This window comes from Heterodontus francisci, unplaced genomic scaffold (genome assembly GCF_036365525.1).
Source record: "Heterodontus francisci isolate sHetFra1 unplaced genomic scaffold, sHetFra1.hap1 HAP1_SCAFFOLD_58, whole genome shotgun sequence".
Classification (NCBI taxonomy): domain Eukaryota; kingdom Metazoa; phylum Chordata; class Chondrichthyes; order Heterodontiformes; family Heterodontidae; genus Heterodontus; species Heterodontus francisci.
Window position 1 is genome coordinate 8849928 of NW_027142006.1, and position 144179 is coordinate 8994106.

At 44.9% G+C, this 144179-nt stretch overlaps 5 protein-coding genes and 5 non-coding genes across 10 annotated transcripts; 6 read left to right on the forward strand and 4 right to left on the reverse strand.

Annotated features, from left to right (window-relative positions):
• Positions 1 to 216: 216 nt before the first annotated feature.
• On the reverse strand, positions 217 to 591 carry LOC137365862 (histone H2B-like). Its single transcript, XM_068028104.1, has one exon. It carries the CDS (start codon positions 589 to 591, stop codon positions 217 to 219), a length of 375 nt encoding a protein of 124 aa, XP_067884205.1.
• A 14167-nt stretch (positions 592 to 14758) lies between these two features.
• trnam-cau (transfer RNA methionine (anticodon CAU)) lies at positions 14759 to 14830 on the forward strand. Its single transcript has one exon. It is a non-coding gene; the product is annotated as a tRNA-Met (tRNA).
• A 24481-nt stretch (positions 14831 to 39311) lies between these two features.
• trnar-ucg (transfer RNA arginine (anticodon UCG)) lies at positions 39312 to 39400 on the forward strand. Its single transcript is given in 2 exon segments — positions 39312 to 39348; positions 39365 to 39400. It is a non-coding gene; the product is annotated as a tRNA-Arg (tRNA).
• A 6955-nt stretch (positions 39401 to 46355) lies between these two features.
• On the forward strand, positions 46356 to 46427 carry trnam-cau (transfer RNA methionine (anticodon CAU)). The gene has a single exon. It is a non-coding gene; the product is annotated as a tRNA-Met (tRNA).
• A 16136-nt stretch (positions 46428 to 62563) lies between these two features.
• On the reverse strand, positions 62564 to 62637 carry trnat-agu (transfer RNA threonine (anticodon AGU)). Its single transcript has one exon. It is a non-coding gene; the product is annotated as a tRNA-Thr (tRNA).
• A 13432-nt stretch (positions 62638 to 76069) lies between these two features.
• On the forward strand, positions 76070 to 76447 carry LOC137365877 (histone H2B 1/2-like). The gene has a single exon (XM_068028121.1). It carries the CDS (start codon positions 76070 to 76072, stop codon positions 76445 to 76447), a length of 378 nt encoding a protein of 125 aa, XP_067884222.1.
• An 896-nt stretch (positions 76448 to 77343) lies between these two features.
• LOC137365879 (histone H2A-like) lies at positions 77344 to 101877 on the forward strand. The gene is made up of 3 exons (XM_068028122.1): positions 77344 to 77718; positions 87950 to 88000; positions 101818 to 101877. Exons 1-3 carry the CDS (start codon positions 77344 to 77346, stop codon positions 101875 to 101877), a joined length of 486 nt encoding a protein of 161 aa, XP_067884223.1.
• Positions 101878 to 102155: 278 nt separating this feature from the next.
• On the reverse strand, positions 102156 to 108855 carry LOC137365880 (histone H2B-like). The gene is made up of 2 exons (XM_068028123.1): positions 108850 to 108855; positions 102156 to 102497 (listed from the first exon to the last, which is right to left on the reverse strand). The coding sequence occupies exons 1-2, from the start codon at positions 108853 to 108855 to the stop codon at positions 102156 to 102158; spliced, it is 348 nt and encodes a 115-aa protein (XP_067884224.1).
• A 9103-nt stretch (positions 108856 to 117958) lies between these two features.
• On the forward strand, positions 117959 to 118288 carry LOC137365899 (histone H2B type 1-M-like; the record flags this gene model as incomplete). Its single annotated transcript, XM_068028143.1, has 1 exon — positions 117959 to 118288. A coding segment is annotated over one exon (330 nt), but the record flags the coding sequence as incomplete, so codon positions are not given.
• Positions 118289 to 127387: 9099 nt separating this feature from the next.
• trnal-uag (transfer RNA leucine (anticodon UAG)) lies at positions 127388 to 127470 on the reverse strand. The gene has a single exon. It is a non-coding gene; the product is annotated as a tRNA-Leu (tRNA).
• Positions 127471 to 144179: the final 16709 nt, after the last annotated feature.

Genomic DNA, 144179 nt, shown 5'->3' on the forward strand with positions numbered 1-144179 from the left:
AATAAGTAGAGACACAAAGATCTCAACAGTGAAAGTGAATCACCCAGAATCCATGGGGTTAAAACAGAGATCAGAAAGGCAATTAGAAAGTTCCAGACACTTCATAAAAAAAAACAAATCGATACCATTGAGATGATGTAGCTTTTTCAGAGAGATTGTGGGTGGCTCTTAAAAGAGCCGTTGTGTTTGGGATGTTTTTCAGTCCATTGTGCAGTTTTACTTGGAGCTGGTGTACTTGGTCACCGCCTTTGTCCCTTCCGACATGGCGTGCTTGGCCAGCTCCCCGGGCAGCAGCAGGCGCACGGCGGTCTGGATCTCCCGGGAGCTGATGGTGCTGCGCTTGTTGTAATGGGCCAGGCGGGAAGCCTCACCCGCGATGCGCTCGAAAATATCGTTCACAAACGAGTTCATGATGCTCATGGCCTTGGAGGAGATGCCGGTGTCGGGGTGAACCTGCTTCATCACTTTGTAGATGTAGATGGAGTAACTCTCCTTCCTCGACTTTCTCCGCTTCTTGCCGCCCTTTGCTGACGGTTTATTTAAGGCTTTCTTGGCGCCCTTCTTAGCAGCTGTTTTCTTCTCTTCAGGCATTTTCAGATTCAATTTCAGACACAGAAATAAACCAAACCCCTTCCGAGTGCGGATTAAATAGACAATCCCACAGCTCTTTGCAAATGAGGGATGGGGGAAAGTTAAGATTGTGATTGGGCGATTGGCAATGATGTCACAACGGTTTTATATTGTAATACTACAATTGGTCTCTTCAGCCATCCAATCAGATTTAACATCTACAAACCAATCACTAACTCTTTCACTCCATTCAGGAATTCCATTTCCCAAAGACTCTCTCCAGTCGCAGTTTCTATTGGAAAATCCACCGGGAAATGTGTCCTGGCTGCGAGGGTCCCTTATTCTCAGCAGTTTCTCACATTCCGGCCTCTCTAAGTTGAGCCACTTTTTTGGGTTCTCGGGAGGGAAAGAGTCGCCTTCAGATTGACACTTTGGTTGGCTCAAGAAGACTGAGGACACCAACACCTCACCTGCCTCATCGTCGGGGAGACTGTCAACACTGTTCTTCCCCACTGTATGATCCGGGACCGGTCATCCATTCAATCTGTTACGGGTCGTTTGTCTTTTCTGTCTGTTTGGCTTATGCATTACCATAATTAAACTGTTCATATATAAACTGTTACTTCTTAATATTATATTTAAACTGTTGCTTCTTAATAAACCATTATGAGCTCGACATTATGAGCTCGACCCGCTTCTTTGTGTATCTGTGAACACAGAACCTAAATCTTACAATTCCTTCCCAGGGAATATTTTATTCAAAAAGAGACTTTTTGCACACACTGGAAATCTGGATAATAACAGAAGATTCTGGAAACACTCAGCACTTCCCGCAGCATCTGTGGAGAGAGGAAGGTAGGAGCAACGTTTCAGGTTTATTGAAGGGTCGCAGAACTGGACCATTAACCCGAGCTTCACTTCTCCACAGTTGTTTCCGGACTGGCTGAGTGTTTTCAGTATTTTAGCTTTTATCTTTCTGTATTTCATCGCTTTCTATTTTAACTGTTTGCTGTGAAATTTTCAGCATTCTGCTCAGTTCTTTGTGTAGTCATGTATTCTTTATTTGAAGTAATGTAAATACTATCCTGAAAAAACAGACAGAAATACTGGTCAATGGTAAATACTGGTAAAATATAACAGGGCACATTTACAATCATCGGATCAACGAAGACAACCTTTATTACGAATCAATTATCTTTATTTTCAATATAAATATATGAAGCAATATCAGTGTAGCACTTACAGACAAAAATCTATTACCTCACATTGCCTGCTTCTTTAACACTGACAGACCATGTCAATTTCTGCCCCTATGTTGCATTTCTCACTTTTAGCTAGAAAACGTCAGCAATTTGTGATATAGTGCAGTTTACAGATCAGACAGTCAGACACAACCTGCAATAATTGTTCAGCTTTTGTTGGACAGATGGGATTTAGAAATACTAAGAAACAAGACGAGCTGTTATTGCATTTAGTTAGCTCAAACATTAGTGATGACCCTGTGCCAAATAAGTGAGCCTGTTGTCCCGTACCTTAGAGTAAGAATCATTCTTTATCTGTGGCGATCTGTCAGTTTCCGTTACTGAAAGAGAATGTGGAATTCATGCTGCCGTCAGTCAGTCTCTAATTCTGTTTGTGAGCTTAGGATTCAGACACTGCCAATAATTCTCTGTTGCAGTATGTAACTGTGTGATTCATTCTGTATCAGTCAGCCTCTGGTACTGTGTGTGAGAGTAGGATTGCTGTTGTACCTCTCTGCCACTGTAAACCTTTGAATATGGGCTCATTTAACATCCGTCAGTCTCTGGTACTGCCTATGAGTGTGGGTTTTATTCAGTATGTGCCAGTTTCTGGTACTGCCTATGAGTGTGGGTTTTATTCAGAATCTGTCAGTTTCTGGTACTGCCTATGAGTGTGAGTTTTGTTCAGTGTCTGTCAGTCTCTGGTACTCTATGTGTGGGATGCATTCAGAAATCATTAATCTCTGGGATCGTTTGTATTTCAGAATTCATCCTACACACAATTACATAGAATTTACAACACAGAGACAAGCTATTCTGCCCAAGTGCTGCTGGTTCCACATGAGCCTCCTCCCCCCTTACCTCCTCTAATTGTATCTGCAAATCCCTCAAATCTTTTCTGCCTCATATTTAATTTATCAATCATTTAATTTGATGTTAAATGTAACAATTCTCATCAACCCAAGTGCTGCATGTTCCAGATTCTAACCAGGTCCAAAGCAGGGTAAAGAAGTTTCTCCTGAATTAATTATTTGATTTATTCCTGACTATTTCATATTTACAGCTTTTGACTCCACCACAAATGGGAAATATCTCTACCTCTACCCTATCAAATCCTTTCATATAATTCTGTGCTTCTATTCGGTGATCATTCAGCTTCCTCTTTTCCAAACAAAAGAGACCAGACTTGTTCAGTATTTAGAACTTCTGCAAAACAAGTAGCTCAGTTTGCAGTAATGGAATAAATACTGTATCTCAGTCTGAAACTGTATGCGATTTTAGATAGTGATGTCTCGGATCATGTTTTTGGGATCCTTAGGGGGGAGGGGGAGCAGCCCCAAGTCGTGGTCCACATAGGCACCAACGACATAGGTAGGAAGAGAGATGGAGATTTAAGGCAGAAATTCAGGGAGCTAGGGTGGAAGCTTTGAGCGAGAACAAACAGAGTTGTTATCTCTGGGTTGTTGCCCGTGCCACGTGATAGCGAAGCGAGGAATAGGGAGAGAGAGGAGTTGAACAAGTGGCTGCAGGGATGGTGCAGGAGGGAGTGTTTTGGTTTCCTGGATAATTGGGGCTCTTTCTGGGGTAGGTGGGACCTCTACAAACAGGATGGTCTTCACCTGAACCAGAGGGGTACCAATATCCTGGGGGGGGGGAGATTTGCTAGTGCTCTTCGGTGGGGCGGGGGGGTTAAACTAATTCAGCAGGGGAATGGGAACCTAAATTGTAGTTCCAGTGTACAGGATGTTGAGAGTAGTGAGGTCAGGGATAAGGTTACAAGGACGCAAGAGGGCACTGGCAAGCAAGAACCTGGTTTAAAGTGTGTCTACTTCAACGCCAGGAGCATCTGGAATAAGGTGGGTGAGAATGCAGCATGGGTTGGTACCTGGGATCTCGATGTAGTGGCCATTTCGGAGACATGGGGAGAGCAGGGGCAGGAATGGATGTTGCAGTTTCCGGGATTTAGATGTTTCAGTAAGAACAGAGAAGATGGTAAAAGGTGGGGGGGGGGGTGTGGCATTGTTAATCAAGCAGAGTATTACAGCGACAGAAAGGACGTTTCAGGACTCGTCTACTGAGGTAGTATGGGCCGAGGTTAGAAACAGGAGAGGTGAGGTCACCCTGTTGGGAGTCTTTTATAGACCTCCGAATAGTTCCAGAGATGTAGAGGAAAGGATAGCAAAGATGATTCTCGACAGGGGCGAGAGTAACAGGGTAGTTGTTATGGGGGACTTTAACTTTCCAAATATTGACTGGAAATACTATAGTTCGAGTACTTTAGATGGGTCAGTTTTTGTCCAGTGTGTGCAGGAGGGTTTTCTGACACAGTATGTAGACAGGCCAACCAGGGGCGATGCCACATTGGATTTGGTACTAGGTAATGAACCCGGCCAGGTGTTAGATTTAGATGTAGGTGAGCACTTTGGTGATAGTGATCACAATTCAGTTAGGTTTACCTTAGTGATGGGCAGGGACAGGTATATACCGCAGGGCAAGAATTATAGCTGGGGGAAAGGAAATTATGATGCGATTAGGCAAGATTTAGGATGTGTAGGATGGGGAAGGAAACTGCAGGGGATGGGAACAATCGAAATGTGGAGCTTATTCAAGGAGCAGCTACTGCGTGTCCTTGATAAGTATGTACCTGTCAGGCAGGGAGGAAGTTGTCGAGCGAGGGAGCCGTGGTTTACTAAAGAAGTTGAAGCGCTTGTCAAGAGGAAGAAGAAGGCTTATGTTAGGATGAGACGTGAAGGCTCAGTTAGGGTGCTTGAGAGTTACAAGCTAGCCAGGAAGGATCTAAAGGGAGAGCTAAGAAGAGCAAGGAGAGGACACGAGAAGTCATTGGCGGATAGGATCAGGGAAAACCCTAAGGCTTTCTATAGGTATATCAGGAATAAAAGAATGACTAGAGTTAGATTCGGGCCAATCAAGGATAGTAGTGGGAAGTTGTGTGTGGAATCAGAGGAGGTAGGGGAAGTGTTAAATGAATATTTTGCGTCAGTATTTACAGTAGAGAAAGAAAATGTTGTCAAGGAGAATACTGAGATTCAGGCTACTAGGCTAGATGGGATTGAGGTTCACAAGGAGAAGATGTTAGCAATTTTGGAGAGTGTGAAAATGGATAAGTCCCCTGGGCCAGATGGGATTTATCCTCGGATTCTCTGGGAAGCAAGGGAGGAGATTGCAGAGCCTTTGTCCTTGATCTTTATGTCGTCATTGTCGACAGGAATAGTGCCGGAAGACTGGAGGATAGCAAATGTTGTCCCCTTGTTCAAGAAGGGGAGTAGAGACAGCCCTGGTAATTATAGACCGGTGAGCCTTACCTCGGTTGTGGGTAAAATGTTGGAAAAGGTTATAAGAGACAGGATTTATAATCATCTTGAAAAGAATAAGTTCATTAGCGATAGTCAGCATGGTTTTGTGAAGGGTCGGTCGTGCCTCACAAACCTTATTGAGTTTTTCGAGAAGGTGACCAAACAGGTGGATGAGGGTAAAGCAGTGGATGTGGTGTATATGGATTTCAGTAAGGTGTTTGATAAGGTTCCCCACGGTAGGCTGTTGCAGAAAATACGGAAGTATGGGGTTTTTATTTATTTTATTAGAGATACAGCACTGAAACAGGCCCTTCGGCCCACCGAGTCTGTGCCGAACATCAACCACCCATTTATACTAATCCTACACTAATCCCATATTCCTACCAAACATCCCCACCTGTCCCTATATTTCCCGACCACGTACCTATACTAGTGACAATTTATAATGGCCAATTTACCTATCAACCTGCAAGTCTTTTGGCTTGTGGGAGGAAACCGGAGCACCCGGAGAAAACCCACGCAGACACAGGGAGAACTTGCAAACTCCACACAGGCAGTACCCAGAATTGAACCTGGGTCCCTGGAGCTGTGAGGCTGCGGTGCTAACCACTGCGCCACTGTGCTTTGGATCAGAAATTGGCTAGCTAAAAGAAGACAGAGGGTGGTGGTTGATGGCAAATGTTCATCCTGGAGTTTAGTTACTAGTGGTGTACCGCAAGGATCTGTTTTGGGGCCACTGCTGTGTGTCATTTTTATAAATGACCTGGAAGAGGGTGTAAAAGGGTGGGTTGGTAAACTTGCGGATGACACGAAGGTCGGTGGAGTTGTGGATAGTGCCGAAGGATGTTGTAGGGTACAGAGGGACATAGATAGGCTGCAGAGCTGGGCTGAGAGATGGCAAATGGAGTTTAATGCAGAAAAGTGTGAGGTGATTCACTTTGGAAGGAGTAACAGGAATGCAGAGTACTGGGCTAATGGGAAGATTCTTGGTAGTGTAGATGAACAGAGAGATGTTGGTGTCCAGGTACATAAATCCCTGAAAATTGCTACCCAGGTTAATAGGGCTGTTAAGAAGGCATATGGCGTGTTAGCTTTTATTTGTAGGGGGATCGAGTTTCGGAGCCACGAGGTCATGCTGCAGCTGTATAAAACTCTGGTGAGACCGCACCTGGAGTATTGCATGCAGTTCTGGTCACCGCATTATAGGAAGGATGTGGAAGCTTTGGAAAGGGTGCAGAGGATATTTACTAAGCTGTTGCCTAGTATGGCGAGAAGGTCTTACGAGGAAAGGCTGAGGGACTTGAGGTTGTTTTCGTTGGAGAGAAGGAGGAGGAGAGGTGACTTAATAGAGACATATAAGATAATCAGAAGGTTAGATAGGGTGGATAGTGAGAGTCTTTTTCCTCGGATGGTGATGGCAAACACGAGGAGACATAGCTTTAAGTTGAGGGGTGATAGATATAGGACAGATGTCAGAGGTAGTTTCTTTACTCAGAGAGTAGTAGAGGCGTGGAACGCCCTGCCTGCAGCAGTAGTAGACTCACCAACTTTAAGGAAATTTAAGTGGTCATTGGTTAGACATATGGATGAAAATGGAATAGTGTAGGTCAGATGGTTTCACAGGTCGGCGCAACATCGAGGGCTGAAGGGCCTGTACTGCGCTGTAATGTTCTAATTCTAAAAAAAAAGGTATGTAATGTGTAGCTCAGGCTGCAATAAATAATTGAGACAGTATCTTTCATTCGAACACTATAGATTTATGGCATGCTATGTTATCTGTACTTCAGTCTGTTCCAATGGAATATATAATGTTATTTCTCAGTCTGATACTGCTTGTTTATTCACTCACAGGATGTTGACATCGCTGGCAAGGTCAGTATTTATTGCCCATCAGTAATTACTCTTACAATTATGCTGAGTGGTTTACTGGGCCATTTCAGAGGACAGTTAAGATTGAATCACATTCCTGTGGGTCTGGAATCACTTATAGGCCAGACTGGGTCAGAATGGCAGATTTCCTTCTCTTAAGGACATTCCTGGATCTGATGGATTTTCTTGCAACAATCTAGTAGTTCCAAGGTCACTAGTATTGATACTAGATTTTTTAATTCCAGATTTTTTTAATTAACTGAAATTAAATTACTCAGATTCTGTCGTAGAATTTGAACTCATGTCTCTGGATCATTAGTCGAGACTTCTGGATTACTAGTCTTGTAGCATAATAACTAAAACAACCTGATATGAGATTTTTTTATACTGCTTTGTAATGTGGAGCTCAGTCTACACAAATGGAATTGATAATCTATTTCACTCTGATAATGTATGAGATGTTTTTGGCTGGTAAATAATCCGTATCTCAGTCTACTGTATTTTTCAATTCCGCAGTCTGGGTAAGTTCTGCACTGGCATCTAATTTACATCACAGTTTAGACTTCATATCAGCATTGCTCAATCTGATACTGCATGTGATTTTTGCACTGGTATTGTTTAGATCAATCTATATGAATGGAATCAATACTGTATTTCAGTTTGATATTGTTTGAGTTTTTAGAATGGTATATAATGTTTAGATCTAATGGAATTGATTCTGTATCTTTCAATTTTACAGTGTGGGTGAGTTCTGAACTGGCATCTAATTTGTGTCTCAGGTTCTAATATCTTTCAGCAGCTTTAAATATTTCACTGTAATGAATGTTGGACTTGTATGTAACTTGTATCTTCAGGTACACTATGGGGATGTTTAAACATCCTTTATAATCAATCGATGTGAACTTTGCCTATGGTATTTAATTTAAATGTCAGGGTATACCATTAGGTTAGATTCTGTGTCATCCAATCAGTACCATGTGCCAATTCTATCTGATATTTAATTGATAGCTAAGTCTGCATTATATGTAGATTGACACATTACATTTTAATCTGCTAGTGGGTGTGATTTTGACCTGGGATTGATGTACCTGACTGTCAGTGGGACTGAATTGGGGTGAAATGGAAACAACTTCTTTCTCTCCTGCTTTGTTTGATTCTTGGATTGAAATGATGTCTCTGGAACGTGGGATCAATGTGGGCCTGACTACTTCTGCAGTCTGACACTGTGGAACTGATGAACCAACTGTGGCTCTGCATTCTGAGTGATAATGTACCTACTGTGTGTGAGAGGAACTGGCTGCACTGTTCCTTGTGCCTCAAGTGCAGCAACCATCACATTCATCATGATTCCTTCAAGTATTTGCCTGGAAGAAGAAAAAGTATATCTTATAACTCAAGAACAGGTGATGTGTAAAATATCAAAGTGATCAATTTAATCTCTCAACGAATAATCATTAATAATAGCCACAAATGAAAACCAGTGTCAGTGTCTGCCTCCACTGAAGTACTGAAGCTCCCAGCTCCTGCAACACAAGTGTTCTGGGCAGATCCATCCAGACAAAACACTGCACTGGGAACATCCCAACTGCGCTATGCTCCACACATATTTCCAGCCATCCTGCTTCATATGAATGAATGAAAGAAAAATAAAGCCCAATGTGTGTATCCCACAATTCCTTTCTCCCCATACACGTGTTCCACCTCCCCTTAAATGTGTCAATACTATCCGCCGCATCCTCTCCTTGTGATAGCAAATTCCAGATTCCACTCACCACTCACTACATAAATAGGGTTTTCAAGAATTCCTCAATGGTTTTTATTAATGATGATTTTATATTTTTGGCTCTTGTTTCGGACACCAACACAAGTAGAAACATATCTCCGTGTACCCTATCAAAGCCCTTCACCATTTCCTTACCTTTCTTTCATTTGCTCATAGGTTGTGGGCATCATTGGCCAGGCCAGCATTTATTGTCCGTTCCTTATTGTCCTTGATATAGTGGTGGTGAGCTGCCTTCTTGAACCACTGCAGTCCTTGCTGTGTAGGTACAACCAAAGCGCTGTTTGGAAGGGAGTACCAGGATTTTGACCCAGTGACAGTGAAGGATTGGCAATTTAGTTCCAAGTCAGGATGGTGTGTGGCTTGGAGGGGAACTTTCAGATGGTGGTTTTCTAATGTGTCTGCTGCCCTTGTCCTTTTAGGTGGTAGAGGTGGCGGGTTTGGAAGGTACTGTCCAAGAAGCCTTGGTGAGTTGTTGCAGTGCAGCTTGTAGATGGTACACACTGCTGTCACTGTGCATCAATGGTAATGGGAGTGAATATTTAAGGTGGCGGATGCGATGCCAATCAAGCGGGCTAATTTGTCCTGGATGGCGTCGAGCTTCTTGACTGTTGTTAAAGCTGCATTCATCCACGCAAGGGGAGAATATTTGATCACACTTCTGACTTGTGCCTTGTAAATAGTGGGCAGGTATTGGGGAGACAGGAGGTGAGTTACTTGCTGAAGAATTCCTAGCCTCTGACCTGCTCTTACAGCCACAGCATTTATGTGGCTGGTATAATTAAGTTTCTGGTCAATGGTATCCCCAAGATGTTAATAGTGGGGGATTCAGCAATGGCAATGTCATTGAACATCAAGGGGAGATGATTAGATTCTCTCTTGTTTGAGATGGTCATTGCCTGGCATTTATGTGGCACGAATGTTACTTGCCAGGTATCAGCCCAAGCCTGGATGTTGTCCAGGTCTTGCTACATCTGGACACGGGCTGCTTCAGTATCTGAGGAGTCATGAATGGTGCTGAACATTGTGCAATCATCAGCCAACATCCCCACCTCTCGCCTTTTGATGGAGGGAAGGTCATTAATGAAGCAGCTGAAGATGGTTGGTCCTTGGACAATACCCTGAGGAACTACTGCAGTGATGTCCTGGGAGTGAGATGACTGACCTGAACAACCACAGCCATCTTCCTTTATGCTTGGTATTAACTTTATTTTTAAAAAAAAATGTTTTCCCCCGAATTCCCATTGACTCCAGTTTTGCTAGGGCTCCTTGATGCTATACAAGGTCAATGGCTGCCTTGATGTCAAGGGCAGTCACTCTCACCTCACAATGCAATGTTTCTTGAACCCTAAAATAAAAGCAAAATTCTGCAGATGCTGGAAATCTGAAATAAAAACATAAAATACTGAAAATACCCAGCACGTCAGGCAGCATATGTTGAGAGAGAAGCAGAGTTAATTTCTCAGGTCTGTGGCCGTTCATCTTATAATCTGTTGTATGTAAGATCAGGTTCATTCAGTTTGCAGTAATGGAATGAATACTGTGTCTTCCACTCTGACTATTTGTGAGATTTGTGGAGTGGTGTGTAACATGGAGCTCAGTCTGCAGTCTGGGTACATTATTGAGATTAATTCTGTACTTTACAATCAGGTACTGTTTGTCTGTTCCATCTGACATTGAATTTGTAGTTCAGGCTGCTCTCTTGTAAGAGTGACACAATGCCTTGCAATCTGATAGTGGGTGTGATTTTGGACTGGGATTGATGTATCTACCTGTGAGTAGGACTGAGTTGGGGTGAAATGGAAACAACTTCAGTCTTTCCTGCTCTGTGTGACTGTTGGATTGAGTAAATGTCTCTGGAACTTGGGATCAGTGCCGGTCTGACTACTTCTGCTGTCAGTGACTGTGGAATTGATGTCTCTGCTCTCTGTGAGTGATCCTGTACTTACTGTGTGTGAGGAGCTGGCTGCACTTCCCCTTGTGTCGAGGAATCATTACATTTATTTTACTTCCTTCAAGTATTTGCCTGTAGAAAGAAAACGTATTTATTATAATTCAGGAAGAGATGTGGTAGAAGATACAAAAGTGACCAAAACAATTTTTCAATGAATAATCATTAGCAACAATCACAAAAAAAACCCAGCAATGCAAACAGAGTCAGTGTCTGATTCCACTGCAGTCCTGCAGCCCCCAGCTACTGCATACCAGGGGCTTTGGCCATTTTACAACAATTTAATGACATCCAGAAACAATCCACTGGGCCATGAATGGGACTGACCGACGGAACAGGGACTTTTACACAGGTCAGATTTCCAGTTCCCGCTCCCATGGTCTAACCGTTCAAATGAAACCAAACAGCCACTGTTTAAAATGTGTCCTTCACACTTCTCACCTGGTGCTGATAATAGATTCTCTTTGTGTAACTCCCCACATCCTGACTGTCCGCTTCTGTTTCCACACTTCACGGTCCAAAAACAACAACTATGGGATGAATCGCTCCCTTTGCGCTGGCGTGGACAGGATGGGCCGAATGGACTCATTGTTTGCCCCAAATTTTCCATGTTTCTGTTTGCGGAATTGTTGCAGAAATCTGCGCCTGCGCTCCCCTCCCCCAGCACTGCCTGTGAGCGGAAGAAGATGGTTTAAAACAGCCGCGAATGAAAAGATCCAGGTCCCGGGGGAAGGGAGCAAACAGCAGCACATCGCTTTGGGACCGTATCCGCAGATGGACTCAGAGATCAGCATCGAGTCCGGGGTCAAGTTCAGGGAGAGGCGGGGGCTGTTTGTAAGAGGCGGAATGGAGCAGGAACTGGTCCCGGAACATGGAGTGAGTGGGGGAAGGGAGAGACCATTCTCGGCGTGTGTGGACAAGGAGATAGAGACAGAATGGGAAGAATTTGTTATTGAAATTCAATGCTGCTTCCTCTCCCCAGACCAGCAGTGAATGTTCCTGGTTTAGTTCCAGTCTCAGCCGGTTTGTTGCTATTTGACAGTGAAGAGCGGAAACAGAGCCAGAGAGGAAGAATGTGGGGAGTTATACAAAGAGCATCTGTAAGTCGCCAGGTGAGACCTAATACAGGCTCATTTTAAACAGGTTAATGCCATGGGAGCAATAAATGGAAATCTGACCAGTGCAAATGTCTCTGCTCCATCGGATATTTCCATTCATGGAACAGTGCAGGGTTTGGGCTCTGTCTACATATCATTACATTGTTGTCATCGCGCCCAATACTCCAAGGATACAGACCCTGAGTGCTGCAGTACTGCAGTGGAGTCAAATATTTGATAATGTTTGTATCCCAGGGGTTCCTTTGTGGCCGTTCATAATGATTATTAATCGAGACATTAAGCTGATGGTCCTTGTATCTTCCACCTCACCTGTACTTGAGTTGTAAAACATACTTTTGTTTCAACAGGAAAATAAATGAAGAAGCCAGAGTAAATGGGATGTTTCCTCCACCAAGTTACAAGGAAGAGTGTCACCAGCTCCTTCTCACACACAGTCCGTACATTATCACTCACAGAGCGCAGAAACACAGACAGGTCATCAGTTCCACAGTCTCAGACAGCAGAAATAGTTTCAGAGACACATTTTCAATCCATCTATCCAACAGAGCAGGAGAGACAGACGTTGTTTCCCTGTTACCATAACTCAGTACCACTGACAGGTAGATACATAAATCCCAGCCCAAATTCTCACCCACTTTCAAATTATCAGTGTGTCAATCCCACAATAGTGCAACCTCAGCTACAAATTAAATACACATAGAACTGACACATGGTTCCTGTTTCAAAGTTACAGAATTAACCTCAATAACATAATCTGAGATTCAAATTAAATACCAGCCCAATATTTACTCACGTTATGATTTTATAAGTTTTAGTATTAATTCCCATAGTGCATCGTGACATATACATTAGATACATAATTATTAATGATTTAGACGTGAATATAGCAGGTATGATAAGTAAGTTCGCAGATGACACAAAAATTGGTGATGTTGTAATAGTGAGGAGGAAAGCCTTAGGTTACAGGACAATATAGATGGGCTGATAAGATGGACGGAGCAGTGGCAAATGGAATTTCATCCTGAGAAGTGTGAGGAGATGCACTTTGGGAGGACTAACAAGGCAAGGGAATAGACAATGGATGGTAGCACCCTAGGAAGTACAGAAGGTCAGAGGGGCCTTGGTGTACTTGTCCATAGATCACTGAAGGCAGCAGCACAGGTACATAAGGTGGTTAGGAAAGCATATGGGGTACTTGTCTTTATTAGTGGAGGCATAGAATATAAGAGCAGGGAGGTTATGATGGAGCTGTATAAAACGCTAGTTAGGCCACAGCTGGAGTACTGTGTACAGTTCTGGACACCATACCATAGGAAGGATGTGATTGCACTGGAGAGGGTGCAGAGGAGATTCACCAGGATGTTGCCTGGGCTGGAGCATTTCTGCTATGAAGAGAAACTGAAAAGGCTAGGGTTGTTTTCCTTAGAGCAGAGAAGGCTGAGGGGGGACATCATTGAAGTATACAAAATTATGAGGGGTATTGATAGGTTATATAGGAAGAGACTTCTTCCCTTAGCGGAGGGGTCAATAACCAGGGGGCAAAGATTTAAGGTAAAGGGAAAGAGGTTTAGAGGGGAATTTGAGGAAATTGTTTTCCACCCAGAGGGTGGTTGGAATCTGAACACACTGCCTGAAGGGGTGGTAGAGGTAGGAACCCTCACAACATTTAAGAAGCATTTAGATGAGCACTTGAAACGTCATAGCATACAAGGCTGCGGGCCAAGTGCCGGAAAATGGGATTAGAATACTTTGGTGCTTGATGGCCAGCACAGACACGATGGGCCGAAGGGCCTGTTTCTGTACTGTATAACTCTATGACTCTATATAAGTCTAAGTCTAAAGTGCGTTATCAGATTGAGAGAATCTGAAAGATAGTATAACCTGAGAAACAAACTGAGATTTCAGTTTAAAACGCACCCAGATTGTGAAACTGAAAGATACAATAGCAATTCAATTTGTATAGACTGAGCTTTGGATCATATTCCAGCCCTCATACAGTATCAGACTGGAAGATACTGTCGCAATTCCATTAGTGCAGACTCAGCTCTACATTACAGAGCAGGGAACATATTTAAACAACCGGGAACACTTTTACACAAGACGGATCATATTTACACAACTGAGAAGATCCTTACCCAACAGGGAACCATTTTACATAATACCAGAGAGCATCTTTACACAACAGCGAATACAGTAAGAAAGAAAAGAAGCAAATTATTATCGTGCACAGGGAATGTGGGGTGGATTGTGATCTCAGACAGGGAATGTGGGATGGACTGGGATCTCACACAGGGAATGTGGGTGGACTGGGCTCTCACACAGGGAATGTGGGTTGGACTGGGATCTCACACACAGCCTCATGCTGTGCGAAAGACCCAGACAGCCAGTGAAGGACGTTTAAAACATAGTCACTGTTGTAGGAAATGCTGCATCCAATTTGCCACTAAGATCAATCTGATAATGAGCAGATAATCACTTGTTTTAGTGATGTTGAGGGATAAATACTGGCCAGGACAAGAGGGAGAGCTTAAAACAGAAAACACTGAAAATATTCTGTTACACAGCAGGAAATATCTTTAAAAGAACACAGGGGACATCTTGACAGAGAACACGTTTCCATAAATCATCCGTCTTTCGCTGTCTCTTGCTGGTTTGCTCAGTAACTTTCTCTGTCTGTTCCTTTCTGGGTCCTGAAATCTCTTCCTGGTTTTCTGTGTGTCTTTCTCTGCCTGCCTGATTGTCGGTGCTGTTACTCAGTGTCCTTGTGCCATTGTGCAGTGAGGGTGAGTCTGTCAGCGAGTGTGTTGCTGAGTCTGGGTTCTTGAGCAATCTGACAACAATCCTATTTTGTTAAAAAAAAATTGGGGAAATGATCATATTTCACTAATAGGCAGTTGAAATGAAAGACACCCGGTAGCAGAGTGGCGCAGCGGAAGCGTGCTGGGCCCATAACCCAGAGGTCGATGGATCGAAACCATTCTCTGCTATTCATGTTTTGTAGTAACACGAATTGTTTACTTTCAAAACATCAAGTGTTTATCCACAATCACATCATGCTTCTTCAAACGCTTTATTGCAATCAGCTTTTTTCTTCCACTCAATACATCAATCAGCAACAAGTCTCACAAACCAATTTGTTGCGCACAGGAACACAAGCTGCACCAGCTGCAAACACGTTTCACCCCAGTCTCTCCTCTTTGTTAAACCATTCCTGCAGCGCCTCCTCTCCACCAGCAGATGTAAAACGACGGCAAATGGTCACAGTCAGGAGATGGTGAGTAACAGAAAGTAAAACAATAAGACGGAAAACCTTTACTGAACATTGAATTCAATAATTTCCGAGCATGACAGCACCCACCACACACTCCCCCCACCCTCTCCTTTTTATGTGTAGTTATTTTTCCTTTTTTTCTTTTTAATTTGCTTATTTTATTTTAGGTTTTTTCGTGTGTTTAGTTTGTTTCTACTGTGCCTACCCACTGTTTCTGCTTTTTAATTTTTTTAATGCTTGTGCTTGGAGTGCTCTGTGCTTTACAGTCTATTTACACCCTCTCTGCAGTAATGCTTTGTCTTTCAGCACACCATTAACATACTCTGCTGAGTGATTCCAGCATTTCTTGTTTTTGTTTCAGATTTCAGATTTCCAGCATCCGCAGTATTTTGCTTTTATTTTACCATTAACATACGGTTGGCCTTTGTTCCATGACCTTCTGGTCAGTTATTCTCTGTGACCTTGTCCTATCAACACCTTCTCTTTTGTTATCTCTCCCCCCACCCCCCACCTGCTTTACTTGCTTCAAATCTTTTACATTTCTAATATTTGTCAGTTCTGAAGAAGGGTCACTCCCTGAAACGTTAACTATGTTTCTCTCTCCACAGATGCTGCCACAGCTGCTGGGTATTTCCAGCATTTCTTGTGTTTATTTCAGACAAGTGCCCTGTTTCTCTATCTCAGTCTCATTGTCTCTCTCTCGCTCTGTCTGTCCCTCACTTTCTGCTGCCTAATAGTCTATTCTTGGTTTTCTGTGTTTTTCTCTCTGTGTCCCATTGTCGATGGTGTTGCTCAGCGTCCTTGTAACATTGTGTAGCCAGGCTGAGCCTCCCAACACCTGTGTTGCTGTAATAAAAACAGAAAATGTTGGAAATGCTCATTAGGTCTGGCGGCATCTGTGGAGAGAGAAACAAAGTTAACTTGAGTTAACGAAACAGACCTGAAATGTTAACTGTTCTCTCTGCACAGATGCTGCCAGACCTACTGAGCATTTCAAGCATTTTCTGTTTATGTTTCAGATTTGCAGTATCCGCAGTATTTTGCTTTTGTACGTGTGTTGCTATGTCTGGGACTGTTTGAGTGCAATGCTATTGCTTCATAAACAGCGTTGAAACAAGCATTTATCTCGCAAACACACAACACCAATACACAGCTGGATAGAAACAGCAGCCTGCAGCAGAGGGCGCAGTGGAATTTATTAACACAAATAATTCACCAACACATTATTTACTGCTACCCACATTCACAACACGCTTTGTGTTAACACATTTTACTCTTTATTTACATCAACTTCTTGCTTCCAGTCAACACTTCAATCTGGAACACAGCTTCCAAATCACCTTTATTCACAAACCCGAACACAAGCTGCAAATGCTGCAAACACACACCAGCCGAGATTTTCCCTTTTCTGTCAACACATTCTTGCATCATTGTCTCTCCACCAACAGTTGCTACTAGAATCATAAAATCATAGAATGGCTACAGCATAGAAGCAGGCCATTCAGCCTGTCGAACCCGTGCTGGCTCTCTGCCGGAGCAACTCACCTCGTCCCACTCCCCAGTCAGTTTAATTTCGAAGGTGGGGAAACTTATCGAAAGAATAACTCGAGACAACATTAATAGTCTCTTGGACAAATGTGGGTTAATTCAAGAAAGCCAGCATAGATTCCTTAAGGGAAAATCACGTTTAACTGTGCTGCTGGAGTTTTTTTGATGAGGTAACAGAGAGGGTTGATGAGGGCAATGCTGTTGATGTGGTCGACATGGACTGTCAAAAGGTCTGGCAGCATCTGAAAGGTCACTGACCTGAAATGTGAACTTATTTCAGATTTCCAGCATCTGCAGTATTTTGCTTTTATTGCCTTTCAAAAGGTGTTTGATACAATGCAACACAACAGACTTGTGAGCAAATTTATAACTCATGGAGTATAAGGGACAGTAGTAACAGGGATATGGATGGCACAGTGGCACAGTGCAGCACTGCAACCTCACAGCTCCAGCGACCCGGGTTCAATTCTGTGTACTGCCAGTGTGCAGTTTGCAAGTTCTCCCTGTCTCTGCGTGGGTTTCCTCCCACAAGCCAAAAGACTTGCAGGTTGGTAAGTAAATTGGCCATTATAAATTGCCACTAGTATAGGTAGGTGGTAGGGAAATAGAGGGACAGGTGGGGATGTGGTAGGAATATGGGATTAGTGTAGGATTAGTATATATGGGTGGTTGATGGTTGGCACAGACTCGGTGGGTCGAAGGGCTTGTTTCAGTGCTGTATCTCTAAAAAAAATGGAATTGGCTGAGTGACGGGAAACAAAGTGTAGTGATCAATGGATGTTTCTCGGGCTAGGGGAAGGTTTGGAGTGGAGGTCACCAAGGGTCAGTGTTGGGACGCCTGCTTTTCCTGATATATATTAATTACCTAGACCTTGGTATACAGGGCAGAATTTCAAAGTTTGTGGATGTTATGAAAATTGGAAGCATTGTGAACTCTGAGGAGGATAGTGTAGAACTTCAAAAGGACATGGACAAGTTGGTGGAAAGGGCAGACAGATGGCAGGTGAAGTTCAATGTCGAGAAATGTCAATTGATAAATTTTGGTCAGAAGAACATGGAGAGACAATATAAAATAAAGGGTACAATTCTAAATGGGGTGCAGGAGCAGAAGGACCTGAGGGTATAAGTCATTGAAGGTGGCAGGATAGGTTGAGAGAGTTGTTAATAAAGCATACAGTTGCCTCAGCTTTAGTAATAGAGGCATAGAGTACAAGAACAAGGAGGTCATGTTGAACTTGTACAAGACACTAGACTCAGCTGAAGTACTGCGTCCAGTTCTGGGTGCCACACTTTAGGAAAGATGTGAAGGCATTGGAGAGATTATGGAAAAGATTCATGAGAATGGTTCCAGGGATGAGGAACTTCAGTTATGAAGATAGATTGGAGAAGTTAGGACTGATTTACTTGGAGAAACGAAGACTAAGAGGAGATTTCATAGTGGTATTCAAAATGGACAGAGTGGATAGGGAGAAACTATTCCCACTTGTGAAAGGATCGAGAATAAGAGGGCACAGATTTAAAGCTAAAAGAAGCAAAAGCGAGATGAGGAAAAACTTTTTCATGCAGCGAGTGGTTAAAGTATGAACTGCCTGAGAATGTGATGGAGGCAGGTTCAATTGAAGCATTCAAAGGGGAATTAGACTGCTTTCTGAAAAGGAAGAACGTGCAGGATTATGGGGAGAGGACGGGGAAGTGAAATGAGGTTAATTGCTCATTTGGAGAGTCAGTGCAGACACGATGGGCCAAATGGCCTCCTTCTGTGCAGTAACAATTCTGTGATTCTGTGATTCCAATATTCAAGTCATTTGTATATATGGTGGTCCTGGCACTGACCCTTGTGGACATCACTGTCCACCATCTTCCATTCTGAAAAACAACCAAATACTCACTTTTTTTGTTATTTCAGCCATTTTTTAATCCAAGCAGATACTGACCCTCCTATTCCAGGAGCCTCAGTTTTGTTACCCAGCCTTTTATGTGGTAGTTTCTCAAACGCTTTCTTAAAATCCATATAGAAAACATCCATTGCTTTCCCTTCATCAACCTTTTCTGTTTCTTCATCAAAAAAATCAGTTAGATTAGTGAAGAAGTGGAAAGGTGCTGAACCTCTCAGTTTTCGGTCTTCCCAAACCAAGTTCAAGGCCTGAATAATGAACCGATTGCCTCATTAGTTCTGTGAATAATACAATGATTTCATAGACAAAGTTTTGAAACATTCCTGCCCATAAATCTTGATAACAGAGAGTGTGTGGATCTCCTGACTCAGAATGTTTAATGGATACAGTCCTCAGATCCGACAAGGAACCCCTGAGCATCCACAGTAAAGACAGTGTGGATGAGGAAATGTAAGAGCCGGGAGCTGAAACTCAGGGACGGCCGAGCTCTCCTGTCATTGAGCTTGTGTGTCTGCTCTGCTCGCCGCACTTCCGGCTCTACTTTGTTTCCAATGAAAAGATGAAAAGGGCCGTTCGGTTTTCCTCTCACTGACAGCGTGTTTCACTCGGGTTAATATAACCCGGGACTTTTGCTGCTGAAATGAATTCTGCAAGGTCCCAGCAAACACACCGGCTCCCTCCTTTCTCCCCTCTTTCTATCGGATTGTTTTACCAGGAGGGGCTCAATAATAACAAACCCCCTGCAGGGAATGACCGCCAATTGAGCATCTAAATGGGGCAAGTGGGCAGCTTTCTGGGTTCTAGGTTCCCCCTACTCCGCCCCTCCCTCCCTCCAGTCCAAGCCCCTCTTCACTTTCTTTCTTTGGGACTTTGATGAGGGTGAAATGGGGAAAGTTCCCATTCATGTCTGAATGCGGAATTGCTGCAAAGATCTGCGCAAGCGCGACATAACCCCGCCCCCAATGTGACGTCACAATCAGGATTGGAGCGCATGCGCAGCCTTTCCCCAACCCAGTTTGTGAGGCCGTTCACTCAATGAGGGGAAGATGCTTTAAATCAGCTGCTAATGGAGACTTCCCGGATGCGGGGGAAGGGAACAAACAGCATCTGCTTCCAGCAGCCACTGCTTTGGGAGCGTGTCCGCAGATGTGCTCAGAGATTAGCATTGAGTGGTGGGAAGTTGAGGGGGAGTGTTTGGAACAGACACTGTGGAGCAGGAGCTGCTCCCGGAACATGGAGTGAGCCGGGAACACGGGGAAGGGAGAGTTCATTCTCGGACAGTGTCTGTACAGGCTCAGGGAGACACAATGGGAAGAAATCACTATTGAAAATCAGTGACAATTTCACCACCCAAAGGAGAGGGAATTTTCCTGCTTTAGTTCCAGTCTCTCACTGTTCGTTGGATTGTGAACAGTGGGGGGAAATAGCCGCAAAATAACGATGTGGACAGTTAGACAAAGAGCATTTATTGCAGACACCAGGTGAGAAGTGTGAAAGGCACATTTTAAATAGTGGCTGCTTGTTTTCCGTTGAAATAGAAATGTGACTGTGTAAAGGTCACTGCTCTATCGGACAGTCCCAGTCATTGAGCAGTGCAGGGCTTGTGTTGTTTCTGAATGTCACAAACTTGTTGTAAAACCACTGCAAACACCTGGTAGACAGAAGCTGAATACTGCAGTACTGCAGTGGGGTCAGACACTGACACTGTTTGTGTTCCTGGTTTTCATTTTGTGATTGTTCATAATGATTATTATTGGGACGATTACATTGATCGCTTTTGTATCTTCTATCTCACCAGTTCTTAAGGTTTAAGAGTTACTTTTCATTCCTGCAGGCAAATACATGAAGGAACCTGAATGGATGTGGCGATGTGGTGATTCCTGGCCACAAGAAAAAGTGCAGCGAGCTCGTTCCAACACACAGTCGGTACAGGATCACTCCCAAAGCACAGAGATACTGCCAGCTCATCAGTTCCACTGGAACAAGCAAAAGAAGTAGTCAGACAGACACTGATCCCAAAGTCGAGAGACACATTTTCAATCCAACTGTCAAACAACAGCAGGAGGTACAGAAGTTGTTTCCATTTCACTCCAATTCAGTTCAGCTGACAGGTTGATACATCAATCACAGTCCAAAAACAAACTCACTATCAGATCTATATAAACTCTGTCACCATGGTCACATTTTAAATATAAAATCTTAAACAGAACAGACAAAATCTACATGATTAAAAGGTACAGAATGAATGCAAGGAGGCTTCAAGGGGATTTGGACAAGGTAAGGGAATGGGCAAGAACATGGCAGATGGAATATAATGTGAGTAAGTGTGAAGTTATCCACTTTGGTAGAAAAAGCAGAAAGACAGAGTATTTGTTAAATGGTGAGAGGTTGGGAAGTGTCGATGTTCAAAGGGACCTGGATTTCTTTTTTATTCATTCATGGGTTGTGGGTGTCACCGGCGAGACCAGCATGTATTGCCCATCCCTAATTGCCCTTGAGAAGTTGGTGGTGAGCTGCCTTCTTGAACCGCTGCAGTCCATGTGGGGTAGGTACACCCACAGTGCTGTTAGGGAGTTCCAGAATTTTGACCCAGCAACTGTGAAGGAATGGCAATATACTTCCAAGTCAGGATGGAGTGTGGCTTGGGGGAGAACTTGCAGCTTGCGGTGTTCCCATGCATTTGCTGCCCTTGTCGTTCTAGGTGGTAGAGGTTGCGGGTTTGGAAGGTTTTGTCGAAGGAGCCTTGCTGTGTTTCTGCCATGCATCTTGTAGATGGTACACACTGGTGCTGCTGTGCATCAGTGGTGGAGGGAGTGAATGTTTGTGAATGGGGTGCCAATCAAGTGGGCTGCTTTGTCCTGGATGGTGTCGAGCTTCTTGAGTGTTGTTGGAGCTGCACCCATCCAGGCAAATGGAGAATATTCCATCACACTCCTGACTTGTGCCTAAGAGATGGTGGACAGGCTTTTGGGAGTCAGGAGATGAGTTACTCGCCACAGGATTCCTAGCCTCTGACCTGCTCTTTTAGCCACGGTATTTATATGGCTACTCCAGTTCAATTTCTGGCCAGTGGTAGCCCCTAGTCTGTTGATAGTGGGGGATTCAGTGATAGTACTACCATTGAATCTCATGGGGAGATGGTTAGATTCTCTCTTGTTGGAGATGGATGTCCTTGTTCATGAGCTACTAGAAGCTAGTATGCAGGTGCAGCAAGCAATTAAGAAGGCAAATTGTATGTTGGCTTCATTGAAAGGGGATTTGAGTACCTGAGTAAAGATGTATTGCTTCAATTGTATAATGACTTGGTGAGACCACACCGAGAATATTCTGTACAATTGTGGTTTCTTTATCTCGAGAAGTATATACTTGTGTTACGACCAGGTGAGAAAGGTGTCTCGGGGTCTGTTAATTTCTTCACCTGGTCTTATTGTAACAGGGCTTAATTTTTAAACACATTGTGTTTTGAGCTCCCCCTTTGTGAATCCTTGTTCACAGCTTTCCAATTATAAGGCAAAGTAATGAGCAAAAACAGGCTTTCTTTGGTTTAAAGAAGAAAACCGATATTTATTAAACTTACTTAAACTCTAATACGGTTCACCCATACGGATATACGACGTGCCCACGCTAGCATGCATACGCGATACACACATGCAAATAAGGACAGAAAAGAGAAGAAATTGTTAGGTGAAAGGTTTGAGGCAGTCTCTAACGTTTTATTTTACTCTGCTGCATGCTCACTTGATTGTAGTTAGTCTTGCTGTTCGTTGGGGCCTAGTGTTCTTCTTAAACCTTGTTCACGTAGGAGACTTTTCTCTCTTTGAGCTTCATCTGTTTTCACAAGATTCAGTTCCGTGGGGAAGAGATGGAGGCAGGCAGGAGGGAGGTCTTATCAGTCCAGGAGAAAAGTGCTTTCTGATTTCAAGTACTGTTTTCTCCAATTTAAAAACTCTCAGTTCAAACCTCTGCAATAGCCAGTTAGTCATGTGACTAAAACTGGTCTGACCATTTCTTCTGTGCATTGGGGAAGCAACAACTGGGTCCCCATTGTTTCAACACTGTCTGTTACTATGCAAATGTCTTTCCAGTCTGGGGCTTGCAATTTTTAAGTTTTAATGTTCATGCGGTGAAATAATGTGTCCCTCAGTCTTGGCAGGTGGGGGTTTGTCTGACACTTGTCATAGAGGGAGTGCAACAGATGTTCACCAGACTAATCCCCTGGGATGGAAGATGATGAGAGACTGCAGAAACAGGCCCTGTATTCTCTAGAGTTTCAAAGAATGACAGATGATCTAATTGAAACGTACAAAATTCTTCCAGGGTCTGACAGGGTCGATATGGATAGAAGGTTTCTTCTGGCTAGTGAGTTTAGAACAAGAGGACACAGTCTCAAAATAAGGGCCGGGCATTTGAGACTTAGATGAGCAGGAATGTCTTTACTTGGTGTGGCAAATCCGTGGAATTCTCTACCCCAGAGGGCTGTGGAGGCTCAATCATTGAACATATTCAAGACAGAAATTGATAGATTTCCGAATACTAATGAGATCAAGGGATATGGAGATAGTGGCGAAAAATGGCGTAGAGGTAGATGATCAGCCACGAGCTATTTGAATGGTAGAGCAGGCCGATGGGCCGAATGGCCTACTGCCCCTATTTCCTATGATGCTATAAATCCCAATAATATACATCAGACGTTAGACCGAGCTACACATTACATAACAGTCCAAAAATCCCACAAAGTTTAAGACTGAATGATACAGTATCAAATCGATTATGACAAACTGAAGGACTTGGAGCTTGCATACCAGCCCATCGAAGTTACATTTTCATTCACGATCGTTTTCACAGAGCTAAATATTGAATACCAATCCACAACTTGCACAGGACTACCAAATAAAACCTACAGTTGTAAAATACAGTTAATTCATATTTTAAATTAAACACAAGACAAACATAGATTGATACATTGAGAGTAGGGAGCAGCGAGAGTGGAATGGAGCATAAAGACCCCAGAGAGTGACAGCGAGAGACAGATCGAGTTCGGGTTCAAGTTCGCTCAAAGAGCGGGAAACAGCGAGAGTGGAGCGGACAAGAGTCCAGGCCGCCGAAGTGTGAAAACAAAGTGAATAGTGACATCACAGGAAAGCTGCAAGGTGATTGGTTGTGAGCAAATGCTGTTTCGGAGAATCAGTAAATCGTTAGTACACCACTGTTGGGGTGGATGTGTAAATAGCTGGGTTCTCACATCTCAACAACTGGCAGACTTAAAAAAAAAAGTATCTACAATAAGGAACAAGTGAGTAGCCGGTGAGTATGTTTTTTTCAGTAAGGTTTATTTTAACTAGTGAACTGTCTTGATTTTTATTAGGATTTATCAGTACTAGTAAGGTTTTATTCATAATTCTAAGGTGTTGTAGAATTTGTCAGGCTTTTTTAGCAGCAGCAAAGGGTCAACTAATACATAAAGGAATGGCAGGGGTGCTTCAACCTCGAGCGTGCACCTCCTGTGCTATGTGGGAGCTCCCAGATGCTTCCCGTATCCTGGAGAACCATTTGTGCCAGGAAGTGATGTCAACTTTGGCAGCTTGAGCTCTGGGTTTTGGAACTTGAGCGGTAACTGGCGACACTGTGCTGCATTGGTGAGGATGAGAGCTACATCTATGTGTGGAGCCAGAGGAAATGGCGAGGTACTAAATGAGTATTTTGCATCAGTATTCACCAAAGAGAAGGACTTGGTGGATGATGAGTATAGGGAAGGGAGTGTAGATAGTCTGGGTCATGTCGTTATCAAAAAGGAGGAGGTGTTGGGCATCTTGCAAAGCATTAAGGTAGATAAGTCCCCTGGGCCTGATGGGATCTCCCCCAGAATACTGAGGGAGGCAAGGGAAGAAATAGCTGGGGCCTTGACAGAAATCTTTGTATCCTCATTGGATACAGGTGAGGTCCCAGAAGACTGGAGAATAGCCAATGGTGTTCCTTTGTTTAAAAAGGGTAGCAAGGATAATCCAGGAAATTATAGGCCGGTGAGCCTTAATTCAGTGGTAGGGAAATTATTGGAGAGGATTCTTCGGGATAGGATTTACTCCCATTTGGAAACAAATGGATTTCTTAGCGAGAGGCAGCATAGTGTTCCCTAACTTGATCGAGTTTTTTGAGGAAGTGATGAAGATGATTGATGAAGGAAGGGCAGTAGATGTTGTCTATATGGACTTCAGTAAAGCCTTTGACGAGGTCCCTCATGGCAGACTAGTACAAAAAGTGAAGTCACACGGGATCAGAGGTGAGCTGGCAAGATTGATACAGAACTGGCTCGGTCATAGAAGACAGAGGGTAGCAGTGGAGGGGTGCTTTTCTGAATGGAGGGCTGTGACTAGCGGTGTTCCGCAGGGATCAGTGCTGGGACCATTGCTGTTTGTAGTATAGATAAATGATTTTGAGGAAAATGTAGCTGGTCTGATTAATAAGTTTGCGGATGACACAAAGGTTGGTGGAGTTGCGGATAGTGATGAGGATTGTCAGAGGATACAGCAGGATACAGATTGGTTGCAGACTTGGGCGAAGAAATGGCAGATGGAGCTTAATCCGGACAAATGTGAGGTAATGCATTTTGGAAGATCTAATACTGGTGGGAAGGATACAATAAATGGCAAAACCCTTAGGAGTATTGACAGGCAGAGAGATCTTGGCGTACAGATCCACAGGTCACAGAAAGAGGCAACGCAGGTGGATAAGGTAGTCAAGAAGGCATATGGCATGCTTGCCTTCATCGGTCGGGGCATAGAGTAGAAAAATTGGCAAGTCATGCTGCAGCTGTACAGAACTTTAGTTAGGCCACACTTAGAATATTGCGTGCAATTCTGGTCGCCACACTACCAGAGGGTCATGGAGGCTTTGGAGAGGGTACAGAAGAGGTTTACCAGGATGTTGCCTGGTCTGGAGGGCATTAGCTATGAGCAGAGGTTGGATAAACTCGGATTGTTTTCACTGGAACGACGGAGGTGGAGGGGCGACATGGTAGAGGCTTACAAAGTTATGAGTGGCATGGACAGAATGAAGAGTCAGAAGCTTTTTCACACGGTGGCAGAGTCAGTTACGAGGGGACATAGGTTTAAGGTGCAAGGGCAAAGTTTAGAGGGGATGTGCAAGGCAAGTTCTTTACATAGAGGGTTGTGAGTGCCTGGAACTTGCTGCCTGGGGAGGTGGTGGAAGCAGGTACGATAGCAACGTTTCAGAGGCATCTTGACAAATACGTGAACAGGATGGGAATAGAGGGATATGGTCCCTGGAAGTGCAGAAGGTTTTAGTTTAGACAGGCATCAAGATGGGCGCAGGCTTGGAGGGCCGAATGGCCTGTTCCTGTGCTGCACTGTTCTTTGTTCTTTCTACATAGATAACACGTTTATAGATGTGGTCACCCCACAGCTTAAGAGTATGCAGGGAGAGAGGGAATGGGTGACCACCAGGCAGTCAAAAGGAATCAGGCAGGTCGTGCAGGACACCCCGAGTGCGTCTCAATCTCCAGCAGGTATTCAGTTCTGAATACAGAGGACAATGATGCTTCACCTGGGGAGTGCAGCCAGAGCCAAGTCCATGGCACCATGGGTGACTCAGCTGCAAAGGGGATTACAGGGAAGACTGGAAAAGCCATAGTGATAGGTGATTCAATCGTCAAGGGAACAATCAGGTGTTTCGGTGGCCACAGACGTGAATCCAGGAATGGAGTGTAGGCTCCCTGGTGCCAGGGTCAAGGATGTCATTGAGCAGCTACAGAGCATTCTGAAGGGGGAGGGTGAACAGCCAGCAGGGGTAGTCCACATCAGAACCAACAACATAGGTAGATATAAGGATGTTGTGCTGCAGTCAGAAAATAGGGAGCAAGGTAAGAAATTAGCAAGCAGGACATCAAAAGTAATAATCTCCGGATTACTCCCAGTGCCACGTGCAAGTGAGTACAGGAATAGATGGATAAAACAGATGAATGTACAGGAATAGATGGATAAGACAGATGAACGTGTGGCTGGAAAAATGGTGCAGGAGGGAGGACTTTAGATTCTTGGGACAGGTTGGATGGGTTGCACCTGAACAGAGCCGGGACGGAGTTTCTTGCAGGATGTTTTGCGAGTGCTGTTGGGGAGGGTTTAAACTAGTTTGGCAGGGAGATGGGGACCGGAAGGTAGAGTCAGATGGGACAAAATCGGAAATGAAAATGGAAGGCAGAAAATTAATGCAGTTTGGAAGAGAGAGGAAACACTGATTCGGAAATTCAAAACAAAAAATGTTGGCACTGCTCAAGGATATCTAAATCAATGCAAGGAGTATAGCAAATGAAGCAGATGAGCTCAGGGCACAGTTAGACACATGGCAGTATGATATCATAGCTATTACAGAAACATGGCTAAAGGAGGGACAGGCATGGCAGCTCAATTTTCCTGGTTACAGTGTTTTCAGACGTGAGAGAGAAGGGGATAAAAAAGGAGGAGGAGTGGCAATTTTGGTCAAAGAAACTATTAAAGCTGTGAGGAGAGATGATATGTTGGAAGGTTTATCAAATGAGACCGGATAGATTGAGCTGAGGAACAAAAAAGAGGCAATCATACTGCTGGGAGTGTACTATAGACCCCTAAACAGTCAGAGGGAGATGGAAGAGCAGATATGTCGGCAAATATCTGAGAAGTGCAAGAACAATAGGGCAGTAACAGTAGGGGATTTGAACCACCCAAACATTAACTGGGATACTTTTCGTGTAGAGGGAATTGAGGGAGCAGAATTCTTGAGGTGCATTCAGGAGAACTTTTTTAGCCAATATGTAGCAAGTCCAACAAGAGAGGGTGAAGTTTTAGACTCCGTTTTAGGAAATGAAGAGGGCAGGTGGAAGGAGTGGCAGTGGGAGAGCATTTTGGTGGTCGTGATCATAATTCAGTCAGTTTTAATATAATTATGGAAAGGACAAGGACAGAACAGGAGTTAGAGTTCTCAATTGGGGCAAGGCCAACTTTACTAAGCTGAGGAGTGATTTCCCGAAAGTGGACTGGAAACAGGTACTTGAAGGTAAATCAGTGTCAGAGCAGTGGGAAGAATTCAAAGGGGAGATTCAAGGGGTTCAGAGTCAACATGTTCCCACAAAGAAAAAGGGTGGGAAGGCCAAATCTAGAGCCCCATGGATGTCAAGGAGTTTACGGGTATAATAAGGTAGTAAAGGAAAGTTTATGCCCAACACAGAGAACTGAATACTACAGAAAGCCAAGAGGAGGACAGAATGTGGAGGGGGGAAATCAACATTGAAATTAGGAAAGTTAAGCGACAGCATTAAAGAATATTGGCAATCAAAATTATGGTGAACCCAAAGATGTTTTATCAATTCATTGAGAGTAAAAGGATAAATAAGGAAAGAGTAGGGCACAGAAAAGACCAAAAAGGTAACCTATGTGTCGAGCAGAAGAAGCTGGCATTGTTCTGAATAAATGCTTTGCATCTGTCTTCACAAAAGAGGGGGAAGATGCATATATTGTAGATACGGAAGAGGGGTGTGAAGTATGGATGTGATCAACAGAGGGAGAGAGGACATATTAATGGGATTAGTGTATATGAAAGTTGATAAATCACGAGCGCCGGATGGAATGCACCTCAGGCTGTTAAAAAGAAGCAAGAGAGGAAATAGCAGAAGAGCTGATCATCATTTTCCAGACCTCACTGGATACAGGTGTGGTGATGGAGGATTGGAGGACTGCTAACGTTGTACCTTTGTTTAAAAAGGGAGTGAGGGAGACCAAATAATTACAGGCCAGTCAGTCTAACATCAGTCGTGGGCAAATTATTGGAATCTATTCTGAGAGACAGGATAAAATGTTACTTCGACAGGCACAGATTAATCAAGGATAGTCAGCATGGATTTGTTAAGGGAAGATCTTGTCCAACCAACTTGATCGAAATTTTGAAGAATCAAGAAGGACGATAGATGAGGGTAGTGCAGTTGATGTAGTCTACATGGATGTAAAGGTAGGAGGTATGAGTTTGCAGATGGCACAAAGATTGGCTGTGTGGTAAATAGCAAGGAGGATAGCTGTAGGCTGCAGGAAGATCTTCATGGTCTGGTCAGATGGACAGAAAAATGGCAAATAGAATTCAATTCAGAAGTGTGAGTTGATGCATTTGGGGAGGTCAAACAAGGCAAAGGAATACACAATTAATGGGAGAATACTGAGAGGTGTAGAGGAAGTGAGGGACCTTGGAGTAAATGTCCACAGATCCCTGAAGGTAGCAGGACAGGTCGATAAGGTGGTAAGAAGGCATATGGAATCCTTTCCTTTATTAGCCGATGTATAGATTTAAGAGCAGGGAGGTTATGCTGGAACTGCATAAATCATTAGTCAGGCCACAACGAATACTGTATGCAGTTCTGATCACCTCATTACAGAAAGGATGTAATTGCACTCGAGAGGGTACAGAGGAGATTCACGAGGATGTTGCCGGGATTGGAAAAATGCAGCTATGAGGAAAGACTGGATAGGCTGGGGCTGTTCTCCTTGGCACAGAGAAGGCTGAGGGGAAATCTCATTGAAACATACAAAATTTTGAGGTGCCTGGACTGAGTTGAAGTGAAGGGCCTATTTACCTTAGCAGAGAGGTCAGTGACTAGGGGAAATAGATTTAAAGTGATTGGTAGAAAGATTACGGGGGAGATGAGGAAAAATTTTTTTCAGCCAGAGGGTGGTGGGGGTCTGGAACTCACTGCCTCAATTCATTCAAAAGAAGTCTGGATATACACTTCAAGTGCTGTAATCTGCAGGGCTACAGACCAAATGCTGGAAGGTGGAATTAGAATGGGTGGAAAGTTTTTCATCTGGCACAGACACGATGGGCCAAGTGGCCTCTTTCTGTGCCTTCACCTTTCTTTGATTCTATGATACTATAATTACCCAGCTGTTGTAATGGAAATTGAACTTGTTTCTCTGGACCATTAGTGGAGACTTCAGGATTACTCGTCCTGTAATGTCACCACAAAACCACCATACCGCTGTACGAGATTTTTTACTGGTTTGTTCTGTGGATTTCAATCTACACAAATGGAATTGATAATCTATTTCACACTGATAATGTTTGAGATGTTTTTGGCTGGTAAATAATGTGTATCTCAGTCGACTGTATTTTTAAATTCCGCAGTCTGGGTGAGTTCAGGCATCTAATTTACAACACAGTTTGCACTTTCTGTCAGCATTACTTAATCTAATACTGTTTTATTTTTGGACTGGCAATGTTTAGATCAATCTACACTCATGGAATTGATACTGTATTTCAGTTTGATATTGTATGAGTTTTTAGAATGGTATATAATATTTAGATCAATCTACACTAATGGAATTGATTCTGTATCTTTCCATTTCACAGTGTGGGTGAGTTCTGAACTGGTATCTAATTTGTGTCTCGGGTTACAATATCTTTCAGCACCTTAGAACTTTCACTGTAATGAATGTTGGACTTGTATGTAACTTGTATCTCAGGGGACACGATGGGGATGTTTGAACATCCTTTATCATGAATGGATGTGAGCTTTGAGTATGGTATTTAATTTAAATCTCAGGGTACAGCATTACATGAGATTCTGTGCCATTCAATCAATAATGTGTGCCAATTCTATCTGATATTTAATTGATAGCTAAGTCTGCATTATATTTAGATTGACACATTGTATTTCAATCTGTTAATGACGGTGACTTTGACCTGGGATTGAGGTATCTGACTGTCAATGGGACTGAATTGGGGTGAAATGGAAACAACTTATTTCTCTCCTGCTTTGTTTGATTGTTGGATTGAAAATGTGTCTCTGGAACTTGGAATCAATGTGAGCCTGACTACTTCTGCAGTCTGAGACTAGGGAACTGATTAACTGTCGATACCTCTGTACTCTTAGTGATAATGTACCTACTGTGTGTGAGAGGAGCTGGCTGCACTGTTCCTTGTGCCTCGAGTGCAGCAACCATCACATTCATCACAATATCTTCAAGTATTTGCCTGCATGAAGAAAAAATATGTCTTAACTCAAGAACAGGGGAGGTGCAAAGTATCAAAGAGGTGAATTTAATTTCGCATTTAATAATCATTAAAAACACCCACAAATGAAAACCAGTGTCAGTATCTGTCTCCACTGAAGTACTGAAGCTCCCAGCTCCTGCATCACAAGTATTCTGGGCAGATCCATCGAGACAAAACACTGCACTTGGATCGTCCCAACTTCTCTATGCTCGACACATATTTCCAGCCACCCTGCTTCATATGCACAAATAAAGAAAAATAAAGCCCCATATGTATATCCCTCAATTCCTTTCTTCCCATACAGTTGTTCCACCTCCCCTTAAATGCATCAATACTATTCGCCTCGACCTCTCCCTGTGGTTGAAAATTCCAGATTCTAACCACTCACTACATAAATACCTTTTTCATGAATTCCTCATTGGTTTTATGAATGTCGATTTTATATTTTTGGCTCTTGTTTCAGACACCACCACAAGTGGAAACATGTCTCCGTGTATTCTATAAAAGCCCTTCACTATTTCCTCACTTTTTTCATTTGTTAGTGTGATGTCGGCATCACTGGCTATGCCAGCATTTATTGCCCATTCCAAATTGCCCTTGTCAAAGTGGTGGTGAGCTGCCTTCTTAAGCCGCTGCAGTCCTTGAGCTGCAGGAATTCCAGCAGTGCTGTTTGGAAAGGAGTTCCAGGATTTTTACCCAGCGACAGTGAAGGAATGGTGATATAGTTCCAGGTCAGGATGGTGTGTGGCTTGGAGGGGAACTTGCAGGTGGTAGTTTTCCCATGCATCTGCTGCCCTTGTCGGTGGTCGAGGTTCTGGGTTTGGAAGGTACTGTCGAAGAAGCCTTGGTGTGATGCTGCAGTGCATCTTTTAGCTGGTACGCACTGCTGCCACTGTGCATCAGTGGTGAATGGAGTGAATATTGAAGGTGGTGGATGTGGGCAATCAAACAGGCTACTTGAGTGTTGTTGGAGCTGCACTCATCCAGGCAAGTGGGCAGTATTCCATCACACTCCTGACTTGTGTCTTGTGAATGGTGGACGGATGTGGGGAAACAGGAGGTAAGTTACTCGCCGCAGAATTCCTAGCCTCTGACCTGCTCTTGCAGTCACAGCATTTATATGGCTGGTCCAGTTCAGTTTCTGGTCAATGGTAAGCAATGGTCAATGTTAATGGTGGGGGATTCAGTGATGGTAATGCCATTGAACATCAAGGGGAGATGATTAGATTCTCTCTTGTTTGAGATGGTCATTGCCTGGCACTTATCTGATGCCAATGTTACTTGCCACTTATCAACCCAAGCCTGGATGTTGTGCAGGTCTTGCTGCATCTGGACATGGGCTGCTTCAGTATCTGAGGAGTCATGCATGGTGCTGAACATTGCGCAATCATCAGAAAACATCCACACTTCTGGCCTTGTGATGGAGGGAAGGTCGTTGATGAAGCTGCTGCAGATGGTTGAGCCGAGAACACCACTCTGAGGAATTCCAGCTGTAATGTCCGGAGACTGAGATGATTGACCTGAACAACAACAGCCATCTTCCTTCGTGCTAGGTATGACTGCAAACAGCAGAGCATTTTGCCCCGATTTCTATTTACACTGGTTTTGCTAGGGCTGCCTTGTTGCCATACATGTCAAAGGCTGCCTTGATGTCAAGGGCAGTCACTCCCACCTCACAATGCAATGTTTCTTTAACTCTAAAATAAAAGCAAAAGTCTGCAGATGCTGGAAATCTGAAATAAACAAAAATGCTGGAAATACTCAGCAGTTCAGGCAGCATTTGTGGAGGGAGAAACACAATTAACATTTCAGGTCTGTGTCCTTTCATTTTACAATATGCTTTATGTCCTGGCAGATAACAGTGCATTCAGTTTGTAGTAATGGAATTAATACTGTATCCTCCAGTCTGACCACTTGTGATATTTGTGGAGTTGTGTGTAACATGTAGCTCAGTCTGCAGTCTGGTTACATTATTGAGATTAATTCTGTACTTCACAATCAGGTACTGTTTGTCCGTTCTATCTGACATTGAATTTGTAGTTCAGGCTGCTGTCCTGCGCACTCCAGCTCCAGCTCCGGGAAGTCAGGAACAGTGATGTCTTTGAGGAGGGACCGAGGGGAAAGACACCAACAGCAGAGGACAACCCAAGCCTTGCTGCCTACAAGACCCGCCCCCCACCCGCCGATGTCACCCCAGTGGAACAAAACCCTCATGAATAACCATGAGGGGTTTCTGGGCTCAACGAATGTGAAACAGCTTGCGTACACTATGGGTATGCAGGAACATACTCAAGGACTGGGACTTGCAAGGACACCTGGTGTGGTAAGCAACACCCAACTTTATAGTGGATATAAAGATTGCTTCGATTAACATGCATTGTGTTAAATCCACCACGTGATGTGTTTCAACCTTGGATGACTTCGCAAAGGTCAAAGCCGGCGTACTGTTTTGTCAGGAGTGTGGAATCCTGCACCGCAGCACTTACAGGCAATGGTCACGATGGTGATCCCATGGGACATCGATCTGGTCCAGGGGAAATGATTCCTGTTCCTCCGGCCTGGGGATTCTGCTGCGGGGAGGCAATTTAACCATCTCTGAAGTTAAGATGCTGGTGGGCGGTCGCCTTCTCGTAGCAGATGCAATGTACAACAATGCTCCGCTCCATTTAAGCAACGTAAATGCCTCGGTCGAATACAGTGAGCGGCTGACCATCCTCCAGCAACTCACACTGCTGCTGGTGACATCCAGGCCGATCATTCTTGGAGGTGACTTCAACTGCATCATTGATGCAGCTGGACAATCTGGCAGTGACGACAGAAAACTGGACGCTACGCCCAGATTCTTAAAAAATGCCAAACTGCACAATGTCTTCAGCAAACCTGCAGACAGAGAGCAGCGTAGATACACCTGGTCAAGATCGGACGGGTCTGCCCGTTCCAGGATTGACTTCCTGTATGTGTCCCCTGCTTTCACGGTCAGATCCACCGACGTCAAGCCGGTGTTCTTCTCCAGCCACTGCCTCTTACTGGCTGACTGTCACTTACAGGATGACCAGCGGGTTGGCAGGGGGACATGGAAGCTCAATGCTACACTACTAACCTCAGAGAACATTGAGCAACTCAAAAGAGATTGAAAAAGTTGGAGAACAGTGAGACCCTCCTTGAGTATCCGGTGCACTGGTGGGAAGTGATCAAGGAGAATATCAAGAGGTTCTTTATCTCCAAAGGTGTTCAGAGGGCGAGAGAGAGACAAAGGGAAATGTCCCAACTCCCGAAAAGTATGCAAAATCTGCTACGGCTGCAGTCGATGGGGGTCGAGGTCAAGGAGGATCTCCAAGAGGTGTAGAGCCAGCAGGCCTCGCTCTTTGCCACGGAGGCCTCCAAGATCATCTTCCGGTCCAGAGTCCGCTCCATTGAGCAGGATGAGACGTGCTCGCGTTTCTTCTTCCAAAAGGTACACAGAGAGAGCTCTGTGATCAGCAGCCTGAAGGAAGAGGATGGCTCAGTCACAACTTCACACTCCGACATACTAAGGATTAGCAAATCCTTGAATGCTGGGCTGTAAGACGTGAAGTCTATGGACAGCACGTCCTCCCAGTCCTTCCTGTCATCTATCACAGAGGTCTGAGATGACAGCATGCAGGAGAATCTGGACAAACCGCTAACTCTGGACAAGCTGACAAAGGCCATCAAGTCTTTTGAGACGAAGAAAACTCCCGGAAGCGACGGCTTACCAGTTGAGTTGTATTCGGCCCTGTGGTACTGGGTCAGCCCAGACCTGCTGGAAGTGTACGAGAGTATGCTCCTGGCCGGCAGCATGTCAGAATCCATGAGGAAAGGCATCATCACCCTCATCTACAAGCAGAAGGGGGAGAGGGCAGAAATGAGAAATTGGCGGCCCATCTCACTGCTTAATGTAGACTACAAGGTTCTGTCCAAAGTCATCGCCAGTCGAGTCAAGTCTGCTCTGGAGTTGGTGATTCACCCTGACCAGACCTGTACTGTACCCAGCAGGAAGATCTCTGATAGTGTCGTGCTGCTTAGGGATACGATCGCCTATGTACGGGTCAGGAGGGTGGACACCTGCCTCATCAGCCTGGACCAGGAGAAGGCATTTGACAGGATATCGCACACATACATGATGGGTATGCTCTCCAAAATGGGGTTTGAGGAGGGAATCTGCAATTGGATCAAACTGCTCTCCACAAACATCAGTAGTACAGTCAAAAAAATTGGGTGGGAATCAGAAAGTTTCCAGTCAACTCTGGAGTCAGACAGGGCTGTCCTCTTTCCCCTGCCTTGTGTGTTTGCTGTATCGAACCCTTTGCTGAGTCTATATGGAAGGATGCGGGCATAAGAGGGGTGACAATCCCAGGCAGCGGAGTCACTCAGGTCAAAGCCTCCCTGTACATGGATGATGTTGCAGTAGTCTGATCGGATCCGCTGTCCATTCACAGACTGATGAGCATCTGCGACCAGTTCGAACTGGATTCGGGAGCCACTGTTAACCATGGCAAGAGCGAGGCCATGTTCCTTGGAAACTGGGCTGACCGATCCTTTGTCCCCTTCACCGTCAGGTCAGACTACCTGAAGGTGCTGGGGATATGGTTTGTAAGGGCCGTGACGCGCACCAAAACCTGGGAGGAGCGAGTAGCCAGGGTACAACATAAACTGAGCAAGTGGGAGCAGCGATCTCTCTCTATTATGGGTAAGAACCTGGTCATCAGGTGCAAGGTGCTCACGTTGTTGCTGTAAGTGGCACAGGTCTGGCCCATACCCCACTCCTGCGCTGTGGCGATCACCCGAGCCAATTCCCGCTTTATCTGAAGACGCAAAATGGACAGGGTCCAGAGGGACACGATGTTCAAACCTCTGGATAAAGGCGAAAAAATGTACTCAACATCGCCCTCAACCTGATGGCCGCCTTAGTATGTGGCTGCATCAAGCTGTGCGGAGAGCCCCAGTATGCAAACAGCAACTGTCACTATGTGCTGAGGTTCTATCTGACCCCGGTGTTGCGAAGAATGGATCTGGTCACATTGCCACGGAACGCTCCATCCAGTTGGACTGCGCGTTCGTGGAAATGTTTGTGTGGAAAAACACCTTTGACCACCAATCCATCAGGCAGTGGTCTGCACGGAATGTCCTCAAGTATATTTTTGGAAAAGAAAAGTCTGGAAGAGGAAAGACCGGCGGGAAAGCTCGGTCCAAGGCCAAGTCTCGCTCCTCCTGGGCTGGACTGCAGTTCCCGGTGGGCCGTGTTCACAGGCTCCTGAGAAAGGGCAACTATGCTGAGCATGTGGGTGTCGGAGCCCCGGTCTATCTGGCTGCTGTGCTCGAGTATCTGACCGCTGAAATCCTCGAGTTGGCCAGTAACGCGGCCCAGGACAACAGGAAGACCTGCAACATCCTCAGACACCTACAGCTGGCTGTCCAGAATGACGAGGAGCTCACCAAGCTGCTGGGAAGGGTGACCATCACTCAGGGCTGGGTGCTGCCTAATATCTAGGCCATGCTGCTGCCCAAGAAAACCAGAGCTCCGGGCACCAAAACCAAGGCAATCTGCCAGGATTTTATCAAATACCCAAAGGTTCTTTTCAGAGCCACCCACAGTATCATTCTTGTAAATCTCCTCTGTACTTTCTACACAGCAATTATGTCCTTTCTGTCATGTGATGACCAGAACTGTACGCAATACTCCAGCTGTGGCCAAACCACCGTTTTAAACAGTTCTCGCATTACATCCCTGCTTTTGTCGACCAAGAAAGGAAAGCATTCCATATGCCTTCTTCACCACTCTATCTACCTATCCTGTCACTTTCAGGGACCTGTGGACATGCGCTCCAAAGTCTCTCACTTCTTCTACCCATCTCAGTATCTTCCCGTTTATTGTGTATTCCCTTGCTTTGTTTGCCCTCCCCAAATGCATTACCTCACACTTCTCCAGATTGAATTCCATTTGCCACTTTTCCGCCCACTTAATTAATCCATTCATATCATTCTGAAGTCCACAGCCATCCTCCTCACTATCAATTACACGGCCAATTTTTGTGTCATCAGCAAATTTCCCAATCATAGCTCCCACATTTAATTCCAAATCATTAACTTTTTTTTGAAGAGATATAGCACTGAAAGAGGCCCTTCTGCCCACCGAGTCTGTGCCTACCACAAACCATCCATGTTATCCTAATCCTACACTAATTCCATATTCCTACCACATCCCCACCTGCCCCTATATTTCCCTACCACCTACCGATACTAGGGACAATTTATAATGGCCAATTAACCTATCAACCAGCAAGTCTTTGGCATGTGGGAGGAAACTGGAGCACCCGGAGGAAACATACGCAGAGACAGGTAGAACTTGCATACTCCACACAGGCAGTTCCCAGAATTGAACCAGGGTCGCTGGAGCTGTGAGGCTGCGGTGCTAACCGCTGCGCCACTGTGCTGCCCGTGTGGTAATATACACCACAAACAGCAAGGGACCCAACACTGAGCCCTGTGGAACGCCACGAAAAACCGCTTTCCATTTGCAAAAACATCCGTTGACTACTATCCTTTGTTTGCTGTCACTGAGTCAATTTTGGATCCAACCTGCCACATTCCCCTGTATCCCATGGGCTTTCATTTTATTGACCAGACTGCCATGTGGGACCTTATCAAATGCCTTACTAAAATCCATGTAAACCACATCCACCGCACTATCCTCATCAATGTTCCTTGTTACTTCCTCAAAAAACCCAATAAAGTTAGTGAGACATGACCTTGCCTTAAAAAATCCATGCTGACTATCCCTGATTAATCCGTGCCTTTCTAAGTGGTAGTTTATCCTGTCCCTCAGAATTGATTCGAATAATTTACCCACCACTGAGGTCAGACTTACCACATCCTTTTAAAATAATAGTACAACGTTCGCAGAGCTCCAATCCTCCGGCACCTCCCCCATATCCAGTGAGGATTTGAAGATGATCCTCAGCGCATCCACTATTTACTCCCTGGCTTCCTTTAACAACCTCAGATGCAAACCATCCGGCCCTGGTGATTTATTCATTTTGAAGGATGTCAGACTCTCTAGTACTTCCACTCGCATTATGCTTATCGTATCTAATATTTCACACTCCTCTTCTTTTACTACAATGTCTGCATCATCCCTCTCCTTTGTGAAGGCAGAGACAAAAAACTCATTAAGAACCCCGCCCACATCTTCTGGATCCACACAGAAGTTGCCTTGTACATCTCTGATAGGCCATACCCTTTCCTTAGTTATCCTCTTGCTCTTAATGGACTGATAAAACATCCTTGGGTTTCCTTCAAGTAGTTGTATCCAGTCCACATCCACCAAATCACCTCTCAGTTTTGTAAAATTTGCCTTCCCCCAATTTAGAACTTTTACTTTTCGAGCTGCCCTGCCATTACTTAGCTTTACAAACTCATTATTGCTCGTGTAATAAGTGTAATAAGTAGAATAATTTACCAGTTACTCACCGATCAGCTTCTTCCCCTATACCATGGAGGCTGAAAAGGCAGAAAAGACCAAAGAGCACCTCCTTCCCCCAGTCAGTGAAGTCCCTCACACATCAACTCACAGCTTTACACTCTGTCCAAACAGCACTTTCTAATTAGTAATTATTCATAAATTACACTAACTAAAACATTAGTAACCTGACCAATTACAAGGTAGCTATTTGAAGGTTTTTAAACAAAGAGCTTTTTTACCTATCCCAAAGGCTCTTTTCAGATCCACCCACAGTATCTGAAAGGGCTGATTACTGTCTGAAGTCTGCTGTACCCACACCTCTGTCTATCCCTCTTCATCTAGAACAACCAGCATCATCTTCCATTCCTTTCACCATCATGTGTTTAACTCGCTTCTCCTTATAGACAGTCAGATATCAATGTAATAATGAAATGATCTGTGTCAGTGCTGGCCATTTCCCTGTCCTGATTTCAGACCCTACTCTGGACACTTGTTTCCCATTCCAGGACCTTCTTGTATTAATATTCAGCACCACCTGTCAGTCAGAAACTTGTCTCAATGAACCGATCCTTTTACTGAACTTCCAACTGCTGCTGTCTATTTCTCGAGGGAAAGAGCTGCTCACTGTATAAGGATGTGAGGGGAATGTAACCCGGCTGCTGGTGAGACGGTCCCGTCTTCTCAATCAAAATTTTACTACAGTGATTCCCAGATTTCCAGCTGGTCTGTTGAGGATTTTGTTTTCACAGAAATATCTTGTTAAATACAAATCTGATTCCAACATGTCAGTAACAGGACAGAATGGGAACCTTTTAAAAGGATGAAGCAACTATTTCAGTGGCTTCTCACTGTCCCCCTGAAGCCTGTGTGAAGGGGAATTACCAATAGTCTGTAATTTATTACTTCCACACCGAGTTTGAGTTATTTGTCGCGTGAAAGATTGCTGAACGGAGTCTTTTACTGTCAGTTACGGATGAGAAGTTGACAAAAATTGGCAAAATAAAGCTGTTCATAAAATAGCACCAGCAATTTGAGTCGGTAAAAGCAAAATTGTGTTTTAAAGGTTTATTTAAACCGTTACGGGAAAATAGATTTTTATGTACTTTTCCAGTCGATCACTTCTTTTCCACAGTGAAATTGGCGGCTTTCACAAATTCAAATATTCTGCCAGGTTGACAGGTTCAACCAATGATTTTTTGTATTTTGTGCTTCGAGATTCTCTGATTGAATCATTCATGTAAGTTAATGGCTGTGTGGCCTAATGGATAAGGCGTCTGACTTCGATATATTCGATGATGTTATCAGAAGATTGCAGGTTCGATTCCTGCCACGTTCATTTTGACCCAAAGGGATTATGCAGGGATTTGGGGATTGAGTCGGGGACTGAACAGATTGGAAACCCGACATGGACTCAATGGGGCGAATGGCCTCCTCATGTGCTGTCACTGACTTTATGAGAAGAGGGTGACCAATCAGAAGTGGGCTGGGGTTCCAGCGGGTTCAAACTGCAGGAATTCCAGGTCCCTGAATGACTGAGCTGAAACTGCTCAGTTTCACTGCAGGAAACACCGTCTCGGGGGAAATAACATCACAAATAATTCCATTTGACTAATTATTCAATTATAAAACAATGTGAAGGTGTGATGTTACTTTTCACTGTGAGGGGAGAATCCGCCATCTGGGTAAATCAGCAACTTTATAACATCGTCTGTACGTTTCGAAAAGAAACGATGAAAACTCTCCCCATAACCCTGGTGTGGTGGAAAGGCTCAATTCAGAGATTGGAATATAACGAGAGCAGAACATAAATCATTAACTGATATTTCCGGCATAAAACACACCCCAGCTCCCGTTCCCATGTCACTGCTGTCCCTATGAGGCGGTGGGTGACTCTGAAAAGAGACTTTGTTTTGTGTTTCTGCAGGAAAACCACAAAGATCCTCACAGGCAGTGAAACTCATCTTCCCAGAATCTCCATACCAGATTGAAACAGAAAACACAAAGACAGTGAGAAAGTTCCAGAGAGTTACTGAGCATTAAAACCAATTAAATAAACCAATTCTAGAGAGATGTTGGTGCAGTTTTTTCAGAGCGATTGTGGGTGGCTCTGAAAAGAGCCGTTGTGTTTCGAGTGTTTTCACTACATGGTGGAGTTTTACTTGGAGTTGATGTACTTGGTCACTCACTTTGTCCCTTCTCACATTCCGAGCGCTTTGTTGGGTGGAAATATTTATTCAGGCAGTTTCAACAGCTCAGAGCCGACATTGAGTCAGAAACCAGAAATGGGAGTACGGGACACAGACAAGGAATTTATGCTGGACCTTTATAAATCTCACTGGTTATAGGCCTCAGTTAGAGCGTTGTGTCTAATTCCATGCTCCACACTTTCGCAGGAATGTCAAGGCCTCAGAGAGGGTGCAGAGGAGATTTACTGGAATGGTATCAGAAATGCAGGAATTCAGCTAATGTGGAAAGAATAGGGGTCTGGGGTGTGTGAAGCTGGGGTCCTTCTTCTTAGAGCAGAATGGCAGTTAATAGTTGTGTTCAACATTGTGAAGAGTTTTTATAAGAATAAAGAAGTTTGACTGCAATTAGACAGAGCCTTGGTGAGATCACATATTATGGGAGGCACAGTGGCGCAGTGGTTAGCACCGCAGCCTCACAGCTCCAGCAACCCGGGTTCAATTCTGGGTACTGCCTAGGTGGAGTTTGCAAGTTCTCCCTGTGTCTGTGTGGGTTTTCTCCAGGTGCTCCGGTTTCTTCCTACAAGCCAAAAGACTTGTTGGTAGGTAAATTGGCCATGATAAATTGTCCCTGGTTTAGGTAGGTGGGAGGGAAATATAGGGTCGGTGGGGATGTGGTAGGAATATGGGATTAGTGTAGGATTAGTATAAATGGGTGGTTGTTGGTCGGCACAGACTCGGTGGGCCGAAGGGCCTTTTTCAGTGCTGTATCTCTCTGTGACTCTAGAGATGTGGATGCTCGTTGGGTATATCCAAGAGAGAGATCGATAGGTTTTTGGATACTAAGGGGAATCAAGGGATCTGTGCTAGTGTGGTAAGATGGAGTTGATGTAGGAAATCAGCTGTGATCTTATTGAATGGCAGAGCTATTTCGATGGGCCGAATGGCCCACTCCTATTTTTTATGTAAAGTTCCATTCCTCTCAGGGAATATTTTATTTTCAAAAAGAGAAATACTGCACACACTGGAAATCTGAATAATAACAGAAGATTCTGGAAACACTCAGCAGTTCCAGCAGTATCTGTGGAGAGAGGAAGGTAGGAGCAATGTTTCAGGTCTATAGAAGGGTCACAGAACTGGACCACTAACCCGAGCTTCTCTTTTCCACAGTTGTTTCCGGACTGGCTGAGTGTTTTCAGTATTTTAGGCTTTTTCTTTCTGTATTTCATCCTTTTCTCACTTGACTATTTGTTGTGAAACTTTCAGCGTTGTGCTCAATTCTTTGTGTCGTTGTGTTGCCTTTATTTGAAGTAATGTAAATAGTTTCCTGAAATGAATTTGCCAAATGGTTGGGCAAATTGTTCCAACCAGTTTTTGAGCAAGTTTTCCACATGCACAGTGAAGGATTCCTTCACATTTGCGAAGACCATACAGGACTTGCATATCGATAGCAATGCCGTGTCCATGTGTCATTTGACATTGCTAGCCCATTCACTAATGTACCCCTTCAGGAAGCCATAGATATTTGCACTGCAGTGCTATATCATGGTGATCTATACCCGTCACCATTGTGTGAATCTGTATTAATTGAACTTATGAACTCGGCAACTTGCACAGTTGAGTTTAGTTTTATTGACACCATGCATTGCTGGTGTTGCCATGGGATCCCCTCTAGGCCCAGCTCTCACAAACATCTTTGTTGGATTCCATGACAAAACTGTTTTGAAGGGAATGACACCTAACCTCCGACCGCTTGCATATTTCCAATATGTAGATGATACGTTTGCTAAATTTGAATCCGCAGCTGCATGAAATAATTTCCTTGCACGTCTTCATGGGCTCCATCCTACACTCAAATTCACCTTTGGAATGGAGCAGTCAAATGAGTTCCCTTTCCTTGATGTACTAGTTGAGAAATCTGCTAAGGGGTTTTCTACCACGGTCTACCGCAAACCTACCTTCACTGGTCAATACACGCGTTGGGATTATTACAGTTCCACGCGCTATAAAATTGGTCTTATCGACAACGTCATAAATAGGGCTGAGCCATTTGCTCACCATGCAAGCTTGATGCTGAAATAGGGCGAATCAAAGACATCCTGCATTACAATGGCTACACTGATCAGATCATTTCTCACTGTATATCACACAAACTTATAAATGGGCTGAAGGACGTCATTTTGAGCCCTGAAAAGTGCCCAGTCTCCCTCAAATTACCCTGGAAGGGTAATATATCCCCAGTATTTGAGTAACAGGTGAAGCGAGCTGTTTCCTGCTGTTACTATGCAGGAGCAACAAGTGTGGTGTTCGCCACTAACAGGATGCTGCTGTCAAGCAAAAGAGACATCCTGCCTATCACACAAATAAGTAACGTGATATATGAATTTCAATACCAGTGTGATGCTAGGTTTCCAGACCGTACATCCCAAAACTGGCGGATTGTATCAAATAACATGTCCCTTCCGCTGTTCGCAATGGGCCCAACCCAACCAACCCATGCTTGCAAAACTCAAAACACAGTATCCAACATGAGATGTGATTCCACAATAGGACAACATTTGCTAAATAATTCTCAGTGTGCTAAGAATTACACTGACAACCGATTTAAGACTGTCAGTAGGGCTCGCAGTGTGGTGCACTGGTGTGTACTGTAAGCTACATATATTAATACACAGGGCCCTGTTCTTTGCAGACAGAAAGAACATGCACACATGTTGTGCCAGTTTCAGCTAAACAAAATAAGTGACAGCCATTCACTGGCTCATTCCACAGGGCAATGCCGTGACCAATCAGAGTCAAGCTGCCTGGTTTAAATTTCAGACAAAGCTGGGCAGTTATCTGTCAGTTACCATAAACTGATGCATTCTGAATGGCAATGCCTCGACCAATCAGAGTTCACTTGCCAACCAATCAGCACTCTCTTCTCATACAGAAGAAAGTTGTTGTTTTCCCTTAAATTGGTATTCTTGTGGATTGCCCTGCTGAGTGCAAGACGAAAACAACTGGCTACCAAAGTTTGGACAACATGTCACTATTTTCACGAAATGATTACTTTTATTTTCAATATAAAAATATAAAGCAATGTGAGTGTAACATTTACAGACAAATTCTATTACCTCACATTGCCTGATTCTTTCACACTGACAGACTATGTGAACTACTGTCCCGATTTTGCAGTTCTCACTTCCAGTTAGCAAATGTCAGCAATCTGTGATACAGTGCAGTTTACAGACCAGACCGTCAATCACAACATGCAATAATTGTTCAGCTTATGTTGGACTGGTGGGATTTAGAAATACTAGGAATTGAGATGAGCTGTTATTGTATTTAATTATTTGTTTCATGGGATGTGGACGTCGCCAGCCAGGCCAGCATTTATTGTCCATCCCTAATTGCCCATGAGAAGGTGGTGATGAGCTTCCTTCTTGAACCACTGCAGTCCATGTGGGGTAGGTACACCCACAGTGCTATTAGGAAGGGAGTTCCAGGATTTTTACCCAGCGACAGTGAAGGAAGGAATGGCGATATAGTTCCAAGTCAGGATGATGTGTAGCTTGGAGGAGAACTTTCAGGTGGTGGTATTCCCATGCATCTGCTGCCCTTGTCCTTCTAGGCAGTAGAGGATGCAGGTTTGGAAGGTGCTGCCTGACTAGCCTTGGTGCATTGTTGCAGTGCATCTTGTAGATGGTACACACTGCTGCCACTGTACGTCAGTGGTGAAGGGAGTGAATGTTGTGGACGGGGTGCCAATCAAGCGTGTTGCTTTGTCCTGGATGGTGTCGAGCTTCTTGAATGTTGTTGGAGCTGCACCCATCCGGGCAAGTGGATAGTATTCCATCACACTCCAGACTTGTGCCTTGTAAATGGTGGACAGGCTTGGGGAGTCAGGAGGTGAGTTACTCACCGCATGATTCCTACCCTCTGACCAGCTCATGTAGTCACACTATTTATAAGGCTACTCCAGTTCAGTTTCTGGTCAATGGGAACCCCCAGGAAGTTGATAGTGGGGGATTCAGCGATCGTAATGCCGTTGAATGTCAATGGGAGATCGTTCGATTCTCTCTTGTTCGAGATGGTCATTGCCTGGCACTTGTGTGGCGCGAATGTTACTTGCCACTTATCAGCCCAAGCCTGGATATTGTCCAGGTCTTGCTGCATTTCTACATGGACTGCTTCACTATCTGAGGAGTCGCGAATGGTGCTAAATTTTGCAATCATCAGTGAACATCCCCACTTCTGACCTTATGATTGAAGGAAGGTCACTGATGAAGTAGTGAAGAAGGTTGGGCCGAGGATACTACCCTGAGGAACTCCAGCAGGAATGTCCTGGAGCTGAGATGATTGACCTCCAACAATCACAACCATTTTCCTTTGTGCTAGGTACGATTCCAACCAGTGCAGAGTTTTCCTCTTGATTCCCATTGACTCCAGTTTTGCTCGGGCTCCTTGATGCCATACTCAGTCAAATGCTACCTTGATGTCAAGGGCAGACACTCTCACCTCACCTCTTGAGTTCAGCTCTTTTGTCCTTGTTTGAACCAAGGCTGTAATGAGGTCAGGAGCTGAATGGCCCTGGCGGAACCCAACCGAGCGTCACTGAACAGGTTATTGCAAAGCAAGTGCCCCGTCGATGACATCTTCCATCACGATACTGATGATTGAGAGTAGACTGATTTGGCAGCAATTGGCTGGGTTGGAATTGTCCTGCTATTTGTGTACAGGACATACCTGGGCAATTTTCCACATTGCCGGGTAGATGCCAGTATTGTACCTGTACTGGAACAGCTTCGCTAGTGGCGCGGCACGTTCTGGAGCACAGGTCTTCAGTACTATTGCTGGAATATTGTCAGGGCACGTAGCCTTTGCTGTATCCAGTGCCTTCAGTCGTTTCTTGATATCACATTGAGTGAATCGAATTGGCTGAAGACTGGCATCTGTGATGCTGGGGACTTCAGAAGGAGGCCGAGATGGATCATCAACCCAGCACTTCTGGCTGCAGATTGTTTCAAATTCTTCATCCTTATCTTTTGCATTGATGTGCTGGGCTCCCCCATCATTGAGGTTGGGGATATTTGTGGAGCCACCTCCTCCTGTTGGTTGTTTAATTGTCCACCACCATTCATCATTGGATGTGGCAGGGTGTAGATCTGATCCATTGGTTGTGGGATCACTTAGCCCTGTCTATTACATGCTGCTTCTGCTGTTTGGCATGAAAGTAGTCCTGGGCTGTAGCTTCATCAGGCTGATGCCTCATTTCAAGGTATGCCTGGTGCTGCTCCTGGCATGCCCTCCTGCACTCTTCATTGAATTAGGGTTGATCCCCCAGCTTGTTGGTAATGTTAGAGTGGGGGAATATGCCGGGCCATGAGGTTATAGAATGTGGTTGACTACAATTCTGCTGCTGCTAATGGTCCACAGCACCTCATGGATGCCCAGTTATACATTGCTGGTTCTGTTCAAAATCTATCCCATTTAGCACAGTGGTAGTGGCACACAACACGATAGAGGGTATCCTCAATGTGAAGACGGGACTTCATCTCCACAAGGACTGTGCAGTGGTCACTCTTACCAATACTGTCATGGACTGATGCATCTGCGGCAGGCAGATTGGTGAGGATGAGTTCAAGTATGTTTTTCCCTCTTGTTCGTTCCCTCACCACCTACCGCAGACCCAATCGAGCAGCTATGTCCGTTAGGACTCGGCCAGCATGGGCAGTAGTGGTGCTACCGAGCCACTCATGGTGATAGACATTGAAATCCCCCAGCCAGACTACATTCTGGACCCTTGCACCCTCAGTGCTCCCTCCAAGTGGTGTTCATCAGTCTTTCGCTGTCTCTTGCTGGTTTGCTCAGTACCGTTCTCTGTCTGTTCCTTTCTGAGTCCTGGTAATATCTTCCTGGTTTTCTGTGCGTCTTTCTCTGTCTGCCTCATTGTCGGTGCTGTTACTCCGTGTCCTTGTGTCATTGCGCAGTGAGGGTGAGTCCGTCAGCATGTGTGTTGCTGAGTCCGGGATTCTTGAGAAATCCGACTACAATCCTATTTTTATCAAAACATTGGGGAAATGAACATATTTCACTAACGGGCAGCCAAAGTTTAAAACAGCGGTGAGCAGAGTGGCGCAGTGGAAGCGTGCTGGGCCCATAACCCAGAGGTCAATGGATCGAAACCATTTTCTGCTATTTATGCTTCGTAATAATGCAAACTGTTCACTTTCAAAACATCAAGTATTTCCCCAAAATAACAAGATGCTTCCAAAGGCACTCTATTGCAGTCAGCTTCTTCCTTCCAGTGAACACATCAATCAGTAACAAATCACATTTGCTCACACGAACACAAGCTGCAAACACGTACCAGCCGAGTCTCTCCCACTTTGTCAACCCCTTCCTGCAGAGCCTCCTCTCCACCACCAGATGGTGATGTTGGCCACAATAAAACCAGGACAAATGGTCACAGTGAGGAGACGGTCAGTCACAGAAAATAAAACAATAACAGGGAAAACCTTTACACAACAACAGGGGACATCTTTACACAACAGAAAACATATTTACACACCAGGAAATACCTTTAGACAACAGGGAGAACACAATCATACAAATGCCTTGTTTCTCCATCTCAGTCTCGTTGTCTCTCTCTCTGTCCCTCAGTTTTGCTTCCTCACTGTCTATTGGTTTTCTGTGTGTTTTTCTCTCTGTCCCGTTGTCGATGGTGTTACTCAGCGTCCTTGTAACATTGTGTAGCCAGGCTGAGCCTCCCAACACCTGTATTGCTGTAATAAAAACAGAAAATGCTGGAAATGCTCAGTAGGTCTGGCAGCATCTGTGGAGAAAGAAACAGTTAACAGTTCAGATCTGTTTCCTTAGCTCACATTAACTTTGTTCTCTCTCCACAGATGCCGCCAGACCTGCTGACTATTTCAAGCATTTTCTGTTTATGTTTCAGATTTCCAGCATCCGCAGTATTTTGCTTTTGTACGTGTGTTGCTATGTCTGGGACTGTTTGAGTGCAATGCTATTGCTTTATAAACAGCGTTGAAACAAACATTTATCTCGCTAACACACAGCACTAATACACAGCTGGATATAAACAGCAGCCTGCAGCAGAGGGCGCAGTGGAAGTTTATTAACACAAATAATTCACCAACACTATATTTACTGCTATCCCCAATCACACCACGCTTCGTCTTAACACGTTTTACTCTTTATTTGCATCCACATCTTCCTTCCAGTAAACACTTCAATTTGGAACACAGCTTCCAAATCACCTTTATTCACAAACCCGAACACACACCAGCCCAGACTTTCCCCTTCCTGTCAACCCATTCCTGCATCACTGCCTGTCCACCAACAGTTGTTGCTAGAATCATACAATCATAGAATGGCGACAGCACAGAAGGAGGCCATTCAGCCTGTCGAACCCGTGCTGGCTCTCTGTTAGAGCACTAAAATAAAAGCAAAATACTGCGGATGCTGGAAATCTGAAACAAAAACAAGAAATGCTGGATTCACTCAGCAGGTCTGGCAGCATCTGTGGAAGGGTCACTGACCCGAAACGTTAACTCTGCTTCTCTTTCCACAGATGCTGCCAGACCTGCTGAGTGAATCCAGCATTTCTTGTTTTTGTCTCTGTTAGAGCAACTCACCTCATTTCACTCCCCAGTCAGTTCAATTTTGGAGGTGGGAAAACTTCTCGAAAGAATAATTCGGGACAAAATTAATAGTCCCATGGACAAATGTGGGTTAATTCAAGAAAGCCAGCATGGATTTCTTAAGGGAAAATCATGTTTAACTGTCCTGCTGGAGATTTTGATGAGGTAACAGAGAGGGTTGATGAGGGCAATGCTGTTGATGTGGTCTACATGGACTTTCAAAAGGTCTGGCAGCATCTGAAAGGTCACTGACCTGAAACGTTAACTTTGCTTCTCTCTGTACAGATGCTGCCTGACCTGCTGAGTATTTCCAGCATTTCTTGTTTTCATTATGGCACAGAGTTCCCTTTTCAAACTTACAGAATTAACCACAATAGTGTACTCTGAGATTCAAGTTAAATATCAGCCCAATATTTACACACATTATGAGTTTATAAGTTTCAGTATTAATTCCCATAGTGCATCCTGACATATACATTAGATATAACATAACATAAGAACAGAAGAAATAGGAGCAGGAGTAGGCCATTCGGCCCCTCAAGCCTGCCCTGCCATTCAGTAAGATCATGGCTGATCTGCCCCAGACCTCAACTCCTCTTTCATGCCAGCTCTTCATAGACCTCAACTCTCCAATATTTCAAAAATCTATTTACATCCTCTTTAAATACTTTCAGTGATTTAGCCTCCAATACTGACTGGGGTAGAGAATTCCAGACATTCACTACCCTCTGAGAGAAGAAATTCCTTTGCATCTCAGTTTAAATGAGTGTCCCCTTAATCTGTAACTATGTCGCCTAGTTTGAGATTCCCGCACTAGTGGAAACATCTTCTCAACATCGACCCTGTTAATAAAAACAAGAAATGCTGGAAATACTCAGCAGGTCTGGCAGCATCTGTGAAGAGAGAAGCAGAGTTAATGTTTCAGGTCAGAGACCCTTCTTCACCCTGTTAAGCACCCTCAGAATCTTGCACGTTTCAAAAAGATCACCCCTCATTCTTCTAAACACGAATGAATAACCTGTTTAGCCGTTCTTCATAAGTCAACCCCTTCATCCCAGGAATCAGCTGAGTGAATCGCTTTTGAACTCCTCCAATGCCAGTACATCCTTTCTTAAGTCTAAATCTCAGGTGCGTCATCAGATTGAGAGATTCTGAAAGATAGCATAACCTGAGATACAAACTGAGATTTCAGTTTAAAACTCCCCTGGATTGTGAAACTAAAAGATACAATAGCAATTCAATTTGTATAGACTGTGCTTTGGATCATATTCCAGCCCTCATACAGTATCAGACTGGAAGATACTGTAGCAATTCCATTAGTGCAGACTCAGCTCTACATTACAGAGCAGGGAACATATTTAAACAACCGGGAACACTTTTACACAAGACGGATCATATTTACACAACTGAGAAGATATTTACCCAACAGGGAACCATTTTACACAATAACAGAGAACATCTTTACACAACAGCGAATATAGTTACACAACAGAGAACATATTACACAGCAGGAAATATCTTTAAAAGAACACAGGGAACATCTTTACACAACAGAGAACACAATTACATAAGTCATCAGTCTTTCGCTGTCTCTTGCTGGTTTGCTCAGTACCTTTCTCTGTCTGTTCCTTTCTGAGTCCTGATAATATCTTCCTGGTTTTCTGTGTGTCTTTCTCTGTCTGTTCCTTTCTGCGTCCTGATAATCTCTTCCTGGTTATCTGTGTGTCTTTCTCTGTCTGTTCCCTTCTGGGTCCGAATGATCTCTACCCGGTTTTCTGTGTGTCTTTCTCTGCCTGCCTCATTGTCGGTGCTGTTACTCTGTGTCCTTGTGTCATTGGGCAGTGAGGGTGAGTCCGTCAGCACGTGTGTTGCTGAGTCCGGGATTCTTGAGAAATCCGACTCCAATCCTATTTTTATAAAAACATTGGGGAAATGAACATATTTCACGAACAGGCAGCTAAAATTTAAACCAGCAGTTTGCAGAGTGGCGCAGCGGAAGCGTGCTGGGTCGATGGATCGAAACCATTCTCTGCTATTTATGTTTGGTCGGAAGACAAACAGTTCACTTTCAAAACATCAAGTGTTTCCCCATAATAACAAGATGCGCTCGATTGCGATCAGCTTTTTCCTTCTCGTGAACACATCAATCAGTAACAACTCACTTTTGCTCACACGAACACAAGCTGCAAACACGGACCAGCCGAGTCTCTCCCACTTTGTCAACCCCCTTCCTGCAGAGCCTCCTCTCCACCACCAGATGGTGATGTTGGCCACAATAAAACCAGGACAAATGGTCACAGTGAGGAGACGGTCAGCAACAGAAAATAAAACCATAACAGGGAAAACCTTTGCACAACAACAGGAGACATCTTTACACAACAGAAAACATATTTACACAACAGGAAATACCGTTACACAACAGGGAGAACACAATCATACAAATGCCTTGTTTCTCCATCTCAGTTTCGTTGTCTGTCTCTCTCTCTCCGTTCCTCACTTTTATTTCCTCACAGTCTATTAGTTTTCTGTGTGTTTTTCTCTCTGTCCCGTTGTCGATGGTGTCACTCAGCGTCCTTGTAACATTGCGTAGCCAGGCTGAGCCTCCCAACACCTGTGTTAGAGAACATAGAACATAGAACAGTACAGCACAGTACATGCCCTTCGGCCCACGATGTTGTGCGGAAACTTTAACCTACTCTAAGATCAAAACTACCTACATACCTTTCATTCTACTATCATCCATGTACCTATCCAAGAGACGCTTAAATGTCCCTAATGTATCTGCTTCGACTACCACCGCTGGCAGTGCATTCCACGCACCCACCACTCTCTGTGTAAAGAAACTACCTCTGACATCTCCCCGAAACCTTCCTCCATCACCTTAAAATTATGCCCCCTGGTGATAGCCCTTTCCACCCTGGGAAAAAGTCTCTGGCTATCCACTCTATCTATGCCTATCATCATCTTGTACCCCTCTATCAAGTCACCTCTCATCCTTCTTCGTTCCAATGGGAAAAGCCCCAGCACCCTCAACCTTTCTTCGTAAGACATGCCCTCCAGTCCAGACAGCATCCTGATAAATCTCCTCTGCACCCTCTCTAAAGCTTCCACATCCTTCCTATAATGAGACGACCAGAACTGAACACAATATTCCAAGTGTGGTCTAACCAGGGCTTTATAGAGCTGCAGCATAACCTCGCGGCTCTTAAACTCAATCCCCCTGTTAATGAAAGCCAACACACCATACGCCTTCTTAACAACCCTATCAAACTTGGGTGGCAACTTTGAGCGATCTATGGACATGGGCCCCAAGATCCCTCTGTTCCTCCACACTACCAAGAATCCTGTCTTTTAGCCTGTATTCTGCATTCAAATTCGACCTTCCAAAATGAATCACTTCACACTTTTCCAGGTTGAACTCCAGCTGCCACTGCTCAGCCCAGCTCTGCACCCTGTCAATGTCCCGTTGCAACCTACAACAGCCTTCCACACTATCCACAACTCCAGCAACCTTCGTGTCATCGGCAAACTTGCTAACCCAGACTTCCACTTCCTCATCCAAGTCATTTATAAAAATCACAAAGCGCAGAGGTCCCAGAACAGATCCCTGCGGAACACCACTGGTCACCGAGCTCCAGGCTGAATACTTTCCATCTACTACCACCCTCTGTCTTCTATGGGCCAGCCAATTCTGTATCCAGACAGCCAACTTTCCCTGCATCCCATGCCTCCTTACTTTCTGAATGAGCCTACCATGGGGAACCTTATCAAACTCCTTGCTAAAATCCATATACACCACATCCACTGCTCTTCCTTCATCGATGTGTTTTGTCACATCTTCAAAGAATTCAATAAGTCTTGTGAGGCATGACCTGCCCCTCACAAAGCCATGCTGACTGGCTCTAATCAAACTATGCTTTTCCAACTAATCATAAATCCTGTCTCTCAGAATCCTCTCCAATAATTTGCCCACTACCGACATAAGACTGACTGGTCTATAATTCCCAGGGTTATCCCTATTCCCTTTCTTGAACAAGGGAATAACATTTGCCACCCTCCAATCATGTGGTACTACTCCAGTGGACAGTGAGGACGCAAAGATCATCGCCAAAGGCGCGGCAATCTCTTCCCTCGCTTCCCGTAATATCCTTGGGTATATCCCGGCTGGCCCCAGGGACTTATCTGTCCTCATGTCTTTCAAAATTTCCAGCACATCCTCCCTCTTAACATCAACCTGTTCGAGCATATCAGCCTGTTCCACGCTGTCCTCACAAACGTCCAGATCCCTCTCACTAGTGAATACTGAAGCAAAGTATTCATTTAGGACCTCCCCTACCTCCTCCGACTCCAGGCACAAGTTCCCTCCACTATCCCTGATCGGCCCTACCCTCAGTCTGGCCATCCTCTTGTTCCTCACATAAGTGTAGAACGCATTGGGATTTTCCTTAATCCTACCCGCCAAGACTTTTTCATGTCCCCTTCTAGCTCTCCTAAGTCCATTCTTCAGTTCCTTCCTGGCTACCTTGTAACCCTCTGGAGCCCTGTCTGATCCTTGCTTCCTCAACCTTAAGTAAGCTTCCTTCTTCCTCTTGACTAGCTGTTCCACATTTCTTGTCATCCAAGGTTCCTTCACCCTACCATCCCTTCCTTGCCTCATCGGGACAAACCTATCCAGCAGTCGCAGCAAGTGCTCCCTAAACAACCTCCACATTTCTGTCGTGCATTTCCCTGAGAACATCTGTTCCCAATTTATGCACCCCAGTTCCTGCCTAATTGCATTGTAATTCCCCCTCCCCCAATTAAATATTTTCCCATCCCGTCCGCTCCTGTCCCTCTCCATGACTACAGTAAAGGTCCGGGAGTTGTTATCACTATCACAGACATGTTCTCCCACCGAGAGATCTGCCACCTGGCCTGGTTCGTTGCCAAGCACCAAATCCAACATAGCCTCCCCTCTAGTCGGCTTATCTACATATTGAGTCAGGAAACCTTCCTGGACACACCTGACAAAAACTGCTCCATCCAAACTATTTGCACGAAGGAGGTTCCAATCAATATTAGGGAAGTTGAAGTCACCCATGGCAACAACCCTGTTACTTCTGCTCCTTTCCAAAATCTGCCTCCCAATCTGTTCCTCCGTGTCTCTGTTGCTATTGGGGGGTCTATAGAAAACTCCCAATAAAGTGACTGCTCCTTTCCTGTTTCTGACTTCCACCCATAATGACTCAGTAGACAAACCCTCCTCGATGACCTCCCTTTCTGCAGCTGTGATACTATCCCTGATTAACAATGCAACTCCCCCACTTCTTTTACCTCCCTCCCTATTCCTTTTGAAACATCCAAACCCGGGAACATCCAACATCCATTCCTGCCCCTGTGATCTCCAAGTGTCCGTAATGGCCACAACATCGTAGCTCGAAGTACTGATCCATGCTCTAAGTTCATCACCCTTATTCCTGACACTTCTTGCATTAAAATAGACACACTTCAACCCATCATACTGGCTGAAACTTTGCCCTGTCAACTGTCTAACCTTCCTCACAGACTCTCTGCACTCTGTATCTGCCTGTTCAACAGCTACCCCATCCACTGATCCGTAGCTCCGGTTCCCATACCTCTGCCAAACTAGTTTAAACCCTCCCGAAGAGCTCTAGCAAACCTCCCGCCCAGGATATTGGTGTCCCTCCAGTTCAGATGCAACCCGTCCTTCTTGTCCAGGTCCCACCTTCCCCAGAAGGTATCCCAATGATCCACATAACTGAAGCCCTCCCTGCTACACCAGCTCTGTAGCCACGTGTTCAGCTGCACTCGCTCTCTGTTTCTAGCCTCACTAGCACGTGGCACCGGTATCAATGCTGAGATTACTACTCTGCTCGTCTTGCCTTTTAGCTTCCAACCTAACTCCTATATTCGCTTTTCAGGTCCTCATCCCTTTTCCTAGCTCTGTCATATGTACCACGACTTCTGGCTGCTCCCCCTCCCCTTTAAGAATCCGAAAGACTCGATCTGAGACATCCCTGACCCTGGCACCCAGGAGGCAACATACCATCCGGGAGTCTCGTTCGTGACCACAGAATCTCCTGTCTGTTCCTCTAACCATTGAATCTCCTATCACTATCGCTCTCCTATTCTCCACCCTTCCCTTCTGAGCCGCAGAGCCAGGCTCAGTGCCAGAGACCTGGCCGCTGTGGCTTTCCCCTGGTAGGTCCCCCCCCCCACAACCGTATACAAAACGGTATACTTATTCTTGAGGGGAACGGCCACAGGGGATCCCTGCACTGTGTGCCTATTCACTTTCCCTCCCCTGACGGTCACCCAGCAACCTTTATCCTGTGACTTAGGTGTCAGGACTTCCCTATAACTGCTCTCTATCATCCCCTCTGCCTCCCGCATGATCCGAAGTTCATCCAGCTCCAGCTCCCGTTCCCCAACGCGGTCTGTGAGGAGCTGGAGTTGGGTGCACTTCTCACAGGTGAAGTCAGCAGGGACACAAGTGGTGACCCTTACCTCCCACATCCTGCAAGAGGAGTATGCAACTGCCCTAGCTTCCATCCCCTCTGCTCCAAATTGACGACAGAGAATAAAAAAATATAAAGGAAAACCTTACCTTACCAAACCCTCCACACAAGAGTCCTTTTTTTTGGTTGGAGGAGGAGGATGGGTGGGAGACACGACACGTGTAGTGTTTCGGGTTTAGCCACTGCCCGAATATATAAGTTCACTTACCCAGCAGTCCCCGTGTCCGCGTCCGCCGAATCGTCAGGTAAGTACTTTATAGTGAAACGTACCTTCCCGGCTGCCCCCTGGCTCGCACTATCACCGCTACTGCTGATCAAAGGTGCTGCTGTAATAAAAACAGAAAATGCTGGAAATGCTCAGTAGGTCTGGCAGCATCTGTGCAGAGAGAAACAGTTAACAGTTCAGGTCTGTTTCCTTCGCTCACATTAACTTTGTTTCTTTCTCCACAGATGCTGCCAGACCTGCTGACTATTTCAAGCATTTTCTGTTTATGTTTCAGATTTCCAGCATCTGCAGTATTTTGCTTTTGTACGTGTGTTGCTATGTCTGGGACTGTTTGAGTGCAATGCTATTGCTTTATAAACAGCGTTGAAACAAACATTTATCTAGTTAACACACAGCACTAATACACAGCTGGATATAAACAGCAGCCTGCAGCAGAGGGTGCAGTGGAAGTTTATTAACACAAATAATTCACCAACAATATATTTACTGCGATCCTCAATCACACCACCCTTCATCTTAACACGTTTTATTCTTCATTGACATCAACTTCTTGCTTCCAATAAACACTTCAATTTGGAACACAGCTTCCAAATCACCTTTATTCACAAACCCGAACACAAGCTGCAAATGCTGCAAACACACACCAGCCCAGACTTTCCCCTTTCTGTCAACCCATTCCTGCATCACTGCCTCTCCACCAACAGTTGCTGCTAGAATCATACAATCAGAGAATGGCTAAAGCACAGAAGGAGGCCATTCGGCCTGACGAACCCATGTTGGCTCTCTGCTAAAGCAACTCACCTCGTCTCACTCCCCAGTCAGTTCAATGTCGGTGGTGGGAAAACTTCTCGAAAGAATAATTCGGGACAAAATTAATAGTCCCATGGACAAATGTGGGTTAATTCAGGAAAGACAGCATGGATTTCTTCAGGGAAAATCATGTTTAACTGTCCTGCTGGAGTTTTTTGATGAGGTAACAGCGAGGGATGATGAGGGCAATGCTGTTGATGTGGTCTACATGGACTTTCAAAAGGTCTGGCCGCATCTGAATGGTCACTGACCTGAAACATTAACTCTGTTTCTCTCTCCACAGATGTTGCCAGACCTGCTGAGTATTTCCAGCACTTTTTGTTTACATTTCGGATTTCTAGCATCTGCAGTATTTTGCTTTTATTGACTTTCAAAAGGAGTTTGATACAATGGAACACAACAGACTTGTGAACAAAGTTATAACTCATGGAATAAAAGGGACAGTAGTAACATGGACATGGAATTGGCTGAGTGACAGGAAACAAAGAGTAGTGATCAATGGATGTTCTTCGGGCGAGAGGAAGGTTTGTTGTGGAGTTCCCCAGGAGTCAGTGTTGGGACCCTTGCCTTTCCTGATATATATTAATGACCTAAACCTTGGTGTACAGGGCAGAATTTCAAAGTTTATGGATGATACGAAAATTGGAAGCATTGTGAATTTGTAGTAACAATTCTGTGATTCTGTGATTCCAATATTCAAGTCATTTATATATATGGTGGTCCTGACACTGACACTTGTGGACATCACTGTTCACCATCTTCCATTCTGAAAAACAACTAAATACCACAACTCGCTTTTCTTGATATTTCATACATTTTTTAATCTAAGCAGATACTGACCCTCCTATTCCAGGAGCCTGAGTTTTGTTACCCAGCCTTTTATGTGGTAGTTTGTCAAACGCTTTCTTAAAATCCATTTAGACAACATCCATTGCTTTCCCTTCATCAACCATTCTGTTACTTCATCAAAAAAATCAGTTATTTATTAATAGATGCAGTACTGAAACAGGCCCTTCGGCCCATCAAGTCTGTGCCGACCAACAACCACCCATTTATACTAATCTGACATTAATCCCATATTCCCTATCACAGCCCCACCATTCTTCTCCCACCTCCCTGCACTGGGGGCAATTTACAATGGCCAATTTCCCTATCAATCTGCAAGTCTTTGGCTGTGCGAAGAAACCCACGCAGTCACAGGGAGAACTCGAACTGCGCACAGGGACTGAACACGGGTCGCTGGAGCTGTGAGGCTGCGGTGCTCAACACTGATCGCCCAAAATGACCGTGGCAGGACTCGAACCGACAATCTTCTGATAACCTTGTTAAATGCACCGAAGTTAGACGCCTTATCCATTAGGCCACAAGGCCAATAAGGAAGAAGTACAAAGGTGCTGAACCTCTCAGTTTTCGGTCTACCCAAACCAGGTTCAAGGCCTGAATAATGAACCGATTGCATCATTCGTTCTGTGAATAATACAATGATTTAATAGACAAAGTTTTGAAACATTCCTGCCCATAAATCTTGATAACAGAGAGTGTGTGGATCTCCTGACTCAGAATGTTTCATGGATACAGTCCTCAGATCCGACAAGGAACCCCTGAACATCCACAGTAAAGACAGTGTGGATGAGGAAATGTCAGAGCTGGGAGCTGAAACTCAGGGACGGCCGAGCTCTCCTGTCATTGAGCTTGTGTGTCTGCTCTGCTCGCCGCACTTCCGGCTCTACTTTGTTTCCAATGAAAAGATGAAAAGGGCCGTTCGGTTTTCCTCTCACTGACAGCGTGTTTCACTCGGGTTAATATAACCCGGGACTTTTGCTGCTGAAATGAATTCTGCAAGGTCCCAGCAAACACACCGGCTCCCTCCTTTCTCCCCTCTTTCTATCGGATTGTTTTACCAGGAGGGGCTCAATAATAACAAACCCCCTGCAGGGAATGACCGCAAATTGAGCATCCAAATGGGGCAAGTGGGCAGCTTTCTGGGTTCTAGGTTCCCCCTACACCGCCCCTCCCTCCCTCCAGTCCAGGCCCCTCTTCACTTTCTTTGGGACTTTGATGAGGGTGAAATGGGGAAAGTTCCCATTGATGTTTGAATGCTGAATTGCTGCAAAGATCTGCGCACGCGCGACATAACCCCGCCCCCCAGTGGGACGTCACAATGAGGAGTGGAGCGCATGCGCATCCTTCCCCAACCCAGTCTGTGAGGCCATTCACTCAATCAGGGGAAGATGCTTTAAATTAGCTGCGAATGGAGACTTCCCGGGCCCGGGGGAAGGGAACAAACAGCATCTGCTTCCAGCAGCCACTGCTTTGGGAGCGTGTCCGCAGATGTGCTCAGAGATTAGCATTGAGTGGTGGGAAGTTGAGGGGGAGTCGGGGAGTGTTTGTAACAGACACTGTGGAGCAGGAGCTGCTCCTGGAACATGGAGTGAGCCGGGGACACGGGGAAGGGAGAGTTCATTCTCGGACAGTGTCTGTACAGGCTCAGGGAGACACAATGGGAAGAAATCACTATTGAAAATCACTGACAATTTCACCACCCAAAGGAGAGGGAATTTTCCTGCTTTAGTTCCAGTCTCTCACTGTTTGTTGGATTGTGAACAGTGGGGGGAAAATAGCTGCAAAATAACGATGTGGACAGTTAGACAAAGAGCATTTATTGCAGATAACAGGTGAGAAGTGTGAAAGGCACATTTTAAATAGTGGCTGCTGGTTTTTTCGTTGAAATAGAAATGTGACTGTGTGAAGGTCACTGCTCTATCGGGCAGTCCCAGTCATTGAGCAGTTCAGGGCTTGTGTTGTTTCTGAATGTCACAAACTTCTTGTAAAACCACTGCAAACACCTGGTAAACAGAAGCTGAATACTGCATTGCTGCAGTGGAGTCAGACACTGACACTGTTTGTGTTCCTGGTTTTCATTTCGCGATTGTTCATAATGATTATAATTGGGACGATTACATTGATCGTTTTTGTATCTTCTACCTCATCAATTCTTTCATTCCTGCAGGAAAATACATGAAGGAACCTGACTGGATGTGGTGATTCTTGGACACAAAGAAAAGTGCAGCGAGCTCGTTCCAACACACAGTCGGTACAGGATCACTCCCAAAGCACAGAGATACTGCCAGCTCATCAGTTCCACTGGAACAAATAAAAGTAGTCAGACAGACACTGATCCCAAAATCGAGAGACACATTTTCAATCCAACAGTCAAACAACAGCAGGACAGACAGAAGTTGTTTCCATTTCACTCCAATTCAGTACAGCTGACAGGTTGATACATCAATCACAGTATAAAAACAAACTCACTATCAGATCTAAATAAAGTCTGTCACCATGGTTACATTTTAAATATAAAACTTGAAACAGAACAGACACAATTTACCTCATTGAAAGGTACAGAATGAATGCAAGGAGGCTTCAAGGGGATTTGGACAGGGTAAGTGAATGGGCAAGAACATGGCAGATGGAATATAATGTAAATAAGTGTGAAGTTCTCCACTTTGGTAGAATAAACAGAAAGACAGAGTATTTCTTAAATGGTGAGAGGTTGAGAAGTGTCGATGTCCAAAGGGACCTGGGTGTCCTTGTTCATGAGACACTAAAAGCTGGTGTGCAGGTGCAGCAAGCAATTAGGAAGGCAAATGGTATGTTGGCTTCATTGAAAGCGTATTTGAGTACATGGTTAAACATGTATTGCTTCAATTGTATAAAGTCTAGCTGAGACTGCACCTGGAGTATTCTGTACTATTTTGGTTTCCTTATTGAAGGAAGGATAGACTTGTCACAGAGGGAGTGCAACAGAGATTCACCAGACTAATCCCCTGGGATGGTGGGATTGTCTTATGATGAGAGACTGCAGAAACTGGGCCGAAATTCTCTGGAGTTTCGAAGAATGAAAGGTGATCTCATTGAAACTTACAAAATTCTTATGGGGTGTGACAGGGTAGATATGGATAGGATGTTTCCTCTGTCTAGTGAGTCCAGAACAAGGGGACACAGTCTCAGAATAAGGGCAGGCCATTTGAGACTGAGATGAGCAGGAATTTCTTTACTCAGAGGGTGAGAAATCTGTGGAATTCTTTATCCCAGTGGGCTGTGGAAGATCAATCATTGAACATATTCAAGACAGAAATCGATAGATTTCTAAATACTAACGGGATCAAGGGATATGGAGATAGCAGGGAAAAATGGCGTAGAGATAGATGATCAGTCACGATCTGTTTGAATATTGGAGCAGGCTTGATGGGCTGAATGGTCTAATGCCCCAATTTCCTATCATCCTTTGAATCCCAATAATGTACATCAGAACGTTAGACCAAGTTATGCATTACATACCAGTTCAAAAATCCCACAGAGATTAAGACTGAAAGATACAGTATCAATTCCATTACTACAAAATGAAGGACTTGGAGCTTGCAGACCAGCCCATGTATAAGATTGAAAGTTATATTTTCATTCACAATCGTTTTCACAGAGCTAAATATTGAATACCAATCCACAACTTGTACAGGACTACCAAATAAAACCTACAACTGTAAAATACAGTTAATCCATATTTTGAATTAAACACAAGGCAAATAAATATTGATACATTAAGAGAGCTGGAAACAGTGAGAGCAGAGTGGAGCATAAAGAGCCCAGGAGAGGGAGCATGAGTTCACTCGGAGAGCAGGGAACAGTGAGAGCAGGCGTCAAAAAAGGCAAAGGAATCCACAATTAATGGGAGAACACTGAATGGTGCAGAGGAAGTGAGGGACGTTGGAGTGAATGTCCACAGATCCCTGAAGTAGCAGTACAGGTCAATAAGGTGGTTCAGCAGGTATATGGAATCCTTTCCTTTATTAACTGAGGTATGGAATGTAAGGGTGACCTGGGTGTCCATGTCAATAAGTCACTGACAGTTAACATGCAGGTGCAGCAAGCAATTAGGAAGGCTAATAGTATGTTAGCCTTTATCACAAGAGGATTTGAGTACAGGAGTAGTGAATTCTTGCTTCAATTGTATAGAACCTTGGTTAGACTGCACTTGGAGTACTGTGTACAGTTTTGGTCTCCTTACCTTACGCAGGATATTATTGCCATGGAGGGAGTTCAATGAAGGTTCATCAAACTTGTTCCTGGGATGGTGGGATTGTCCTATGAAGAGAGATTGGGGAAACTGGGGCTGTATTCTCTAGAGTTTTGAAGAATGAGAGGTGATCTCATTGAAACCCACAAAATATTGAAAGGACAGTGAGGGTAGATGCAGCTAAGATGTTTCCCCTGGGAAACAAATGGGTCGAGAACCAGGGGACGCAATTTCAAAATAAGGGGGAAGCTCCTTAGGACAGAGATGAGGAGAAATTTCTTTACTCGGAGGGTTGTGAATCTTTGGAATTCTGTACACCAGAGGGCTGTGGAAGCTCAGTCATTGAGTATGTTTAAAGCAGAGATTGATAGATTTCTAAATACAAATGACATAAGGGAATATGAGGAAAGTGTGGGGGAAAAGGGCATTGAAGTGGATGATCAGCCATGATCATATTGAATGGTGGGGTAGGCTCGATGGGCTGAATGGCCGACTCCTGCTCCTATGTTTCGATGTTCCTAATTCCACATGATCGGCGAGACACAGCCTCAGGCCGACTTGTCGGGTGTTGCAAACAGATAACGCTGCTTCTGATCTTCACCAGAACAGAGAGTGAGATGTAACATTGATCATCAAACAAACTGTGAGAGAATACAACAGAATAAAACACATGGAGAGACATTGTGGAATAACAAATAGATTTGATTGGAATGTTGAATTTTGATTGGAATGGATAAAACACCAGAAACAGCAGATGAAATTGGGATTCTCATCATTATATTGATCTGAAACAGAAAAGAGAAACTGATGGGAAGAAGGAAGAATGGAACTGTTCAGTTTGTTTGAGTTTTTCACTCACCCATGAAAGCTGATTAAAAAAAGATGCAAATAACAGAGAATTTCACCAAAAAGGGAGATTAAATGCTGCCAAAACCTTGGATCGAAGGATGCCCCAACAGATCACCTGTTTAACTGTCTCCTCACTGGGGGATTTCAATCAGTGAGCAATATTATTCTCTACCTTTTTTTTGTTAAATGAACCCAGAACTGTCACTTGGAGTTAATATCTGCATTCCGACTCCTGAATATTTTCTGGACACATTTCCTGCTGAAAGAACAAAGAACTCTTTTCTAATTTACACAATACTATATACACATTCATCAAACCTCTTAAGCTAGCATCCTTGGTGCTGCTCTCTCTTCTCCCAAACCTCATCTCATGTGACTGTTACATCACCACTCTGACAGTGGGAGGGGTTGATCCCACTGTCTTCAGCATTAACCCTTTACATCCTTATACTACACTGTCTGTCCAAACAAATGGGTGGAGGGAACTTCCTTCATTTATTCAAACACTTGAAAATCAACTCAAAGCCATCAGAGAGAGAGAGAGAGAGAGAGAGAGAGAGAGAGTGTCAGAGCACTTCCTGCATCCAGTCCTGACCCTGTCACACTCAGCAGCTGCTCACCCAGACCCCACTCTCATCAACACTGAACATTGTTACAGAGACCCTTCAAATAATGTTTATAAAAGGCGGAAAAATTCAAAGTTCATCGCAGCCGGATTGAATGGAACAAAGTTTAATATCTTCTCACCGTCTCTCAATACCCACGAGACATAGGTTTTCTTATTTGGTTCCTTTGATTTTTCTTGTTCCTGATTGACAAATATTCCAAACCTCGGATCAACCCTCCCACTTGCGTCATGTCCCCAGTCTCGGTTAAAAGCAACACATAACGACACAAACACTCTGAAATATACAACGCAGTCACACTTTCCTTCAGTGAGATTAATGTCGAGCTGTTTTCCAGATTGAATGTAACCGTGAACAAATTTGTATCAAAGAAGTTGCCTTTGGCGTATCAGCACTGAATTTCTGGACAAGGAGGAACAGCCATTCCCAACTCACATCCTTCACAAAGGCTGTTTTCTCCTGTGACTGAAATTCATCATGTAATTTGAATTCCAAGTTCAAGTTCACAAAACAGAGATATAAATGATTGATAAGGAAACTTCTAAAGCATATCACAAATGTGAAATAAGGCTCTGCTGGGAGTTGAACCCAGTCTCTTCTATTTACTAGACAGGTGCTTTAACCAACTAAGCTACAGAGCCAGATCACAAATGATTGCGTCGTTGAAATCAGAGGAGGATCTGTTTATTCTCATCACACTTCTCCACTGGTCACAACATATTTTAACTTTTCCTACTTACTGATACAGTCATATACTCTATTTTTCCCAAAACTGAGAATGGAGGTGGAGGGGCGACATGATAGAGGTTGACAAAGTTATGAGTGGCAGAGACAGAGTGGATAGTCAGAAGCTTTTTCACAGGGTGGCAGAGTCAGTTACGAGGGGACATAGGTTTAAGGCGAGAGTGGCAAAGTTTAGAGGGGATATGCGAGGCAAGTTCTTTACACAGAGGGTGGTGAGTGCCTGGAACTTGCTGTCGGGGAAGGTGGTGGAAGCAGGGAAGATAGCGATGTTTAAGAGGCATCTTGACAAATACATGAATAGGATGGGAAGAGAGGGATACGGTCCCCTGAAGTGCAGAAGGTTTCAGTTTAGACAGGCATCAAGATAGGCGCGGGCTTGGAGGGCCGAATGGCCTGTTCCTGTGCTGTACTGTTCTTTGTTTATAGATGTGGTCACCCCACAGCTTAAGTGTATGCAGGGAGAGAGGGAATGGGTGACCACCAGGCAGTCAAAAAGAATCAGGCAGGTAGTGCAGGACACCCCGAGTGCGTCTCACTCTCCAGCAGGTATTCAGTTCTGAATACAGAGGACAATGATGCTTCACCTGGGGAGTGCAGCCGGAGCCAAGTCCATGACACCATGGGTGACTCAGCTGCAAAGGGGAGTACAGGGAAGACTGGAAAAGCCATAGTGATAGGTGATTCAATCGTCAAGGGAACAATCAGGTGTTTCTATGGCCACAGACGTGAATCCAGGAATGGAGTGTTGGCTCCCTGGTGCCAGGGTCAAGGATGTCATTGAGCAGTTACAGAGCATCCTGAAGGGGGAGGGTGAACAGCCAGCAGTGGTAGTCCACATCAGAACCAACAACATAGGTAGATATAAGGATGTTGTGCTGCAGTCAGAACTTAGGGAGTGAGGTAAGAAATTAGCAAGCAGGACATCAAAAGTAATAATCTCCGGATTACTCCCAGTGCCACGTGCAAGTGAGTACAGGAATAGATGGATAAGACAGATGAATGTACAGGAATAGATGGATAAGACAGATGAACGTGTGGCTGGAAAGATGGTGCAGGAGGGAGGACTTTAGATTTTTGGGACAGGTTGGACGGGTTGCACCTGAACCGAGCCAGGACGGAGTACCTTGCAGGATGTTTTGCTAGTGCTGTTGGGAAGGGTTTAAGCTAGTTTGGCAGGGAGATGGGGACTGTAAGGTAGAGTCAGATGGGACAAAATCAGAAATAAAAATGGCAGGCAGAAAATTAATGGAGTCTGGAAGAGAGAGGAAACACTGATTAGAAAATTCAAAACAAAAAATGTTGGCAGTGCTCAAGGATATCTAAATCAATGCAAGGAGTATAGCAAATGAAGCATATGAGCTCAGGGCACAGTTAGACACATGGCAGTATGATATCATAGCTATTACAGAAACATGGCTAAAGGAGGGACAGGCATGGCAGCTCAATTTTCCTGGTTACAGGGTTTTCAGACGTGAGAGGGAAGGGGATAAAAAAGGAGGGGGAGTGGCAATTTTGGTCAAAGAAACTATTACAGCTGTGAGGAGGGATGATATGTTGGAAGGTTTATCAAATGAGACCGTATAGATTGAGCTGAGGAACAAAAAAGAAGCAATCACACTGCTGGGAGTGCACTATAGACCCCTAAACAGTCAGAGGGAGATGGAAGAGAAGATATGTAGGCAAATCGCTGAGAAGTGCAAGAACAATAGGGCATTAACAGTGGGGGATTTGTACCACCCAAACATTAACTGGGATACTTTTTGTGTGGAGGGAATTGAGGGAGCAGAATTCTTGAGGTGCATTCAGGAGTACTTTTTTAGCCAATATGTAGCAAGTCCAACAAGAGAGGGTGAAGTTTTAGACTTAGTTTTAGGAAATGAAGAGGGGCAGGTGGAAGGAGTGGCAGTGGGACAGCATTTTGGTGGTAGTGATCATAATTCAGTCAGTTTTAATATAATTATGGAAAGGACAAGGACAGAACAGGAGTTAGAGTTCGCAGTTGGGGCAAGACCAACTTTACTAAGCTGGAGAGTGATTTACCGAAAGTGGACTGGAAACAGGTACTTGACGGTAAATCAGTGTCACAGCAGTGGGAAGAATTCAAAGGGGAGATTCAAGGGGTTCGGAGTCAACATGTTCCCACAAAGAAAAAGGGTGGGAAGGCCAAATCTAGAGCCCCATGGATGTCAAGGAGTTTACGGGTATAATAAGGCAGTAAAGGAAAGTTTATGCCCAACACAGAGAACTGAATACTACAGAAAGCCGAGAGGAGTATAGAATGTGGAGGGGGGAAATCAACATTGAAATTAGGAAAGTTAAGCGAGAGCATTAAAGAATATTGGCAATCAAAATCATGGTGAACCCAAAGATGTTTTATCAATACATTGAGAGTAAAAGGATAAATAAGGAAAGAGTAGGGCACAGAAAAGACCAAAAAGGTAACCTATGTGTAGAGCAGAAGATGCTGACATTGTTCTGAATAAATGCTTTGCATCTGTCTTCACAAAAGAGGGGGAAGATGCATATATTGTAGATAAGGAAGAGGGGTGTGAAGTATGGATGTGATTCATACAGAGGGAGAGAGGACATATTAATGGGATTAGTGTATATGAAAGTTGATAAATCACGAGCGCCGGATGGAATGCACCTCAGGCTCTTAAAAAGAAGCAAGAGAGGAAATAGCTGATCATCATTTTCCAGACCTCACTGGATACAGGTGTAGTGATGGAGGATTGGAGGACTGCTAACGTTGTACCTTTGTTTAAAAAGGGAGTGAGGGAGACCAAATAATTACAGGCCAGTCAGTCTAACATCAGTATTGGGCAAATTATTGGAATCTATTCTGAGAGACAGAATAAAATGTTACTTCGAAAGGCACAGATTAATCAAGGATAGTCAGCATGGATTTGTTAAGGGAAGATCTTGTCTGCCCAACTTGATCGAAATTTTGAAGAATTAAGAAGGAAGATAGATGAGGGTAGTGCAGTTGATGTAGTCTACATGGATGTAAATGTAGGGGGTATGAGTTTGCAGATGGCACAAAGATTGGCTGTGTGGTAAATAGCAAGGAGGATAGCTGTAGGCTGCAGGAAGATCTTCATGGTCTGGTCAGATGGGCAGAAAAATGGCAAATAGAATTCAATTCAGAAGTGTGAGTTGCTGCATTTGGGGAGGTCAAACAAGGCAAAGGAATACACAATTAATGGGAGAGTACTGAGAGGTGTAGAGGAAGTGAGGGACCTTGGAGTAAATGCCCACAGATCCCTGAAGGTAGCAGGACAGGTCGATAAGGTGGTAAGAAGGCATATGGAATCCTTTCCTTTATTAGCCGAGGTATAGATTTAAGAGCAGGGAAGTTATGCTGGAACTGTATAAATCATTAGTCAGGCCACAATCAATACTGTATGCAGTTCTGATCACCTTATTACAGAAAGGATGTAATTGCACTAGAGAGGGTACAGAGGAGATTCACGAGAATGTTGCCGGGATTGGAAAAATGCAGCTATGAGGAAAGACTGGATAGGCTGAGGCTGTTCTCCTTGGCACAGAGAAGGCTGAGGAGAAATCTCATTGAAACATACAAAATTTTGAGGTGCCTGGATAGAGTTGAAGTGAAGGGCCTATTTACCTTAGCAGAGAGGTCAGTGACTAGGGGAAATAGATTTAAAGTGATTGGTAGAAAGATTACGGGGGAGATGAGGAAAAGTTTTTTTCAGCCAGAGGGTGGTGGGGGTCTGGAACTCACTGCCTCAATTCATTCAAAAGAAGTTTGGATATACATTCAAGTGCTGTAATCTGCAGGGCTACAGACCAAATGCTAGAAGGTGGAATTAGAATGGGTGGAAAGTTTTTCATCTGGCACAGACACGATGGGCCAAGTGGCCTCTTTCTGTGCCTTAAACTTTCTTTGATTCTATGATACTATAATTACCCAGCTGTTGTAATGGAAATTGAACTTGTTTCTCTGGACCATTAGTGGAGGCTTCAGGATTACTCGTCCTGTAATGTCACCACAAAACCACCATACCGCTGTATGAGATTTTTTACTGGTTTGTTCTGTGGATTTCAGTCTACACAAATGGAATTGATAATCTATTTCACTCTGATAATGTTTGAGATGTTTTTGGCTGGTAAATAATGTGTATCTCAGTCGACTGTATTTTTAAATTCCGCAGTCTGGGTGAGTTCAGGCATCTAATTTACATCACAGTTTGCACTTTCTATCAGCATTACTTAATCTAATACTGTTTTATTTTTGGACTGGCAATGTTTAGATCAATCTACACTCATGGAATTGATACTGTATTTCAGTTTGATATTGTATGAGTTTTTAGAATGGTATATAATATTTAGATCAATCTACACTAATGGAATTGATTCTGTATCTTTCCATTTCACAGTGTGAGTGAGTTCTGAACTGGTATCTAATTTGTGTCTCAGGTTACAATATCTTTCAGCACCTTAGAAACTTTCACTGTAATGAATGTTGGACTTGTATGTAACTTGTATCTCAGGGGACACGATGGGGATGTTTAAACATCCTTTATCATGAATGGATGTGAGCTTTGAGTATGGTATTTAATTTAAATCTCAGGGTACAGCATTACAAGAGATTCTGTGCCATTCAATCAATACCGTGTGCCAATTCTATCTGATATTTAATTGATAGCGAAGTCTGCATTATATTTAGATTGACACATTGTATTTCAATCTGTTAATGAGGGTGACTTTGACCTGGGATTGATGTATCTGACTGTCAATGGGACTGAATTGGGGTGAAATGGAAACAACTTATTTTTCTCCTGCTTTGTTTGATTGTTGGATTGAAAATGTGTCTCTGGAACTCTGGATCAATGTGGGCCTGACTACTTCTGCAGTCTGAAACTAGGGAACTGATGAACTGTCTATCCCTCTGTACTCTGAGTGATAATGTACCTACTGTGTGTGAGAGGAGCTGGCTGCACTGTTCCTTGTGCCTCGAGTGCAGCAACCATCACATTCATCACGATACCTTCAAGGATGTGCCTGTATGAAGAAAAAATATGTCTTAACTCAAGAACAGGGGAGGTGCAAAATATCAAAGAGGTGAATTTAATTTCGCAATTAATAATCATTAAAAACACCCACAAATGAAAACCAGTGTCAGTATCTGTCTCCACTGAAGTACTGAAGCTCCCAGCTCCTGCATCACAAGTATTCTGGGCAGATCCATCTAGACAAAACACTGCACTGGGATCGTCCCAACTTCTCTATGCTCGACACATATTTCCAGCCACCCTGCTTCATATGCACAAATAAACAAAAATAAAGCCCATTCTGTATATCCCTCAATTCCTTTCTTCCCATACAGTTGTTCCACCTCCCCTTAAATGCATCAATACTATTTGCCTCGACCTCTCCCTGTGGTTGCAAATTCCAGATTCTAACCACTCACTACGTAAATACATTTTTCATGAATTCCTCATTGGTTTTATGAATGTCGATTTTATATTTTTGGCTCGTTTCAGACACCACAAGTGGAAACGTGTCTCTGTGTATTCTATAAAAGCCCTTCACTATTTCCTCACTTTTTTCATTTGTTAGTGTGATGTAGGCATCACTGGCTATGCCAGCATTTATTGCCCATTCCAAATTGCCCTTGACAAAGTGGTGGTGAGCTGCCTTCTTAAGCCGCTGCAGTCCTTGAGCCGCAGGAATTCCAGCAGTGCTGTTTGGAAGGGAGTTCCAGGATTTTTACCCAGCGACAGTGAAGGAATGGTGATATAGTTCCAAGTCAGGATGGTGTGTGGCTTGGAGGGGAACTTGCAGGTGGTAGTGTTCCCATGCATCTGCTGCCCTTGTCCTTGTTGGTGGTGGAGGTTCTGGGTTTGGAAGGTACTGTCGAAGAAGCCTTGGTGTGATGCTGCAGTGCATCTTTTAGCTGGTACGCACTGCTGCCACTGTGCATCAGTGGTGAATGGAGTGAATATTGAAGGTGGTGGATGTGGGCAATCAAACAGGCTACTTGAGTGTTGTTGGAGCTGCCTTCATCCAGGCAAGTGGACAGTATTCCATCACAATCCTGACTTGTGTCTTGTGAATGGTGGACGGATGTGGGGAAACAGGAGGTCAGTTACTCGCCGCAGAATTCGTAGCCTCTGACCTGCTCTTGCAGTCACAGCATTTATATGGTTGGTCCAGTTCAGTTTCTGGTCTATGGTAACCAATGGTCAATGTTAATGGTGGGGGATTCAGTGATGGTAATGCCATTGAACATCAAGGGGAGATGATTAGATTCTCTCTTGTTTGAGATGGTCATTGCCTGGCACTTATCTGATGCCAATGTTACTTGCCACTTATCAACCCAAGCCTGGACGTTGTCCAGGTCTTGCTGCATCTGGACACGGGCTGCTTCAGTATCTGAGGAGTCATGAATGGTGCTGAACATTGTGCAATCATCAGAAAACATCCACACTTCTGGCCTTGTGATGGAGGGAAGGTCATTGATGAAGCTGCTGAAGATGGTTGGGCCTAGAACACCTCTCTGAGGAATTCCAGCTGTAATGGCCGGAGACTGAGATGATTAACCTGAACAACCACAGCCATCTTCCTTAGTGCCAGGTATGACTGCAAACAGCAGAGCATTTTGCCCTGATTTCTATTTACACTGGTTTTGCTAGGGCTGCCTTGTTGCCATGCACGTCAAAGGCTGCCTTGATGTCAAGGGCAGTCACTCTCACCTCACAGAGCCCCATCTCTGGGCAAAAAGTCTCACTTCTCAAGGGGTGTCTCGAGAAGACACAGTGGCGCAGTGGTTAGCACCGCAGCCTCACTGCCCCAGAAACCCCGATTCGATTCTGGGTACTGCCTGTGTGGAGTTTGCAAGTTCTCCCTGTGTCTGTGTGGGTTTTCCCCGGGTGCTCCGGTTTCCTCCCACAGCCAAAGACTTGCAGGTGATAAGTAAATTGGCCATTGTAAATTGCCCCAAGTGCAGGTAGGTGATAGGGAATAAGGGATTACTGTCGGGTTAGTATAAATGGGTGGTTGTTGGTCGGCACAGACACGGTGGGCCGAAGAGCCTGTTTCAGTGCTGTATCTCTAAATAAATAAAAAAATGCAATGTTTCTTTAGCTCTAAAATAAAAGCAAAAGTCTGTAGATGCTGGAAATCTGAAATAAACAAAAATGCTGGAAATACTCAGCAGTTTAGTCAGCATTTGTGGAGGGAGAAACACAATTAACATTTCAGGTCTGTGTCCTTTCATTTTACAATATGTTTTATGTCCTGGTAGATAACAGTGCATTCAGTTTGCAGTAATGGAATTAATACTGTGTCTTCCAGCCTGACTATTTGTGAGATTTGTGGAGTGGTGTGTAACATGTAGCTCAGTCTGCAGTCTGGTTACATTATTGAGATTAATTCTGTTCTTTACAATCGGGTACTGTTTGTCTGTTCTATCTGACATTGAATTTGTAGTTCAGGCTGCTGTCTTGTGAGAGTGACACAGTGCCTTGCAATCTGACAGTGGATGTGATTTTGGACTGGGATTGATGTATCTACCTGTCAGTGGGACAGAGTTGGTGTGAAATGGAAACAACTTCAGTCTGTCATGCTCTGTGTGACTGTTGGATTGACTGTTAGTCTCTGGAACTTGGGATCAGTGCCAGTCTGACTAGTACTGCTGGCAGTGATTGTGGAACTGATGTTTCTTTTCTCTCTGAATGATACTGTACTTACTGTGTGTGAGGAGCCGGCTGCACTTCCCCTTGTGCTGAGGCATCATTATATTTATTCTACTTCCTTCAAGTATTTGCCTGTAGAAAGAAAAAGTATTTATTATAATTCAGGAAGAGGTGTGGTGGAAGTGACAAGAGAGACCAAAACAATCTTTGAATGAATAATCATTGTGAACAATCACAAAGGAAACCCAGCAATACAAACAGAGTCAGTGTCTGATTCCACTGCGTTCCTTCAGCCCCCAGCTACTGCATACCAGGGGCTTTGGCCGTTTTACAACAATTAAATGACATCCAGACATAATCCGCTGGGCCATGAATGGGACTGACCGACGGAACAGGGACTTTTACACAGGTCAGATTTCCAGTTCCCGCTCCCATGGTCTAACCGTTTAGTCGAAACCAAACAGCTGCTGTTCAAAATGTGTCCTTCACACTTCTCACCTGGTGCCTATAATAGATTCTCTTTGTGTAAATCTCCACATCCTGACTGTCCGCTTCTGTTTCCACACTTCACTGTCCAATAACAAGAAACTGTGGGAACAGGCTGGATCGCTCTCTTTGCGCTGGCACGGACATGATGGGCCGAATGGCCTCATTCTGCGCCGGAAATTTTCCATGTTTCTGTTTGCTGAATTGTTGCCGGAATCTGCGCCTGCGCTCCCCTCCCCCAGCACTGCCTGTGAGCGGAAGAAGATGGTTTAAAACAGCCGCGAATGGAGAGATCCCGGTCCCGGGGGAAGGGAGCAAACAGCAGCCTCCTTCCAGCAGCACATCGCTTTGGGAGCGTGTCCGCAGACTGACTCAGAGATCACTATCGAGTCCAGGGCAAGTTCAGGGGCAGGCGGGGGCTGTTTGTAAGAGGTGGAATGGAGAATCAACTGGTCCCGGAACATGGAGTGAGTGGGGGAAGGGAGAGGCCATTCTCAGGCTGTGTGTCGACAGGGAAAGGAGACAGAATGGGAAGAACCTGTTACTGCAGTGCAGTCAAACAATGATAATATTTGTATGACTGGGCTTCCTTTGTGGGGGCTCATTATTATTCGAGAGATTAAATTCATTAAAATCCTGTATCTTCTATCTCACCTGTATTTTAGTTATAAACATACTTTTGTCCAAACAGACAAATAATTGAATGAACCAGAATAAATGTGATGTTTCCTCCACCCAAGTTACAAGGAAGAGTGTCACCAGCTCCTTCTCACACACAGTCCGGACATTATCATTCACACAGCGCAGAGACACAGACAGGTCATCAGTTCCACAGTCTCAGACAGCAGAAATAGTTCCAGAGACACATTTTCAATCCATCTATCCAACAGAACAGGAGAGACAGACGTTGATTCCATGTCACCCCAACTCAGTACCACTGACAGGTAGATACATAAATCCCAGCCCAAATTCTCACCCACTATCAAATTATCAGTGTGTCAATCCCACAATAGTGCAACCTCAGCTACAAATTAAATACACAAAGAACTGACACATGGTTCCCTTTTCAAAGTTACAGAATTAAGGGCGGCGCAGTGGTTAGCACCGCAGCCTCACATCTCCAGCGACCCGGGTTCAATTCTGGGTACTGCCTGTGTGGAGTTTGCAAGGTCTCCCTGTGTCTGCGTGGGTTTCCTCCTGGTGCTCTGGTTTCCTCCCACATGACCAAAAGATTTACAGGTTGATAGGTAAATTGGCCATGATAAATTGCCCCTAGTATAGGTAGGTGGTAGGGAAATATAGGGACAGGTGGGGATGTGGTAGGAATATGGAATTATTGTCGGATTAGTATAAATGGGTGGTTGATGGTTGGCACAGACTCGGTGGGCCGAAGGGCCTGTTTTAGTGCTGTATCTCTAAACTAAACTAATATAATCTGAGATTCAAGTTAAATACCAGCCCAAGATTTACACATGTTATCAGTTTATTATCAGTATTAATTCCCATAATGTGTCCAGACATATCCATTAGATACAAGTCCAAATCTAAAATGCATAATCAGATTGAGAGATTCTGAAATATCGTATAACCTGAGATACAAACTCAGATTCCAGTTTAAAACTCATCCGGATTGTGAAACTAAAAGATACATTATAAATTTGATGAGTATAGTCTGAGCTATAAATTACATACCAGTCCTAAAACCTCATAGTGTCAGATGGAAGATACTGTACAATTCCAGACTGAGCTCATTTTACACACAAGTCCAAGATTCTCCCTCAGAGTCAGACTGAATGGCATTGATCAAATTGATTAGTACAGCCTGAGTTACACTTGCACATCAATCCTGTATCAGATTGAAAGATACATTATCTTTCACTATTATGTTCACAGTGACAGATATTTAATACTTGGCAAAACTTCAAACATATTGTCTGCTTAAAACCGACCACATCTGTGGCCTGTTGCTGTGCTGACATTTTATGCAGAATGAATCCAGACTTGCAAACAGTCCCAGGGACGGAAGGTTATATAATGAATCCCCCACTCACACAGAGTACCAGATACTGACAGATAAAGTGATGCTGAAACACATGCTCAGTGCCAGATGCTGAAAAGTATAGGTTGATTATTGCACTCACTCACAGTACCTCAGCCCGAGTCATCTAAAGCAACCTAACACACAAATAGTAGCACTGAGAGATTGAGAAAGAGTCCAAAACTCACATAGAGTACCAGACACTGACAGATACAAACTGAAAACTACACGCACATGGATATAGGATTGGCTAACTCACAGAAAAGAGAGTGGGGATAAATGGAGCATATTCAGATTGGCAAACTGTAACTAATGGAGTGCCACAGGTACAGTGCTGGGGCCTCAACTATTTATGGTCTATATTAATAACTTGCATGAAGGGACCAAGTATATTGTTGCCAAATTTGTAGATGGTACAAAGATAGGTAGGAAAGCAAGTTGTGAGGAGGACACAATGTGTCTGTGAAGAGATATAGAAAGGTTAAGTCAGTGGGAAAACATTTGGCAGATGGAGTATAATATGGGGAAATGTGAGATTGTCTACTTTGGCAGGTGGAATAGAAAAACAGAATGTTATTTATATGGAGAGAGACTGCAGAATGCTGCTGTACCAAGGAATCTGGGTGTCCAGGTACATGAACTACAAAAATGTTAGCATGAAGGTATAGCAAGTAATTGGCATTTTTAGCAAGGGGAATGGAGTATAAAAGTAAGGAAGTTTTGCCATAACTTTACAGGGCATTAGTGACATCCCAACCCCATACAGTTTTGGTCTCCTTACATAAGGAGGAATATACTTGCATTGGAATCACTTCAAAGAAGGTTCACTCGGCTGATTGCTGGGATGTTTGATTGTCTTAAGAGAAAAGGTTGAGCAGGCTGGGTCTATACTCACTGGAGTTTAGAAGATTGAGAGGTGATCTTATTGAAACCTGCAAGATTCTCAGTGGGCTGGACAGGTAGATGCTGAGAGGACGTTTCTCCTTGTACGGGATTGTAGAATTAGGGGCCAGAGTTTCAGATAAGCAGTCTCTCTTTCAAGAAGGAGATGAGGAGGAATTTCTTCTCTGAGAGGGTTGTTAATCTTTGGAATTCTGCTCTCCAGAGGACTGTGGAGGCTGTGTCATTGAATATATTCAACGCAGCAATAGACAGATTTTTGATCTACAACAGAGTCAATGGTTATGGGGGCAGGCAGGAAAGTGAAGTTAAGGCCACAATCAGAACAGCCACGATCTTATTGAGTGGCGGAGCAGGCTTGATGGGCCAAATGGTCTACTCCTGTCCTATTTCGTATCTTCTTATGTTCTTATGCACACACACACACACACACAACCAATGTGTGGCGGATCTAGAATTAATCCCACTTTCATACACAATACCAGTGACTGAAAGGTACAGAATGAATCCCACAGATAGATACGGTACCACCGACAGGTACAGAATGAATCCCATGCTCACAGTCAGCACCCGGGATTGAAAGATACATCTGATTCCTACCCTCACATAACAATATCAGACTGAGTTACAGAATGATTTCCACATTCATACTGGGCACCAATGACTGCTAATTAATTCATCCCACAATCACACACACTACCAAAGGCTGACAGATACAGAATTAATCCCACACTCCTATGTAGTAGCAAAGACTGACACATACAAAATCATTCTCAAATACTACTACAGTAGCTGGCAGATTCAGTGACTGCCAAACTCACATAAATCACCAGAGACTGACAGATAAAGAATGAACTCACACACACACTGAGCTACTGACAGATATAGCTTGAATTCCACATATACAGAACAACTGACAGATTCAGACAAAGTCCCAAATTACATAACATTCCAGAGACTAACAGAATGAATCAAATACTCACATACTGTGCCACTGACAGAATGTATTCCACACTCACATGCAATACTGAAGACTGACAAATACAGAATGTAACTCACACTTTCACAAAGTACCAGTGAGTGACAGGTACAGAATGAATCCCACATTCACACATGACACTAGAGATGGATCGCCAAAAAAACAATAAGGCTGCCAGAATAGATAGAATTCACATCAAAATTCTAAAATATGGCAGAGAAACACTCGACACAAATACATGTCTCATTTCCCTCATCTGGAAGGAGGAGAGCATGTCAGGGGATCACCGTGATGCGGTAATTGTGATCATCTTTAAAAAAAGTTGACACAACCGACTGTGTTAACTATAGAGGGGTATCCCTGCTGTCCACCACAGGGAAGGTCATCACAAGAGCCCTTCTCAACTGCCTCCTCCCCGTGGCTGAAGAGCTCCTACTGGAAACACAATGTGGATTGTGTCCATCAACAGGCACATTGAACATAATCTTCACAGCAAGACAACTTCAAGAAAATGTAGGGAGCAGCAGCAACATTTATACATGGCCTTCTCTGACCTGACAAAGGCCTTCGACTCTACCAGCCGAGAGGGATTATGGAATGTCCTCCTCAAACATACTGCACTACGACATGCAAGCTGTAATCCTTGCCAACGGATCTATCACTGACCCAATCCGAGTGCAAACGACGTCAAGTAAGGCTGTCATCGGCACCAATGCTCTTTTCCATCTTCCTTGCTGCAACACTCCACCTCATCTCCTCACACTCAAACACAGTACCTGACAGAGACAGAATGAATCCATACAGGACCAGAGACTGAGAGTTACCAAATTACATAAAACACTCGAACACAGTAGCCGAGACTAAAAAGGAAATTAATTGCACACTCACATGCAATAGCAGAGACACAACGACACAGAATCAGTCAATAAGTGTCCTCCCAACAACAGCCAGGACATTTCGAGGAAGCGCGACACAGTGAGCAGCTCTTTCAATATAAACTGGGGCTGGGGAGAGTCTTTGTGCAATATACTTCCTGATTGCAGTCAGGGTGTTTGTGATTGGTTGCAAATATTTAATCTGATTGGATGGCGAAAGAGACCACTGACAGAATTACAATAAAAAACCATTGTGACATCACTCCCAATCACCCAATCACAATCTTTACTTTCCCCCATCCCTCATTAGCATAGAGCTGTGGGATTGTCTATTTAATCCGCACTCGGAAGGGGTTTGGTTTATTTCTGTGTCTGAAATTGAATCTGAAGATGGTTGAGGAGAAGAAGAAAGCAGCTGCTAAGAAGGGCGCCAAGAAAACTGTGAGTAAACAGTCAGCAAAGGGTGGCAAGAAGCGGAGAAAGTCGAGGAAGGAGAGTTACTCCATCTACATCTACAAAGTGATGAAGCAGGTTCACCCCGACACCGGCATCTCCTCCAAGGCCATGAGCATCATGAACTCGTTTGTGAATGATATTTTCGAGCGCATCGCGGGTGAGGCTTCCCGCCTGGCCCATTACAACAAGCGCAGCACCATCAGCTCCCGGGAGATCCAGACCGCCGTGCGCCTGCTGCTGCCCGGGGAGCTGGCCAAGCACGCCGTGTCGGAAGGGACAAAGGCGGTGACCAAGTACACCAGCTCCAAGTAAAACTGCACAATGGACTGAAAAACATCCCAAACACAACGGCTCTTTTAAGAGCCACCCACAATCTCTCTGAAATAGCTGCATCCGAACATCTCTATGAAATCATTTTAAGACAATGTGTAACATAATAAATGTCCCACTCTTGTGTTTTTGACTGCTGTCCCATAAACCGAACTCAAACCCATAATCCGCTCATCCGCCTTTCCTTTTTTGCATAAAGCTGTTAATGTGGTTTTGCACAGCCCCTGAATGACCGCATTAACAGCTGCTTTCAGCGGTAAGGGTCAGACCTCAGTCCCTTCACTCTATTCCTGAAATGTGAACTAATTCATCATTTTATTAACAGCAACTCTCCGCACTGTAACAGCCCGGAATGGGATTATTACACAGCAGACTAAGGGAAGTTTGAGGACTCGATCCGGCTCCCTCTTTTCAGAGAAGGACACTGGGCTCTGATTGAAGATAAACTGAACGTTTCGCTTCAGGGAAATGCTGTGAACAGGGATTTAGTCCCGGGACAGTTTGAAAGCGATTGGAGAAAGATCCACAATTTAAACAACATTTTAAACCCGCGTCTGTAATTGGTGACGGAAAGAGTTGAATAGAACAAAATAAAGAGAAGGGATTTTAAATATTTGACTAAGGATGACATTTATTTTGATCCGCTCCTTTCTGACAATGAAATTGGCGGGCTTTTTGAAATTGACACATTTTCTGCTTCTGATGTTGTGGCGGGAAAATCCCGCCCACTTCTGTTTGTCAGTGACTTGATTGGTGAAGAATATAGGCAAATGACGTGAATTTTGTAGCGACCAATGGGGAGAGTTTTCAGTCTATAAGTAAAGTAAATGCTGCAGAAAATATCCATCCTTTGTGAAAGTCTTTGTGAGATTGTGGAAATGTCTGGAAGAGGAAAGACCAGCGGCACAGCTCGGGCCAAGGCCAAGTCTCGCTCCTCCCGGGCTGGACTGCAGTTCCCGGTGGGCCGTGTTCACAGGCACCTAAGAAAGGGTAACTATGCTGAGCGTGTGGGTGCCGGAGCCCCGGTCTATCTGGCTGCTGTGCTCGAGTATCTGACCGCTGAAATCCTCGAGCTGGCTGGTAACGAGGCCCGGGACAACAAAAAGACCCGCATCATCCCCAGACACCTGCAGCTGGCCGTCCGCAATGACGAGGAGCTCAACAAGCTGCTGGGAGGGGTGACTATCGCTCAGGGCGGGGTGCTGCCTAATATCCAGGCCGTGCTGCTGCCCAAGAAAACCAGCACTCAGAGCTCCCAGAAAAAGTAAAGCGGCCAAAATGTCATCTAATAAACCAAAGGCTCTTTTCAGAGCCACCCACAGTCTCTGTGAAAGGGCTGGTTCCTGTCTGATTCCAAAATGTCAGTAACAGGACCGAATGAGAACTATTTCAAATGTTTAAGCATCTGTTTCAGTGATTTCTCACTCCCCTCAAAGCCTGTCTAATTTATTACTTTGACACCAAGTTTGAGTTATTTGTCCCGTTACAGATTGCTGAATAGAGTCTTTTCCCGCCAGATACAGATAAGAAGACAAAAAATTAGATTAGAACTACGTAATATATATAACCCATCAAAAACTTTTTTAATTCCGCTTTTATCAGCACAAAGTCCTGGCGCGATTTTACGAACAGCTGAAAACTAACGCCAGATTTTCCATCAATTCGCTTCTTTCCGACACTGAAATTGGCGGCTTTTTCGAATTCAAACTGTCTGCCAATTTAAGCCAGTGATTGTTGTATTTCCTAATTCGAAGCTCTGCGATTGGTTAAGACATGTGAATGAGAAGAGGGTGACCAATCAGAAGTGGGCTCGGGATAGCGCGGGCTCAAACTGCGGGAATTCCAGGTCCCTGAATGATTGAGCTGAAACTGATCAGTTTCACAAACCCTGTCAGTTTCAGTGCAGGAAACACCGTCTCGGGGGAAATAACATCACAAGTGGGTTTGGTTCCAGTGACCGATTCAACGGCTGCTGCTAAACTCCCGGATTCCCTCATTGCAGCGAAATCATTTTGAAATTCTATGAAAACAATGAGTGATTCTGGAGGAGTGATGTGGCTTTTCACTGAGGGCATGTGTCGACTGGGGAAATAACTAACTGTAGAGTCTCGGGCACTGTTTACACAGCCCGTTTAGAAAATCAAATCCACTGCACATCCTTGCTGCAAATGAAATGTCAAATTCGGGGATTCCATTTTTTTTCATCCCGAACACAGCAGATTGATTGAACAAAGAAGTGAAAGCAAAATACTGCGAAAGCTGGAAATCTGAAATATTTCAGATTGATTGAACTGTTCTAAACAGCCTATCCCAGCTCCCATTTCTAGGTCACTGCTCGCTCTGTGAGGCAGTGGGTGGCTCTTCGAAGAGCCTTTGTTGTGTGTTTGCTGAAAAGGGTCAAATTGTTCAGCCGCCGAATCCGGAGAGTGCGGCCCTGCCGTTTCAGAGCGTACACCACATCCATGGCAGTGACCGTCTTGCGCTTGGCGTGCTCAGTGCAGGTGATTACATTGAGTGCGAGACAAATTCCATCCATCTTTTGTACTTCATGAGATTAATTTTGACACTTTCTGGTACATTATGTGACAGCGAGTTTAATTCTACATCTATCTGTCTGTGGTACTGTGTCTGAGTGTGAGATTATTTGAGTATCAGTCTATGAAACTAAATGTGATTGTGTGATTCATTCTGTATGTCAATCATGAGTATTGTATGCGTGGCAGCTTCTGTATCTATCTGCTACTGTGGCTGAATGTGGATATCATTCTGTATCTGTCAGTGTCTGGAACTAAATGTGAGTGTGAGATTCATTCTGTATGCACCACTCTTCACAGTCAGAATGTGACTGTGTGATTCATTCTCTATGTGTCAGTCTAAAGTACTATATATGCCATGGTTTTAATTATGTGTCTGACATTTTATGTGAGCTTGGGTATCAATGTATATATGTCAATCTCTGGTTCTTTCTGTGATTCACTCTGTGTCTGTCAGTCTATGATACTGTGAATAAGTGGGGGGTATATATGGTGTCTGTCTGAACTTGGTATTGAACATGATTGTAGGATTCATTGTGTATCTATCAGTATCCAGACTGAATGTGAAATAAGGTTCATTCTGTACATGAAAATCTCTGGTATTCTATGGAATTGAACTCAAATATGCCTATCAGTCTTTGACACTGTATCTGATTATGGGATTGACTCAATACCTTTCAGACTTTGCTACTATGCATATGTGTGGTTCAAGTTCTGTACGTCAGTCTCTGTTACTCTATGTGAGTGTGGATATCTTTTATGTATCTCAGTCTCTCGCAATGAATACAAGTGTGGGATTAACTCTCTTTTCAACAGTATCTGGTAATGATTGTGAGCATGTGAGTCCGACAGTATCTGTCAGTATTTTCTATTGTATGTGACTGTGCAATTCTTCCTTTGTCTTTCAGTGCCTAGTTCAGTGTGTATGGGATTCATTCTGTACCTGTCAGTATCTGGTACTGAATGAGATTGTGGGATTCATTCTGTTGTCTGTCAATCTCTGCTAATGTATGTAAGTGATATCTGTTATGCATATATTATTTTCTGGTACTGGAAGTGAATATTGTATTTATTCTTTACCTGTTCGCCTCTGGTACTACGTATGAGTGTGGGTCTCATTCTGTATCAGTCAGTTTCTGGTACAGTCTGCGTGTGCATATCCAGTGCTCATTTTGCATTTGGCAGTCTCTGGTACTGAATGTGTGTTACAATTTATTTTTTATGTGTCTATCTCTAGCACAGTCCATTACAGTAGGATTCATTTTGTATCTCTCAGCTACTGGTATTGTCTGCAAACGTGATACATTCTGTATCTATGTGACGCTGGTGCTGTATGAGTGTGGAATTCTTCTGTACCTGTACTTAATATGTATCTACGGGATGCTATTGAGAACTATTTGTTGGACACCATAATGTATCACTATTTTCTTGTCTCACTGGTATTTTAAAATATAAACCACTGCACATTTTAACTGTGTGTTTTACTCAGTTGTGGTCTGTGCTTTTTGGACTAGTATTTAGTCTGCAACTGTATGAACACATTTGTGAATGACAACATATATTTCAAACTCACACATGGCATGCTCAGTATAATCAGAATCATTCATTTGATACGATATCATTCAGTACAGCTCTTACAGAGATTATTGGATTGGTATGTAATGTGCAGTGCAGTGTGCACTAATTGACATAATACTGTAACTTTCCTTTTGATACTGTATCAGATGTTTGTACTACATTGTAATCTGTCACTCAGTCTGCAGTCTGGGCTACATTATTAGGATTCATTCTGCACGTTTCCATCAGCTGCTCTACCTCATATTTAATTTGTAGCTTAGGGTGCACTCTTGTGGGATTGATCCGGTGCCTTTCAATCTGATAGTGGGTGTGATTTTGAACTGAGATTGATGGACCTACCTTTCAGCAGTACTGAGTTGGGGTGAATTGGAAACAACTTCTGCCTCTCCTGCTTTGTTTGATTGTCTGCTGGATTGAAAATGTGTCTCTGGAACTTGGGATCAGTGTGAGTCTGACTGCTTCTGCTCTCTGTGACTGTGGAACTCATGGCCTGTCTGTGTCTCTGAGCTCTGGGAGTGATAATGTACCTACTCTGTGTTAGAAGGAGTGGACTGTACATATCCTTGTGCTGGGGAATCATCACAATCCTTCTGGTTCCTTCAAGTATTTCCTGACAGAAAGAAAGAAAAATATCTCTTGTAACTCAAGATCAATTGAGGTAGAAACTAGAAAAGACATGAATGTAATATTTCAATTAATAATCATTATGACCAACCACACAGGATGATCAGTAATACAAAGAGTGTCAGTGTCTGATTCCACTGCAGCACTCAGCTTCTGCTGATCAGGTTTTCTTTGGTAGTTTTATAACAATTTAGTGACATCCAGGAACAACCCAACATCTGCACTGCTCCATGAATGGGAATACCTGCTGGAGCAGGGATATTTGCACAAGTCAAGTTTTTAATTCCACCTGGCATTATAATGCAAGAACATAATAACTAGGAGCAGGATTAGGCCATTCCGCCACTCAGTCTGTTCCACCATTCAATAAGATCATGGCAGATCTGATCAAAGTCTCAACTCCACTATCCTGCGTGTCCCAATAACACTTCACTCCCTTGTAAATCAAAAGTCAGTCTAACTCAGCCTTGAATATATTCAATGACCAGCCTCCACCATCCTCTTGGGTAGAGAATTCTAAAGAACAACAACCCTTTGAGAGAAGAAATTCCTCTTCAATTCCATCGAAAATGGGAGCCCCCTTATGTTGAAACTGTCCCCCCTAGTTCTTGATTCCCTCATGAGGGGAAACATCATCTCAGTAAATACCCTGTCAAGCCCCTTCAGTATCTTATATGTTTCATAAGATCACCTCTCATTCTTCTAAACTCCAATGAGTGTAGCACAACCAGGTCAAACGTTCCTCATAAGACAACATCTTCATCCCTGGAATCAACCTAGTGATGTTTGCCTGAACTACCTCCAATGCAACTATTTTCCTCCTTAAATAGGGAGACCAAAACTGTATACACACTCAAGCTGTGGTCTCACCAACACGCTGTACAGTGGTAGCAAGACTTCCCTACTTTTCTACTCCAACCCCATTGCAATAAAGGCCAAAATTCCAATAGCCTTCCTAATTACTTGCTGTACTTCCATGCTAACTTTTTGTGATTCATATAAGAGGACACCCAGATCCCTCTATACCACAGCATTCTGCAGTCTCTCCTTATTTAAATAATATTCTTCTTTTCTCTACATCATACCAAAGTGGATAACCTCACATTTTCCCACATTATACTTAATATGCCAAATTTTTCCCACACACTTAACCTGTCTTTATCTCTTTGCAGACTCATTGTGCCCTCCGCACAACTTGCTTTCACACCTTTCTTTGTATCAACAGCAAATTTAGTTACAATACACTCGATCCCTTCATCCAAATCATTAATCTAGGCTGTAAGTAGTTGAGGCCCCAGCACTGATCCCTGTGGCACTCCACGAGTTCCAGTTTGCAAACCTGAAAATGACACATTTATCCTAATTCTCTGTTTCTTGTTAGTTAGCATGTACCAGCGACCTGGGTTCGATTCTGGGTACTACCTGTGCAGAGTTTGCAAGTTCTCCCTGTGACCGCGTGGGTTTTCGCTGGGTGCTCCGGTTTCCTCCCACAGCCAAAGACTTGCAGGTTGATAGGTAAATTGGCCATTATAAATTGCCCCTAGTATAGGTAGGTGGTAGGGAAATTGAGGGAAGTTGGGGATGTGAGAGGGTAATGGGATTAATGTAGGATTAGTATAAATGGGTGGTTGATGGTCAGCACAGACTCGGTGGCTGAAGGGCCTGTTTCAGTACTGTATCTCTAAATAAATAAAATAAATAATATAGTACTCGTTAACACCACAAGCGCTTAGCTTGTGTAAGAACATTTTGCATGGCACTTTAGCGAATGCCTTTTCAAAATGCAAATACATTACATCTACTGGTTCCCCTTCAGTTACCGTGCTTCTTACATCCTCAAAGAACGCTAATAATGTTGGCAAACTTGATTTCCTTTTCATAAATCCATGTTGACTCTGCATGATTGTATTATAATTTTCTAAATGTTCCACAGATTGGAGGGTGGCAAATGTAACCTCACTATTTAAAAAAGGAGAGAGAGAAAAAACAGGGAATTACGGACCAGTTAGCCTTACATCAGTAGTGGGGAAAGTGCGAGAGTCTATTATAAAGGATGTGGTAGCAGAACACCTGGAAAGCATAAACGGGTTTGGACAAAGACAGCATGGGTTAACGAAAGGGAAATCTTGCTTAACAAATCTACTGACGTTTTTGAGGATGGAACTAGTAGAATAGATAAAGGAGAACCAGGGGATGTGTTGTTGCTGGATTTTAAGAAGGCTTTTGATAAGGTCCCACATAAGAGGTTCGTGTGCAAAATTAAAGCAGATGGAATTGGGGGTAATATACTGGCATTGATTGATAATTGGTTGACAAACAGGAAACAGAGAGGAGGAATAAACGGGCCTTTTGCCAGGTGGCAGGCAGTGACAAGTGGCGTACTACAGGGATCAATGCCTGGGCCCCAGCTATTCACAATATATATTGATGACTTGGGTGAGGGAACATTTCCAGGTTTGCAGACGACACAAAGCTGGGGAGGAAGCTGAGTTGTGAGGAGTATGCAAAGAGGCTCCAATGTGATTTGGACAAGTTGGGTGAGTGGGCAAATGCATGGCAGATGCAGTATAACGTGGATTAATGTGAGGTTATTCACTTCGGTTGTAAAAACAGAAAGGCAGATTATTATATGAATGGTGACAGATTGGGAAAGGGGGAGGTACAAAGAGACCTGGGTGTCCTTGTACACCAGTCGCTGAAAGCAAATATTCAGGTGCAGCAAGCAGTTAGGAAGGCAAATGGTATGTTGGCCTTCATTGCAAGTGGATTTGAGTACAGGAGCAAGGAAGTCTTCCTACAGTTATACAGGGCTTTGGTGAGAGCACATCTGGAGTATTGTGTGCAGTTTTGGTCTCCTTATCTGAGGAAGGATGTTCTTGCCATGGAGGGAGTGCAAAGAAGATTTACCAGGCTGATTCCTGGGATGGCAGGATTGACATTGAGGAGAGATTGGGTTGACTAGGCCTATATTCACTAGAGTTTAGAATAATGAGAGGGAATCTCATAGAAACCTATAAAATTCTAACAGGACTAGGCAGGCTAGATGCAGGGAGGATGTTCCTGATGGCTGGGGAGTCCAGAATCAGGGGTCACGGTCTCAGGATACGGGTATGCCATTTAGAACCGAGATGAGGAGAAATTTCTTCACTCAGAGGGTGATGAACCTGTGGAATTCTCTGCAAAGAAAATTACAGCACAGGAACAGGCCCTTCGGCCCTCCAAGCCTGCGCCGATCCAGATCCTCTATCTAAACATGTCGCCTATTTTCTAAGGGTCTGTATTTCTTTGCTTCCTGCCCATTCATGTATCTGTCTAGATACATCTTAAAAGACGCTATCGTGTCCACGTCTACCACCTCCGCTGGCAACGTGTTCCAGGCACCCACCACCCTCTGCGTAAAGAACTTTCCACGCATATCCCCCCTAAACTTTTCCCCTCTCACTTTGAACTCATGACCCCTAATAATTGAATCCCCCACTCTGGGAAAAAGCTTCTTGCTATCCACCCTGTCTATACCTCTCAGGATTTTGTACGGCAGGAGGCAGTGGAGGCCAAGTCATTAAATATATTCAAGAAGGAGATAGATATATTTCTTAATACAAAAGGGATCAAGGGATATGGGGAGAAAGCGGGAAGAGGGTACTGAATTATATGATCAGACTTGATCATTTTTGAATGGCAGAGCAGGGCCGAATGGCCTACTCCTGCTCCAATTTTTCTATGTTTTCTGCGATAACTGACTTAATCATTGGTTCCAGCATCTTCTCAATGGCAGACATTAGGCTAACAGGCCTATCGTTGCCTGCTTTCTCTTTACTGCTTTCTTGAACAGGGACATTACATTTGCAGTTTAATATCCACTGGAACTGTTGCAGGATCTAGGGAATTTAAGAAGATTACAACCAATGCATCCACTATCTATGCAGACACTTCTTTTAAACCTTAGAATGTAGGCCATCAGATCCAGTGGACTTGTCAACCTTTAGTCCCATTAGTTTTCCAAAAACATGTTTTTCTCGCGATGGTGATGTTTTAAGGTCCCCCCTCCTTACTCCCCTTGATTTTCCACTATTCCTGGGATGATTTTTGTGTCCACTTCTGTGAAGACAGATGAAAAATTCTTGTTCAGAGTATCTGCCATTTCCTTGCTTCTCTTGGATCAATCGTTCAACGGAAACCGACAGCTGCTGTTTAAAATGTTTCCTTGACACTACTCACCTGGCGCCAGCAATAGGTGTTGTTTGCATAACTGTCCCCATCCCTACAGTCTGGCTCTGTTCCCTGTATTCACTGCTCAATAACAACACAGTGTGAAACTGGAGCTAAACCATGAACATGCATTACAGGTTTGAGGAGAGAAAACAACAATGATTTTCAACAGCAGCTTCTTCCTGCTCTGTCTCCGTTACCTTGTCCACAAACAGCCTGAGAAAGGCTTCTCCTTCCGCGCTCACTCCATGTTCCTGCTCCACTCCGCCTCTTACAAACAGCCCCCAACTCCCCCTGAACTTGCTCCGTAGTCAATGCTGAACTCTGAGCCCCTCTGCGGACAGGCTCTCAAAGCAATGTGCTGCTGGAAGGAGACTGCTGTTTACTCACTTATCCCGGGGCTCTCAGTCTCCATTCCCGTCTGTTTCAAACAAACTTCTTCCGCTCACTAATTAAATGACGCAGAAGGACACGGCTGGAGGAGGCGCATCGCGCATGCGCTTCTTTCCCCACTCATTGACAAAAAAAAATAAATTGGAAGAAAAGCAAAATACTGCGGATGCTGGAAATCTGAAATAAAAACATGAAATGCTGGAACCACTCAGCAGGTCTGGCAGTATCTGTGAAAAGTGAAGCAGAGTTAACGTTTCAGGTCAGTGACCCTTCATCGGAACTGACAAAAATAAACTGGAACTTTCCCCAGTTCAGTTTTCTCCGAGTTTGAGCAAAGGAACTGGGGCTGTGGGGAAAGGTCAGAGAACGTTTCAAGCTGGGGGATTCCCCCTTTCTGAAGCTCAGTTTGACATCATTCCCTGCAGTGTGTTTGCTCTTCATTCACCCGTCTTCTCAAAGCAATCCTCCGAGGGAGTCGCTGTGTTTGCTGCGATCGCGCAGGAGTTAATATCTGACAGTAACAGTCCCAGATTAAAGTCATCACATTGAAACTGTCCCTCACTGACAGTCATATCGAACGGTGTGAGCTGAGAGATTACAGAGATCAACAGGGCCAAGAGCCTTAAATTTGGAACATTGTTCACCTCACTCTCGAACTGTTACCCAGAGTCTAGGAATAATAATGTGTCTGTTTCTGATCCAATATCAGTTAGAGATGAGACTGCACCGTATGTCTCCCACGGATCTTTCAAGATAAAATGAGGCTTCCAGGTCAGCCTGTAACTGCTGATGGGGATCTCTCTCTCTCTCTCACTTATTCACTTTCAGCTCTGTCTCTAGTGCTCTAGAAAAACGTGGGACCCAGTTATTGGGTGTGATATGGACACACGAATAGAAAATGCACTATTGACACTCCCTCTCTAATGCTGTACATATGTTTGGGATACCATTATTTAGGATGATATGTATGCACTTTATTGTGTTACTAATACTGTCTCTGATGATACATAAGAATGTGTAATACAGTGTGATATGGACACACTGTTACGAATGGCCGGACTGATTCTCTCTCTCTCTGTGGTGCTGTATATGAAAAGGGGATAATGTTAGTGAGCATCATAGAATCATAGAAGGTTTAAGGCAGAGAAAGAGACCACTTGGCCCATCTTCGTATGCGGCAGCCGAAAAACAGTGAACGTAAAGGAATGGCAGGGGGGCTTCAACCTCGAGAGTGCACCTCCTGTGCTATGTGGAAGCTCCTGGATGCTTCCCGTGTCCTGGAGAACCATTTGGCGGTCATCACCTCGTAGCAGATGTAATGTACAACAATACTCCGCTCTCGTTGATTGACGTCTACTTCCCGGATCAATGCAGCGAGCATCTGACCGTCTTCCAGCATCTCCCACTGCTGCTGGTGACGTCCAGGCCGGTCATCCTAGGCAGTGACTTCAACGGCATCATCGATGCACCTGGATGATACGGCAGAGACGACAGCAAACTGGATGCTATGTCCATATTCTTAATAGAAACAGTAAAAGATGCCAAACTGCACGACGTCTTCAGCAAACCTGCAGACAGAACGCAGCATAGATACACATGGTCAAGAAAGGACGGGTCTGCCCATTCCAGGATTGACTTCCTATTTGTGTCCCGTGTTTTCACGGTCAGATTCACCGACGTCAAGCCGGTGTTCTTCTCCAAGCATTGCCTTTTACTGGCTGACTTTCACTTACAGGATGACCAGCGGGTTGGCAGGGGGACATGGAAGCTCAATGCTACACTGCTAACCCCAGAGAATGTTGAGGAACTCAAAAGAGATTACAAAGGTTGGAGGACCGTGAAACCCCACCTTTGAGTCTCCAGTTCCCTGGTGGGAAGCGATCAAGGAGAACATCAAGAGGTTCTTTATCTTCAAAGGGGTTCAGAGGGTGAGAGAGAGAGACAGATGGAAATGTCGCGACTCCAGAAAAGTATGCAAAATCTGCTCTGGCTTCAGTCGATGGGGGTCAAGGTCAAGGAGGACCTTCATGAGGTGAAGAGCCAGCAGGCCTCGCTCTTTGCCACGGAGGCCTACAAGATCATCTTCCAGTCCAGAGTCCCCTCCATTAAACAGGATGAGATGTGCTCGTGTTACTTCTTCTAAAAGGTACACAGAGAGAGCTCTGTTATCAGCAGCCTGAAGGAAGAGGATGGCTCGGTAACGTCTTCGCAGTCCGACATACTAAGGACCAGCAAATCATTTTATGTTGGGCTGTATGACGCGAAGCCCACAGACAGCAGAGCCTCCCAGTCCTTCCTGTCATCTATCACAGAGGTCTTCGATGACAGCAGGAGGGAGAGACTGGACAAACCGCTAATTCTGGATGAGCTGACTAAGGCCATCAAATCCTTCGAGATAAATAAAACTCCTGGAAGCGACGGCTTCCCGGTTGAGTTGTATTTGGTCCTGTGGGACTGGGTCGGCCCGGACCTGCTGGAAGTATACGACAGTATGCTCCTAGCCGGCAGCATGTCAGAATCCATGAGGAAAGGCATCATCACCCTCATCAACAAGGGGAAGGGGAGAGGGCAGAAATCAGAAATTGGCGGCCCATCTCACTGCTTAATGTCGACTACAAGATACTGTCAAAAGTCATAGCCAGTCGAGTCAAGTCTGCTCTGGAGTTGGTGATCCACCCTGATCAGACCTGTACTTTACCCACTCAGGGACACGATCACCCACATACGGGACAGGAGGGTGGACACCTGCCTCATCAGCCTGGACCAGGAGAAGGCTTTTGACAGGATATCGCACACCTGCATGATGGACGTACTTTCCAAAATGGGGATTGGGGAGGGAATCTGCAATTGGATCAAACTGCTCTACACAAACATCAGTAGCACAGTCTCAATCAATGGGTGGGAATCGGAAAGTTTCCCGATCCAATCCGGAGTCAGACAGGGTTGTCCTCTCTCCCCTGTCTTGTTTATTTGCTGTATTGAACCCTTTGCTGAGTCTATCAGGAAGGATGCGAGCATAAGAGGGGTGACAATCCCAGACAGTGGAGGCACTCAGGTTAAAACCTCCCTGGACATGGATGACGTCGCGGCCTTCTGCTCGAACCCGCTGTCTGTGCGCAGAGATGAGCATCTGCGACCAGTTCGCACTGGCCTTGGGAGCCAACGTTAACCACGGCAAGAGAGAGGCCATGTTCTTTGGGAACTGGGCTGACCGATCCTTTGTCCCCTTCACCGTCAGGTCAGACTACCTGAAGGTGCTGGGGATATGGTTCTGAAGGGCCGTGGCATGCACCAAAACCTGGAAGGAGCGAGTAGCCAGGGTCCAACACAAGCTGAGCATGTGGGAGCAGCAACTCTCTCCATTATGTGTAAGAACCTGGTCATCAGGTGCGAGGCGCTCACGTTGTTGTTGTAAGTGGCACAGGTCTGGCCCATACCCCATTCCTGCGCTGTGGCGATCACCCGAGTCATTTTCAGCTGCATCTCTGGATCCAAAATCGAGCGGGTCCAAAGGGACACGATGTTCAATCCTCTGGATAAGGGCGGGCATAATGTACCAAATATCACCCTCATCCTGATGACTACCTTCGTGTGCAGCTGCATCAAGCTGTGTGCAGATCCCCAATACGCCAACACCAAGTGTCACTACGTGCTGAGATTCTCTCTGTCCCCAGTGTTGTGAAGGAAGGGCCTGGTCGCATTGCCGTGGAACGCTCCATTTAGTTGGACTGTGCCGTACCACCAATCCTTCGTGGAACAGTTTCTGCGGAAAACACCTTTGACCACCAATCCATCAGGCAGTGGTCTGCACGGAATGTCCTCAAGGCCCAACGGGAAAAGGAGATGGTGGATCCTGTCGGATGGTTACCAGAGCAGACCGCCAAATCATTTGGCGGAATGCCTCATCACCAGAACTTTCAAACAAGCACCAAGGTGTAGCTTGGCTGGTGGTGAGAAGAGCCCTCCCCGTCAGATCCTTCCTGCACGCCCGAAGTCTCACCCCCTCCGCACAATGCCCTCGAAGTGGCTGTGGTGGGGATGACATGGTTGCCCAGCTTCTTCTGGAATGTGTCTTTGCAAAGCAGGTGTGGAAAGAGATGCATTGGTTTTTGTCGAGGTTCATCCCAAGCAGCTCTGTAACACAGGAGTCTGTGCTCTGCGGGCTGTTCCCAGGGACACACACCGAGATAACCACCACTGCTGCTGGAGGACTATCAATTCGGTGAAAGACACTCTTTGGTCTGCCCAAAACTTGCTGGTCTTCCAGCACAAAGAGTTGTCCAATGTTGCAGACTGGCACACTCCAAGGTCCAGGACTACGTGTTGAGGGACGCACTAAAGCTTGGGGTAGCCACAGCAAAGGCTCAATGGGGAAAGACCACCATGTAAGCTCCCCCCACCAAGCTGAACTGAGGGGCTGGATCCATGGAAAACCCCTCAAACTGCAGCGGGAAAATTTTCGTTTGCCATAAAATGTATGTGGCATGAAAAATGAAATGGAAGGGTTGTGAGGCAACTCACTCCTGTATTGAATGAAATGACCTCCTTTGCACTGTTTGTATTTTTTGACTTGGTGCTGTTTGGAACTGTTTTGTCATGTATTTTTTACAGATCTTTGTGAATAAAGTAAATTTTGGAAATAAAAAAAACATTTGTGCAAGTAAGTGTTGTCAATTGCGGCTGCTTGAGCTCTGGGTTTGGAACTTGAGCAGCAGCTGGAGACACTGCTGTGCATTCATGAGGAGAGTTACATGGAAAGCATGTTCTTAGATGTGGTCACCCCACAGCTTAAGAGTACGTAGGGAGAGAGGGAATGGGTGACCACAAGGCAGTCAAAAAGAATCAGGCAGAAAGTGCAGGACATCCCGAGTGCATCTCACTCTCCAACAGGTATTCACTTCTGAATACGGAGGACAGTGATGCTTCACCAGGGGAGTGCAGCCAGATCCAAGTCCATGGCACCATGGGTGACTCAGCTGCAACGGTGGAGACAGGGAAGATTGGAAAAGCCATAGTGATAGATGATTCAATAGTGAAGGGAACAATCAGCTGTTTCTCTGGCCACAGACGTGAATCCAGGAATGGTGTGTTGCCTCCCTGGTGCCAGGGTCAAGGATGTCATTGAGCAGTTACAGAGCATCCTGAAGGGTGAGGGTGAACAGCCATCCTTTGTGGTCCACATCGGAACCAACAACATAGGTAGAAATAAGGATGTTGTCCTGCAGTCAGAATTTATGAAGCTAGGTAAGAAATTAGCAAGCAGGGCATCAAAAGTAGTAATCTCCGGATTATTCCCAGTGCCACGCGCAAGTGAGTACAGGAATAAAAGGATAAGACAGATGAACGTGTGTCTGGAAAGATGGTGCAGGAGGGAGGGCTTTAGATTCTTGGGACAGGTCCCACGGATTGCAGTTGAACAGAGCCTGGACAGAGTTTCTTGCGGGACATTTTGCTAGTGCTGTTGGCGAGGGTTTAAACTCATTTAGCAGGGGGATGGGAAACGGAAGGTGGAGTCAGATGGGACAAAATCAGAAATGAAAATGGAAGTCACAAAATTAATGGATGAGTCTGGAAGAAAGAGGAAACAAAGGTTAGAAAATTTAAAAAGAGTTTGACAGTGCTCAAGCATATCTATTTCAATGCAAGGAGTATAGAAAATAAAGCAGATGAGCTGAGGGCACAAATAGACATGTGGCAGTATGATATCACAGCTATTACAGAAACATGGCTTAAGGAGGGACAGGAATAGCAGCTCAACATTCCTGGTTACAGGGTTTTCAGATGTGATAGGGAGGGGGATAAGAAAGGAGGGGGGGTGGCAGTTTTGCTCAAAGTAACTATTACAGCTGTGAAGACGGATGATATGTTGGAAGGTTTATCAAATGAGGCCGTATAGATTGAGCTGAGGAACAAAAAAGGGGCAATCACACTGCTGAGAGTGTGCTATAGACCCCCAAACAGGAGATAGAAGAGCAGATATGTAGGCAAATCTCTGAGAATTGCAAGAACAATAGGGCAGTAATAGTAGGGGATTTTAACCACCCCAACATGAACTGGGATACTTTTAGTGTGAAAGAAATTGAGGGAGCAGAAGTCTTGAGGTGCATTCAGGAGAACTTATTTAGCCAATATGCAGCACGTCCAACAAGAGAGGGTGCAGTTTTAGATGTAGTTTTAGGAAATGAAGATAGGCAGGTGGAAGGAGTGGCAGTGGGAGAGCATTTTGGTGGTAGTGATCATAATTCAGTCAGTTTTAACATAATTATGGAAAGGACAAGGATAGAACAGGAGTTAAAGTTCTCAGATGGGGCAAGGACAACTTTACTAAGCTGAGGAGTGAATTAGCAAAAGTGGACTGGAAACAACTACTTGAAGGTAAATCAATGTCAGAGCAGTGGGAAGCACTCAAAGGGGAGATTCCAGGGGTTCAGAGTCAATATGTTCCCACAAAGAAAAAGGGTGGGATGGCCAAATCTAGAGCGCCATGGATTTTATAAGGTAGTATTATAAGACAGTAACGGAAAGCTTATGCCCGACTCAGAGAACTCAATACTGCTGAAAGCCGAGAGGTGTATAGAATGTGGAGGGGGGATATCAACATTGAAATTAGGAAAGCAAAGAGAGGGCATGAAAGAATATTGGCAATCAAAATCAAGGTTCGCACAAAGATGTTTTATCAATACATTAACAGAAAAAGGATAACTATGGAAAGAGTAGGGCCCATAAAAGATCATGAAGGTAACCTATGTGTAGGGGCAGAAGATGTTGGCACTGTTCTTAATAAATACTTTGCATCTGTCTTCACAAAAGAGGGTGATGATGCAGATATTGGAGTTAAGGAAGAAGGGTATGAAGTATTGGATGTGATCAATAGAGGGAGAGAGGACATATTAGTGACAGGACATACAAATAGCATATTTGTAAGTTGATAAATCACTAGGGATGGATGAAATGTACCCCACGCTGATAAAAGAAGCAAGAGAGGAAACAGCGGAAGGTTTGACCATCGTTTTCCAGACCTCACTGGATACAGGTGTGATGCTGGAGGATTGGAAGACTGCAAACATTGTACCTCTGTTTAAAAAGGGAGTGAGGGATAGACCGAATAATTACAGGACAGTCAGTCTAACCTCAGTAGTGGACAAATTATTGGAATCTATTCTGAGTGACAGGATAAAATGTCACTTAGAAATGCACAGATTAATCAAGGAGAGTCAGCATGGATTTGTTAAGGGAAGATCTTGTCTGACCAACTTGATTGAAATTTTGATTGGCTGTGTGGTAAATAGCAAGGAGGATAGCTGTTGGCTGCAGGAAGATCTTCATGGTCTGGTCAGATGCACAGAAAAATGACAAATGGAACTCAATCCAGAGAAGTGTGAGGTGATGCATTTGGGGAGGTCAAACAAGGCAAAGGAATACACGATTAAGAGGAAAATGTTGAGAGGTGTAGAGAAAGTGAGGTACCTTGGAGTAAATGTCCACAGATCCCTGAAGGTAGCAGGACAGGGCGATAAGGTGGTAAGAAGACAATATGGAATCCATTCCTTTATTAGCTGAGGTATAGAATATAAGAGCAGGGAGGTTATGCTGGAACTGTATAAATCATTAGTCAGGCCACAACTTGAGTACTGTGTGCAGTTTTGATCACCTCATTACAGAAAGGATGTAATTGCACTAGAGAGGGTACAGAGGAGATTTACGAGGATGTTGCCGGGACTGGAAAAATGCAGCTTTGAGGAAAGATTGGATAGGCTGGGGCTATTCTCCTTGGCACAGAGAAGGCTGAGGGGAGATCTGACTGGCATGTACAAAATTTGTGGAGTCTGGATAGAATTGAAGTGAAGGGCCTGTTTACCTGAGCAAGGAGATCAGTGACTAGGGGAATAGATTCAAAGTGATTGGCAGAAAGATCACAGGGGAGATGAGGAAAAGACTTTTTAGCCAGAGGGTGGTGGGGGTCTGGTGGAATTGATACTGTATTTTAGTTTGATATTGCATCACTTTTTAGAATGGTATGTAATGTTTATATCTATCTACACTGATGGAATTGATTCTGTCTCTTTCAATTTCACAGTGTGGGCGAGGTCTGAACTGGTATTTAATTTGTGTCTCAGCTGACAATATCTTTCAGCACCTTTGAAACATTCACTGCAATGAATGTTGGACTTGTATGTAACTTGTACCTCAGGGTACACCATGGGGATGTTTAAACATCCTTTATAATGAATGGGTGTGAGCTTTGGGTATGATATTTAATTTAAATCTCAGGGTACATCACTAGGTTAGATTCTGTGCCATTCAATCAGTAGCGTGTGCCAATTCTATTTGATATTTAATTGATAGCTCAGTCTGCATTATATTAGACAGGCAGAGAGACTTGGGCGTACAGGTCCACAGGTCACTAAAAGTGGCAACGCAGGTGGATAAGGTAGTCAAGAACGCATATGGCATGCTTTCCTTCATCGGTCGGGGCATCGAGTATAAAAATAGGCAAGTCATGCTGCAGCTGTACAGAATTTTAGTTCGGCCACACTTGGAATATTGCATGCAATTCTGGTCGCGACACAACCAGAAGGACGTGGATGCTTTGGAGAGGGTACAGAAGAGGTTTACCAGGATGTTGCCTGGTCTGGAGGGCATTAGCTATGAGGAGAGGTTGGATAAACTCGGATTGTTTTCACTGGAACGACGGAGGTGGAGGGCCGACATGATAGAGGTTGACAAAGTTATGAGCGGCATGGACAGAGTGGATAGTCAGAATCTTTCTCCCTGGGTGGAAGAGTCAGTTACTAGGGGACATAGGTTTAAAGTGCGAGGGGCAAAGTATAGAGGGATGTGCGAGGCAAGTTCTTTACACAGAGGGTGGTGAGTGCCTGGAACTTGCAGCCGGGGGAAGTGGTGGAAGCAGGTACGATAGCGACGTTTAAGAGGCATCTTGACAAATACATGAATAGGATGGGAATAGAGGGATACGGACCCCAGACGTGCAGAAAGTTTTAGTTTAGGCAGGCATCAAGATCGGCGCAGGCTTGGAGGGCCGAATGGCCTGTTCCCGTGCTGTACTGTTCTTTGTTCTTTGTTAGATTGACACATAGCATTTCAATCTGCTAGTGGGTGTGATTTTGACGTGGGATTGAAGTATCTGACTGTCAGTGGGACTCAATCGGGGTGAAATGGAAAAAACTTCTTTCTCTCCTGCTTTGTTTGGTTGTTGGATTGAAAATGTGTCTCTGGAACTTGGGATCAATGTGAGCCTGACTATTTCTGCAGTCTGAGACCAGGGAACTGATGCACTATCTGCACTCTGAGTGATAATGTACCTACTGTGTGTGAGTGGAGCTGGCTGCACTGTTCCTTGTGCCTCGAGTGCAGCAACCATCACCTTCATCACAATATCTTCAAGTATTTGCCTGTATGAAGAAAAAAATACATCTGATAACTCAAGAACAGATGCGGTGCATAATATCAAAGAGGTCAATTTAATTTCTCAATCAATAATCATTAAGAACATCCACAAATGAAAACCGGTGTCATTATCTGCCTCCACTGAAGTACTGAAGCTCCCAGCTCCTGCATCGCAAGTGTTCTGGGCAGATCCATCCAGACAAAACACTGCACTGGGATCGTCCCAACTGCTCTCTGCTCGACATATATTTCCAGCCATCCTGCTTCATATGCAAAAAATTTTTTTAAATGAAGCTCGATATGTACATCCCTCGATTCCTTTCTCCACATACAATTGTTCATTTGTTCCACCTCCCCTTCAGTGCATCGATACTATTCACCCCAACATCTCCCTGTGATAACAAATTCCAGATTCGAACCATTCACTGCGTAAATACATTTTTCATGAATTCCTCATTGGTTTTATGAATGACGATTTTATATTTTGGCTCTTGTTTCAGACGCCACCACAAGTGGAAGCATGTCTCCATGTATTCTAAAAAAGCCCTTCGCTATTTCCTCACTTTTTTCATTTGTTTGTGGAATGTAGGCATTAGTGGCTATGCTAGCATTTATTGCCCAATCCAAATTGCCCTTGACAAAGTGGTGGTGAGCTGCCTTCTTGAGCCGCTGCAGTTCCTGAGATGTAGGAACACCAACAGTGCTGTTTGGAAGGGAGTTCCAGGATTTTTACCCAGCGACAATGAAGGAATGGCGATATAGTTCCAAGTCAGGATGTTGTGTGGCTTGGAGGGGAATTTGCAAGTGGTAGTGTTCCCTTGCAACTGCTGCCCTTGTCCTCCTCAGTAGTAGAAGTTCCAGGTTTGGAAGGTACTGTCAAAGGAGCTATTGTGTGTTGCAGCTGTGCACCTTGTAGATGGTACACACTGCTGCCACTGTGCATCAGTGGTGAATGGGGTGATTGCTGAAGGTGGTGCTTGGGGGCAATCAAGCAAGCTACTTGAGTGTTGTTGGAGCTGCACTCATCCAGGCAAGTGGAGAGTATTCCATCATACTCCTGACTTGTGTCTTGTGAATGGTGGATAGGTTTGGGGAGACAGGAGGTAAGTTACTCACCACAGAGTTCCTAGCCTCTGACCTGCTCTTGTAGCCACGGCATTTATGTGGCTGGTCCAATTCAGTTTATGGTCAATGGTAACCCCCCCCCCCCCAATGTTGATGGTGGGGGATTCAGTGATGGTAATGCCATTGAACATCAAGAGGAGATGATTAGATTCTCTCTTGTTTGAGATGGTCATTGCCTGGCAATTATCTGACGCGAATGTTACTTGCCACTTATCAGCCCAAGCCTGGATGTTGTCCAGGTCTTGCTGCATCTGGGCACGGGCTGCTTCAGTAGCTGAAGAGTCATGAATGGTGCTGAACATTGCGCAATCATCAGTGAACATCCCCACTTTCGGCCTTGTGATGGAGGGAAGGTCATTGATGAAGCAGCTGAAGATGGTTGGGCCTAGAACACGAGCCTAAGGAATTCCAGCTGTAATGTCCTGAGACTGAGATGATTGACCTGAACAACCACAGCCATCTTCCTTCGTGCGAGGTATGACTCCAACCAGCAGAGAGTTTTGCCATGATTCCCATTTACACTAGTTTTGCTAGGGCTCCTTGGTGCCATTAATGGTCAAAGGTTGCCTTGATGTCAAGGGCAGTCACTCTCACCTCACAATGCAATGTTTCTTTAACTCTAAAATAAAAGCAAAATTCTGCAGATTCTGGAAATATGAAATTTAAAAAAACAAAACTGCTCAAAATACTCAACAGTTCAGGCAGCATATGTGGAGAGAGAAACAGAATTAACATTTCAGGTCTGAGTCCTTTCATCTTACAATATGTTTTATGTCTTGGTATGTAATGGTCAGGTTCATTCAGTTTGCAGTAATGGAATGAATACTGTGTCTTCCACTCTGACTATTAGTGAGATTTGTGGAGTGGTGTGTAACATGGAGCTCAGTCTGCAGTCTGGGTACATTATTGAGATTAATTCTGTATTTTACAATCAGGTACTGTTTGGCTGTTCCATCTGACATTGAATTTGTAGTTCAGGCTGCTGTCTTGTGAGAGTGACACAGTGCCTTGCAATCTGATAGTGGGTGTGATTTTGGACTGGGATTGATGTATCTACCTGTCAGTGGGACTGAGTTGTGGTGAAATGGAAACAAGTTCAATCTTTCCTGCTCTGTGTGACTGTTGCATTGACTGTTGGTCTCTGGAACTTGGGATCAGTGCCAGTCTGACTACTTCTGCTGGCGGTGATTGTGGAATTGATGTCTCTGCTCTCTGTGAGTGATACTGTACTTACTGTGTGTGAGGAGCTGGCTGCACTTCCTCTTGTGTCGAGGAATCACGACATTTATTCTGCTTCCATCAAGTATTTGCCTGCAGAAAGGGAATGTATTTATTATCATTCAGGAAGAGATGTGGTAGAAGATACAAAAGTGACCAAAACAATTTTTCAATTAATAATCATTATGAACAATCACAAAGGAAACCCAGCAATGCAAACAGAGTCAGTGTCTGATTCCACTGCAGTCCTGCAGCCCCCAGCTACTGCATACCAGAGGCTTTGGCCATTTTACAACAATTAAATGACATCCAGAAACAATCCACTGGGCCATGAATGGGACTGACCGACGGAACAGGGACTTTTACACAGGTCAGATTTCCAGTTCCCGCTCCCATGGTCTAACCGTTCACGCGAAACCAAACAGCCACTGTTTAAAATGTGTCCTGCACATTTCTCACCTGGTGCCTATAATAGATTCTCTTTGTGTAAATCCCCACATCCTGACTGTCCGCTTCTGTTTCCACACTTCACTGTCCAATAACAAGAAACTGTGGGATGAGGCTGAATCGCTCTCTTTGCGCTGGCACGGACATGATGGGCCGAATGGCCTCATTCTGTGTCGGAAATTTTCCATGTTTCTGTTTGCGGAATTGTTGCAGAAATCTGCGCCTGCGCTCCCCTCCCCCAGCACTGCCTGTGAGCGCAAGGAGATGGTTTAAAACAGCCGCGAATGGAGAGATCCCAGTCCCAGTGGAAGGGAGCAAACAGCAGCCTCCTTCCAGCAGCACATCGCTTTGGGAGCGTGTCCGCAGATGGACTCAGAGATCAGCATCGAGTCCGGGGCAAGTTCAGGGGCAGGCGGGGGCTGTTTGTGAGAGGCGGAGTGGAGCGGGAACTGTTCCCGGAACATGGAGTGAGTGGGGGAAGGGAGAGGCCATTCTCGGGTTGTGTGTGGACAAGGGGATGGAGACAGAATGGGAAGAACCTGTTACTGCAGTGCAGTCAAACAATGATAATATTTGTATGGCTGGGCTTCCTTTGTGGGCGTTTATAATTATTATGAGAGATTAAACTCATTAAAATCCTGTATCTTCTACCTCACCAGTATTTGAATCATAAACATTCTTTTGTTCAAACAGGCAAATAATTGAATGAACCAAAATAAATATGATGTTTCCTCCACCAAGTTACATGGAAGAGTGTCACCAGCTCCTTCTCACACACAGTCCGTACATTATCACTCACAGAGTGCAGAGACACAGACAGGTCATCAGTTCCACAGTCTCAGACAGCAGAAACAGATCCAGAGACACATTTTCAATCCATCAATCAAATGGAGCAGGAGAGACGCACGTTGTTTTCATGTCACCCCAACTCAGTACCACTGACAGGTATATACACAAATCCCAGTCCAAATTCTCACCCACTATCAAATTATCAGTGTGTCAATCCCACAATAGAGCAACCTCAGCTACAAATTAAATGCACATAGAACTGACACATGGTTGCTGTTTCAAAGTTACAGAAATAATCTCAATGAAGTGCTCCGAGATTCAAGTTAAATACCAGCCTAATATTTACACGGGTTTTGACTTTATTATCAGTATTAATTCCCATAATGTGTCCAGACATATACATTAGATACAAATCTCAAGTGCATCATCAGATTGCAGAGGTACAAACTCAGATTCCACTTTAAAACTCATCCGGATTGTGAAACTAAAAGATACAATATAAATTTGATTAGTATAGTTTGAGCTATAAATTACGTACCAGTCCTAAAACCTCATATAGTGTCAGATGGAAGATACTGTGCAATTCCAGACTGAGCTCATTTTACATGCAAGTCCAAGATTCTCACTCAGAGTTGGACAGAATGGCACTGATCAAATTGATGAGTACAGCCTGACTTACACTTGCACATCGATCCTGTATCAGATTGTAGGATACATTATATTTCACTATTGTGTTCACAGTGACAGATACTATTTAATACCAGGCAAAACCTCAAACAGGATTTATGTATCTACCTATCTGCTTAAAACCTACCACATCAGTGGCCTGTTGCGGTGCTGAATTTTTATGTAGAATAAATCCAGACTTGCACCAGTCCCAGTGACGGAAGGTTATGTAATGAATCTCACACTCTCACAGAGTACCAGACACTGACAGTTGGAGAGTGATTTTGAAACCCATGCTAGGTGCCAGATGCTGAAAGGTATAGGTTGATTACTGCACTCACTGACAGTACCTCAGCCTGAGTCATCTAAAGCAACCTAACACACAAATAGTAGCACTGAGAGATTGAGAAAGAGTCCAAAACTCAGAGTAACAGACACTGATAGACACAATCTGAAAACTGCACGCACATGGATACAGTATTGGCTAACTCACAAGAAACAGTGTGGGGATAATTGGGGAATTTTCAAATTGGCAAACTGTAACTAATGGAGTGCCACAGAGATCAGTGCTGGTGCCTCAATCTTTATGGTCTTTATTAATAACTTGCATGAAGGGTCCGAGTGTAAATCCAAATTTATGGATGGTACAACGATAGGGAGGAAAGCAAGTTGTGAGAAGGACACAAAGTGTCTTCAAAGAGATATAGCTAGGTTAAATCAGTGGGAAAAAGTTTGGCAGATGGAGTATAATATGGGAAAATGTAAGATTGTCTACTTTGGCAGGAAGAATAGAAAAACAGAATATTACTTACATAGAGAGAGACTGCAGAATGCTGCTGTACCAAGGAATCTGTGTGTCCACTTGCATGAATTACAAAAAAGTTAGCATGCAGCGATAGCAAGTAATTAGGAAGGCAACTGGAATGTTGGCATTTTTAGAGAGGGGAATGGAGTTTAAAAGTAGGGAAGATTTGCTGTAACTGTACAGGGCATTAGTGACATCCCAACTAAAGTACTCCACACAGTTGTGGTCTCCTTACTTAAGGAGGGATATACTTGCATTGGAATCAGTTCAGAGAAGGTTCACTCGGCTGATACTTGGGAAGTTGGATTGTCTTAGGAGAAACAGTTGAGCAGGTTGGGCCTCTACTCACTGGAGTTTAGAAGATTGAGAAGAGATCTTATTGAAACCTATAAGATTTTCAGTGGGCTGGACAGGTAGATGCTGAGAGGATGTTTCTCCTTGTGGGGGAATGTAGAATTAGGGGCCACAGTTTCAAGATAAGTGGCCTCCCATTCAAGAAGGAGATGAGAAGGAATTTCTTCGCTCAGAGGGTTGTTCATCTTTGGAATTCTGTTCTCCAGAGGACTGTGGAGGCTGGGTCATTGAATATATTCAAGGCTGTGATAGACAGATTTTTGATCTACAAGGGAGTCAATGGTCATGGGCGCAGGCAGGAAAGTGGAGTTAAGGCCACAATCAGAACAACCCCGATCTTATTGAATGGCAGAGCAGGCTCGATGGGCCAAATGGCCATCTCCTGCTCCTATTTTGTATCTTTTTATCTTCTTACACACACACACACACACACTCAACCAGTGTGTGGCAGTGGATCTAGAATTAATCCCACTTTCGTACAAAATACCAGCGACTGAAAGGTACAGAATAAATCCCACAGATACGTACAGTATGACTGACAGGTACAGAATGAATCCCATGCTCACACACAGCACCAGGGATTGAAAGATACATGTGATTCCCACCCTCACAGAACAATATCAGACTGAGTTACAGAATGATTTCCACATTCCCATCGAGCACCACTGACTGCTAATTAATTCATCCCACAATCACACACACTACCAGAGGCCGACAGATGCAGAATGTATTGCACACTTTCACAAAGTTCCAGTGAGTGACAGGTACATCATCTCTATGGTATCAATTTGTTTTTTTCATGAAGAGTCTGGAACTTTCCAATTACCTTTGTGATCTCTGTTTTAACCCCATGGATTCTGGGTGATTCACTTTCACTGTTGGGATCTTTGTGTCTCTACTTAATGCCCTGTAAATTAATTACTGATCACTGACCCCATGTGCGCGTTCATTTTCGCTATTGTACTATTTCGTCAATAAGCTGACAGATCAGTTCTCAGTCACTTGTTTCCCTTGTTCAAGCTCGGCCTCAATAATAAGTACATTTACTAGAAACCCCGCTGTTGTAGGAAACCTCAGTCTCTCATTTCAACTCCTGACAGTAAAAATCTTCTCTCCGCTTTTTTCTCCCACAAATAGGTTCAATCTAGAATCAGTGATGCGGTATCTTCACAAAGATTGACCTGAAATGTGTCCGCTTCCAGAATGCTGTGAGAGACTTTCTGCTGCCGCTTACAGACTGTTTCAAAAAGGACGGAGAATAGTCCGAGATCAAAGCGCACATGGGCTCAGTGATCAGTAATTAATTTACGCTGCATTATTAAGTAGAGACACAAAGATCGCACAGACAGTGAAACTGAATCACCCAGAATCCATGGGGTTAAAAGAGATCAGAAAGGCAATTAGAAAGTTCCAGACTCTCCGTATAAAAAAACAAAACAAATTAAAACCAGAGATGATGATGTAGCTTTTTCAGAGAGATTGTGGGTGGCTCTTAAAAGAGCCGTTGTGTTTGGGATGTTTTTCAGTCCATTGTGTAGTTTTACTTGGAGCTGATGTACTTGGTCACCGCCTTTGTCCCTTCCGACACGGCGTCTTTGGCCAGCTCCCCGGGCAGCAGCAGGCGCACGGCGGTCTGGATCTCCCGGGAGCTGATGGTTCTGCACTTGTTGTAATGGCCCAGGCGGGAAGCCTCACCCGCGATGCGCCCGAAAATATCGTTCACAAACGAGTTCATGATGCTCATGGCCTTGGAGGAGATGCCGGTGTCGGGGTGAACCTGCTTCATCACTTTGTCGATGTAGATGGAGTAACTCTCCTTCCTCGACTTTCTCCGCCTCTTACCGCCCTTTGCTGATGGTTTACTCACAGTTTTCTTTGCGCCCTTCTTAGCAGCTGCTTTCTTCTTCTCCTCAACCATCTTCAGATTCAATTTCAGACACAGAAATAAACCAAACCCCTTCCGAGTGCGGATTAAATAGACAATCCCACAGCACTATGCTAATGAGGGATGGGGGAAAGTAAAGATTGTGATTGCGTGATTGGGAGTGATGTCACAATGATTTTATATTGTCATACTATAACTGGTGTCCTTCACCATCCAATCACATTCAAACTTTGCAGCCAATCACAAACATTCGTACTGCAATCAGGAAGTCTGTTTCACAAAGACTCTCTCCAGCTGCAGTTTACATTGAAAGAGCCGCTCCCTGTGTCAAGCTCTCTGGAAATGTTCTGCATGTTGTTGAGAGGACGCTTATTGATGATTCTGTGTCGTTGTGAGTGTGCAATTAATTCCATTTCTTTTATTCTCTGCTCCTGTGTTTGAGTGTGTTCTGTCATTCAGCAGTTCTCAGTCTCTGGTGCTGTGTGGATTTATTCCGTATTTATTTATTTCGAGAATATAGCACTGAAACAGGCCCTTCGGGCCACCGAGTCTGTGCCGACCAACAATCACCCATTTATACTAGCCCTGCAGTAATCCCAACCTACACTAGGGGCAATTTACAATGACCAATTTACTTATCAACCTGCAAGTCTTTGGCGGTGGGAGGAAACCGGAGCAGCCGGCAAAAACCCACGCGGTCACAGGGAGAACTTGCAAACTCTGCACAGGTAGTACCCAGAATCGAACCCGGGTCCCTGGAGCTGTGAGGCTGCAGTGCTAACCACTGCACCACTGTATCTGTCAGACTCTGGTACTGTGTTTGAGTATGACATCCATTCTGTATCTGTCAGTCTCTGTTGCTGTGTTTGAGTGTGAGGAGTTGAGGCAGAGTGTTGCGGCGAGGAAGATGGAAAAGAGCGTTGGTGCGATGACACAGACTTAGTTGACCCCAGTTTGCATTGGGATTGGGTCTGTGGTAGGTCCGTTGGGAAGGATTACAGCTTGCATGTCATCATGCAGTCGTTGGAGGTTGGTGACGAATTTTTCCGGCAGCCAAATTTGAGGAAGACGTTCCATAATCCCTCCTGGTTGGTAGAGTCGAAGGCCTTTGTCAGGTCAGAGAAGACCAGGTAGAAAGGTTGCTGCTGCTCCCTACATTTTCTTGGAGTTGTCTTGCTGTGAAGATGATGTCCACTGTGTCTCTTGATGGACAGAATCCACATTGTGATTCCAGTAGGAGATCTTCAGCCACGGGGAAGAGACAGTTGAGAAGGACTCTTGTGATGACCTTCCCTGGAGTGAACAGCTGGGATACCCCTCTGTCATTACCACAGTCGGTCTTGTCACCATTTTTGGTGATGATCACAATGACAGCATCTCAGAGATCCCTGGCATGCTCTTGTCCTTCCAGCTGAGGGAAATGAGACCATGTATTTGTGTTAAGTGTTATTCTCTGTCGTATTTTAGATTTTCAGAGGGAATTCCATCTATGCCGGTGGCCTTCATTTTTTTTTTACCTGTTAGATTGCCTTTTCAATTTCTGTTGGGCTGGGATTGTGCTGACGTCATGGTGGGTAACATGCTGTGGAATGTGGCACTTGCATCAAGGACTGAGTTGCGATTGAGAAGATCTTCAAAGTGCTACTTCCAACGAGTGCTGACTGCCTCTCTGACCTTGATCAGTGTCACTCCATTCTTTACTCTCAGTAGGGTCGGTCCTTGGTAATTTGGGCCATAAATGGTCTTGACGGTGCTGAATAATCCACACATGTCGTGGCTGTCAGCAAGTTGCTGTATTTCCTGCACTCTTTCAGCCCATCAGCTGTTCTTTAGTTTGTGTAAGCAGATCTACTCTACAGGACGAGTGGGAAACTATTGAAACTACATTGCCTGCAGTCCTGAAGCAAGGCCACTCCAACATCTGTCATCGGGCTGCAGTATGCTGACAATGCTTGCATATGCGCACACTCAGAGGCCAAGCTTCAAACCCTCATCGATGCATTCATGGAGGCGTATGAAAGAATTGGCTTGAAGCAAAACATCCGGAAAGCTAAGGTCCTCTGCCAGCCTGCTCCCCGACACTGCCCCCGACTATTAAGATCCACGGCGAATCACTGGACAATGTGGATCACTGCTCATACCTTGGGAACCTCCTGTCACCAAGGGCAGATATCGACAATGACACTCAGGATCGCTTCCAGAAGGCCATGTGGCCCATAAATCCTGCTCTGCCATTCAATAAGATCATGCCTGTTCTGATTGAGGCCTTAATTCCACTTTCCTGCCTGTGCCCATTGACCAATGACTCCCTTGTACATCAAAAAATCTGTCTATCACAGCCTTGAATATATTCAATGACCCAGCCTCCACAGTCCTCTGGAGAACAGAATTCCAAAGATGAGCAACCCTCTGACAGAAGAAATTCCTCCTCATCTCTTTCTTGAATGGGAGACCACTTATCTTGAAACTGTGGCCCATAATTCTACATTCCCCCACAAGGAGAAACATCTTCCCAGCATCTACCTGTCCAGCCCACTGAGAATCTTATAGGTTTCAATAAGATCATCTCTCAATCTTCTAAACTCCAGTGAGTAGAGGCCCAATCTGCTCAACTTATTCTCACAAGTCAACCCTTCATCCCAGGAATCAGCCTAGTGAACATTCTTTGAACTGATTCCAATACAAGTATATCCCTCCTTAAGTAAGGAGACCAAAGCTGTATGGAGTACTTTAGTTGGGATGCCACTAATGCCCTGTACAGTTACAGCAAAACTTCCCTACTTTTATACTCCATTCCCCTTGCTAAAAAATTCCAACATTCCATTTGCATTCCTAATTACTTGCTATACCTTCATGCTAACTTTTCTGTAATTCATGTACCTGGCACCCAGATCCCTCAGTACAGCAGCATTCTGCAGTCTGTCTCGATGTAAGTAATATTCTGTTTTTCTATTCTTCCTGCCAAAGTAGACAATCTCACATTTTCCTATATTATACTCCATCTGCCAAACTTTTGCCCACTGACTTAACCTATCTATATCTCTTTGCAGACACTTTATGTTCTCCTCACGACTTTCTTTCCTACCTATCTTTGTACCACCCATAAATTTGGCAACAGTACACTCAGTGCCTTCATGCAATTATTAATATAGACCATAAATAGTTGAGGCACCAGCACTGATCCCTGTGACATTCCATTAGTTACAGTTTTCCAATCTGAAAATGCCCCATTTGTCCCCACTCTCTGTTTCCTGTGAGTTAGCCAATCTTATATCCATGTGTGTGTAGTTTTCAGTTTGTATCTATCAGTGTCTGGTACTCTATGTGAGTTTTGGACTCTTTCTTACTCTCTCACTGCTATTTTTTGTGTGTTAGGTTGCTTTAGATGACTCAGGCTGAAGTACTGTGAGTGAGCGCAGTAATCAACCTATATCTTTCAGCATCTGGCACTGAGCATGTGTTTCAGCATCACTATCTATCTGTCAGTATCTGGTACTCTGTGTGAGTGTGGGATTCATTATATAATCTTCCGTCCCTGGGACTGATGGCAAGTCTGGATTTATTCTCCATAAAATGTCAGCACAGCAACAGGCCACTGATGTGGTAGGTTTTAAGCAGACAATATATTTGAGGTTTTGCTTAGTATTAAATATCTGTCACTGTGAACACAATAGTGAAAGATAATGTATCCTACAATCTGATACAGGATTGGTGTGCAAGTGTAACTCAGGCTGTACTAATCAATTTGATCAGTGCCATTCAGTCTGAGTGAGTATCTTGGTTTTGCATGTAAAATGAGCTCAGTCTGGAATTGTACAGTATCTTCCATCTGACACTGTACGAGGTTTCAGGACTGCTATGTAATTTAGAGCTCAGACTATACTAATCAAATTTATATTGTATCTGTTAGTTTCACAATCTGGATGAGTTTTAAACTGGAATCTGAGTTTGGATCTCAGGTTATACGATATTTCAGAATCTCTCAATCTGATTATGGACTTGAGTCTAATGTTTATGTCTGGAAACATGATGGGAATTAATACTGATAATAAACTCATAACCTGTGTAAATATTGGGCTGGTATTTAACTTAAATCTCAGAGTACATTATTGAGGTTAATTCTGCAACTTTGAAACAGAAACCACGTGTCAGTTCTCTGTGTGTTTAATTTGTAGCTGAGGTTGCACTATTGTGGGATTGACACACTGATAATTTGATTGTGGGTGAGATGTTGGACTGGGATTTATGTATCTACCTGTCAGTGGTAATGAGTTGGGGTGACATAGAAACAACGTCTGTCTTTCCTGCTCTATTTGATTGATGGATTGAAAATGTGTCTCTGGAACTATTTCTGCTGTCTGAGACTGTGGAACTGATGACCTGTCTGTGTCTCTGCGCTCTGTGAGTGATAATGTACGTATTGTGTGTGAGAAGGATCTGGTGGCACTCTTCCTTGTAACTTGGGTGGAGGAAATAGCCCATTTATTCTGGTTCATTCAATCATTTGCCTGTTTGAACAAAAGTATGTTTGTAACTAAAATACAGGTGAGATCAAAGATATAGAGTTTTAATGAATTTAATCTCTCAAATAATAATCATTATGGATACCCGCAAAAGAACCACCGCAACACAAATATTGTCACTGTTTCACTCCACGACAATAAGTTTCTTCCCATTATGTCTCCATCCCCTTGTCCACACACAACCGGAGAATGGCCTCTCCACTCACTCCATGTTCCGAGACCAGTTTCAGATCCACTCCGCCTCCTACAAACAGCCCCCGCCTGCCCCTGAACTTGCCCCGGACTCGATGCTGATCTCTGAGTCTATCTGCGGACATGCTCCCAAAGCGATGTCCTGCTGGAAGGAGGCTGCTGTTTGCTCCCTTCCCCCGGGACCGGGATCTCTCCATTCGCGGCTGTTTTAAACCATCTTCTTCCGCTCACAGGCAGTGCTGGGGGAGGGGAGCGCAGGCCCAGATTTCTGCAGCACTTCAGCCAGAAACTTGGAGAACTTCCGGCACAGAATGAGTCCATTCGGCCCATCATGTCCGCGCTAGCGGAATGAGAGGGATATAGCCTGTTCCCACAGTTTGTTGTTATTGGACAGTGAAGTGTAGAAACAGAAGCGGACAGTCAGGATGTGGGGAGTTACACAAAGAGAATCTATTATCGGCACCAGGTGAGAAGTGTGAAGGACACATTTTAAACAGCGGCTGTTTGGTTTCATTTGAACGGTTAGACCATGGGAGCGGGAACAGGAAATCTGACCTGTGTAAAAGTCCCTGTTCCGTCGGTCAGTCCCATTCATGGCCCAGTGGATTGTTTCTGGATGTTATTTAATTTTTGTAAAATGGCCAAAGCCCCTGGTATGCAGTAGCTGGGGGCTGCAGGACTGCAGTGGAATCAGACACTGATTCTGTTTGTATTGCTGGGTTTCCTTTGTGATTGTTCACAATGATTATTCATTGAAAAATTGTTTTGGTCTCTCTTGTAACTTCCACCACATCTCTTCCTGAATTATAATTAATACTTTTTCTTTCTACAGGCAATACTTGAGGAAGCTGAATAAATGTAGTGATTCCTCGACACAAGGGGAAGTGCAGCCAGCTCCTCACACACAGTAAGTACAGTATCACTCACAGAGAGCAGAGACATCAGTTCCACAATCACCGACAGCAGAATTAGTCAGAACACAAAAACACACAAAATAGGAGCAGGAGTAGATCATGTGGCCCGTGGAGCCTGCTCCGCCATTCAGTACCATCGTGGATGATCTTAGGCTTCAATTCCACTTTCTCGCCTGCTCGCCTTATCCCCTGATTCTCTGAGAGATCAAAAATCTGTCTATCGGAGCTTTACATGTATTCAATGATGGAGCATCCACAATCCGCTGGAGTAGAAAATTCCAAAGATTCACAACCCTTTGAGTGAAGTAATTTCTCCTCATCTCAGCCCCTTATCGTGGGACTGTGTCCCCATGTTTTAGATTGTCTGACCAGCAGAAACAATCTCTCAGTGTCTCCCCTATCCAGCCCCTTTGGAATTTTGTATGTTTCAATGAGATCACCTCTCATTCTTCTAAACTCCAGAGTATAGGCCCAATTTACTCAGCCTCCCATCATGGGACAATCCCCTCATCCCAGGGACTAATTTAGTGAACATTTGCTGCACCGCCTCCAATGCACATATATCCTTTCTTAAGTGTGCAGACCAAAACTTCACACTGTATTCCAGATGTGGTCTCACCGAAATCCTGTACAATTGTAGCAAACTTCTTTATTCCTGTATTCTAATCCCCTCAAAAAAAAGGCTAACACGCCATTTGCCTTCCTAATTGCTTGTTGTACCTGCATGCTAACTTTCTGTATTCCTTGTGCAAGAACACTCAAGTCTCTTTGAACACCAACAGTTACAAGTTTCACACCTTTTATCAAATATTCTACTTTTCTATTCTTATGACCAAAGTGAAGAACTTCACACTTCCCTACATTATACTCCATCTACCATCTTCTTGCCCACTCACTGAACTTGTCTATATCTCTTTGCAGCCTCTCTATGTCCTCCCACAGCTTCCCTTTCCACCTACCTTTGTATCATCAGCAAACTTAGATTCATTACTCTCTGTCTCTTCATCTAAGTCATTAATTTAGATTGTAAATAGCTGAGACCCCAGCACTTATCCTTGCAACACTCCATTATTCACTGCCTGCCAATCTGTTTATACCCACTCTTTGCTTCCTGTCCATTAACCAATCCTCTATCCATGCTAATATATTACCCACAATTCCATGATTCCCTTATCTTCTCTATTAACCTTTTATGTAGCACCTTATTGAATGCCTTTTGGAAATCCAGGAATACGACTAGTTTCCCTTTACCCTGCTAGTTACATCCTCAAAAAACTCTCATAAATTTGTCAAACAAGATTTCCCTTCAGGAAAATCATGTTGACTTGTTTGAATGCTTTTCTCAATGCATTGTTCAGACTTCCTGCATTTTCCCAAGGACTGATATTAGGCTAACTGGCCTGTAGTTCACAGTTTTCTCTCTCCCTCCTTTCCTGAAAGGCAGTGTAACATTTGCCAACTTCCAATCTGATGGAAATTTTCTGACCCCCTCCCACACCCACTGCAATATTACAGGGAACGGGGGTGGGGAGAAACAGCCTGTCTGCCCCAGGCCAATCAAGGCCCTTAATTGGCCAATTAACAGCCACTTATGGGCCTCCTCTCTCTGCTGCAGGTATTTTATCCTCGGTTGGGTTGGGGGAGGGGAGGCAGTGTGGCAAAGGCACCAAGAACCCTGCCTGATAAAACCAGGCATCTTTCTTGCGGGCTGCGGGGGGTCCTCCTGATTAGGCACCCTGTTCCCCATGGAGGGCCACCCTCAAAGCTCCAACCGCCCCCATTGGGCACCCCCGGACCCTCTACCTGACCCCCCATTGCCTCAGACTTAAAGGTAACATTATATATTCTATCAGAACAGACTGAATGACAAATAACATAGCACTCCACAAAACTATAGTGTTAGAGTGAAAGATATTGTCTCAGTTATTTATTGCAGCCTGAGCTACACATTATATGCCAATCTAAAATCACATACAGTTTCAGACTGAGATACAGTATTTATTCCATAAATGCAAAATGAGCTATATGTTCCACAGGAGTTCATACTATTGAACAAGCCTGGGCTCTTTTCTCTAAGTGGTCACCTAATAGAAGCATTGAATAATATGAAGGGTTTCGTTAGGGTAGAGGTAGAGATGTTTCTCACTTGTGGTGGAGTCCAAAGCTGTCGATATGAAATAGTCAGTAATAAATTAAATAAATAACTCAGGGAAATCTTCTTTACCCTGCTTTGACAGCACTTGAGCTGCTGAACATTGTTACATTTAACATCAAGCTAAATGATTAAATGAGGGAGAAACAATTTGAGAGATTTGCTGATAGGATTAGATGAAGTAGGGTTAGAGTAACCTCATTGGAACTACCAGTACTTGGGCAGAAAAGCCTGTCTCTGTGCTGTAAATACTATGTAATTTTGTGTAGAGTGAATCCAGAATGACAAACTAACCCAGAGATTAATGGCTACTGAATGCATCCCACACACAGGCAGTACCAGAGACTGACATATACTGAACAAAACCCACACTCACAGGCAGTACCAGAGACTGACAGATGCTGAACAAAACTCACACTCACAGGAAGTACCAGAGACTGACAGATACTGAACAAAACCCACACTCACAGGCAGTACCAGAGACTGACAGATACTGAACATAACCTCCACTCACAGGCAGTACCAGAGACTGACAGATACTGAACAGAACCCACACTCACAGGCAGTACCAGAGACTGACAGATACTGAACAAAACCCACACTCACAGGAAGTACCAGAGACTGACAGATACTGAACAAAACCCACACTCACAGGCAGTACCAGAGACTGACAGATACTGAACATAACCTACACTCACAGGCAGTGCCAGAGACTGACAGACATTGAACATAACCTCCACTCACAGGCAGTACCAGAGACTGACAGATACTGAACAAAACCCACACTCACAGGAAATACCAGAGACTGACAGATACTGAACAAAACCCACACTCACAGGCAGTACCAGAGACTGACAGATACTGAACATAACCTCCACTCACAGGCAGTACCAGAGACTGACAGATACTGAACAAAACCCACACTCACAGGCAGTACCAGAGACTGACAGATACTGAACAAAACACACACTCACAGGAAGTACCAGAGACTGACAGATACTGAACAAAACCCACACTCACAGGCAGTACCAGAGACTGACAGATACTGAACATAACCTACACTCACAGGCAGTGCCAGAGACTGACAGACATTGAACATAACCTACACTCACAGGCAGTACCAGAGACTGACAGATACTGAACAAAACCCACACTCACAGGAAGTACCAGAGACTGACAGATACTGAACAAAACCCACACTCACAGGCAGTACCAGAGACTGACAGATACTGAACATAACCTACACTCACAGGCAGTGCCAGAGACTGACAGACATTGAACATAACCTGCACTCACAGGCAGGACCAGAAACTGAAAATATTGAACAAAACGTACACACGCGGACAGTACCTGAGACTGACAGATACTGAACAAAACACACACTCACAGGCTGTACCAGAGACTGACAGATGTTATGTCCATCCCAAATTCACAACAGAAAAAATAACTGAGAGATCCATCAGAAATCCAACACTTACATATAATACCAGTGACTTAAAGGTACAGAATTAATCGCACTCTCAAATATAGTGCATGTGACTGGGATACAGAATGAGTCTATACTGACACATAGTACCAGGGAATGACAGATACAGAATGAATCACACAGTCACATACAGCAACAGGGACATTTTGGCACAGTATGAATCTGACAGTCGTGTACAGAAACAGAGGCTGACAGATATCAAATGAAACCCACACACACATACAGTGACACTGAGAGCTATAACATATATGCCACATTCATATATAGTACCAGAGATTGACAGATACAGAATGAATTCCACACACACAAACAGTTCCAGAGCCTTATACATTCAGAGTGAATATGACACTTTGTACCAGAGACTGACCAATGCAGCATGAATCCCACACTCCCACTCAGTAATAGAGACTGACAGATAGCCACAAATAAAGAATGATTCTCATTCTCATGTACAGGACAACAGACTGATTTGCCACAATGGTGTCTCTAATCTTTGGGCAAACTCAGTGCAATAACAACTCATCTCCATTCCCCGTATTTCTAAATCCCACCTGTCCTCCATAATCTGAACAATTATTGCATGTCGTGTTGACTGTCTGATCTGTAAACTGCACTGTATCACAGATTGCTGACATTTGCTAGCTGAAAGTGAGAACTGCAAAATAGAAGCAGAAATTTTCACAGCCTGTCAGGGTTAATAAACAGGTAATGTGAGGTAATAAACTCATATTGCTTCACATTTTTATACTGAAAATAAAAGTAATCAATTCTTAATAAAAATGTTTACTATATTGATCTGATATTTGTAAATGTGCCCTGTTATATATTACACTACATTGAGCAGTATTTGTGTCTGATTTTTCAGGATACTATTTGCATTACTTCAAATAAAGAAAACATAACTACACAAAGAACTGAGCACAATGCTGAAAGTTTCACAGCAAACAGTCAAAAGGGAAAGAGATAACATATAGAAAGAAAAAAAGCTAAAATACTGAAAACACTCAGCCAGTCCGGAAACAACTGTGGAGAAGAGAAGCTCGGGTTAATGGTCCAGTTCTGTGACCCTTCTATAGACCTGAAACATTGCTCCTCCCTTCCTCTCTCCACAGATACTGCTGGAACTGCTGAGTGTTTCCAGAATCTTCTGTTATTCAGATTTCTAGCGGCTGCAGTATTTCTCTTTTTGAAGAATAAAACAATCCCTGGGAGGGAATGAAAAGTTTACATAAGAAATAAGAGCAGGAGTGGCCACTCTGCCCATCGAAATAGTTCCACCATTCAATAATATAACAGCTGTTCTCCTACCTCAACTCCATCTTACCACACTGGCACAGCCCCCTTGATTCCCTTAATATCCAAAAACCTATCGATTTCTCTTGAATATACACAATGATTGAGCATCCAGAGCTCTCTGGGATAGAGAATTCCAAAGATTCATAACCCTTTGACTGAAAAGAAAATCTCCTCTTCTCAGTCAAATATGACCAAGCCCTTTATACTGAGACTGTACCCCTTTATTCTAGATTGCCCAGCTAGAGGAAACATCCTCCCAGCATTTACCATGTCAAGCCACTGAGCATTTTATCTGCCAGTGAGATTACCTCTCACTCTACTGAGTTCTGGGGAATAGAGGCCTCGTCTATTCAATCCCTTCTCATCGGACAATCCCCTCATCATAGGAAGCAGCCTAGTGGCACGTCTCTGTGCTCCCTCTAAGGAAAGTATATCCTTCCTTAGATAAGGGGACCAAAACTGCACAGCACTCCAAGTGTGATCTCACGCTGTATAATTGCAATAAATACTCATACTCTAATCTCTTTGCAATAAAGGCAAACATATCATTTGCTTTCCTAATTGGTTGAGTATCTGCACGTTACCTTTCTGTGATTCCTGGACAAGGACACTCGGGTCCCTCTGAATGTCAACATTTCCCATTCTCTCATTAATTTCAAAAATGTTCTGTATTGCTGTTTTAGATTAGAGATACAGCACTGAAACAGGCCCTTCGGCCCACGGAGTCTGTGCCGAACATCAACCACCCATTTATACTAATCCTACACTAATCCCATATTCCGACCAAACATCCCCACCTGTCCCTATATTTCCCGACCACCGACCGATACTAGTGACAATTTATAATGGCCAATTTACCAATCAACCTGCAAGTCTTTTGGCTTGTGGGAGGAAACCGGAGCACCCGGAGAAAACCCACGCAGACACAGGGAGAACTTGCAAACTCCACACAGGCAGTACCCAGAATCGAACCCGGGTCCTTGGAGCTGTGAGGCTGCGGTGCTAACCACTGCGCCGCCCTGCCAAAGTGTGTAACTGTACACTTCTCCCCATTATGTTCCATCTCTCACATTCTTGCCCACATACTTAGTCTGTCTAAATCCCTTTTTTCCCCCTTTGCATCCTCCTCACAGTTTACTTTGCCACCTCACTTTATATCATCGGCAAACATGGATAACATGACATTCGGTCACCTCATCTAAATCATTGATACAGAATGGAAATAACTGAGTCCCGAGCACCAATCCTTGCAGTATCCAACTACTTACAGCTTTCCTGCCGAAAATGACTCGGTTATTCCTACTCTCTGTTTTTTGTCTGTGAACTACTACTCAATCTATACTAATATATTATCCCCAAATTGCATGGGACCTACATTGGTGTAATAACCACTTGTTTGATAACTTATTGAATGCTTTTTGAAAATCCAAACAGACTACATCCACTGGTTCCCCTTATCTATCCTGGCAGTTACAACATCAACATATTCTAATAATTTATCATTGACAATTTCCTTTTAATAAATCCATGTTGACTCTGCCCAACCATATTCTGATATTCCACATCACCATTTACCATGTCTGTAATAATAGATTGTAGCATATTCCCCATTGCTGATGTCAGGCAAACTGGCCTCTAGTTCTTTGCTTTCTCTCTCCTTCCTTTCTTGAATAGTGTGGATATGTTTGTCACCCTCCAATTCACAGCTTCCAGAATCCAGGAATTGTTTCTTATAAGGAACGGGAATAGCTGTGGAAAAATGAATCTGAGTAATTCTATTCTGAGTCCACTGTATGATTCAGGTCAAATAATAATTATCAATAAAAAGGAGTAAAATCAGAGTTCAATTGAACTTTAATTTGAAGGAAATCAGCGTTGGAAATATGTTTATTCAAATTATACACTTCTTGCTTTGGGAAACAAAATTCCTTCGAGACAGCACCCAACTCAGTTCCTATCTTTCAGTTTCTCATCTGAGGAATTTAAGGAATGCCAAACTGTAATGGCTGGGAATCAAACCCGGGCACAGCTGCTTGGAAGGTCATTGACCTGAAACATTAACTCTGTTCTCTCTCCACAGATGCTGCCTGACCTGCTGAGTATTTCCAGCATTTTCTGTTTTTATTCCAGCTGTTTGGAAGGCAGCTATGCTCATTGCTCTAACAGCATCGCTCACATGGAGCAATACATTGAGTCTTTCTGTGGATTTTGGGACTGGGCCGCTGTCTTTTGGTCTCTGATGCTATAATCACAGCCAATAAAATACTCAGCTCAGTTCCAGGTGTTTAAAACTGGTGAACTGAAAGGCGACATGATGTGTCAGGATGTTTCTGAACAGCAATTATCACAATTTTACAACACAGAAAGAGTTCATTTGAACAATTGTGCTGCTCTTTGAACGATCTATCCAATCAGTCCCACCTCCCTGTCATTTTCACATTGCCCTGTAATTTCCCCATCAAATAATGATCCAATTCCCTCAGGAAAGTTATTATTGAATCTGTTTTCACCTCCCTTTTCAAGCAGTACATTTCTGATCATCAGAACGCGTGTTAAAATATCACCTCATCTTCCCCTGATTCTTTTAACAATTCTGTGTCCATTGGTTACAGACCCTTCTGCCAGTGGGAACAGTTCCTCTTCAACCCATTAGAATGTAGAACACATCTATTAAATATTACATTAACATCTCTGCACCAAGAAGAACGACCCTAGATTTGCTACAAAAACAAGAAAAGCTGGAATCACTCAGCAGGTCTGGCAGCATCTGTGGAAAGAGAAGCAGAGTTAACGTTTCGGGTCAGTGACCCTTCTTCGGAACTGACAAATATTAGAAAAGTCACAGATTATAAGCAAGTGAGGTGGGGGTGGGGTAAGAGATAACAAAGGAGAAGGTGCAGATTGGACCAGGCCACATAGCTGACCAAAAGGTCACGGAGCAAAGGCAAACAATATGTTAATGGTGTGTTGAAAGACAAAGCATTAGTACAGATTAGGTGTGAATACACTGAATATTGAACAGCAGCAAGTACAAACCTGAAAAAAAACCTGAAAAAAACAGTGGGTAAGCAAACTGAACAAACTAAGATGAAATGAAATAAATGCAAAAAAAGATAGTAAAAAATGTAAAAAAGAATGTATAAAAAAGGAAGAAAAAATAACTAAAAATGAAAGTAAAATGGGGGGCTGTCATGCTCTGAAATTATTGAACTCAATGTTCAGTCCGGCAGGCTGTAGTGTGCCTAATCGGTAGATGAGATGCTGTTCCTCGAGCTTGCGTTGATGTTCACTGGAACACTGCAGCAATCCCAGGACAGAGATGTGAGCATGAGGCCAGGGGGGAGTGTTGAAATGGCAAGCAACCGGAAGCTCAGAGTCCTGCTTGCGGACTGAGCGGAGATGTTCCGCAAAGCGGTCACCCAGTCTGCGCTTGGTCTCCCCAATGTAGAGGAGACCACACTGTGAGCAGCGAATACAGTATACTACATTGCAAGAAGTACAAGTAAATCGCTGCTTCACCTGAAAGGAGTGTTTGGGGCCTGGGATAGTGAGGAGAGGGGAGGTAAATGGGCAGGTATTACACCTCCTGCGATTGCAGGGGAAGGCGCCCTGGGACGGGGACGAGGTGGTGGGGGTAATGGAGGAGTGGACCAGGGTGTCGCGGAGGGAATGATCCCTTCGGAATGCTGACAGGGGAAGGGAGGGGAAGATGCGACTGGTAGTGGCATCACGCTGGAGGTGGCGAAAATGGCGGAGGTTGATCCTTTGGATATGGAGGCTGGTGGGATGAAAAGTGAGGACAAGGGGAACCCTGTCACGGTTCTGGGAGGGAGGGGAAGGGGTGAGGGTAGAGGTGCGGGGAATGGGTCGGACACGGTTGAGGGACCTGTCAACCACAGTGGGGGGAAATCCTCGGTTGAGGAAAAAGGTCATATCAGAAGCACCGTCATGGAAGGTAGCATCATCAGAGCAGATGCGTCGGAGACGGAGAAACTGGGAGAATGGAATGGAGTCCTTACAGGAGGTAGGGTGTGAAGAAGTGTAGTCGAGGTAGCTTTGCTATCCTTTCACGCATCTCTAGTGCCATTCTAGTCAATCTCCTCTGCACTCTCTCTCAGGCCTTGATATCCCTGCTAAAATGAGGAACCTAGAATTAGATACAATGCTCCAGCTGAGGCCGATAACCAGTGAGATTTATAAAGGTTCAGCATAAACTCCTTGTTTGTGACCCGAATTCCTATTTCTGGTTTCTAACCCAGTGTCGGCTCTGAGCTGTTGAAACTGCCTGAATAAATATTTCCGCTCAACTTAGAGGCCGGAATGTGAGAAGCTGCTGAGAATAAGAGACCCTCGCAGCCAGGCGTCATTTCCCGGTGGAGTTTTCAATAGAAACTGGGGCTGGAGAGAGTCTTTGGGAAATGTAATTCCTGAATGCAGTGAGAGAGTTTGTGATTGGTTGCAGATATAAAACTATTGTGACATCACTGCCAATCACCCAATCACAATCTTTACTTTCTCCCATCCCTCATTAGCATAGAGCTGTGGGATTGTCTATTTAATCCGCACTCGGAAGGGGTTTGGTTTATTTCTGTATCTGAAACTGAAAATGGTAAGGTCCCCCCACCAAGCTGAACTGAGGGGCTGGACCCCTGGGAAACCCCTCGAACTGTATCGGGAAAATTTTCATTTGCTGTAAATGTAAAAATGTAATTGGCATGAGAAATGTGAAATGGAAGGGTTGTGAAGCAACTCATGATTGTATTGAAGGAAAATGATCTCCCTTGCAATGTTTGTATTTTTTAGTGCTGTTTGAAACTGTTTGGCAATGTATTTTTAACAGATTTTTATGAATAAAGTATATTTTGGAAATAAAAAAAGAGAAGAAAGCAGCTCCTAAGAAAGGCGCCAAGAAAACCTTAAATAAACCGTCAACAAAGGGCGGCAAGAAGCGGAGGAAGGAGAGTTACTCCATCTACATCTACAAAGTGACGAAGCAGGTTCATCCCGACACCGGCATCTCCTCCAAGGCCATGAGCATCATGAACTCGTTTGTGAATGATGTTTTCGAGCGCATCGCGGGTAAGGCTTCCTGCCTGGCCCATTACAACAATCATCAGCTCCGGGTGATCCAGACCGCCGTGCGCCTGCTGCTGCCCGGGGAGCTGGCCAAGCACGCCGTGTCGGAAGGGACAAAGGCGGTGACCAAGTACACCAGCTCCAAGTAAAACTGCACAATGGACTGAAAAACATCCCAAACACAACGGCTCTTTTAAGAGCCACCCACAATCTCTCTGAAAAAGCTACATCCGACATCTCTATGAAATCACTTTAAGACAATGTATCATATACATTGGGGGCTGCACAGTGGCGCAGTGGTTAGCACCGCAGCCTCACAGCTCCAGGGATCCGCGTTCGATTCCGGGTACTGCCTGTGTGGAGTTTGCAAGTTCTCCCTGTGTCTGCGTGGGTTTTCTCCGGGTGCTCCGGTTTCCTCCCACAATCCAAAAGACTTGCAGGTTGATAGGTAAATTGGCCATTATAAATTGTACTAGTATAGGTAGGTGGTAGGGAAATATAGAGACAGGTGGGGATGTTTGGTAGGAATATGGGATTAGTGTAGGGTTAGTATAAATGGGTGGTTGATGGTCGGCACAGACTCGGTGGGCCGAAGGGCCTGTTTCAGTGCTGTATCTCTAATTTCATCTCATAATAACGATCCCACTGCTGTGTTTGTATCTCCTGTTATTAACCGAACACGAACCCATAATCTGAACACCCGCCTTCACTTTTTTTGCTTAAAGCTGCTCTTATTCTGGTTTTTCACAGCCCCTGAATGACCGCATTAACAGCTGATTTCAGCGGTAAGGATTAGACCTTAATCCCTTCACTGATTAATCATTTTATTAACAGCAACTCTCCGCAGTGAAAGAGCCTGAGATGGGATTATTACAGAGCAAGTTAAGGGCCGTTTGAGGACTTGATCCGGCTTCCTCTTTTCAGAGAAGGACACTGGGCTCTGATTGAAAACTAAACTGAGTATTTCACTTCAGGCCAATGCAGGCCCCTCCCGGGACAGTTTGAAAGCGATTGTCGAATGAGTCACAATTTAAATAACATTTTACAAGTTGAATAAAACAAAATCAAGAGATGGGACTTTAAATCTTTGACTAAGGATGACATTTATTTTAATCCGCTCCTTTCCGACAATAAAATTGGCGGGCTTTTTGAAATTGACAAATTCTCTGCTTCTGATGTCGTGGCGGGTAAATCCCGCCCTCTTGTGTTGGTCAGTGACCTGATTGGTGAAGAATATAGGCAAATAGAATTAAGTACCGACCATTGAGGAGAGTTCTCAGTCTTTAAGTAAAGTAAATGCTGCGTAAATTATCCATTTGTGAAAGTATTTGTGAGATTGTGGAAATGTCTGGAGGAAAGACCGGAGGGAAAGCTCGGGCCAAAGCCAAGTCTCACTCCTCCCGGGCTGGACTGCAGTTCCCGGTGGGCCGTGTTCACAGGCTCCTGAGAAAGGGCAACTATGCTGAGCATGTGGGTGCTGGAGCCCCGGTCGATCTGGCTGCTGTGCTCGAGTATCTGACCGCTGAAATCCTCGAGCTGGCCGGTAACGCGGCCCGGGACAACAAGAAGACCCGCATCATCCCCAGACACCTGCAGCTGGCAGTCCGCAACGAGGAGGAGCTCAACAAGCTGCTGGGAGGGGTGACCATCGCTCAGGGCGGGGTGCGACCCAAGAAAACCAGCGCTCAGAGCTCCCAGAAAAAGCAAAGCAGACAAAATGTCATCTAATAAACCAAAGACTCTTTTCAGAGCCACCCACAGTCTCTGAAAGGGCTGATTACTGTCTGATTCAAGCATGTCAGTAACAGAACAGAATAGGAACTATTTAAAATGTTTATGAGCAACTATTTCAGTGGCTTCTCACTGTCCTCCTGATCCCTGTGTGAAGGGGAATTACCAATAGTCTAATTTATTCCTTTCTACACCGAGTTTGAGTTATTGGTCCCTTAAGGATTGCTGAATGGAGTCTTCCACCGCCGGTTACAGATAAGAAGGGGGGGGGGGTAAAAATGACAGGTTAAAGCTGTGCATAAAATAGCGCCAGGAATTTGTGGCGATAATAGCGGAATAAAGAAAGGTTTTTAAAGGTTGGTGGAAAATATTTTACCAACAACTTTAAATAGATTTTCCAGAAATTCGCTTTTTGCCGACACTGAAATTGGCGCCTTTTTCGAATTCAAACGTTCTGCCAATTTCGACAATTTAAGCCAATGATTTGCTGCATTTTCCCCAATTCGAGGCTCTGCGATTGGTGAAGAAATGCGAATGGGAAGAGGGTGACCAATCAGAAGTGAGCGCGGGCTCAAGCTGTGGGAATTCCAGGTCCCTGAATGATTGAGCTGAAATTGATCAGTTTCACAAACCCTGTCAGTTTCAGTGCAGGAAACACCGTCTCGGGGGAAATAACATCACAAGTGGGTCTGCTTCCAGTGACCGATTCAACGGCTGCTGCAAAATTCCCGGATTCCCTCATTGCAGCGAAATCATTTTGAAATTCTATGAAAACAATGAGTGATTCTGGAGGAGTGATGAGGCTTTTCACTGAGGGCATGTGTCGACTGGAGAAATAACTAACTGTGGAGCCTCGGGCACTATTTACACAGCCCGTTTAGAAAATCAAATCCACTGCACATCCTTGCTGCAACTGAAATGTCAATTTCGGGGATTCCAGTTTTCTACCCGAACACAGCACAGATTTATTCCAGTCAGTTCTGAACAGCCTATCCCATCGGGATTTTCGTTTGTCTCTTTTACCTTGTTCACCTTCATTGCTTTCTATTTCCCTCCTGGTGTTTGATAAGGTATCTACCAAAACTCGTTTTCACAGCCACATCTCCTTCCTCAGTGATTGCCTTTGCTCCGTGACCTTTTGGTCAGCTATGTGGCCTGGTCCAATCTGCACCTTCTCCTTTGTTATCTCTTGCCCAACCCCCACCTCACTTGTTTATAATCAGTGACTTTTCTAATATTTGTCAGTTCCGAAGAAGGGTCACTGACCCGAAACGTTAACTCTGCTTCTCTTTCCACAGATGCTGCCAGACCTGCTGAGTGAATCCAGCATTTCTTGTTTTTGTTTCAGATTTCCAGCATCCGCAGTATTTTGCTTTTATATTAGCCTATCCCATCTACCGTTTCCAGCTCACTGCTCTCTCTGTGAGACGGTGGGTGGCTCTTCGAAGAGTGTGTGTTTGCTGGAAAGGGTCGAGTTGTGCGGCCCTGCCGTTTCAGAGCGTACACCACATCCATGGCAGTGACCGTCTTGCGCTTGGCGTGCTCAGTGTAGGTGACCGCATCCCTGATCACATTCTCCAGGAAAACCTTCAACACCCCGCGAGTCTCCTCATAGATCAAACCCGAGATCCGCTTGACCCCGCCACGGCGAGCCAGGCGGCGGATTGCTGGTTTGGTGATGCCCTGGATATTGTCAGGAAGCACTTTGCGGTGCCGCTTTGCTCCGCCTTTGCCGAGTCCTTTCCCTCCTTTACCTCTGCCAGACTTTCTTTTATTAACTTCCAAAATATACTTTATTCATAAAAATCTGTAAAAAAAATACATTACAAAACAGTTCCAAAAAGCACCAAGTCAAACAATACAAAGAGTGGAAAGGAGATCAGTTTCTTTCAATACAGGAGTGAGTTGCCTCACAACCCTTCCATTTCATTTCTCATGCCATGTACATTTGACAGCAAACAAATAATTTCTGGCTACAGTTCGAGGGGTTTCCCATGGATCCAGCCCCTCAGTTCACTATGGTGGGGGGACCTTACACTGTGGTATTTCCCCATTGAGCCTTTGCTGCAGCTGCCCCAAGCTTTAGTGCGTCCCTCAGCACGTAGTCCTGGACCTTGGAATGTGCCAGTCTGCAACATTCGGTGGTGGACAACTCTTTGCGCTGGAAGACCAGCAAGTTTCGGGCAGAGCAAAGAGCATCTTTCAACGAATTGATAGTCTTCCAGCAGCAGTTGATGTTTATCTCGGTGTGCGTCCCTGGGAACAGCCCGTAAAGCACAGACTCCTGTGCTACAGAGCTGCTTGGGATGAACCTCGACAAAAACCATTGCATCTCTTTCCACACCTGCTTTGCAAAGACACATTCCAGAAAGAGGTGGGCAACCGTCTCTTCCCCACCACAGCCACCTCGAGGGCATTGTGCAGAGGGGGTGAGACTTCGGGCATGCAGGAAGGATCTGACGAGGAGGACTCTTCTCACCATCAGCCAAGCTACATCTTGGTGCTTGTTTGAAAGTTCTGGTGATGGGGCATTCCGCCAAATGACTTTGGAAGTCTGCTCGGGGAACCATCCGACAGGATCCACCATCTTCTTTTCCCGTAGGGCCTTGAGAACATTCCGTGCAGACCAGTGCCTGATGGATTGGTGGTCAAAGGTGTTTTTCCACAGAAACTTTTCCATGAAGGATAGGTGTTACAGCACAGTCCAACTGGATGGAGCGTTCCACGGCAATATGACCAGGCCCATCCTTCGCAACACCGGGGACAGATAGAACCTCAGCATGGAGTGACACTTGGAGTTTGCGTACTGGAGGTCTACACAGCCACACACAAAGGTAGCCATCAGGATGAGGGCGATGTTGGGTACATTTTTCCCGCCTTTCTCCAGAGGTTTGAACATCGTGTCCCTCGGGACCTGGTCCATTTTGGATCCCCAGATGAAGCGGAAAATGGCTCAGGTGATCACCACAGTGCAGGAGTGCAGTATGGGCCAGACCTGCACCACGTACAGTAACCTGACACAATGGCGAGAGATCGCTGCTCCCACATGTTCAGCTTATGTTGTACCCTGGCTACTCGTTCCTCCCAGGTTTTGGTGCACGCCCCGGCCCTTCCGAAGCATACCACAGCAGCTTCAGGTCGGCTGACCTAATGGTGAAGGGGACAAAGGATCGGTCAGCTGAGTTCCCACAGAACATGGCCTCGCTCTTGCTGTGTTTAACATTGGTTCCCGATGCCAGTTCGAGCTGGTCACAGATGCTCATCAGTCTGCGCACAGGCAGCGGGTTCAAGCAGAAAATGGCGACGTCATTCATGTACAGGGAGGTTTTAACCTGAGTGCCTCCACTGCCTGGGATTGTTACCCTTCTGATACTCGCATTCTTCTCAATAGACTCAGAAAAGGGTCCAATACAGCAAACAAACAAGACAGGGGAGAGAGGACTGCCCTGCCTGACTCCAGATGGGATTGAGAAACTTTCTGATTCCCACCCATTGATTGAGACTGCGCGACTGATGTTTGTGTAGACCAGTTTGATCCAATTGCAGATTCCCTCCCCAAACCCCATTTTGGAAAGTACGTCCATCATGTAGGTGTGCGATATCCTGTCAAAAGCCTTCTCCTGATCCAGGCTGATGAGGCAGGTGTCCACCCTCCTGTCCCGTACATAGGTGATCGTATCCCTGAGTAGCGCGAGACTATCAGAGATCTTCCTGCCTGGTATAGTACAGGTCTGATCAGAGTCAATCACCAACTCCAGAGCAGACTTGACTCGACTGGCGATGACTTTTGACAGAATCTTGTAGTCGATGTTAAGCAGTGAGATGAGCCGCCAATTTCTGATTTCTGCCTCCTCCCCCTTGTCGATGAGGGTGATGATGCCTTTCCTCATGGATTCTAATATGCTGCCGGCCAGGACCATACTCTGGTATACTGCCAGACTTTTTTTTTTAATTTCCAAAATATACTTTATTCATAAAAATCTGTAAAAATTACATTCCCAAACAGTTTAAAACAGCATCAAGTCAAAAAATGCAAACAGTGCGAAGGTGATCAGTTTCCTTCTATACAATCACGAGTTGCCTCACAACTCTTCCATTTCATTGTCATGCCATATACATTTCTACATTTACAGCACACAAAATTTTCCCTGTACGGTTCGAAGGGTTTCCCATGGATCCAGCCCCTCCGCTCAGCTTGGTGGGGGGACCTTACACCATGGTCTTTCCCCATTGAGCCTTTGCTGCGGCTGCCCCAAGCTTTAGTGCGTCCCTGCCCACGTTGTCCTGGTCCTTGGAATGTGCCAGTCTGCAACATTCGGTGGTGGACAACTCTTTGCGCTGGAAGACCAGCAAGTTTCGGGCAGACTAAAGGGCGTCTTTCACCGAATTGATAGTCCTCCAGCAGCAGTTGATGTTTGTCTCGGTGTGCGTCCCTGGGAACAGCCCGTAGAGCACAGACTCCTGTGTTATAGAGCTGCTTGGGATGAACCTCGACAAAAACCACTGCATCCCTTTCCACACCTGCTTTGCAAAGACACATTCCAGGAGGAGGTGGGCGACCGTCTCTTCCCCACCACAGCCACCATGATAATTCTTGCCTCAAATCAGTGCACAATAAAAGAGACTGATTCCGTCAGCTTCCTTTTTTTTACAGGCCGCCCGGACCTGGCTGAGAAAGGCAGAGTGAGAGCAGGGAGGGTAGGAGACAAGAGTGAAGATTAAACAGAGAGCGAGAATGAAGGAGACACCCAGAGTGACAGACAGAGAGAGAACGGCACCTTATCTTTCAGCTCCACCTCCAGTTTCCTCCGGGCTGCCAATTTCAAACCCTTTATTAACAGTAGAACCGAAACCCAGCTCTCCACGCAAACCCTTCCAGACTCGACCTTCATAGTCAAGGCTTTCCAGAAAGCCGGAGCTTTTAAATATGATCCTGCTACAATTAACACTCAGTAATATTCCCACCAAAACACAATCCATTCTATAACAAGGAACCTCCTCAGTAACATCACCATTTCCACACACATCCGCTTCCAACAGTTTACAAACACCCTATTGCAGCTGTTTGGGGAATCTCCTGTGTTAAGATTGGAGTTGGAAAGCGGCCTTTACCCGGCAGTGTTATCGTCTCACACTGAATCTGCCAGACATCCTGTTCTCTTTATTGCGAGAGAGAAAGCACGGATTTAGGAAATGTTCATTTGAAATGATCTCTATTGAGAACGAGCCCGGCCGTGGGACAGGTATTCCAGTGCAAAGAGCTGTCTATGACCGAGTGTTGCAGACTGGCACATTCCAACGTTCAAGACTATGTGCTGTGGGACGGCATTAAAGCTTGGGGAAGCCACCATGGAGTCTCAATAGAAAGGCGACAGTCTAAGGCCCTAGTACAGCGAGGGGCTGGAACCTGTGTAAAACCGCTCGGGCTGTTTGTACCAGAGAATGTTTGATGTGTAATGTAAATACTGTAAATATAACCTGTGCAGGCAGGGATAGTGAGATACCTCATGTACTTTATTGAAGGAAACTGATCTGTATTGTACCTTATGTAATATTAAAATTGAACTGCTTTGCAATATAATTGCACAAATTATATGAATAAATTACATTTTGTGCAAAAGAAAGCAGCTTTCCTGTCAACACACACCTTGTCTCAGGGCACAACTTTCCTGTGATCTTGTCATACCCAACTTCGCTCTATATCTTCTGACACACACACTTTACAGTCTGTCATTTCCAAAAACAAGCATTCTAAAATCAAAAGACCTTTTGTTTATTTCTCCTTTCTTTTCATTTCTCCTCTCTTCTTCTCAATCACTCCCTTCAACAGTCCTATTCAGATCAAGGTGGAATGTGAATAGTGTCACAACTCACCTCTGACACTATTATTACCCTTCTCTTCTCTTGTCTTATTCAATGGGAAAGTTTTATTCACCAGTCTGTTGCTGTTTTACACTCTTGCCATACCATCTGGTATTGCATCCATCTGAATTCTGTGCTTTCATGGCCTTATATTTCTTTTCCTCTTCTGGATGATTTGTTTGCTTCAGTTCCATTCAACCAGTCTGGACCACAGGGAAGCTTAGAACAAAGAACAAAGAACAGGACAGCACAGGAACAGGCCATTCGGCCCTCCAAGCCTGCGCCGATCTTGATGCCTGCCTAAACTAACACCTTCTGCACTTCCGTGGCCTATATCCCTCTATTCCCTTCCTATTCATGTATTTGTCAAGATGTCTCTTAAACGTCTCTATCGTATCTGGTTCCACCACCCCCACCGGCAGCAAGTTCCAGGCACTCACCACCCTCTGTGTAAAAAACTTGCCTCGCACATCCCCGCTAAACTTTGCCCCTCGCACCTTAAACCTATGTCCCCTAGTAACTGACTCTTCCACCCTGGGAAAAAGCTTCTGACTATCCACTCTGTCCATGCCGCTCATAACTTTGTAAACCTCTATCATGTCGCCTCTCCACCTCCGTCGTTCCAGTGAAAACAATCCGAGTTTTTCCAACCTCTCCTCATAGCTAATGCCCTCCAGACCAGGCAACATCCTGGTAAACCTCCTCTGTACCCTCTCCAAAGCCTCCACGTCCTTCTGGTAGTGTGGCGACCAGAATTGCACGCAATATTCTAAGTGTGGCCTAACTCAGGATCTGTACAGCTGCAACATGACTTGCCAATTTTTATACTCTATACCCCGACCGATGAAGGCAAGCATGCCGTATGCCTTCTTGACTACCTTGTCCACCTGCGTTGCCACTTTCAGTGACCTTTGCCTTGGGTGGGTCCACGTTGATCCATTACATTCAGAATCACATCCTTGAAATAACTCCATAGTACAACTACAGTAACCACACAGAATCTGCTTCAAACACTCCTCCACATTTTATCTGTTCTGACTGTCAACACCTCCAGCTCTTTTGTTTAAGTGGAACCCATCAGGTTTGTATAGGCTCCTTCTATTCTGAAAGCTGTAGCACTGGTTCAGGGAATTCAGCCCTGTTTCTCTACTCGAAAGGCTCAGCCATGCTTGATCTGCGTGGTATTTTGCTTTTATTGCAACGTTACAAGACCTCCAATCCTCTGGAAAATGATGGTTAGACCTTCCACTATATCTTCCCTGGCTTCATTCAACAGCCTGGGGTACATTTCATCTGGTCCTGGTGATTTATCCACATTCAAGGATGCTCATCCCATTAAGACTTCCTCTCTCCTTAAGTTATCACATCCAATACTTCACACTCCTCCTCCTTCATAACAATATCTGCATCACCCCCTCATTTGAGAAGACAGTAATGTATTCATTAAGGATGTTGGCAACATCTTCCACCCCGATACAAAGGTTACATTTTTGATCTTTTCTGTGCCCTGCTGTTTGCTCAGTTGCCTCTTCCTCTAATATTTTGATGCAACATCTCTGGGTCCATCGTTATTTTGCTTGTCCATGTTCTTTCCTGTTCTCTCTTTGCTCTTCACCGCTGCTCCCAAACGCCTCCAGTGCAGTCAAAACACAAGGTGTCAGAAGTGGGATTTGAACCCACGCCTCCAATGGAGACTGCGATCTAAACGCAGCGCCTTAGACCGCTCGGCCATCCTGACCGCCTGTCTGTTATTATTAATGCTAAGGAAATTATTCATTCTTTGTGAAAGTATTTGTGAGATTGTGGAAATGTCTGGAAGAGGAAAGACCAGCGGGAAAGCTCGGGCCAAGGCCAAGTCTCACTCCTCCCGGGCTGGACTGCAGTTCCCGGTGGGCCGTGTTCACAGGCTCCTGAGAAAGGGTAACGATGCTGAGCGTGTGGGTGCCGGAGCCCCGGTCTATCTGGCTGCTGTGCTCGAGTATCTGACCGCTGAAATCCTCGAGCTGGCCGGTAACGCGGCCCGGGACAACAAGAAGACCCGCATCATCCCCAGACACCTGCAGCTGGCCGTCCGCAACGACGAGGAGCTCAACAAGCTGCTGGGAGGGGTGACTATCGCTCAGGGCGGGGTGCTGCCTCATATCCAGGCCGTGCTGCTGCCCAAGAAAACCAGCACTCAAGAGCTCCCAGAAAAAGTAAAGCGGCCAAAATGTCATCTAATAAACCAAAGGCTCTTTTCAGAGCCACCCACAGTCTCTGTGAAAGGACTGGTTACTGTCAGGAGGGAATCAGTGATGGAGTTATTGTAACAGTGGATTGACCTGTTTCACATCTGTCCAGGTGTGTTTTCAGTTCCCTCTCTGGATTTCGCTCTGTTTCTCTGCTCACACATCTCCCCCTCCAGTAAAGTGAAGAACTGAACTACAGGGTGTCAGAATCAACAATTTAATAAATCCCGCTGCCTTCGATTTGATAAATCCCGAGACCATCCCTGTACATTAACGGGAACTGGTTCGGAGCTGATGAATTAATTTAATAATGGAAGTGTCCGGGTGAATTCTCTGTTTTTCATTTGGAAGTTTGAATTGTGTTTTTTTTTTTCTCTCCGGTGATCTGAGCGCCACTTCTCAATGAGAATCTGCTCCCAGAACAGAGTAAATGCAGGAAGAAAGAGGCCATTCTCGGGCTGTGTGTTTCTCTCCTAACCTGATCTGTTTAGACCGCACTGTTCCCAGAGGACGGAATCAGTGAGAGTTGTGCACACACAGGAGCTGAGTCCACTGCAGCGCTTTAATATGTGCCTTCTCCCCGGCGCTCCCTATTCTCCGGACACAACGTTGTTTGTTCCCCCGGCGGCGGGGTAGAGTCGGGGATTCTCTTCCCGCAGTGTCAGTGGCTGCAGCCCCGGGGAACTGGCGGTTTCAGTCAGAGTGACCGAGCTACCTTACAGGACTCTCCCCCTGAATTTGTGAACTGAGACTACACCGAACACATCCCCAGTTAGAGTGAGGGCCGGACATCCTTCTGTTTTATTGCAGAGAGTGGGGAAAGGGCTGGGTGGAGGGGATCTCAGCGAATCACCAGGGATCCTGGATTTACTCCAAATCATTTCCATGTGGAATCTGCAGGCGGGGCCGGGACAGGGATCATTTGATCAGGGGATCAGCTCTTTCCTGAGAGATGTGGGTGGCTCTGAGAAGAGCCTTTGTGTTCAGATGTTTACATGTTTCCCGCGCTCTTTCACTTCTTTCCAGACCCTGCTTTCTGAGCCTTCGCTGCTTTCGGCTTGACCTTGCTCTTCCATGTCTGCACTTTCTTCAGCGCCTTTCCGCCCGCCGCACTCTTGCCCTTTTTGACCTTCTTCGCAGGAGACTTTTTCTGAAGCGCTGCTTTCTTCACCGCCTTATTTGGCGTTGCCAACGCCTTGCTGCTCGTTTTCTTGGCTGTTATTTTCTTTGTTGTCACTTTCTTGGCTGCTGGTTTCTTCACCAATGATTTCTTGTCTGCTGGTTTCTAACGAAGGATTTATTGTCTGCTGGTTTCTTCACTAAAGATTTCTTGTCTACTGGTGTCTTCACTAAAGATTTCTTAGCTGCTGGTTTCTTCACTAAAGATTTCTTTTCTGCTGGTTTCTTCATGAAATATTTCTTGTCTGCTAGTTTCTTCATGAAAGATTTCTTGTCTGCTGGTTTCTTCAATAAAGATTTCTTATCTGCTGGTTTCTTCACTAAAGATTTCTTGGCTGCTGGTGTCTTCGCTAAAGATTTCTTGGTTGCTGGTTTCTTCACTAAAGATTTCTTGTCTGCTGGTTTCTTCACTAAAGATTTCTTGTCTGCTGGTTTCTTCACCTTCTTTCCCACTTTTCCCTGGGTTTTCCTTCTTGCTGATTTTGAAGGAGCCGGAGGCTCCCTGTCCCTTGCTCTGCACCAGGGAGCCTTTGTTCACATTCCTCTTGATACTTTGCTTGATCTGGGTCCTGAGCTTCTCCACATCGACACCGCTGCTACCCAGAGCCTTCTTTATGGCGTCCAGGGACATCCCCTTGTGATCGCTGAAAGCCGGCACAATCTTGAGGATCTGTTCGCCCAACGGGAGACCGGCTGGCTTGTTCCGGGGAGCCGCCTTCTTCTTCTTGGGGGTCTTGACTTGGGCGGCTGCGGGACTCTGCACAAATTCTCTCTGTCAATGTGAACTGGGTCAGAAATGAAGCCAGTGATGGTGGCACAGAGCAACTTCAAGGCAGAGAGAGGACGGGGCGGAGACAAGCTGCTGTCAGCTCCCGGCTCCTGCTGTCTCTCTGTGTTTCTCTCTCCTCACAAACTCTCCAATTCCATTGAAATTCAGAGACTCCACACTTCCAGACTAGATCTTTCCTGTCTCGCACTCCAGTATGTTTGCTGTTGAAAAGCTTTCACTCGGATTGAGGACTCCATTTTCCATTTCACCTGGTTTTATTGCTGCACTGACTGCCCTCTCTCACCCCTCGCTGACATGTTCTCCACTTTTCAACTGAAATCTTGAAATCAAAAAAAAATGATCCCGAATTCCCACTTTGGGGCTGAGCAGGGAGCAGGGCGGTTCTTTGACTGGAAAATCATTTGATTTTACACAAGAATGACTCTGAAATCCGGCGATGAGAGCGGACCCACAAACACAGTAGCTTCAGACTAACCCGCCCTCCCCTTTAATACAATCTCTCTTCCACAATATTCACAACTGCATATTCACAGGACAAACTGTTCCCTGAATGTAGAGTTCCCAGGCCAGGTTTTCCCCTCCGCTCAGTCTGTGCTGCGGATTCTCGGGGGTGAGTTGTATTTTCTCAGCTCAGCCAGTGTTAAACAGTCTGGGGCCGGCGCTCCGAATATTGTCTGTTAACCAGAGTCCGCTACAAGAGCCAATCACAGTTGTGACTTTTTTTATTCGTTCATGGGATTTGGGTGTGAGTCCAGAACCATGGATCATAATCTAAGGATACGGGGTAAACCTTTCAGGTTGTCCTTTCTCTCTCTGCCCCTCTCTCTCTGCCGACACCCACCCCCGGTCTCCTCTCTCCCTCTTACTCTCCTCTCTCTCTCTCCCTCTCTCTGACAGTTGCAGAGAGCGAGAACTCTCAGCTTTATGGTTAGTCTTTTTTAAAAAATCGCAGCCGTCAGTTTCACAGCTGACAGGTGCTTTGAGCAGAGACAGCACTTCCGAAACTCGGACAAGCTCGGGTTTTTCTGGAGGGCCTTTAAATGAAATCAGAACTGCCGGAAAGCTCCGAACTTGTCCGAGATTCTGAAACGTTGTCTCTGCTCTAAGGACCTGTCAGCTGTGAAACTGACGGCTGCGATTTGATTGAAAGTCAGACTGGTCTGGAAGAAGAAGCCAATGGGAAATTTCTCATCCCTGAAATTATCAGTCACGGACCGAACTGTTTTCACGTGGATACTGGTGTCCATGCACAGACATGTTGCCAACCCCTGTTCTTCACACAGACTTACCAATCACACACTGATCAACGCCAACAAATAATTTGACTTTTTTATTGAAGACTGACAATACTATATACAATTTACAGGAGAGTATTACAGGCACATCTTACCGGGGATCATCCCATCTCCTACTCTGTCACATACTGTATGACATCACTTCCTGAAGTGATGATGCACACACGAGTTACCAATTCCTTGAAACAAAGAGTAGGCATAAATGGGTCATTTTCTCATTGGCAGGATGTGACTGGTGGAGTGCCACAAGGATCAGTGCTTGGGGTTCAATTATTTACTGTCTATATTAATGACATGGAGGAGGGGGCAGAGTGTAATATATCCAAATTTGCTGATGATACAAAAATAGGTAGGACATGTTGTCATGAAGACATAAGGAATCTCCAAGGGGATATAGATTGGTTGAGTGAGTGGGCAAAAATTGGCAGATGGAGTTTAATGTAGGAAAGTGTGAGGTCATACACTTTGGTAGGAAGAATCAAAATGCAGACTATTATATAAATAGACAGAGACTCCAAAAAAGAGGGATCTGGGTGTTCTTGTGATTGAAACACAAAAAGTTAGCATGCAGGTGCAGCAAGTAATTAAGTGGGCAAATGGAATTTTGGCCTTTATTGCTAGGGGGTTGGAGTTTAAAAATAGGGAAGTCTTGTTAAAGCTGTACAGGGTGTTGGTGAGGCCACACCTGGAGTGCTGTGTACAGTTTTGGTCCCCGTATTTAAGAAAGGATATATTGGCATTGGATACAGTCAAAAGAGATTCACTCGGCTGATTCCTGGGAGAAAGGGGTTGACTTATCAAGAATGGCTAACAAGTTAGGCCTTTAGACATTAAAGTTTAGAAGAATAAGGGTGATCTTATTGAAATGTATAAGATTCTGAGGGGGCTTGACAGGGTAGATGTTTCCACTAGTGCGGGAATCTCAAACTAGGCGACATCGTTACAGAATAAGGGGACAGTCATTTAAAACTGAGATGCAAAGGAATTTCTTCTCTCAGAGGGTAGTGAATGTCTGGAATTCTCTACCCAGAGAGTTGTGGAGGCTAAATTACTGAAAGCATTTAAAGAGGAGGGAGATAGATTTTTGAAATATTGGGGAGTTGAGGGCTATGAGGAGCTGGCACGAAAGAGGAGTTGAGGTCTGGGGCAAATCATCCCTGATCTTATTAAATGGTGGGGCAGGCTTTGGGGACTGAATGGCCTACTCCTGCTCCTATTTCTTATGTTCTTATAAGGGGGCTACAAAGAGATGTAGATCGGTTAAGTGAGTGGGCAACAACCTGGCAAATGGAGTAAAATGTGGGAAAGTGTGAAATTGTCCACTTTGGCGGGAAGAATAAAAAAGAAGCATATTATCTAAATGGTGAGAGATTGCAGAGCCCTGAGATGCAGAGGGATCTGGGTGTCCTCGTGTATGAATCGCACAAGGTTAGTATGCAGGTACAGCCCGTAATTAGGAAAGCTAATAGATTGCTCGTGTTTATCGCGAGGGGAATTGAATACAAAAGTAGGGAGGTTATGCTTCAGTTATACAGGGCATTGGTAAGACCACATCTGGAGTACTGTCTACAGAACTGGTCTCCTTATTTAAGGAAGGATGTGAATGCATTGGAGGCAGTTCAGAGAAGGTTTACTGGACAAATACTTGGAATGGTGGGCTGTCTTACAAGGAAAAATTGGACAGGCTTGGCTTGTATCCACCAGATTTTAGAAGAGTAAGAGGCAACTTGATTGAAACACATAAGATCCTGAGGGTCTTGACAGGGTGGATGTAGAAAGGATGTTTCCTCTTGTGGGAGAATCTAAAATTAGGGGTCACTGTTTAAAAATATGGGGTCGCCCATTTAAGACAGAGATGAGGAGAATTTTTTTCTCTTAGAGGGTTGTGAGTCTTTGCAGTTCTCTTCCTCAAAACGCAGTGGAAGCAGAGTATTTGAATATTTTTAAGGCAGATGTAGATAGATTCTTGATAAGCAAGGGGGTGGTCAGGGGTAGCTGGAAATGTGGGTCATCAGTTCAGCTATGAAATTATTGAATGGCGGAGCAGGCTGGAAGGGCCGAGTGGCCTACTCCTGCTCCTAATTCATATGTTCGTATGCTTGTATGTTTGTATAAAGCCCAAGATGCCATATATTTTACTACTACTCTCTCAATATGCCCTGCTACCTGCAAAGATCGGTGCACATGCATCCCCAGGTCCCTCTGTCCCTGAACACTCTTTAGAACTGTGCCATTAAGGATACATTGCCTCTCCCTATTACTTCTATCAACATGCATCACCTCACACTTAACAGTATTAAATTCCATCCGTCACCTCTCTGCTCATTCTGCTAGCCTATCTATGTCCTATTGCAGGCGGTTCATATCATCCTCACTGTTTGCCTCACCTCCAAGTTTGGTATCGTCAGCAAATTTTGAGATTCTGTTCCGTATTCCAAGATCCACATATTTTATACATAGCAAGAAAAGCAGTGATCCCAGCACTGACCCTCGGGGAACATCACTGTCGACCATCCCCTAGTCTGAAAAGAAACCATTTACTACAACTTGCTTGTTTCTGCCCTTAATCCAATTTTTTAACCAATTGGTCACTGACCCTCCTATTCCATGAGCCTGAATTTTGTTAACCAGCCTTTTATGTGATACCTTATCAAATGCTTTCGTAAAATCCATAGAAACAACATCCACTGCATTTCCTTCATCAAACTTCTCTGCTCCTTCATCAAAAAATTCAATTAGATTAGTGAAGCATGATCTGCCTTTTACAAATCCATGCTGGATATCCTTAATTAACTCAAACCTCTCTAAATGTCCATTGATATTTTCCCTGATTATCATTTCTGAAACCTTACCCAGCATTGATGTTAAATTAACTGGCATGGAGTTGCTTGGACTGTCCTTACACCCTTTCTTGAATAAGGGTGTCATTTGTCACTCTCCAATCCCCTTATCCAGGGAAGATTGGAAGATTATGGCAAGCCCTTCCTGGAGGAGTCTGGACATGCAAGGACTCAACTACCAGCAAGCGTATAAAGCAAGACCCAGGCTCAGGGCCTTCAGTTACCCCTGGAGGGGAGCCGGAGAGGCAGCGGATCCTGTGCGGAACCACAGTTCAGGAAAGATGAGAAGGTCATTGTGAGGGGACAGAGGAGATTAAGTTCAAGGTTTCCCAGCTTATAAGCAAGTGCAGAGACAAGGAACGGTGCTGGGGCAAATAATAGGAAGCTGTGATCGGTTGGAAGGCAGGAGTGATTAAATGACAGAAGAGATGATGGTGCAAGGCAAAAGTCAGAGAAACAACAAGTAACATTTGGCCGGCACAGATACCAGGAGTGGGGTTTGAACACACACAGACATATATTCATTGGATTTTAAGTCCAACACCTTAACCACTCAGCCCTCCTGGTTCAGTAACCTGTTGCTGAAAATGAAATTTAATGTGATCCGGGTGACATCTGGCCTTTTACAATATACAATTATGACTCCTCTCCCATGCTAAATTGGACCCTTCATTACTTATGAACCTCAATTGGATCACCCCTCAGTCTCGGTTTCTCTAAGGTGTAGGGTCCCAACTCTTTTAGTCTAACTTGATAACGAAGATGTCTTACACTGGGAATTAGTTTAATGTCTCTCCTCTGTACCCTGTCAAAAGCCTCAATATCACCCATCATGTGAGGAGACCAAGACTGGATAAAATATTCCAAGTGAGGCCTGACCAAGGTTTCATAAAAGGACAAATTCGGGACATCTCAGATACTGAAGGAGTCCGTGTCCAGAAGCAGCAAGACCTGGACAACATTCAGGCTCGGCCTGCTAAGTGGCAAGTAACATTCACACCACATAAGTACCAGGCAATGACCATCTCCAGCAAGAGAGAATGTAACCATCTCCCTTTGACGTTCAACAGCATTACAATAGCTGAATCCCCCCCACCATCAACATCCTGGGGGTAACCATAGACACAAGCTTAACTGGACCATTCATATAAATCATGTGGCAGCAAAGGTAAAACAGACAGTGAGAATTCTGCAATGAATAATTCAGCTCTCGGCACGAGGTGAAATGCTCATTAGGAGAGCTGGAAAAATGGACTGGTCAGGTGTGCAGAAAAGTGGCAAATGGAATTCAACTTGGAGAAGTGTGAGGTGATGCCTTTGGTGAGGTCAAACACGGCAAAGGAATACACAATTAATGGGAGAATACTGAGAGGTGTAGAGGAAGTGAGGGACCTTGAAGTGAATGTCCACAGATCCCTGAAAGTAGCAGGACAGGTTGATAAGTTGGTTGAGAAGGCTTATGGAATCCTTTCCTTTATTAGCCGAGGTATAGAATATCAGAGCAGGGAGGTTATGCTGGAACGGTATCAATCATTAGTTAGGCCACAACTTGATTTCTGTGTGCAGTTCTGGTCACCTCATTACAGAAAGGATGTAATTGCACTAGAGAGGTTACAGAGGAGATTTACGAGGATGTTGCCAGCTCTGGAAAAATGCAGCTATGAGGAAAGATTGGATCGGCTGGGGTTGAATAGAGGAGGCTGAGGGGAGATTTGATTGAAATGTATAAAATTGTGAGGGGTCTGGATAGAGTGGATGGGAAGGGTCTATTTACCTTAGAAGGGAGGTCAATGACTAAGGGGCATAGATTTAAAGTGATTCGTTGAACGATTAGAGGGGAGTTGAGGAAACGTTTTTTCACCCAGAGGGTGCGAGGTGTCTGAAACTCACTGCCTATAAGGGTAGTTGAGGCAGAAACCCTCAACTCATTTAAGAGGAGTCTGGATGTGCACCTCAAGTACCTGAACCTGCAGGGCTACGGTCCAAATGCTGGACAATGGGATTCCGCTGGGTTGCCCGATTTTTGGCCTTCCTGTGCTGTAAACCTTCTATGTTCAATGATTCTATGCAGAGACAATGGGCCGAATAGCCTCCTTCTGCACTGTAATAATTTTGTGATTTTTGCCTCTCCAAAACTTGTCCACCATCTACAAGGCACAAGCCAGGATGAGTGCAGCTCCAACAATACTCTAGAAACTCGACACTGTTCAGGACAAAGCAGCTGCCTTGATTGTCACCCCATTCACCACCTTAAACATTCACTCCCTTCACCACTGACGCACAGTGGCAGTAGTGTGTACCATCTACCAGATGCACTGCTGCAACTCACCAAGGCTCCTTCAAAAACACCTTCCAAACCGAAGACCTCCACCACCTTGAAGGACAAGGGCTGCAGATGCATGGAACCACCACCATGTGCAAGTTCCCCTTCAAGTCACACACCATCTGATCTGCAACAATATCGCTGTTCATTCACTGATGTTGGGTCAAAATCCTGGATCTCCCTTCCTAACAGCACTGTGGGTGTACCTACACCACATGGAGTGCAGCAATTCAAGAAGGCAGCTCACCGCCACCTTGTCAAGGACAATTAGGGATGGGTAACAAATTCTGGCCTTGCCAGTGTCGCTCACATCCCATGAAAGAATATGCCCCATCTTATATGCAATTATCCTCTGAATGCAGCCCAACCCCCTATTTGCTCCAGCTATCACTTCACAGCATTGGTGCTGTACCTTTCGAGATCTGTGCACCAGAACATCCAGATCTCTGCTCAAAATTATTTTCTTTCTCCACCTGCTTTAATGTTTTTCCCTGAAGGGTGTATGAATGTTGAGCATTCGCCCTGTCCACATGAATAACACTGCACTTACCCAAATTAAACATCATTTACCAGTCATGAACCCAATCTCCCAACACATTAAGATCAGCCTGAAACAGTCAAGCATCGTCTACAGTCTGAACACTCGCACAGATCTTCAAATCATCTGTAAATTTACAGATGGTGCCCCCTACACCTACGTCCAGATCATTAATAAAAATAATAAAGAGCAACAGACCCAACACCGATCCCTGTGGGACACCACTGGTAACTGGTCTCCAAACAGATCCAGATCCATCTGTAACTACTTTCTGCCTACGTCGTGCCAGTCATTTCCCAATCCAGATCAATATATTACCACTGATACCATGGACTTTAATCTTATAGAGAAGCCTCTTGTGTGGAACCTTATCAAAATCTTTTGGCTGAGATCCGCTAATTGAGCACCGGCCGGGGATGAGGCCTAGGCCTGTCCTGCTCTGTGTGTGGGTCTCAGGAAGGCACAAGGTGAGATCAGCTCACTGAGCACAGGCCCTTCCTGCTCTATATAGTGCTCAGTACCTCACCAAATGAGAATAACTAACACACCACAGGCCAGGGAGCCTCGGCCCATCCTCCCCTGATTGTGGTTCAGTGCCAACCAGGTCAGATCAGCTAATTCAGCACAGGCTGGAGATGGAAGCTGGATCTTTCCTGCTTTGGGGGCTCCGTACCATACCAGGTGTGATGAAGTAAAATACCACAGGCCGGGGATGGAGCCTGGGATTTTCCTGTTCTGTGTGGGGCTCTGTACAACACCGTGTGAGATGAACTATCATCCCTCAGGCTGAGGAAGGAGCCTGGGCCCATTCTGTTCTGTGTGGCTCCTACAACATTGGGTGGATTCAGTTAACTCAACACAGGCCACGAATACAACCAGGCCCTTTCCTGCTCCATGTGGCTCAGTATCACACCAGGTGACATCAGCTAACACAGCCCAGGTGGGGCTGGGGCTGGAGCCTGGGCCTGGCCTGCTCTGTGGGCTCAGTAACACAGCCCGTAAGATGAACTTTTTTCAAAAGACTTCAGTGTATTTAACTCTGTGTCCAACACTGTGAGGCAGCTTTCTGTGTTTATAAAGAGTGTAATTTATTGACTGGTCTCTTGGATCTTGGAGCAAACAGGGTGACAGACAGAGGTCTGTGTGCAGAGGGTTTGGGGTTGAGCTCTGATTCCTAACCCTTTCTGGATTGTGAGGAATAAAGAATGAATGAGAGAGAGAGAATGTGGGAGAAGGGATGATAGAAGAATTTGTCCGTGAACCTGATTAAAAGTGGCTCAAACGCAAAATAATATGAAGATATCAAGAGCAGAACATTAACATAATCTGAGTTCCGCGATCTGGTCGGGTCCCATTCCCCTGAAGTGAGGAATGAACGGGTGGGGAAATTCCGCCTGGAGTTATATTTGTCTCCAATGAAGATGAGCTCAGAGTGAGGATGGAATAGCTCAGTTGGGAGAACACTAGATTGAAGAACCAGGATACAATCCCTGGTTTCATCAGTTTTAATTTGGTGTCTCCTTCATTTTAAGTAGAGAGAATCAGAGGGGAGATTTTCCACTCTTGACCCCATGGGCTGAATTTTAAACTAACGGTGCGGCTCTCGGCAGAGGTACCGGAAGCAGGTGTCGTCACCACACGAGTGAATTGCGGCCGACCGACTCCGATCACGGAGCAGCCGACAAATTAATGAAGGGGAGGCGTGGGGCTCATGTAAACAAGGACCAGAGGCAGGGAACGAGGTGCCGATGGCACCGACATCTGACACAACAGCAGGTGCTGGCACCATATTTAAAGGGCTGCCAGCCCTGCATTCACTGCTGCCTGGTTTAAAGGAGTGTCTTCCTGAGAGGCCTCTGCTGTCCCAGGACCAGTTCTGCTGCCTCTGATGCCCCAGGACCCATTCTGCTGCCTCTGTTGCCTGATGGGTAAGGAGCTGAAAGCGAGCTTGCAGTGACCATGGTGCCACGGTTTAGCGATGCCACCCTGCAGGTTCTCCTCCAGGAGACAAGAGAAAGGTGCAAGATCCACTTCCCCAGGGATGGGAGGTGGAGACCTGTCCACCTGACCAAGCAAAGCTGGCTGGAGATAGTAACTGAGGTCAGCAGCCATGGGTTCACCCCCAGGACATGGATCCAGTGCAGGAAGTGGGTCAATGACCTGATCCAGGTTGCTCAGGCGACAACTCAAAGCACTTTGGACCCTTTGGACATTGCATGTGGCAGAGTGAGAGGGAATGTTTAGTGGAAAGGGAGTGACCACCCAGTCATGTGTATTGGGGAAGGGCAGCAGGAGAGGCACACGTCAGTCATTATATAACCTCACACAGTCCCTCGAGAGGGGCCGCATGCAGGAGGCATATGTGTGTCCACATCATGGACTGCAGGACTATCACCATCAGAGATGTTGGGCTTGTCCCCGCTGGGAGACTAACTTTGTTCATCATTGTGTCTGCAGGAGAAGACATCCCACAATTGGAAAGAGCGTGTCAAGACTGGCGGTGGAGTGCCTTATCTCCGTGTCCTCATCCCGATGGAGGAGGAGGCCATGGAACAGGCCGGGCAGCAAAGCAGCTGCTCCATAGCTGATGGAGAGACAGGGGCATCTACCCAAGAGAGTGAGTGAACATCTCCTGGGGCACAAGGGAGCATCCGCTGCAAAGGAGCCACACTGCTCATCTGTTCACCACTGCATCAATGGAGCTGCACAGTAGGGGTGGTTGGAATGTCACGATGGGCAGACCGTAACCCTTCAATGTCCCTGTTTTCTCATGAAGGCCCGGATGAACGACAAAAGCAAAGAGCTGGAGAGACTGGGAGACAGCCGGACACGTCTGAGGAGGAGGAGGGAGCCTCAGATGGTGCACCATCACATCATTCCCCTGCACCCTCCACCAGAACAGAAACGCTCACGCAAACTGATGAGCACATCACAGACAGGCCCGGGCAGCTGACGGAGGCTGTGACAGCCGAGGCCACTGACAGTTGGTGGTCTGTGGGAGGCCAGGCCCACACTGAGCCCCAGGCTGATGACATGCCTCTGGTGTCACCAGCAACACGGGAAATACCGCAGCTGCAGCGAGAGGTCAGGTAACATCTGGCAGAGTTGCCAGAGGCTATGTGTACCCAAACAAGGATGGTGGAGGAGTCCATCCAGGCCTTGGGTGCTGCATTGTCTCTGATGGGGGTGTGTCTGGCTTCCTCCATTGTGAGATTGGTGACTCTCATGGAGAGCCAGATCCAGCCAATCAATCAGTGGCTGGCGGAGATGTGTGCAGACCTGCACTCCATCGCTTTGTCCATGAGCTCCATCCAGCGGTGACAAGGTGAGAGGGGGGACGAGGCACCTGAACTCTTCACCAGGTCCACGTCCCTCTCAGGTCAGCAGCGAGTTACAAGTGTGTCTTATAAGGGGGAGGAGCAGCTGGCTGCTACATCTGGGGTCTCCTCTCAGGGTGCTCCTGGTGTGGACAGTAGCTCCAAAGCCCCTCTGCCAGTGACACAAGTGATGCCAGTGCCTGCCTCCATCACCCTCGATGACAGAGGGGGGTCCCTGTACCTGTGCAGGAGGCCCTCAGTGTGCCGGGGCCCTCCAGGCCTCAGGCAGCAAGAGGACGGCCACCAATGTCATCCCAAGCCATGGGGCAGCAAGGTCAGCAGCCTGTCTCCACCTCAGCTGACAGAGCAGGGGGAGCACCACGTAGGAGCACCCGGAAAAGATTTAAGAAGAGCACCTAGATTCACTTAGGGTTCACGGTGAATGTACATTCCAGATGGATAGGGTTGCGTTTGTTGTCACACGGAAGAAAGAAATGATGTTCTCTCACTATGTCTCCTTCCTATTGTTGATGCCCTTTGGGACTTCATTTAAAACCTTCCTCCCAAGGGGCTGGAAGTGAGGGACCAAGCCCTGAGTTCACAAAGCTTTGGCCTTGTCACTGTGCGATGTGTACCTGGACGCTGCAGAACAGAAGGAAGGAGGTGACAACAGGGCTGTTTAAAGCTAAGACTTTATTGCCTTGGTTCCAGAAGGTGGTAAGGCTCAAAGGAAACTTGAATGTATAAGGGTGTCTCATGTCTCCCTTGTGTGTATCTCATGGCCCTTCCCTGCTGTGCCTGAGGTTCTTCATCTGGCACTGCTTGGGCAGCATCCTCCTCCACATCCTCATCATCAGAGGAGACATCACACTTCACGATATCCTCACTAGTCAACACCTCACCCCTCTGTAATGCCAGATTGTGCTGTGCACAGCAAACCACCACGATATGCGAGACCCTCGCCGGGACATACTGAAGGGCTCCACTGGATCGATCTAGGCACCTGAATCTCATCTTCAGGAGACCAATGGCCTCCTTGATGGTCGCTCGGGTTGACCCGCAGCAGGTGTTGTACCTCTCCTCTGCATCCGTGCGTGGGTTCCTTACAGACGTCAGTAGTCATGTCCTCAGTGGGTAGCCCTTGTCTCCAAGGATCCATCCCTGAAAGCGGATGGGGCCGCGGAAAGGTTCTGGCACCTGGGAGTGCCTTGGTATGCCGGCGTTGTGGCTGCTTCCCGGGATTTGTGCACACACCTATGGGATCCATTTGCAGTGGTCGCAGACCAATTGCACACTGAGCAAGTGGAAGCCCTTCCTGTTGAAGGCTGCTGGCTGGTCTGCAGGAGCCATGATGGTCACATGGGTGCAGTCAATGACACCCTGCACCTGGTGGAATCCAGCGATGTCCCCGAATCCTATCGCTCTCTCAGCTTGACTGTTTGGATCAATGTGCACATCGTCACCGGCCCTCCTGAACAGGACATTGGTGACCTCCTTGATGCACTGATTCACTACAGACTGTGAGATTCCACACATATCTCCAGTGGATCCCCGCAATGATCTGGTGGTGAAGAAGTTCAGTGGCACGGTGACCTTCAGTGACACTGGCATCAGGTGCCCACCAAGTCGCATGGGGCACAGCTGCATCATAGCAGAGAGATCAGTGACGACCCCCGTGGAGAGGTGCAGTCTGCGGAGACACTGTCACTCGGACATCTGCAGGTAGTTGAACCTCGGCTGACGTGTTCCTCTGCCTCCTTCTCCAGCCTCCTGTTCGAGGCTGGCCTTCCTGTGGGCCCCCAAGCTGCTGTGGTGCCCCTGCTGGTGCCTGTGCCTCCCTCCCTTCCTCTCTACTCCTCCTCCTCCTCCTCAATGGGAGCCTCGAATCCAATGAGAGCCTCGAATGAGGCCCATGACAGGTTGCCCCTCCCTGAGTGCAAGGCCTTCACAGTAAACAACACCCAGCCACATTTACCTCACTTGTCACCCTCAATGAAGTGGCACTGCCCCAATGGCACCCTGGTGTTGTTCCCTCTGCAGAGCTGGCACATTGGCCCCCACTCCTGACAGTGTTTCCCGATGCCCTTTCTGCCAAGTTTTGCTGCCTCACCCGATAGCTTCCCAGTGAAGACAACACTCAGCTCCCACCTCCCAGTCAGCTCCTTTAACCAGGCGAGGCTCTGAAGCCCCGTGGTTCCCGTGTGCTATTAGTTCAATTGGATCCAGTGAATAAAATTGCTGACAATTGGACTCATAAATACTTGATATTTTGATACTTCACATTTTTATTCATTCTTTCATGCGATGTGGGCATCGCTGGCTAGGCCAGCATTTATTGCCCATCCCTAATTGCCCATGAGAAGGTGGTGGTGAACTGCCTTCTTGAACCGCTGCAGTCCATGTGGGGTAGGTACACCCACAGTGCTGTGAGAAAGGGAGTTCCAGGATTTTGACCCAGCGACAGTGAAGGAACGGCGATATAGTTCCAAGTCAGGATGGTGTGTGGCTTGGAGGGGAACTTGCAGGTGGTGGTATCCCCTGCATTTGCTGCCCTTGCCCTTCTCGGTGGTAAAGGTCGCTGGGTTTGGAAGGTGCTGTCGAAGGAGTCTTGGTGCATTGCTGCAGTGCATCTTGTAGACGGTACACACTGCTGCCACTGTGTGCCGATGGTGGAGGGAGTGAATGTTTGTAGATGGGGTGCCAATCAAGTGGGCTGCTTTGTCCTGGACGGTGTTGAGATTCTTGAGTTGGAATTGCACCCATCCAGGCAAGTGGAGAGTATTCCATCACACTCTTGACTTGTGAATTGCAGATGGTGGACAGGCTTTGGGGAGTCAGGAGTCATGGATGAGTGAGAGGAATATATCACACTTTGGGGCTTTTGTGAGAGGATTTATTGATAAACCTGGGATTTGAGAGGAAGCTGCTTCATGGTTTACAGAACAAATTCAGCCCCTGGGGTGGAGCCAACAGCTGCACTGTAATTACTCACCTCAGGATTCCAAGCCTCTGACCTGCTCTTCTAGTCACGTTATTTGTATGGCTACCAATGGTAACCTCCATGATGTTGATGGTGGGGGATTCAGTGATTGTAATGCTATTGAATGTCAAGGGGAGATAGTTAGATTCTCTCTTGTTGGAGATGGTCATTGCCTGGCACTTGTGTGGTGCGAATGTTACTTGCCACTTATCATCCCAAGCCTGTGAGACTGAAATAGCTCAGTTGGGAGTGTGTTGGACTGAAGATCCCTGGTTCAATCTGGGGTTTTGGCAGTTCTCCTTTATTCTGCATCGCCCTTTGGTTTTGACTCTTGAGCTGCACAATTTACACTGAAATTATTTACCCAACTCTGAAGGTTGGATTGGAATAGAGAGATATCAATGATGGGAAATATTTACATTGTCAGCATTAGCTTATTCTCTTTCTCTTTGTGTCCTTTTCCCCAGTTTTTGAATCTTTCAGGGCCGGGTGAACATTTGATTTGCTGCATATGTCCCAAACTGAAGCCTTTTCCACATCTCTGGGCAGTCAGACTTGCTCTGTCTGTTTTTGCTGCTCGTGACCATGAACGAGAACAGGCCACGAGTTCAACGTTTATCAGAAAACGGAAGATAATTGGAAAGAATTCTGTGTTACTCCAGACCAGTGACAAAGATACAATGGATGTTATTCAAAATAAATTCCCTTTGACATTTGATGTAAACTTGTTTGCATCTAAAAGTTGGACTTTAAGTGTTGCAAAAATGTGTCAAATTAATGACTGACCATGTGACAGCGCACATGGGGATCAAATCCACAGCCTTGTTGTTATCAACACTGCGTCCTAACCAACTGAACTAAGCGGCCGATAGACAGAGCCAGGTATGGGTTTGAGCCGCACGCTGTGCGGTTTGTGTTTTATTTCTCACACTGGGTGACAGAGCGATTGCACAAACA

What these genes read in the sequence shown, in the direction of transcription:
- LOC137365879 (XM_068028122.1), top strand. Translation starts at nt 77,344, where the DNA reads ATGTCTGGAAGAGGAAAGACCAGCGGCACAGCTCGGGCCAAGGCCAAG. An exon ending in AGAAAACCAGCACTCAGAGC is followed by an intron (nt 77,719 to 87,949) that starts TCCCAGAAAAAG and finishes TTCTTCTAAAAG; the next exon opens with GTACACAGAGAGAGCTCTGT. An exon ending in TGAAGGAAGAGGATGGCTCG is followed by an intron (nt 88,001 to 101,817) that starts GTAACGTCTTCG and finishes GTCCGCTTCCAG; the next exon opens with AATGCTGTGAGAGACTTTCT.
- LOC137365877 (XM_068028121.1), top strand. Translation starts at nt 76,070, where the DNA reads ATGGTTGAGGAGAAGAAGAAAGCAGCTGCTAAGAAGGGCGCCAAGAAA.
- LOC137365862 (XM_068028104.1), bottom strand. Translation starts at nt 591, where the DNA reads ATGCCTGAAGAGAAGAAAACAGCTGCTAAGAAGGGCGCCAAGAAAGCC.